We start from the raw sequence: 102,190 nt of genomic DNA, 5'->3' as shown, positions 1-102,190 counted from the left end.
TCTCTCTTTGCATCTCATCAGAGCGTGGCTGAGAGTCATCTGCATAGCGAATAAACCTTTCTATTAAATCACATGCAGACATTTATCCAAGAGCGGGAGCAGAAGGCCAGGCGTTTGCTTTTACTGTCAATATAATACATGAAGCTGGTAGTGCAAGTTTCTGCAGTCAGGGGACTTTTTGCCTACAATTGCCCTTTCATTGGCCACAATGCTGAGATAACTTAATATGCTCAAAACCATAAACATTGCAATTATGCACCACCCTTAGTCCATAGCAGAATTTGAAATCCCAGCGCTGATTCTCTGTTATCCTCAGGCTGGCCTGTGGGCAGCTACTGAAGAGAAGAAGCTTTGCAGTCAGAACTATTCAATCATTTTGGGATTTCTCCTTCCACAGCAAGGATTGGGCTAGCATATCTCTGATACCAACCATTGTAAAAGTCCAGACCTCCCTATTTTCCAAGGACAGTCCTGGATTTACAGAACTGGGACCCCAGAAAGATGCTTGAAAATGGAATAAGATTTACTGAGTCTCAGCCCTAACCCTGAACTACTGCTGTCTATTCTAGTACACATGTGCATTACTAATACTGTAATCAAAGATTTACTAAGCCCATGAATTAATTTACAGCTAGCAATAAGCCAAATAGGTTAATTAATTTCATTATATGCAACAGGCATTACCTCATGTTTGATTTAGAGGGATTACCTCTTGTGACCAATATGCCTTATAAGTAGCCTCTACGCAGCATTGGGTATATTTATACTGCATACTGTATTTATACAGTCCCATTACTCAGAATTGCTCAAGGTCTTGAGAATGCTTATATTTGGCTTTCTTCTTCCTCTGTCGAATTCTGTTCTTTGCTATAGTAGGGAAAATTAGTAAGAGTTTTACAAGCAAACTATGTCAGATTCTCAATGAAGGAAGGAATCATTGTGTGAAAGCTTTCAAACAATAACGAAAGCTTTCAAACACTAATGAAAGTCAAGAAATATGGAGAAAAAGAATTTGATGTATTTTATCATTATTCCCGTGAGTCATAGATGGTAGACTGAGATTATTGTAAATGCAGGCATCTGTGTTCAATGTGTTTATTTGCACATTATTTGTGGCTTAATAATTTATTTATTCACATAGAAGGCGCACTTAATTTCAGGATAGTTATGTTGGTATGTTTTAACGAAAACAAACAAGAGTCTTTGAAGCAGAAGTGGGTACCCAAGCACAGATGCAGCCAGATCCCTGGGTCTGCTCCTTACCAAGACCTGTTCATCTGAGTGGGAAAGAGTGTTTGATGTTGTACAAAGTGTGTCGTTGTAGCACCTTCCTCTGCCAGAAGATAGAGACACAATTGCATCATGAATTTTGAGTCTTTGATTACTTGTCAATCAAGGCTTTTAGATTAGCTGTTCATTAACCTTCTTTGCATTCTTCTGCTAGGATTACTGAGTTGTTTTTGCCTTCTGCACAGCTTTCTACCTGAGGTAGACTTTGGCCCTCACCCAACAACAACAAAAAGTTTCTCACCTCCCTGCCTTTATTGCATCATCCTTTTTGTGAGCCAAAACCCACTTCACCAGAGCGAGTGTTGTGTAGTGGTTAAGAGCGGTAGTCTCGTGATCTGGGGAACCAGGTTCGCGTCTCCACTCCTCCACATGCAGCTGCTGTGTGACCTTGGGCTAGTCACACTTCTCTGAAGTCTCTCAGCCCCACTCACCTCACAGAGTGTTTGTGGTGGGGGAGGAAGGGAAAGGAGAATGTTAACCGCTTTGAGACTCCTTAAAGGGAGTGAAAGGCGGGATATCAAATCCAAACTCTTCTTCTTCTTCTTCTAAAGTGGTCACCTAAGTTGCTTCCAAATTCTGCTGCAATTCAGTTACAATCTGATATGACTCTAACAAGCCATTTGCACACAGCATGGACATGTCAGATAGCTACTCCTTATTAGTGAATGCTTGCTCCTGAAACCATGCTGATATGGTAGAGATAAGGAGTTGCCCAGAGACAACAGTCATTAATAAATCTACTGGAGTTAGATCAATTAAGTGGAGTGTTCAGTCAGGCCATTTGTGACATCTCCAACAAACCAGCTGGACTGACTTACACGTTAGCCCCACCGGTGATCTTCATACCTTCTTCTGATGCAACTGCAGAATATGCAAGTGGCTGCCTGGGCAAGACAGCACCATGGACCTGGGCTTCCAGTAAGGGATGTCCAGAGGGTGGCAACATGAGAATGGGCCTTTTCCACAGTGGAATGCTCTCCCCAGGGAGGTTCGGCTGGCACCTTCATTATACACCTCTAGGTGCCAGGCAAAGACATTCCTCTTTAACCAGGTGTTTGGCTGATTGACATCTTTTAAAATGTGTTGAGGAGGAGTGGGGATTTTGGGTTGTTCTTGTTTTTATTATGTATTTTGTGTTTTTATATTGTGAATCACCCCAAGATCTGTGGGCATAGGGCAGTATAAATACTAGTAGTAGTAGTAGTAGTTGTATTAGTAGTAGTAATGGTGAGTCGCAAGGTCAGGATGGAATGAGTTCACCAGCAGAAATTTTGGATTGGCCTGCACTGCCCCAGTCTCTCCACCACTCTGCTCTGGTCTATATTGCTAATGGCGGCAACAACACTACTGGGAGTCCAGCTCTGCTGTGTTGTCCCAGTCATGTCTCTACTCCTGCTGCAGACGCTTTGTGGGACTTTCACTCAGTGGTCGTAGCAGCATTAACAGCAGCAGCAGCACATACAGCAATTGTTGCCGCTGTTTTAACATGTCACCGTCATAAGGCATTCTACTTCTGCCCAGATCAGATGGTCAGTTAGAATGTTCTCTGTGTGATAGGTAAGTAACCAACATTTGCCAATATGTTAGTTAGTTTAGGGTCTGTTTCTCAAAGTAATTCAAGATGCTGAATTTTGACCGAACATTAGGAATGGTGTGTAAGCTGTTTGAGCATGGAGCAGGCTGCCTGGGAAAGGGATGAATTCTCTTTTGCCAATGGTTTTTAAGCGGAGCCAGATGCCGGAGGGACGTCTACCAGGGGCGCTGTAGCATTGGATTGTCTGCATTTTTAGGGAGTTGGACTTTATTACCTTTGAGTTCACTTCAACTTTTTGACTCTAAAGACTAGATGTCCATCCTTGGTGCCACATTGTTCTTCAGTACTTGAAGGATCTTAATGGTCCTAGGATACCTTGGGATGCATTCGTGAAATGAATGAGTCTTGGGAGAAGGGAAAGTCACCAGAAGGGCACCATTTTTGCACAGCCTTTCATTCGTTTTGATTGCTATACCTAGAGGAAAGATGGAGAAGTGAGAAGAAGATCCTATTCTCCACTGGTACACTGTGTCTCACCCGTCACCTTCCTTCCCTTCATCTTAATTAAAACTTGTTGGGGCTCAAAGCTAACTGGAGATCACAGCCTCTGACTTGGCTCCTTTCCTTCTCCTTATTTTTTTGATCTATACAAACAGTAACCAGCCATAGATTTTTTTAAAAAAATAAAACAACAATGAGCACAGTGTCTTCACAATCACAATCATCTTACATTATACAACAGTATTGACAACAGAGCCAATTACCCCTCCCTGGGAAGCCTCTCAATGGGTTCCTCTGGTTGTGAATACCCAGTGGTGAGAGAAATGAACTCCATATGATCACATCTATTTCTCCCAGAGCTAAGCACTGGCGCTGAAATAAGTTCATTTAGCTGTGCCTTCAAAAGGCAGGCTCAGAATTAGTTCTGGTTCTAGCTAGGGCCATTGGAGAAATGTGAGGGAAAGAGAAGACTAAAAAGCAGGGGGAGGAAACATGGAAAGGCAATACTGATTAGAAAAGAGAGGGAAGGAGAGTGGGTGGCTTGGATCTAAGAAGGATATGTAAAATCTCTGTCACGCAAAAGTGCTGAGCAATTGAACATGGCAAAGTGTGGAAGAGGTGGTCAGAACACTGAAATCTGCCTTAGATTAAAGGTAAAGGGACCCCTGACCATTAGGTCCAGTCGTGACCAACTCTGGGGTTGCGGCGCTCATCTCGCTTTATTGGCCGAGGGAGCTGGCGTACAGCTTGACCAGCATGACTAAGCCGCTTCTGGTGAACCAGAGCAGCACACAGGAACACCATTTACCTTCCCGCCAGAGCGGTACCTATTTATCTACTTGCACTTTGGCGTGCTTTCGAATTGCTAGGTTGGCAGGAGCAGGGACCGAGCACTGGGAGCTCACCCCGTTGCGGGGATTTGAACTGCCGACCTTCTGATCGGCAAGTCCTATGCTCTGTGGTTTAACCCACAGCACCACCTGCGTCCCTCTGCCTTAGATTAAGTCAAGGTATTTCGTCCATCTGGCCCGGTATTATTGGCAAGGACCAGCAGCTGCTCTCCAAACAGCGTCTTTTCCAGCTACATGAAGTTGACCAGGAACCAAATCTGTGGCTTTCTGCATCAAGGCATGCACTGTACTGCTATGGCACTTCCACAAATATGACAAGAGGGAGACTTGAGTGAGGGAAGTGAGATGCCAGGATAAAGAAGGACACACTAAGAGAAGAATTCCTCAGGACAGGAAAGGAATGCTAACAAACTGTGCAATACAGGGAAAAGTAAATAATGGAAGGAGTGGGGAGGGATGAGAGAGAGAGAGAGAGAGAGAGAGAGAGAGAGAGAAGGGGATAATACCAACAGAGCAAGTGGGAAAGCAGCACGTTATCAGAATAAGCAAATAATGAACAAGTCGCCTCTTTGTGGCATAATTATTATTTTTTAAAAAGAAAATGATTAGGCAGTAGAGTAGCCCATAATACGATGGAAAGGCAACCTCAAACGGGAGGACCACACCTGGTGAGGAAGCTCAGAAATATTTGGCCTACTTTCTTGCATGTTCCTGTAGCAAAGGCCATGTCATGTGTGCATGGCAAAAAGAAAAAGAAAAAAGGATTGTGCTGAGAGCTTTGGCAGCCAGAGTATTTCAAATGAAAGATATTCTGCAGTATCTGTTGCCGTCTTGTCTTTTCAGTCAATCTGGCTCTGTGTGCGTGTGTGCATTGCCGGGAGGAACACAGCTACAAAGCTGTTGATTCAAGGCTAGCTTTTAAAAACCGGTACTTCTCATTTATTCATTCTCTGTGCCGGTAGGTGGAGCTGCCACGTTAGGTGCTGCCTTCCCCCCACCCTCCTTTCTCTTTTCTGTCTCTCCTCCTCTCCCCCCGCTTTCCTCCTCCCCACCTCCTAATGAGCTGTTTTCTGATATATGTTGGGTACCATAGAGTGAGGCTGAGAACAGGAAGCGGAGGCAGAAGCAAAGAGGATTCTGGAAAGGTCTCTGTGTTTTCCTTTTTTTCCTCTCCTCAGAGCATGCAGAAATCACAGTGAACACATCTATGCATCCATACGTCCAAAGCGTTATGGTCAGAGACCTGGATCATTACAATAAAGAAGCCTTTTGTACGGTCCTGCTGGCTGGATGCTGTGCTGTGATTTGTGTCACTCCCTTTTCATCAGGTAAGCTGGCAAGGCGTTTGCTCAGGCTAGGCGCTGGGCTCCTAGCAACCTGACATCTTCACAGAAAACACTGGATCCGATTTTAGCCTCCGGTTGTTTTACAGATAAATCAAAAGGGAAACCGGGGAGAATTTAAAGCCATTTTGAATTGCCCAGTTGTGATGCTGAGCTGTTGTGTAGTTGTGATCGTGTGTGTGTGTGTGTGTGTGTGTGTCCCCTTTCCCCCTTCTACCTTCTTAAGGCTGCAATCTGATACATGCTTACTTGAGAGTAAGCCCAATTGACTTCCCAAGGGCTTACGCCTGAGTAGACATGCATACAACTGTGCTGTGAAACCTTACAGTGGCCTGTACTGTAAATATTACATTTTCCCCCCTCCCTCATCCCTGTGGATGGGATCAACTGGTAAAATGTGGATTTAATTCAATAAATAAACCCAGGGAGTGCATTAGATCTATGGTGGAGGTCATGTTGCTCCTAAGGGGGAAGAAAATGAACTACTGGGGGTTAGTATTTTATTTCATTTCATTCTGATCAGTTTTAGTATGGCTATGGAGCTCATACATCCATGTGTCTGTCACAGGGAGGAAATGCATATATAGTATTTATCTCTTGTATACTATTTTCAGACGTGTAGCTTTCAGAATATGAATCCCATGTCCTAATATTTCTGGATGTTGCAATAATATGCACCGTATCTATATATTTAACATGGTTAGATATGTTTTTTGAGGGGAGGAATAGGGTATTCAGATAAAGAGAGAAGGCCCCATTTCAGGCCATAAAATGAACTCTTCCCCCACCCCAGTTGCCTGGCAAGTTCCATTAAAAAGCAAGCCATCACAAATATTTTAACAGTTATGCCCTCTAAGTTGATATCCATTGATGTACTTCCTTTGACAATATTAATAATTATTTGTTGTAACTAAGTAACACAGCTTTGAATCCAAAAGCATAGGCTGGGCCATGTAGCTGACAAAATCAGATCAATTTTACCTGTGGGTGTTGAATTTGTGCGCTTGTAAATTAAATAGAATTGTGTCTTATTTTTTGTTTGTTTGTTTTGTTCTCCTGGAAGGCTGTGATATAGAATTGATTGCTTTCTTCACATTAGCTTTGGAGTAAAAGGTGTATTACAGGGTGTTGCCAGAATAGGGGGCTGTCCTGGCCAAGCAACAGGAGTTTCCCAAATGATGGCCTAGACTGAGATTACTTGAAGAGTAGCCTATATAGATAATTATTAAATAACATAAGGCTGTGAGGATTAATTAACTTCGTTTTTGTACAACATCTGACAGCTTCGAGTAGGGATCACCTACAGATATTTCCTGACTGCACTAAATAATGGGAGGTGACAGACAGTTTTATACTTCATGTTGTTGCCAATATGGATTTAAATATTTCTGGTTTTGCTTGTACTGACACCTTAGCCTAGTTTGCTTGTCATGGATCTTCATATCTTGTGAAGCATGGAAAAAAGAAGCCCAAGGAATGTCAGTTTTCTCTTGAGCTATTTGCCTTTTTAGCCTGCCTGCATTATGAAGTTGATTGCGCTTTGTGGTTCTTTTTCCTTTTGTATGAAAGTTGACTGTTTCATTTTGTCCAGCCGCTTAATTCCAGACATCTCTGTAGTTGACTTTTTGAGGTGTCCCTACTCTGGAGCACAGGCTTGGAAACTGCGGCCTACATGTCTGTATTGACGTCTGTGTCTACGAGCAGCCTTTAGTCTACAAAATGTCTTGGTTTCTTTTTTAGCCAAGGGCAAGAGTAAGAAAATGTGTCATAAGCAGCATGGATCAGTGATGGGAGCCCATCGCTAATTAGTTATGTCTGCTCTCTGTCAGATGCTTTTCCTGAGTGTGAATTATTACTGCTAGGATACTTAAGATATCCAGATGATCAGCTCAGGGCATGGGCCTACCATATTTTCAGGATGACTCTTTACGTCTTCGTTCAAAGGTGGTGGCGTGACGTTTGGCATATATATTAATCGATGGTGAGGAGGGCAAGCCTTGCTGTGGACTGGAGACTATAAGAAAGGTGACCAATCAGCCTGGAAAGACAGTACAGTGGTACCTTGAGTTACATACGCTTCAGGTTACATACACTTCAGGTTAAAGACTCTGCTAACCCAGAAATAGTGCTTCAGGTTAAGAACTTTGCTTCAGGATGAGAACAGAAATCGTGCTCTGGTGATGCGGCAGCAGCAGAAGGCCCCATTAGATAAAGTGGTGCTTCAGGTTGAGAACAGTTTCAGGTTAAGTATGGACCTCTGGAACGAATTAAGTACTTAACCCGAGGTACCACTGTATTCACACATATAATTGCATGGTCCCAAGGCCCAGAGAGTCAGTACAGACAACCATACACCGAGTTGTAATAGCATGCACGCAACAACTATGTGATAAACCAGTAGTTTATCATATCCTGCAACGTGGCAAGGACAATTTTGCCATGCATCCCCATCCAATCAGAAACCTGGGAATGCAGGAGAGTGCTGGCGTTCCCATCACTGCTTGTTGTAGGCTAGCATAATAACATGAGGCTCAGGAATATGTTTCAAGAGGCACTGGGTCAGCCTAACAGTTTTCACATAAATTGAGGCAATACTTATTTATTTAGCTTATCCTATGTTGCCAATGTGGTTTGTGGACGGATTTAAATAAACGTCACTGTACAAAAGTAAAAAACCAATCAGCAAAACTTCATAGGAGTGGTAGCAAAACAAGAAACAATTTCCAGTGAGAAGATTACAAGGGTGAAGATCAGCTTTTTAATTGCACTTTAAGCTAACCTTGGGTGTCTACGGCCTAGCATAGTTTCATCTTTTAAACCATTTATGCTAGTAAAGAGGGGGAAATTGGCAATTTTTTAAAACGCCTGTCATTTATTTTAAATACCACATACTGTATCATTTTTTAAAAGTAGTTTCTTGTTTATAAGCTACCCAGAGAATATTTATTGTTCATTGCTATCTAAATTTTGTGCTTTTTATATTGTATCTTTATGTTGTGAAGTGCCCTGAGATCTGCAGATGAAGGGCGGTATACAAATTTTATTATTATTCATAATGATACTTATACAAATCAGCACATGGACAAAGTCTCAGGATATGATATATTGTTGCTATAACAGGGCAAGAGGCCCTCATCCATTGCTTTGACTGATAAATTATCCTGCCTCAGTCTTGTGCCTGTGTGGTGAAATAGTACTCTAAAGCTTGATCTTTTAATTCACATTCCATTCTGATCAATGAGGCCTGTTCTCATTTACAGTGGTACCTCAGGTTACAAACACCTCAGGTTACAAACACTTCGGGTTACAGACTCCGCTAACACGGAAGAAGTACCTTGGGTTAAGAACTTTACCTCAGGATGAGAACAGAAATTGCGCGGCAGCGGGAGGCCCCATTAGCTAAAGTGGTACCTCAGGTTAAGAACGGACCTCCGGAACGAATTAAGTTCGTAACCAGAGGTATCACTGTATCTCCGTAGAACTGGTGTTATCCCTACCCTTGAAGCCACTGGACCCTGCTCTTTCCCGCTCCACTTTCCCACCCACCCACCCTTTAGTAATTGTGGCTATCATTGCAACAAAAAGTCAGTTTATAATTTCTTCTGGCAGCAGCTGCTCTCAAAGTAGATCATAGGGGGGAGAGGCAGGTCACAATGACATCTTATTTTCTCTTTCTCAGTGAGGGAGTGAGGCTGCAAAGGATTGAAATCTTGTGCTTGGTTGTACGTGAATAAACCCTAGTGGAAATAAGTCTGGCTTGAGTTCCAGTATAGGATTGCCACTCTCATATGGTGCCCATCTCTGGAACTCCTCTCCTAGGTTGATTCATGGATCATTTGCACAAAGCATCCTGATAAATTCGATCCCTAGTCTTAGTTAAACTTTGCCTGATCTCTGTATTCTCAGCAGAAGACATTTCATTTCTCTAAATCTGCATCCCTTGCCAACCATGTTATTCTTGAGGACTATGTCTGGAAATGAAGTAGTACAAGATGGGAACTGAGAAACGAGAGCTTTCTTTTGTTCCTCCTTAAATCTCAGAGCCTGGGAGAAGGGGACACTTACAGGAATATGAGCAACTCACACTTCTATTGCCTACGTCTACTGCAATGTTTGAATATCACTGTCATATGTTGTAACATCCAAACTGGCTCATAGCATGCCAATAGAACGGAGTGTGTTATGAGTCTAAAGCAGTTTTTAAAAAAACCAATAATCAAGTTGGCTATTCATAATTACTCGTACCAAATGGTGGCTCCATATTTTCCATGGGCCTGTTCAACACGTCTTCCTGATTTTTCTCTCTCTCCCCACCTCCTAATTCTCAAGATGACTGTCTTAAATGTAAATAAAGTGATTTCATCTTCTGCACCGCAGAATTTGATCACATGCACTAATTATTGCTGCTTCTTTTCAGTTAAGACAGGAAAAGGGAATTGCACATTGCTTAACATCTGAGGTGATTGTGGGAGTTAGAATTGATGTAATTATTTTTATTCTTATAATTGGTGATGTTGCCAGTTAAGTGTGTGTGTGTGTGCGCCTCAAAATAAAAAATAGCCCAGTTGATGAAACATTGGCTTCCAGATATCAGATGTGATATCTGATAGCAGAAATTCTGTCACTACCCACCCCTAAGCGTTGAGTAACAAATTTGCATTGAAATCCCATTGTAGAATCAAAAGTTTACCAATTCTTTATGGGTTTCCGTAGTTTGTCTATTTCTTCGAGGTAACTTATTTTAATGGAATATTTAGCATTAAAACTGCATAAAACCTTAGTCGTTTTCACACAAGCATATTTAATATAATGCCACATGGCATCATGGGTTTGGTACTCAGGCATCCTGAGGCTAAAAATGTTTACTCAAAAGTAAGTCTCATTGAGTTCAATGAAACTTATATTGAAAGAAGTATGTTACATTACACACATAAATTCACACAAATAATGAGTCATTTTTGTGCATACTTGTTTGACCTTGGCACACAAACACACAAATTATCATGGGATTTATTGAGATTACAGGAGACAATTCAGTGTGAAAGAGTAAAACTGAGAATATAGATTGTTTGGCACAAAATATTAAAACATCATAAGCAACAGAGATCCCAAAATGCTTAGTAGTTGTTGAAGTGAGGTAACAAAAACCCCACCCTGATTCATTCAGGCAGGGTGTGTGTTGAATTCACAAAAACCTTAGTGAATCTGAGGATTATTTAGATCATTGCTATTTTTATAGAAAAAGAGGTGCCAGAACTCATCATGAACACCTCCCTTGTTCTCTTATAACAGCAATGGCATCCAGCTGAGAGGTGCCAGAACTGAGTTCTGGTGAGTTCCGGCTGAAAAGAAGCCCTGATTTAGACCAATGACAACTAACAGGTATAATCTGAATTCCAATTTTAGCAAACTCTGTGTTAAATTCCAGTTAATTTTATGGTTTTTTTTAAAAAAAAGATCACACTATGCCTGCTGTTGAAATGTTCCTATGAAGAACTTTGTGCAGAATTTTGGACTGAAACAGCAGTGACACAATAATTGCCATTGTTCATTTATATACTGTACACTGTTGTGTTTAGGTAGGGCTGCCATACGTCTGGGTTTTCCCTGACACATCCAGGAATCTGGCTGTCAAAATGGCATCTGGTCGGTTTTTTTGCTGAATCTGCAAAACGTCCCTGAAAACCCGGACATATGGCAAGCAGGGTGATTTTTCTTTTAAAATGCTTAAATAATCCAAAAAAGCTCAAAAACATAATGGGGGTGGGGGAGCTCAACAACTTTGTCCAAATTTTCACTTTTGGGAATATGGCAACCCTAGTTTAGGGGTGTTTTCAAAAGGGCAATCCATAAACCACAAGCCTACTTCCCAACTTTGCCACAGAGTTTGGCCAGGCCTGGGCAGGCCGGGTCTTCCTGTTATAAACCTGCTGGGATTGACAAGGCATCTGCCCCTCACCTGAATCTCACAGCTCTCCTGACAAGTGCTTTGGTCTGCAGCCACAGTGTGGAAATAAAGGATGAGATTGCCCACCAGATACCAGGCACTCTACTATTCAAATTAGGCTCCAGTGATTTTGTTACAATCTCCTTCTCAATTAAGTAATCAATTTTAATCTAGAATTTAAATTCTAAAAACTTTCTTATTTGTTAATTCGAGCAAGTAAACTATTGCTCTCACTTCTTTACAAACAGTATTTCTACCTGCAACATACTTGAGCAAACCTGCTCCTCTTCCTTTCACAGATATTTTGTTGCCATTTGCAACTGTAGCTGCCTCTGATGAGTTATTATTTAATTCTAGGGGGAAATAATTAGCATCACACTTCATGTGCATGGAAGTTGCTGAACCAATTAACCAACTAGAAGAATTACTGTTAATAGCACCAGTTTTCCTATAACTTGATATTGCTGGATAGTTTTGATGAACTGCAAAAGCATTTTTAGTTTGCTTTCTGTTGCCACCCTGGAACTTTTCTTTATTAGTGCCACTTTGTTTTGTACAATTCCTTGCAAATGAAGGAAAACAATTTTTCTACTTGTGTAAGTTGATAATATAATTTTGGTTACTGAGGATAAACAAGATTTTACAGAAACAAGATTGGGTGCAGGGCTGGCCAGGACATAGGCGTCCTGACTGTGACAAAGTGACCTGTGTGCTTGCTTGCTTGCTTGCTTGCTTAACAGCTGTTGGGAACATCAAAGTCCCTGCTCTCTAATAGAGAGCATTCCATGTCAAGAAGGAGGGCAAGTGGGCACCCTATCAAATGACAGGGCAGGGGCTACACAGAGCAGGGCTTTTTCACTGGTGGTGCTCATTGTATGCCTTGCTCTTCTCAGACATGCTCTCTTTTGGCCTGTATTTTAGAGCTTTATAATTTAGGAAGACTTTGGAAGAACTGGTTGACAAGTCTTATCAGTCGCTGACGTATGAGCAGATTTTAATTGCTGCTACTCTGGGCTTCTGGTGCACCAGGGTTTACACCAACATAATAGAGTTGGCCAGAACACCAGAAGGGATACAGTTTACAAGCTTTCTCCATTATCTGGACAGCAGGAGGTGTTCAGTCAACAGTGCAAAGGTTGAGCTGAAGCGTTTCCTGATGGTTACCTGCTTTCAGCAATAGGGGTCACTGTTTGGTAGTACCCAATTGGTTAGCTGTCAGATTCTAGAGCTCCCTATCGGTGGCTCTTAGGTAATTCACAAAATACATAGTCCATTCATAAAACACAGTGTTCATTCATAAAGCAGAAACATAAATCTCCATTGCTACATATTGGGTGTATATTTCAGCAGTTGAACGTACAGGTTTATGGCCATGCTGTAGTGTAGTGCTTATGCGACTGTGAATAAAAGGTGGCTGGGCTCATTGTCTCGGGGTTTGGCGGGGGGGAGAGGTGACAAAACTGATTTCCAATAAGTGTCCCCCCTTTATTTCCATAGTAAGTCCTTGCGTCTGTACTCTGAATAGTGACATCAGGAACCTAATAGGTGCAGGGCTTGTGAGTCCAACCCCTGCACAGTCTCATCAGGGCTGACTTTGAGGCAATTGGAGCAATTTGGAAAATTGGGCCCCGCGAGCTGCTTATAAGGGCAATCTAGATGGATTTTATTTATATCTATATGATTTTGCAGACTTTGGCTGTGAACTGGGGCCCTAAAAAAAAATCAAGTTGCTCCCCAGTGCTTCAAATTGTGCCCCACTGGCTAGCCCTGAGTCTCATACTTGCTGGGCCTGAGTTGCCCTGCCCTTGCATGGGTTTGTAATTTGGGGAGAGGGGAGACTGCCCACTGGGGAGCGGGTGGGCTGGCGAGGCCCCCTAGATTTAGAGGCCATAGGCTTCAGCCTACTTAGCCTATACATAAATCCGGCACTGTCTACATGGATTTGTCTGCCTTACAGTCCAGTAGCTCTTCAAGGCCAAAAGGCATGGCAAGAGAGCAGCAAATGTGGTCACCATAGTGTGCCACGTGGTAGCGCTGACCACAAGGCTGTACCCTCACAAAAGTGGAGACTTGCCTGGTCATCCGAAGGCAATTTTTGCTTAACAATAGATAACCAGATGAGAGACAGTTTTCCATCCTGAATTAGAACATTAACATACCACAACCCCTTTTAGAGTTTGAGGAAGAGCCTCCTGCTTCTTTGTCTGTTAACTGGCATTTGCAATAACTTGGGTTATGTTTACATTCTGTTCAAATGCTAAAAGTGTTATGGAAATGCTAAATATTATTATTTGTTGGCAGGCTTCTGAATTCCTAGTTTACAATATTTAGACCTGTGGGAGTTATGTTTCCCATATTTTTGGGTTTGTCTCCAGTACTCATTCTGCTTTGAAAGCTGAACGCAAACCCGTTTCATGGCTAAAGAGTTGGTAAGATGGCAGTCCTCCTTAAACCTACATAGTAGTGAAGGTTTGCTACAAAAGACAGCAAACGTTGCAGAGAAAGCCAATTTTCCAGTCAGGTTCTGTTGGGAACATTGGCTTTAAAATTTGACTCATGCCATACTTCTAAGTGAGATTCCTAATACGTATGCCCCAAATCATTTATTCAGAAAATGTGTATGCTACTCTTCCCTATCATGATTTACTAGAAGTATTGGTCACTAATACATTTAGGGTGAATTTCCATCAGAGCCATTGAGCAGAGTGTTTGACTGGGATCATGTACTTTTAGTCCCATAGTCATAATTTTCAGTGGCAAAGGACTTCAGAGAAAAAAACCTGGCAGGAATCTTCAGAGAACTGATAATATTTTGTTCCACTTGGATTCCAGAGAAGGGTTAGGAACTTCTTGTTACAAGACAGCATTTGGAGTATCTGAGATGAGGGGAAATGGTTTCGCTCCAGTGACATGCAGAGAATACCAGAAAAATCTCTGAAGAGAGTTGCATGCCCTGTTGTTGCAGTCTGCCAATTTAGCAAGCAGGTGCTGTGGTGTGGTTGTGCCAATACAGGAGATTTGTTGAGATGGCTCCCAGTACATTTCCGAGCACAAGTCAAAGTGTTGGTGCTGACCTTTAAAGCCCTAAACGGCCTCGGTCCAGTATACCAGAAGGAGCGCCTCCACCCCCATCGTTCTACCCACCAAGGGCCTTCTGGCGGTTCCCTCACTGCGAGAAGCTATGTTACAGGCAACCAGGCAGAGGGCCTTCTCGGTAGTGGCACCCGCTCTGTGGAACGCTCTCCCACCAGATGTCAAAGAGAATAACAACTACCATACTTTTAGAAGACATCTGAAGGCAGCCCTGTTTAGGGAAGCTTTTAATGTTTAATGCATTACTGTATTTTAATATTTAGTTGGAAGCTGCCCAGAGTTGCTGGGGAAGCCCAACCAGATGGGCGGGCTATAAATAAATAAATTATTATTATTATTATTATTATTATTATTATTATTATTATTATTATTATCAGAATCTCAGGTGGCTATTGGCAGAGGAGGCAAGGGGAAACCAACTAGGGCTGGGCAAAACCATGAGTGAAGCACATTTTGGCATAGGGTTATGTGTGAACATCTCGCTGGCAAAGTAAAGCTCATTGGAAGAAATGGACATTGTCAGTACCAATTTGCTGGTGACAGTATATTAAATAAAAGCACTACATCGAAAGGCTCTGCAACTTGGCAAGGAAGACATAACAGAAGCAGACAGCTAAAGATTAGAGCTGGACAAAATAAATCCAAAGCAGGAACTTATTTCTGTCGTTCTTAGATGTGAGGGTGGGAAGCCATTGCATAGCCTATTAAAAAGCACAATAGATTCTCTACCAATGCATTTTGTTGTGTTCTGTATGAAGTGAGGAAAAAAGGCATGCCTGTGCTGGCTAGGGCTGTTTGGAATGGTAGTCAAATAACAGCCAGAGGGCATCTGTTTTAGGAAGCCTGCTGTAGCCACTGCATGACATCTTTTGGGTGTTATTGAACTCTCTTGGCAAACCAGTGCCGATACGCATTAAGGTTTTTCATGTGCCCCCCAATTCTAATTAAAACAACCAGGAAGAATGAAACATATTTCCACAATTTAAGTCAAGAAGGTTTGGTACTGAAAGTAAACACTGTTATATTAAATAAAACTGGCACGTTTTCCATTTGCTGGTGTGCAGTGGGTGAGAATGGTTTACTGACCATTGTCCCCAATTACTGAAAAGAATACCTCCTGTATGAGATGTTTACTATGCATGTTAAGGGTAAGGAAAGTTTTGTGGTTAATGTGTATAATAACTGGTCAGTGTGCACATTCACCATGTCCCTTGGAGACTGTGCACATAATCTAAACATGAAAAGTTAATTGTGCACTTTTCCTGGTCAGTATATGCAAACTTCAACAGGCCCTGTCTTGACTACGTTTTGTACGTGCTCTGGCCATTATGCATTGACTCTAACAGGCAGCACCTCTCACCAGACAGCTCCATACTTTCCTCACATGCTTTTTGCTTGTCCTTCAATGCCTGTTGCCTGCCCAGATGAAGGATTCAGAGAAGTGTGTGTGTGTGCTTTAGTGTAGGAAGCTCTGACTTTAGCATGGTTCAGATGTAGTCTACTCTACATGAATGAGTCACACCCTTTGCTCTGGCCACTTTTGCCTCTTACTCCACCTGCCAGTGTCATGCGGCCCCCAGAAAGTTTGCCATGACGAAATGTGGCCCTCTGACTGGAAAAGCTTCCCCAACCCTGCAATAAATGCTTTTATAAACCAGTTTATAAATAATGCAGGGACGCGGGTGGCGCTGTGGTCTAAACCACTGAGCCTAGGGCTTTCCGATCAGAAGGTCAGTGGTTCGAAGCCCCACGACGGGGTGAGCTCCTGTTGCTCGGTCCCTGCTCCTGCCCACCTAGCAGTTCGAAAACACATCAAAGTGCAAGTAGATAAATAGGTACCTCTGTGGTGGGAAGGTAAACGGCATTTCCATGTGCTGCTCTGGTTTGCCAGAAGCGGCATAGTCATGCTGGCCACATGACCTGAAAGCTTTCTGCGGACAAACGCCGGCTCCCTTGGCCTATAGAGTGAGATGAGCGTGCAACCCCAGAGTCGTCCGCAACTGGACCTAACGGTCAGGGGTCCCTTTACCTTTACCTTAGTAACACAGACGTTAATGAGAACTTCCAGCAATCTGTGTTAAGGGCATCTGGCACCATATGTAAACTTAACTTCCTTTTTTTTAATCCTAGTTTCCCCAAGGTCATTCGGGTGGTGATGTGACTGGAAGCTAGAAACGTTTTCTAGCTTGCATATCCCAAAGTGGCAAGGATCTGCTGACAGGAGAAGCATTCGATTTCTACCGCTTTTAAGGATGGGCTGTCTTGACTTCATTTTGTCTCTTGAGGAAAAGAAGATTTCATAGCCCACAGTCATTCATTGCATAGCTCACCCAAAGGGATACACATGCAGTTCCGGTGACTCCATTTCAAGAACTGACACTGCCCAGAGATAAAAAGGTAGGACACATTTTCACACTCGGGTATTCGATTACATTTCATAGGGAGCTTACTCACACTCACATCTATTCACTATGTGGATTCCTTGCCCCTCCATGCACAGTTAAAAGTCCTGTATCCTGAGCCTATTTAACCTCAAGCCTGGCCTAATCTCTTCACATACCTCTCCTACTTCCTTTTGGATATCTTTTCTCTCTTACAGTCTCTGGCCCTTTGTCTTTTCTACCCTTGGTACAGATTCTGCCTTTCCTTCCTCCTGTGTGTCCTGTGAAAGTACTTGGACCAAGGTGGTTTGAGAAAGGAAGACCCTGTATCTCCTTCTGCATTAGGGGCCGGGCATCTAGTGATATAGTCAGGGCTCCCCATGCCTGAACTTTGACTACATGGTTAGAGAGGATTGCCTCAGGAAGGAAGGCATAACAGGGCCAAAACTAACAAAATGAATTTCAACAGAGACAAATGTAGGTTTCCGCACATAGGCAGGAAGAACCAGCTGCAGAAATAGGGGACACCTGGCGTGCTAGTGAAAAGGATCTTGGGGGCTTAGTAGGCCACAAGCTTAACATGAGTCAACAGTGCAATGCAGCAATAAAAAAGCGAATGCTATTCAAGGCCACTTCAACAGAAACATGGTTTCCAGATCAATAGAAGTAATAGTATTGTTGTGCTTTGGTTAGAGTACTGTGTCCAGTCCTGGGCGCCACAGTTTAAGGATATTGACAAGCTGGAACGTGTGCAGATGAGGGCAACCAAAATGATCAAGGGTCAGGAAACCAAGCCTTATGAGGAATGGTTGAAGGAGTTGGGTATGTTTAGCCTGAAAAAGAGGAGCGTGAGAGGAGATGGGAGGGCTGTCTTCAAATATCTAAAGGGTTGTCAGATGGAGGATGGAACAAGCTTGTTTTCTCTTGCCCTGAAGGCTAGGGCTCGGGCCAATGGCTTCAAGTTACAGGAAAGAATAATCCAACTAAACAGGAAGAACTTGCTGACAGTATGAGCTATTTGACAGTGGAACAGACTTCCATGAGATGGTGGTGGGCTCTCCTTCCTTGGAGGTTTTTAAGCAGAGGTTGGATGGCCATTTGTCAAGGGTTCTTTAGATGAGATTCCTGCATTGCAGGGGGTTGGACTAGATGACCCCTGAGGTCCTTTTCCCCAGTGCTGTTAATCAGGCACACTCTCAGAGACTTATGAATCGTCTTGGTTTCCAGGGCTCTCTGTGGAGCTTATTCACATGGATGTCTGAAGCTGCTCTGCACATGACCTGCTGAACCTCTGAAATGGGGAATTGACCTTGGCCATTGAGACAGTGCATCATAGGCATCCATTTCCCCTGCTTCATATGCATAATTTTCCTTTGTAGGAATAGAAGCCTGGGAATAGCCAATCATCTTAAACATAACAAAGCACAACCTACATATCAAAGACTGCCTAAGTTTTGCATATATTTCAAACAGGTTCTATTTTAAGCTTGTAAAAATTGGCAGTGGGTTCATTAATGCTGAATGTTTCCTTAACACTCTCTCTTTCTCTCTCTTTGCATTCTTCTTTCTTTTTCAGGTCATTCTTATGCAATAGGCTAAAAGTAATTTAAATGTGCAGGATGAAAAAATGGCACAGGCACTGCTGGTACCACCAGGACCTGACAGCTTCCGCTATTTTACTAGAGAATCTCTTGCAGCTATTGAAAAACGCTGTGCAGAGGAAAAAGCTAAAAAGCCCAAACAGGATCATTCAGATGCTGATGATGAAAATGGACCAAAACCAAATAGTGACTTGGAAGCAGGGAAAACACTTCCATTTATATATGGAGACATTCCTCCAGGAATGGTGTCCGAACCTTTGGAGGACCTTGACCCTTATTATAGCAATAAAAAAGTGAGTTATTTTGTTAAGACTGGCTGGATTTTGGCCACTGCATTAAAGCCTTTTCACTGTTTGCTTATTTCACCAGAAATCCTTCTCTTTTTACTTGATTTCAGCTGGAAAACATTTGAGCTTGCACAAAATATTGCTTTGTTTGCATAATCATTTTTTTATTTAATGACAACATGCATGTTCTTTCTGTTGTCTGTTCATACAGAGGCCCAAGCTCCTCTGCCCACCACCAAGAGTTCCCTAGCCCTCTTCCCACCTTTGAGTTCTTCCTGGGGTCCTTGGGTCACCCTTCTATCTTACCTCAGTACCTGTTCCCAGGGACGTTCCAGAACTGTGGGAGAGGAAAGCCTAAGGAGAAGCCCTTTCCAAAACTCCCTTCCTGCCTGGTGACGAGGCTTGGTGAGGGCTCCTCTTAAAAGAGAACCCTCACCAATCCCCACCAGCCGTGTGTGTGTGGCTTCAGAAACTGCTCCTTTTCAAGGAGAAGCACTTTCTGAAGCTCCCTTCCCACCCAGCAACAAAGCTGGGTGATGGAATGCCTCCCATCTTGCCAACTCGATGAGAAAGAACACATTCTGCAGAGCTTTGCTGCTGTGCCCTCTCCACCCCTAGGGGAAGGGTATATGAGCCGCAAAGCTGGTGGCGGAATGCTGTGCCACCCCACTGCTGCCTCCTCTTCTCATACCTGGATTGCTTCTGTGGTGGTGGTGTGGCGGGGCGTTTGCGGGAGTACTGCCTCTTCCATTTCCACCACCTGAAGCAGCTGCTTCATCCCATGTCATGAGTGGGCCGGCTCTGCCTGTTCTTAGAAGGAATGTACTTTCCTGACTCGCCACTGAATTTTCTCCCATAAAGAGTTCTCTGTTGCTTCCTGCTGCATCTCCAATGCCAAGGCAGTATGCGTTGTACGTAAATCTCCCTTTCAAATATATGTTGTTCCTCTGGTGGCAGGTTCCTCTCCAGTTCCTCTCACTCTTTATAGTATGCCAAGGAGGAAATGTGCCTCCCTTACAGCTGTGGAGACACAGTTCAGCTGCTTCAAGCCATTGAAGCCCCAACGGCAGCCAGGCCCTGACAGGTGTACTTCCGGGTTGGTACCCAAGATTCCATGGCACGGGGTGTCAACTCCATCTGGTGTCTGCAGGTACTGGGACCTGCCGTGGAATCTTTCTCAGCTGAGATTGCAGAGACTGTGCTGGAGCGCAAGGCCCCAGTGATTTATCTTCCTCCTGAACGGATGCTGTTGAATTATTGTGGCCTGTGCCACTTGTAGAGATCAACTATGAGTCAGTTCACCAAGTCAATAGTGGTGTGTCACCAGCTGAATTTTTGTGTTTGTTGATTGCCTCACCACACTCCAGAATATGAGTTCTCGTGTCTTTGCTCAGTGCACTTTAGGGAAATGGTTGGGAGGAAGATGATCAATTCACGGGAAAGTAGTTTTGTGTGCATATGTATCATTGGTCTTTGATGCTACCTTTAGGATGAGGTGTTCTGATTACTTGGGTCACCTTGACAAAATTAATAATAATAGTGACTCTAAGCGGTCTTGCTGTTGATAATAATAATTCTATTAACTTGAGGGGCCATTGGCTTGAATTCAGTTGTAAAAGCACAGTGGGATGAGTCAGCAAGAAGCTCCATCTTCAGCTCCATCTTCCATTGAAATAAGCAAAGCAACAAAGTGTAGGAAGTAAATAATCTTTGAACAATAAATGATTGTTGGTTTTTTAAATCCTATGTTCTTTTTTTGTTTTCCAGACCTTCATAGTATTGAACAGAGGGAAGGCAATTTTCCGATTCAGCGCCACATCTGCCTTGTACATTTTAACCCCTTTCAATCCTCTCAGAAAAATTGCTATTAAAATTTTGGTACATTCATATCCTTTTCAAGTCGTCTACCTTTAAGTGTTTGGAGTTAAATTTGAAGTATTTTCCAATGTTATTTTGAAAACAACAACAATGGTTGTCCTGTTTACAGATACGTTGTAAACTAGTGTCCCTTGTCGGTAGTTGAAAGCACATGCACGTCGAGAACAAGGGTGGGGGACGTGTTACGCTCCTGAGGTTGTTGGTCTGAAACTCCTATTAGTCCCACACGGCATTGCCAAAGGGGAGGGATTGTGGGATTTGGAGTCCATCAATATCTGGAGGGGCACAGGCTAGCTTTAAAAGCATGAAGGATCAAGTTCAAAGCTTTATTGACCAGAAAATATCATTTGTAGCTGATTGACTTCCATCTAGAACTATAGCAGTACCTGTCAAGAATGACCATTTGACAATATTGAGAGATTCAGCAAGAACCAAGATCTTTGCTCACAGTTTATTTAGGGAGTGCTTCTTAATCAATGTTGATGTTCCAAACCAGGGATGGGGAACATGCAGCTCGCCAGATTTACATGTGCAGGTTACCAAAATGGCACAAGCACTGCTTGTACCACCAGGACTTGACATGTGGAGGGCCAGATGGTAGCAACCCCTGTTTTAAAAGAAGCATCTCAGAAGTAACTGGATGGCACTGATCACCTTCATGCACTTTGTGGTGGAGGGGCACATGAGAAGCGACTTGGGCATTTGAGGAGGAGAAAGCAATTGGAGCGAACGGAGCAGAGAAAAGTCATTATCCTTGCCCGTGTTAATGTCAACATTTTCCATTGAATATCTTGTGAGTAATCTTTTATCTGTGATAAATCTTTTATCTGGAAAGCTAAACCACTAAGTGAAGCATTAACAGGGAAGGAAGAGTTATTTCAGAGTTTTTGGCTGTCTTCAGAAACTTGTAGAAAGTCCACAAAAATGTCCAAATTTGGAAAATAGAAAGAGACAATAAATAGCTAACTGGTTTTTAATAACTTATGCCACAGTTGTATGGCTGGTTCATATAGTTACAGATAGATACTGTGCTGTCTTGGGTCACACACATGCCTATACCCTGCTAGCAAATGGAGACAGTGGCGTAGTGTGGGGTTGCAGGGGGGGCCGGCCGCACCGGGCGCAGCATCTGGGGGTTAGGGTTAGGGGACGCAAATCCACGGGTTAGGGGGTGCAAATTACTTGCCTTGCCCCGGGTGCTGACAACCCACGCCACGCCACTGAATGGAGAGCATAACCTCTTGATAGTGACACATCCACAGTGACCTGGCAGCAACTTCTGCAATTTCTGAAGATTAATCTGGTAAAGTAGGCTCTTCCCTAGAAAAGCTCATGCTACCATGAATCTTATTTTTTTAAAAGTGTGACACAAGTCTCTCTCTTTTCTTTTTCTTTGTTTTGCTGCTGCACGCAAAATGTTGGAATTCTTGAAAAAGTTTTGTGTGTCCACTGCTATTATTAAAAAGAGGTTATTTAAAGTGGGTGCTGTCATTAACTTGGTTTTATAACCTGATCTCTGATTTAATGGTCATCATTCCTTGACCACATCTTACATTATTCAGCATGCTAATTATGTGCACTATTTTGACCAACTGTGTATTTATGACTATGAGCAACCCTCCAGAATGGACCAAGAATGTAGAGTAAGTAAATACCTTTTTCTTTTCTTTTTTGGAAAACGTGTTTTGATTCTTTGCTATTTCAGATGTGAATTTTGACCAGCTGTCTCCAATAAGATTCCTATGATGATTTGTGCATTTTCTTATCCCTTTTCTTCAGAGCTTTAAAGAGGATCCTAAATGAAAACTTATTTTGTGATTTTTGTTTGAGGATCCTAAATGAAAACTTATTTTGTGATTTTTGTTTGTTTGTAATTAATTTCCTGTTTTTCTTCCATGGAATTCAAGATAGCATACCTATTGTGTTCCCAGCAGTCTTCTGTCTAGGCGATGAACAGACAAGGCGCCGTTCACACAATTAGCAATCATGTGAATGGCTTCTTAAACATAAACTGCAGGAGTGTCCGGGGCCCATTGGAATGTGTGCAGAGCGTGCAGGGGACTGTATTCCTCCCCCTTCCCATGCTGTGCTTCTAACTAGTCCTCCTGCACCTGCTGTTTGCAGTGGACAAGGAAAGCTCCCTTTGGAATGAATGAGAACTCCCCTGCCCAAACACAAATAGCAAGTATAGAGGCCCTGATCTGGGTGGGGACTACAGGATGGAGCACAGGGTTAACCCCCAACTCCATGCCAAGGTCTTACTAGGTAAAGGTAAAGGGGCCCCTGACCATTAGGTCCAGTCGTAGCCAACTCTGGGGTTGCTGCACTCATCTCGCTTTATAGGCCAAGGAAGCGGGCGTTTGTCCGCAGACAGCTTCCGGGTCATGTGGCCAGCATGACTAAGCTGCTTCTGGCGAACCAGAGCAGCGCACGGAAACGCTGTTTACCTTCCTGCCGGTGCAGTACCTATTTATATACTTGCATTTTTATGTGCTCTCGAACTGCTAGGTTGGCAGGAGCAGGGACCGAGCAATGGGAGCTCACTCCATCGCGGGGATTCGAACCGCCAACCTTCTGATCGGCAAGCCCTAGGCTCTGTGGTTTAACCCACAGCACCACTCGTGTCCCAAGGTCTTACTGTGCCTTACTAAAAAGCTGCTCATGTAATTGCTAATGATGTGGATGACGTTGCATCTACCGGTAACTTGGTCCTCATTCACCCTCACGTCTTCACATGCTATGTCATGTGCCTTTGCACCATGTCCTGGGGTTGTCTTATAGGGGTTCAGTATTTTTTTCTTGCACATTAAATGGAGCATGTTTAAATTGTCACCACACTTACCCTCAGGGCTACTCTGGGCCACATTGTGTGCATGCTGTATGCATGCTGGCCATCCCTGTTGTCCCTGCCATATTCACATGGAGATGGGACACATACATCATGTTATACGCTTGTTAAAACCTATGTGCACAGGCCAGAACCCTACAGTTAATTTTCTTTTTTTGGAGTGGGGGGAGGGAATGACAGCAAGATTGTAGTCTGCGTGTACAGTCATACCTTGGTTTTCAAACGCTCTGGAAATTGGATGTTTTGGCTCCCGAATGATTGAAACCCAGAAGTGACTCTTCCGGTTTTTTAACGATCTTTTGGAAGCCGAACATCTGACGGGGCTTCCATGGCTTCCAATTGGCTACAGGAACTTTATGCAGCCAATCAGAAGTCGAATGCTTTGGAAGTAGGCCGGACTTCTGGAACGGATTCAGTTTGACTTCTAAGGTATGACTGTATAGGGTTTTACTTGTGTATGGCATAATAGAGTTCCATCCCCCTATGGCAATGCAGGGACAATGAAAGTAGAAGCACACTCAGCTTGCCCTTCCATGTGGCAGGACAGAGAGGTCTTTAAGTTATCATCTGAATTGGTCCTCTGTCTCAGTGATGGCAAAGTCTTCCTGTTAGCAGAGCTATAATCCATTAGCTTATCTGCATCTTTCTAGCCAATGATATTTTTAAAAACGCAGTACTAAGTGTTAGATGCAGCAGGAAGGCACCTGATGGCAGCCATCTTATGGAACCCAAGCAACTCTGGGTCTCATCAGTCGATGCTTTGGGCAGCAGATTGACTGGAATACCATGAAAACCACTTAGTATTGTATATGTAAGGAAGGCAGAACATACGTGCCATCAGTTATTTCTTAGCAAGCCCTGAAAGTGTGAGAGAAGGAACTCTGGTCCTGTACAGAAGATGCAATTTACTAGGTTCCCAGAGAAGCCTTTGTTTCCACATCAGTTGAATAAGACGGAGGTTTGATAAGTAAACAGTGGAAATAGGTAAGGAGGAGTCAGATGATGGAGATGCAAGTCTGACTCATATAAGATTTATTGTTCCAACGGGGCTTAAGGAAACGCAGTACAGAATATGGAAGCTGCTTGAAGAGCAAAGACTAGATGGCAGAAAACATGACAGCACATGGGGATGTAGGAAGGTGCTTATACTCAGTCGGACCAATTGATCTGCATAGTTGAGTATTTGTTCACAGTGACAGACAGCAGCTCTCCAGGGTTTCGGACAGGAGGCCATTCCAGCCGTACCTGAATTGAACTTGGGACTTTTGGCATGCAAAGCATGTACTTTACCACCAAGCAACAACTTTTCCCTAAGAAGGAGTGGGATTAAATAAGAAACTTGACGAGAACGGAAAAAGTAAGAACAAGCTGCAGAGTGGAGGGCTACTCTTTACATGCCAGCAAGCCAGGCTTCCCCGTGGGATGCTCCATTCAGTTTCACTTCCCCTTAATTTCTCATCTCCCACCCTCAAAAAAGCACCCAGTAAGTATTCCATGTTGCTGGACTCCAGTGCTAATCATTCTTGATGATTGGCCATGCTGGACGAGGCTGATTGGAGCTGGAGTTGGATAACACCTGAGCAACTGGTTGGAGATGTCTGGGGTAGATGGTGTTTCTTTGGCTTCATCAACATCCAAACTCTGGAGAACGAGGCCACTGTTAGCATATAGGGATGGACATCCAGGAATACTGATTTTGCAATGCGTGAAAAATACTTTGTTTTGATTAACTTATAGTTGTTTCAGTGTATCGTTATTCCTACACAGAGATAAATTTATTGGAGGAATCTAGGAATGGAAGGGGAAATGTGAAGAACTCATATATCTATTTCTGAACGATAATCTTGGCCATTTGATTACCCTTTTTACCCATTGCTGTCTTTTTTATTGTATATATTTTATTTGTATATATTGCTTGTTTTATGTTGTTATGGCCATTGGCTAATGCGAATAAAGATTATCTATCTATCTATCTATCTATCTATCTATCTATCTATCATCTATTTCTCCACCAGCATACATGCTAGAATGGGTTATTTGAGATTATCCTTATTTGGTGAGAACAATTAAGCAGTTGTGTGGTAGAATACATTATGTAGCACAATTTTGGCTGTTGCCCTGATGGTTTCAGTGGTTGAAAGGGCTTCTGTATTTCTTAAATATGATGCAAATGTAGCACCATAGCTGCTGAACCAGATCAGTTAGGGTTGCCCTTTGCTTTGATTCAGGTACATCCAAGGTGTCTAAAACTATTACTTTTATCCTCATTACAGAGAATAAAAGGAAGTCAATAATAATTCTTTATTTTTATGCCTTTAGGTACACATTCACTGGAATTTATACCTTTGAATCACTTATAAAAATTCTCGCAAGGGGCTTTTGTCTAGAAGGTTTCACTTTTCTTCGAGACCCATGGAATTGGCTCGACTTCAGTGTAATTTTGATGGCGTAAGTGCTTTAACCATTTGTTAAAAGCTTATAAGGGCATGGAATTAGTGTCAGTCTGTACTAGTGTTGGGGAAATTGTTAGCCTCCTGATGCTGGACTCCAACTCCAATGTAGCCAATGCGCAATGGTTAATGGGAGTTGTAGTCCAACAACATTCAAAGGACGGGGCCACTAGGGGCGCATTGGAAGATGGCTGACAATAACATCTCTCCGACCCACACGAGGTAATTAAGAGGCTGTGATGGGAGTAAACAGCCTCCCTGCCCCCCCAAGTGTGTGTGTGGGGGACTGCCCTTGCCTGCTGTGCCCTATACCACCCCCAAATTTGTGGGGGTGGGGGCCCTAGGCAGAAAGCCCTTGTGCGGATCTCGGCACTCCTGGACGCTGTCTCTGATTCGCGCCTCTAGCTGCAGCAACTTCAAAAGAAACAATTAGGAGGAAGCTAATGCACATATTTCAAGGAAGAAGGGGGAGTAAAGACTGCTAACTGAAGAGATCTCTGATAAACAAGACGGGTCGGAGGAACAAGAATATATCATGAGAAGACACACCAAGGCTCGGTATGTTCGGCAACGGGACTGGATGGGGGAGGGGGGAAAACTCTCCTTTCTTTTCTCTATGTGATTAACCAAGAACCCCCCCCCCCCAAGTCACAAGTCAGAAATGCCGTTTAAATGACTTAAGCTGTGGATTTAAGACTGTGTGGAGATAATTTTCTAACCAAAGCATGTTTCAAGAAGATCGTGGAAAGCATAAGAGCTTTGGAATGACACAGCAAAAAATACCGTTGCCATTTTGGCAAGTTCTGTCGGAAGACTTAAGTCTGGGAGGAGGAACAGAGCTGTTTTTATATTGTGGGTGAGCTCCTCAGAGGGACTGAAAAGTGACAGATTTGCGAGATTAATGATGGAAAGAGTGCTGTTATTTATGAAAGTGATGATATATGGAAACCATCTTGATATGATGATTGGACGAACGAAAAAATTCACACAGGATTATAATTGGTGGTTACCTGCTTAAGGAGATTATCAGAAGAGATCATAAAGAAAAAAAGAAAAATATATGAACAAGATGAGATGTGGAAACAGCAAAATAAGACTGGATAGAATTATGAACATTATTTGGACAGATTTGTGGATATTAACGCAGCAGCAAGAAGATTATCGGAATCCCCCTTCGGAACTTGAAATATGAGTCCCCCCAACAAAAATCCAACAAACATTTAAAATTCGGTTTTGTAATTCGGAATTTATGTGATGTGATTTGATTTGATTGGTCGGTTAATAAAAATTATTTTAAAAAAACAACAACAACATTCAAAGGACAGCAGATTTTCCCATCCCAATATATACCATACCAAGAGGCATGTATTGAAGTAAGCACAAATTCTGCTATCAGTAAAGTTTCCAATTCACAATATACAAAACAGCAAAAGTGATGTTTATTTACATTTTAGGAATGCTAATTTCATGTCCTACATTCCAGAAACCATAATTTGACAACGTGCTAATATATTAAATTAGTTTAGTTCAACTTTTCAGGTCCAGAATGGGTGTTTTACTTTGGCGAAGCTTAATTGCAGGTGTCAGTTTGTAAATGTGAACCTTATGCTTAGTATAATATTGCAAAAGCTGAAATCACCAAGTTGGTCTTGATGAAAGACCCCAAGTCATTAGCTTGAGCTCTGCAATTCTGAGTAACTGTGATTTAATTCTACAGGTATGTAACAGAATTTGTAAACCTAGGCAATGTTTCAGCTCTTCGAACTTTCAGAGTATTGAGAGCTTTGAAAACTATTTCTGTAATCCCAGGTAAGAAGTGAGTGGATTGATGAAGTGTCAGGCCCCTTGTATCTCCAACTGTTTTTTGTGTGCTGTCATTGTGTTTGTGTGTGAACTCCCCTATTACAGATATTTGACAGAGTTTGTGGACCTGGGCAATGTCTCAGCGTTGAGAACATTCAGAGTTCTCCGGGCATTGAAAACAATATCAGTCATTCCAGGTGAGAGCTAGGTTAAACACGGAGGCTGATTTTTCAGTTCCACTATTTCTAGCACTAGTCTCATTAATCACTGCCCATATTGCTAAAAGTCAGGAATCAGAAGATCCCTTGTCTTTTCAAATCTACCATTTATTTTAATTTGCAAAATCAGCCTTCGAGTTTAGCGAACAATTGCATGAGACGTCTACAGAATGCACAGCCTATCCGTTACATTTTGTTTTGGGGTTTGCTTTTTACTGTTGTTGCTGCATAAAGGTGACAATTTTTTCCCCTTCCACACTAAACAGCTTTAACACTCTGGCATTTATATTGCCATATATCTTAGCACATGTTGTCTGAAGACTGCAATCTTAAACCAGGGGCGAAAATTGGCTTTATTTCACCTGGGTCAAAGACTCAGCTTGGCACACACACACACACACACACCCATGTGCATTTGTGTACACACAGAGGCTGGGAGCATCAATGGCACCTCTTTAGGGGCTTCACTGACTAGACTCTGCCCCTTAGCTACGGCTCTGTTTAAACAGACTTATTAGAGAATCAGCCCCACCGAATCAGTGGAACTTGTTTCCAAGTAAACATGCATAAGATCGTGCTGCATGGCCAAAATTTGAATTAAGCTCTGAAAGCTTATATTTTATTTTATAACTTACCTGTTTCAATAAACATTGCTTGAGAACATATTAATGAATGTCAATGTGAACATAGCCTGGGATCTTATTCCCTACCTATTTTTCTTCTTCTTTTTCCCTTTGGGGAGTGGGTGGGGCGAAGAATGGATTGTGATTGGTGAAAATGCTTTGTAAGAGAAGAAAAAATAGGGTTTACTTTGTTGTTGCTGCTGCTGCTGGTTTTTTTTTCCCGTTTTCCGTTTTTGTTTTTTTACTAAATGCTAGTATTATATGTTGGCGTTCCATGAATGAGAAAGCTTCTTGTTTGCAAAGGGGGGGGGGACGGTGTACATTTAATGCAATGTACACAGTGCATTCATGGACAGTTTTTGCTCTTCATGCGTTTCCACAAGTTCTGGGGTACTGTTCATTAAGCTTTACTGTGTTGCAAACAATATGTTGTTCACTGTTTCTGCATGGCATTTTAAATAGAATGGAAGAATGCTTGATACATATTAATACGTCTTTCGATCCCATTTGCAGGCTTGAAGACCATTGTGGGGGCCCTAATTCAGTCAGTGAAGAAGCTCTCGGATGTGATGATCCTGACCGTGTTTTGTCTGAGTGTATTTGCTTTAATAGGGCTTCAGCTTTTCATGGGGAACTTGAGGCATAAATGCCTGATTTGGCCACCTGAAAACTTTACTTTTGAAAGCGACTTCAATAATAGCACAGTGGGAGAAAATGGTACCTTTGTTAACACTACAGAGAGCACCTTTGACTGGGAGGAGTACATTGAAGAAGAAAGTAAGCATGATTGATACGAATATATACACCTACATAGGACGTGTGTTATGCAAGTTATATTTAAAAAAAAGCTGAAAGATTAAAATTAGGGATGCAACATTTGGTCCAAGCAGTTGGCTATTTCACCTGGCGAAAAGCCTTTTGATCTGCTGACAAAATGGTCTACTCCAATTAATCAGGCAGCAAATTTCTTTTTTTATATATAAAAAAATCAGCAAGTCATGTTTTAATACGCACTTACAAAAGGCACAAGCAACAAATGCCACCACTGGAGGCATTTCTCCTTCTCTCTTGCACAGGAGGGAATGCATCTTTTAAGACGAGCCATCACCTAAAATTAAAAAAAAAAGAGTATTATTCTTCAGACCCTTTCTTGTTATTCATGCACAAATTTATGCAGTTCAAATCAGTGAACTCTGGAGTGAGTAATCAACTAAGATTTCTTTAATTTGTGTAGCAATCCTTATCCTTACTCTCAATCAATAGGGAGCCTTTAGCCCTCAAGTGCCAAGACAACAGTGATTTGGAGAGAGATTCCTAGTTATTTTTTTAAAACAAACAAACCGAAACAAATATTTGCACAACTTTTTGTATTTTTTTTAAAAAAGAAGTGTATTCTTTCCTTTGGTGGGATCCAGACTAACTATGGGTAGGAATGGGAGAGGTATTTTTTTCCCTTGATAACCCTTCCCCTTGCAGCCTACTCTGCCTCTCCCCAAAAGGCTGCTGTATGGGACCAGCCCATGGGACCCATCAGAAAAGCAGGGGAGGTGGCACTGAGAGCTGCCGGGAGGAAGGGGAGTTGCTAAAAATGGCCTCTCCCACTCCCCTTCCTCCAGAGGGAATCCTACTGGATCTTGAGCTGCTCTGCAAATGGAAAGACAAGATGGGGACCAAATCACTTGGTTATAGTTCTATATGAATCTGTGTTTCCTAACAGCAACGACTGAAAAATACAGTTCTTTATCCTTTCCCCCCCAAATCAGGTCATTTTTATGTTTTGGAAGGACAAAGAGATGCCCTGCTTTGTGGCAACAGCTCTGATGCTGGGTAAGAATTTTTAATAATTCGTTGAATTCTCTACAATAAAACTAAGGAGCACCAAGCCTCTTGACAGAGAGGTACCTGAACACTCCGGCATCTGTTAGGAGCTTTGGTATGAGTGAGCAATGCCAACTACACACACACATACCCTTTCGCAAGCAGTCCTAGGAGTCCAGAATGTGCCCATACCAGGCTAGAATATAACCTAATGTAAATAAGGCATCTAGTTTAGGATAGAGGATCAAGATAGGTTGTTTGGAAATACATTTACTGGCTTAATCTCCATAAAAAAAAATATTTCAGTGAGATAATAAAGCAATTTGGCAATTAGGTGCACGGGTTTCTCCTAGGGGAGAGAGAAGAGTATGCATATGCCAGCAATTATCTCCTTTGAAACGATCTGGGCTTAATTGCTAGAGCAGCTTTCTGATTCCAGAGGTCACCTTCTACAAAACTGCATTGGCTGGGGCAGGGTGTGTGTGTGTGTGTGTGGCTATTTATGATCCTATCTTTAGCTAATGGGTTAGAGCTGACAACCCTACGCATGACATAGGGATTTCCCAGCCTAAGCCTAAGCCTTCTCTCTTTTGCAATGTGGCACGTTTATCTGCCTTTTTAATGTCATGAGGGGGTTGGTTTTGTACCTAACTCCCTTGATTAATTCACTTGGGGGTAGGGAAGCTCTTTCAGCCACCTTCCTTTATGGACAAGCTTTAGGGAGCCGGTGGTGGGTAAGGCTAGAGGCAAAAGAGCGCACAACACTGATCGTGAATATTGCCTTTGTTCGGGAGGCTAGTTTCTTCACTCTACCCTCTATACAGGCAAACAAGAAGCATGATTGGGTTTCAAGGCCTGGCAAAAGCATTCAGGGAGTTCTAGGGAGGCTGTGTGGCCTTAAGAAACCCCAGATGAGAGTCTTGACAGAGAGGCCTTGTTTGTTCCGCATCCCTGAAGCCACTAAAGAAGATCAGATGTGCGGCTGTTGCAGACTCTTGCCATTTGAAAAGGCTCTCCCAAAATTTTGTCTGTGTCTAGTGGTCGTTGGATGCTATTTGTTCATACCTCATTTGAGAGGTATAGTCATAGTGAAGATGCCTATGTAACCAATGAATAAGTAACATGGAATTAAGAATATAGATCGAAATTAAGGATATAGATAGTAAAGAGAAATGAAAGGCTTAAAAGCGACTCTGGAGCAAAGCATGGCTCTACCAAACTTCAATCCTATTAAAGAAGCCCTTTTAGCTTTGTGCTGAGTCATTGCAGTAGCAAAATGTTTGCTTGAGAGCCAATTAGAAATAATAAAATGAGGTGATAAAATATTTGAGTTGCATTTAAATTATTCCATGAGCATTTGGCCTTGGAATTAATCATAAATGTTTCATTATTAGTCCAGAAGCTTGTCTGTGTTTGTCTGTTGCATAAAAAATTGACCAAGTGCCCTGTGGCAACTTAAAAGTCTTAACAGATTGAATGGCATGATGATTCTGAGACATACACTCCTTCGTCTCATGTGTGAGCCGAATTTAATGTTAATGTTAATGTTAGATTTATCTTTAAAAATACAACTGTATATATTTTTTTTCTGAATGAAATCCTGTAGACTCCCAATGGAATCTTGTAGACTCTATGATATAACTTTGGAAATGAAAGATTAGACGCTTTGGTCAGCTAATCCTGGGGCAATTCACAGCAAACTAAGGCTTGCAGCCAAAATTACCTTATAAAACATACTTCCAAGGCATATGTAGATACAAAGCCTCATTTCAGAAATAAGCAGACTTACAGTGCAGCCCTGTACATGTCTACTCAGAAGTAAGTTCCAGTGAGTTTGGTGGGGCTTAACTCTGAGGTAAGTAGGAATAGGACTGCAGTTCCAGGCACGCATTGCTCCTAAATGAAATCTATGGACTTGAGTTAGCAAAGACTAGGTTTGTTTCATTCATTTTAATGGGACCTCTAAGCGCACCTAACTTGGTCTGGATCTAACCTCTTAATTCTGAAGAACAACTAGGAAAACAAACCATTCAATTTAGGGGGAAAAAATGTGGCCTTGAAAATACCACACAATGGAAGCAAAAGAAATATTGTGTTGTGTGTTCACTATAGTTTCCTTTTTCATAGTCAATGTCCGGAAGGATATGTGTGTGTAAAAGCTGGTCGAAACCCCAACTATGGCTACACAAGTTTTGATACCTTCAGCTGGGCCTTCTTGTCGCTCTTTCGGCTGATGACTCAGGACTACTGGGAAAACCTTTACCAACTGGTGAGAACCATCACGAGGCAAGCTTAGTATGTATGATAATAAAGCGGGGGCTTTCTTTCTTCCTGACTGTGTGTGACTTTTCAAAAAACCTGACGCAAAACCTGAAGCAATTAGTTATAATTTATGCATATTTGGGGCGTCATTACAATATGCGGTTGATGAATAGGCAAGGCAGTATCATCGGCAGAAAACCTAACCGGTGAGACCTTGTTGTTTCTCCCCACACTAGACCTTAAGAGCTGCTGGCAAAACGTACATGATCTTTTTTGTCCTGGTGATTTTCCTGGGCTCTTTCTACCTGATCAACCTGATCCTGGCCGTTGTTGCCATGGCCTATGAAGAGCAGAACCAAGCCACCATGGAAGAAGCAGAGCAGAAGGAGGCCGAGTTCCAGCAGATGCTGGAGCAGCTGAAAAAGCAACAGGAAGAAGCCCAGGTAGCTTTCTTCTGGAAAATACACTGCTTGTGATGCACTTGCTATAATGCGCTGACATAAACTTGTATCTTATCAGATTTTTATGTTCCTGGGCAGCACCTGCCAAGGCCCTCACTGACATCCAGAGCTCTCTGCACCTTCTGATGTTCTCCTCCTTGTTGCCACTTACTAGCCTGCATGCTTGGTCTCCCTCTCTCTCTCTCCCGGCCAAGTGGGAGTGATAGGACTGAGGAGCCAGAGAAGCTAGTTGACTTTCCAGCCCTTTCCCTCTGGATAGCCAACAGAGAAGAAGTGGGTGACTGCAGGAGCCAGGAAGAATGGTCAGGGTTGGGCAATAGGGGCAACGTTCCTCCAAATCTGCAGCTGGCATTGGATTTAAGCTTCCCTACGGGGTGAGTTCCCATTGTTCGGTCTCAGCTCCTGCCAACCTAGCAGTTCGAAAGCACGTCAAGTGTGCAAGTAGATAAATAGGTACCGCTCCAGCAGGAAGGTAAACGGCATTTCTGTGCACTGCTCTTGTTCGCCAGAAGCGGCTTATTCATGCTGGCCACATGACCCAGAAGCTGTACGCCGGCTCCCTCGGCCAATAAAGCAAGATGAGCGCCACAACCCCAGAGTTGGTCACGACAGGACCTAATGGTCAGGGGATGATTGCCCTAGAGTAAGGAATCCTGCATAGTGTGGCTGGAGCATATCCATCCCATGCCTTCCCTCCATTTTCAGCTGAGGCGTATTCTTATTGCATATCCATGTGGTTGCTAAACACGAGGAAGGAGAGTGGGGCAGTACTCACTAGGCTGCACATATGCTAGTCCCACCCCTAACCTCTGTGTGGTTGACTGAAGCCATGAATGAGGCTTTATTTGGACACAGTTTTATGTGTGATAGGGAACCCTGGTGTGGTCTCAGTTCCCAATCAGGCATTCAGGGACTTTTCTCATGTTCCTCCAGCTTTGTGAAGGGCAGTATGGGACTGCTGTAAGTGCAGCAGCTGAAGACAGGGCCTGCAGGCATGATCCAGTCTGAACAGTGTACAGGAGGGTCTTGGGAGATCAGACTGGCCTTGACCAGAGCCAGGGCCTTTTTGGCCATGGCCCCGGCCTGGTGAAACACTCTCTCACAATAGACTAGGGCCCTGCAAGATTTGACATCCTTCCGCAGGGCCTGCAAGATGGAGCTGTTCCGCCAGGCCTTTGGTCAGGGTTCAGCCTGACTCATTTTCTCTTTGTATAAGAACAAGCATGAAGGAGGTTCCCAGCCCACTCATAGGTCCTTATAATATCAGTGGAAACAGTTGGTCTTGGCGAGTATTAACTGCTTCCAATTTTAACCTGAAGATTGCCACATGTCCACTTTTAATTTTAATGTTAACTGTGGGATGTATCTTAATTGATTGATAGCTTGTGTTATTCATACCGTCTTATTTATATGATGTTAGCCACTCTGAGCCCAGCTTTGGCTGCTGAGGGCAGGCTGAACGATGGGGCTGAAGACACTCCTTATCAATGAATGTGACTCATCAATGGGATAGGAGGACTAGAAGTGAAAAACTCAGCAGAAGCAAATAACTGATGATCCACTGGCCTTCACTACCAACTCTTAAATAGTAGGGTGGAATTGGCTGGTGTGTTCCAGAAACATGGGCTGGTGGAAGTAGCTGTGAAGGAGAAAATATTGGGAGCTAACGGCTCTCTGTTGGACTATAATAGGAATAGGCATGTTCTAAGCAGAGGCAACATACCATTGGTGGCTAACTTATTGAAAACTACAGGGACAACTATGCTGTACTGTATTGTCAGAGAACTTCATTACCTTAAAAGAAGAAAGCAAGCATTATTTTATTCCAAATAGAGAGGCACTAATTATTGACATTTGTACGTAATTGCTTTGTGACTGTGTACCCTTGGAAGCAATAATGAATCTCTCTAAGGTTATGATTTAATGTGGTAATCCAACTAATGCTAATTACCTGACACTGTAACACAACAGACAACAGCAGCTGTGGCAGCAGCATCAATGGCATCAAGAGATTTCAGCGGCGTGGGAGGATTGGGGGAGCTCTTGGAAAGTTCTTCAGAGGCATCTAAATTAAGCACCAAGAGTGCTAAAGAAAGGAGGAACAGGCGGAGGAAAAAAAGGCAGAAGGAACTTTTGGAAGAAGAAGATAGGGCCGAAGCTGAACAGTTTCCTAAATCTGAATCAGAAGACAGTATCCGAAGGGGAGCTCAATTATCCTATGAAAAAAGGACTTCAACTCACCAGGTAAAGTATGCAAGCTATGTAATTCTGAGGCAATTTTTTTCATGTATATCCCAGGTCATAAGGAATAGGACAGAGCCCTTTTCATGGTGGCCCCACAACCGCACAACTCTCTTCCACGAGAGGCCTGCTATGCTCCATAATTAGGGTCTTATAGAAAATCCATTAAGACTATTAATTTCTCTCTTTTTTGGTCCAAGTCAAGGCATTCAAATAGAGACTGGCTTTGTTTTGCAGTGTTTCCCACTGAATTCTATGGAACAAGCTAAAAAGCATGCAATCTGGGTCATAGCTGAAAGAAGGCAAAGCCTGAAGATATTGGGGGTCACCAATGGCAGAGGGGGATATTTCATCCTCACCTCAACAGTGTCCCTGAGTGCATCCTTTTACTTTCTCCCATATAAGTGAATATTTACATTTGAGGACAAATAAGAGGTGGAGGCAAAGGCTGCCCCAACCACCACAGTGACCCCATTGTGGCAGTCCTACCTCTCCTTCCAGTACCGAATGTACAGTTAAACGAAAAGATCAAATAGCAAAAATAAAATAAAACATATTAAAAACATATGCAGAACAAAATATCATAAAAGGGTTTATCTCCATCTTAACCACCACGTGAAATTTGCATGTGAAATGTTGTAACGTATATAATGGTGGTTTAAAATAAAAGTTGCTAAGCCAGGAACTTCAAACCTCTTATTTCAGAGTATCTTTAGAACCAATAGGAAAATCAATCAGACTAGTCCAGGGATTACTGGAAGTTTAAAGTAACTAGATCTGAAAGCATATTCAGAAGCAGGAGTAATAAATCTTAACAGAAAGATTGTCTCCCCACCTCCCAGTACTAGTGATGACTTTATTTATTCATGAGTACTGCTAATGAAATATGCAGAGAGGGAGTAAAAGATTCCATTAAGGAGTTTCTTGTTGTGCAATTAAATAAAAGCGTGGCCAGCAAAAATTGATCCCCCCCCCCTCTCAGTGGCAAAGTCACCATCTTCAGGTCTCTTGTGGCTGCTGAATGTTGCTTTAAAGCATTAATTGATGAGACAGTATGATTAATAAATGGTGGATTAATAGATCTCAAGTTAAATGGATTTAGCCATTGGGCTTCCCCCAAAGCAGTAAGCAACAGCTTCCTACTTAATACGCTTTCTTTTGCCTTCGGAAGCATCTACTGATGTTTGAAAGATCCCCCTTGAGGATAATGCAGGGTGGGTCATGGCTATGTATAATTAAATGGTTGAGGGGATTTTGCCTAACAATGTTGCCTTGCATAATGGGTTGGAGAAGAAGAAGTAAGCCTGGGCTGTGTAAATGGGTGTCAAAACTTAAATAGGAACATAGAAGTCCCCTTATACTGAGTAATTGGTCCATCTATGGTCTATCTATGAACACTAATATATACTCAAAGTGTATACTCAGTTCTGAACAAACTAAGCCTCATCATAGCTGCCAGAGGGCTGTGAAAATTTGGGTGCCATGCTTTTTGGACTCGTCTACCCATGAAGTTTCTGAAACCAAAGGGGGTACATTGGTTGCCCACTATGATTCCCCCCCCCCAGCTCTCCTACTCCACTATTAAGGTTGCAGGGATTGAAACTTCTGCAGGCAAAGCTCTTCTACCTGAGCTAGCATCCTTCCCAAGACCAGGGGAGATCTGGGTCTATGGAAGAATAAGCCAAGTTGAGTATCCTGAAACAGCGGGACGCGGGGGGCGATGTGGGTTAAGCCACAGAGCCTAGGACTTGCTGATCAGAAGGTCGGCGGTTTGAATCCCTGCCACAGAGTGAGCTCCCGTTTCTTAGTCCCTGCTCCTGCCAACCTAGCAGTTCGAAAGCATGTCAAAGTGCAAGTAGATAAATAGGTACTGCTCTGGCAGGAAGGTAAACGGCGTTTCCGTGCGCTGCTCTGGTTCGCCAGAAGCAGCTTAGTCATGCTGGCCACATGACCCGGAAGCTGTACGCCTGCTCCCTCGGCCAATAAAGCAAGATGAGTGCCGCAACCCCAGAGTCAGCCATGACTGGACCTAATGATGAGGGGTCCCTTTACCTTTAAGTCAAAAGCAATTAAAACAGCAACAACCCACGAGTGGTTCCAAATACTAACTGTGTTGTTGTTCCCCCTCTTCCCCTCCCCCACCCCCTCACAGTCTTTGTTGAGCCTTCGAGGCTCATTGTTTTCCCCGAGGCGCAACAGCAGAACCAGCATTTTCAGCTTCAGAGGCCGAGCAAAGGACATAGGATCGGAAAACGACTTCGCTGACGACGAGCACAGCACCCTCGAGGACAACGAGAGCAGAAGGGACTCTCTCTTTGTCCCAAACAGACACAACAGCGAGCGCCGCAACAGCAACACCAGCCAGGCGAGCTTGTCGTCAAGGATGGCGCCGGCAATTCCGGCGAACGGGAAGATGCACAGCACCGTGGATTGCAATGGCGTCGTTTCCTTGGCGGGAGGACCTCCTGGGCTCATATCACCTCCTGGGCAGCTTCTGCTGGAGGTGAGAAGCTTCCTATTCCACTCTGTCGCATCTGGCATGTTTCTTACATCTTAGACCCCCGGTGGGAGACCTCAAGCTCAGGGGCCAAATGAACAACTCTGTCTGGCCCTCAGAACTCTCTCCAGGCCACACCCACCACTGATTCATCTTTCCCCCCTGAGTTTCTTTCCTGGCTTGAATGTGCCCATGAACTCTTAATCATGCTTGTTGTTTGTCTGGATGGAGATAGAAGGGTGTATTTAGAAAGTAGACTACTGGGGTAAAAGCAAAAATTACATTCATCGCATGTGCCGTCAAGTGGTAGCCCAGAATGGAATGTGAACCAGGTTTCCCCATCCCTGCTTTACACTATGATGCCTCTGTTTGTGTACACTGCCTCTGATTTTCCCAGATGGCTACCACCACCACTAAAGCACATGCAAAGTTGTGCGTATTGAACACCACCAAAAAACCTCAGATCTTGGTGTGATCATATATGTTGGGGGTCACATTTATATAGCTTATGGCTTGAGTTCCTGGAATTATATTGACCACAATTGTATTTTCAGGGTACCACCACCGAAACAGAAATAAGAAAAAGAAGATTGAGCTCTTACCAGATTTCAATGGAGTTGATGGAAGAATCTGCAGCAAGGCAAAGAGCCATGAGTATAGCCAGTATACTCACAAACACCATGGAAGGTACCGGGTTAGGGGGGGGCAGGAATATGTTTGGCCATGTATTGTGCTGATATCACACTCTTAAAAGAGGGCCACTTCTATTTCAGTGGAAAGTAAGCATTGTTAAGTGCTGAACCCTTAGGCATTCATTGAGCATTTCCATTATTTAGAGTGATTCAAGTTGATTCAGCCATTGTAAAATTCCCTAATTTTGTTTCCACCTCCCTGTCAGGCAGCTGTTAAAATGGTTTTCAGGTGATTTTTGCACCGTCTCTAATGATGGCATGCCTGGCCTTCCTGGGTAACAGGTATTTCTGATGCACCAAAGAAGAAAAGAATCTTCCTGTTCTTAGTGGCATGAGAAGCAATTAGTTTGTACCAAAACTTGTGCCTCATCTACCTCATCTAACTGCTAACGCTTCAAAATGGCAGTGGTTGGCAAACCAAGGGAATACAATTGTAGCCTTGTGTACACGCCAATCAGATTTTTATTGTTTGTGGGCAACGCCCATTACAATATAAATCACAAAACAACCACAATGGGCAATCCAATTCAAGGGTAAGTAAAAGCATAAAGTTTTTGAATTACAAATAATCGAAACTTAAAATGATAAATCATTTATAGTTTTTTTTAAAAAAATTCCCTTAGCAGGTTTGTTTTTTTTAAGTATCCTGTACCATTCTCATTTTTAGCTAATAACTTGCTAACGTCAGCCAGCAACCATCTAATTTTGTAATAATTGGATAATCCTATGTAGTGTATAGTTCTGGCTGTTCGTTGCAGAAAGCCGATTTATTTTTTATTTTTTTAACCAATATCTTGCCTATAAAATCTTTTTCCAGAACTTGAAGAATCCAGACAGAAGTGTCCGCCATGCTGGTATAGATTTGCAAACACGTTCTTGATCTGGGATTGCTGGCCTCCTTGGCTAAAAGTGAAGCACATCATGAATTTGATAGTGATGGATCCATTTGTGGATCTTGCTATCACCATCTGCATTGTTTTGAATACGCTGTTTATGGCTATGGAGCACTATCCGATGACTCCCTATTTCAACCATGTCCTTTATGTTGGAAACCTGGTATGTGAACAATTATTTATTCACGTGATCTTATCATAGGAATCCTTAAGGCAATGTACAATGCGGTATACAAGAATTTTGAAATGTAACTCAATTAAAAAGAGAAGCCGAGTAAAAAGCAGTGGAATGTACCAGAATCGAGATGCACAGAATCCAGATATGTAGCACCATCTTGAAAAAAATTCCCTAACAGGGGAGATTTTCAGTGGCATCTAAAATTATTTGAAGAAAGTGTGCATGCACACGAAAGCTCATACCGATAACAAACTTAGTTGGTCTCTAAGGTGCTACTGGATGGAATTTTTTAAATTTTGTTTTATCTAAAATTAAATCAGTGATGAGCATCACTGGGTTTCCCTGATGAAAGTTATTTAGCAAACGTGCTGTAAAAGTCCTGCTCCAAGATTACCAGGTTTAATCCCCTGGAGGAAAGGGCTGGATTTTCAGGCTCTCTTTATGAACCCCTCAGGTGTCCCAGAAAGTGGGTGGGAGAGCCCCCATTCAACAAATTCTCACTGCCATCCCAGAGCCCGAACAGGACATCCTCTATGGACTCCAAAGAGGGTCTCCTCATGAGCCAGAGGTGCTGCGGGGCTTTGCTGAGGTCCTTCAGCCTCCTAGCTAACAGCTGGCATGTGGGAAAACCACGCCTCAACTGAGCAAGCCCCCATGCTCTTTGGGCTCGTTAAGCAGCTCAACTGAAGCGCGCGAAGCCCCTCCTTGCCTCAGCTGAGCAAGGCCCCCCCCTGCTGAGGGAGGAGCTCGTTAAGCAGCTCAACTGAAGCGCGGAAGCCCCTCCCTGCCTCAGCTGAGCAAGCCCCCCCCCCTGCTGAGGGAGGAGCTCGTTAAGCAGCTCAACTGAAGCGCGGAAGCCCCTCCCTGTCTCAGCTGAGCAAGGCCCCCCCCTGCTGAGGGAGGAGCTCGTTAAGCAGCTCAACTGAAGCGTGGAAGCCCCTCCTTGCCTCAGCTGAGCCAGGCCCCACCCTGCTGAGGGAGGAGCTCGTTAAGCAGCTCGACTGAAGCATGGAAGCCCCTCCCTGCCTCAGCTGAGCCAGGCCCCCCGTTGCTGAGGGAGGAGCTCGTTAAGCAGCTCGACTGAAGCATGGAAGCCCCTCCCTGCCTCACCTGAGCCAGGCCCCACCCTGCTGAGGGAGGAGCTCGTTAAGCAGCTCGACTGAAGCGTGGAAGCCCCTCCTTGCCTCAGCTGAGCCAGGCCCCACGTTGCTGAGGGAGGAGCTCGTTAAGCAGCTCAACTGAAGCGTGGAAGCCCCTCCTTGCCTCAGCTGAGCCAGGCCCCACGTTGCTGAGGGAGGAGCTCGTTAAGCAGCTCAACTGAAGCGCAGAAGCCCCTCCTTGCCTCAGCTGAGCAAGCCCCCCCCTGCTGAGGGAGGAGCTCGTTAAGCAGCTCAACTGAAGCGTGGAAGCCCCTCCCTGCCTCACCTGAGCCAGGCCCCACCCTGCTGAGGGAGGGGCTCGTTAAGCAGCTCGACTGAAGCGTGGAAGCCCCTCCTTGCCTCACCTGAGCCAGGCCCCACGTTGCTGAGGGAGGAGCTCGTTAAGCAGCTCAACTGAAGCGCAGAAGCCCCTCCTTGCCTCAGCTGAGCAAGCCCCCCCCCCTGCTGAGGGAGGAGCTCGTTAAGCAGCTCAACTGAAGCGTGGAAGCCCCTCCCTGCCTCAGCTGAGCCAGGCCCCACCCTGCTGAGGGAGGAGCTCGTTAAGCAGCTCAGCTGAAGCGCGGAAGCCCCTCCCTGCCTCACTTGAGCCAGGCCCCACCCTGCTGAGGGAGGAGCTCATTAAGCAGCTCAACTGAAGCGCGGAAGCCCCTCCCTGCCTCAGCTGAGCAAGGCCCCACCCTGCTGAGGGAGGAGCTCCCCCTTGCCTCAACTGAGCAACCTCAACAAGCTTTTGGCTGCCAAGGGGATGCACCCCCCAGCTCAAAAAGATCGCCTTTAGGCTGGGTCTTCTGAGGGAGGTGTGTTCCGGCACCTTTTTCCCTAGAAAAAAAGCACGCGGGGGGCACTATTGCTGTGGTTTTGCCCCATTAGACACACCACTCCTGCCCCACAGGATAAAGGAAATGCTTGTGGACAGTGCTATTTTTCTGAAAAAAGAGGTGCCAGAATTCACCATGAATTTACCCTTGCTCTCCTATAGTGGTGCCCACCTGAGAGGTGCCAGGACTGAGTTCTAGTGAGTTCTAGTGAGTTCCGGCTGGGGAAAAAAATGGCCTGCTTGTGGGTAACTAGAGATATCTACTTCAAACTTTTCACCGTCTTTCACTTGAAAATAAGCTATGCACAATAAAGGAAACTAGTTGCTAATGCCCTAAAAATCACTGCTGTTAACCAAACAGGTGTATTTTGTGTGCTTTTTAAAGTCTGATTGCACTGTGTTTGTGAATAATCACCATCCTAATTCCACAGGTGTGGGTCGCATTGGGAAGACTAGCGGGAAATGACTATGCAAAGCTCTTAAACAGATGGCTCTCTTTGCATCCCGCCCCTATTACCTTCGCTTCTTTAGGCTCTCATTAATGAAAATGCGATTACGAATGTTATTTGACAATATTAGAGAATCTTAGCCCATGTAATCTAAGCTGCTTTGCAGAGATCATTTGTGGAGCAACACTTAGGCTTAGCCTATATAATTTTTTCACAAGCTGATTTAGCTGTGCCGCCATTGTTCCAGCGCAGAATTGTCTGCAACGCTGGAAAGTTTGTAGATCACATTGCCATCTCATTACCTTTGTTCAGTAAAACAAATTACTTAGGAACCTAATATTTCAAAAAGTGCTTTAAAATAAGAAAAAGACCATCATAATAATGTTACCACTTTAGTAGTGTGGTGGTGGAATATTTAAGAGTACCATTCTGATAATCCAAATTAATTCTAATATATCAGTGGCTGACCTGAAAGTCCCCATTTATGTCCTCACGTCCCCAGACAGAAATTATACCTTTATGGACCTTTCATTTTTCTAGAACACGAAACTATATCAGCTTTTATTTTCTAGAACACGAAACTATATCAGCTTTTAATGTGAAAGATGAACACAAATAGAAAAATCTTCAAGGTGCTACTGGAAGGAATTTTTTTTGTTTGTTTTGACTATGGCAGACCAACACGGCTACCTATCTGTAACAAATAGAATAAATATTCATACCTGTGTAATTTAACACTGTTCAAGTTCCAGCGAATGACCTACTGATTTAGAGGTGCTGATTCAGAATGCATAAGAACAGCACATTTGGCTGGTGCCCTTAGTGCCAGATATAATTAGATCATGCCATCTATGCACACTGTATTATGTTCCACCCTTTTCTGTTATTACCATTATTACAATTGATTTATAAGCTGCATCATGAAGTGTTCTAGGGGCCATCAAAAGAATTCTTAAATCCCCATTGTGGGTATCTTAGGGTGAAGGTGCAAGTGAGCGGTGCAGAAAATCGAAACAGACTACAGTACTCAGACCATTTACTTCAGCATGTGGGGTGTGACTTTAACCTTGCAATCCACCTATTTTCCAGTTAATTTAGGGCTGGTTCCCAAAGGCCAGTGGGCCTCTTGTGAGTGTATCAGGAGTGTGCAGGATTGCTAGGTTCATATTCCAGAGGCACTTGTGCAGAAACACTGATCACATCCACACATAGCTTCCTTCAGTAACCCCAGGAATTTTCACATACCTGCAATTCTTAGCACCCTTAGCAAGCTGGAGTTTGTAGTAACAATAAAATATTTGTGTTCCCGATCACTTGTTTTAAAACGTATGTGGGAAACAGGTACGCGCTGTAGGGTACTCCCATCTGAAACAGTCTTCATACTGTATTAACTTTAATTAGGGACGAGTGCTGGTTCACAATGTCCTCCCTGCTGGTACTCATTTAAAAACCTCAAGTCTTTTACTCTCTTAATCTCTTAACCTCATTTTGTTGGTTTCCATCCAAAGGAAGTTAATTTACTATTATTTGGTGGCCTGCTTTGTAGCTTGGCAATTGATTATGAGCCTTTTCCTTCTTCTCCTTTTCAGCCAAAGGAAATTACGATGAAAGACCTTGATTACTTCTACATAATTAAAAAATTAATCGTATTAAAATTAAGTGTTTCGTTTTTAACAGAAAAACGTTAATTGAAGGGGCTTCAGAAGTGACAGGAGAATGTCTCCGCAGAAATGAAAAGTTCAAGCAAAAGCATTTAAAAAAATGATCCAAATGTTAGGGATATCGAAGATATGAGCATTTTTCTGCTATGTTACCTGAAAATATCTGCCACCCTATTTTTTACTATGACAGCATTCCAGAATATGAAATGCAGTATGATGTGAATTATATGTAGAGAGAGATTGCTATCCTAATGCTGTTCTAGCATTCATTCAACAGGATGACACAATGAAAGACCACCCTAAACTCACCATTTTAAAGTGGTGAGCCCCTTAGGAATCAATTATACTTCGTTTCAATTTTTTTTTAATTTGTAAACTTAGTATGCAATTGGGCTAGTTTAATTTAAAAGAACTCAAATGAAGTGTAAACTAATTCATTATACTTGCACTTAGGTCTTCACTGGGATCTTCACTGCAGAAATGGTCCTCAAGATAATAGCCATGGATCCTTATTACTATTTCCAAGAAGGCTGGAATATTTTTGATGGCATCATTGTCAGCTTGAGTTTGATGGAGCTGGGTCTTGCAAATGTGGAAGGGTTGTCAGTCCTAAGATCCTTCAGACTGGTAAATGTGCAAACAGTACCACACAAGTTTTCACATAATTCCCAGTGTTTACAGGCAGAATGCAATATTGGCTTCGGCGTATTTGAAAGAAACTGAGATCAAACTTTTTTACTGCTTTGAATTTAATAAGCATCGCTTGTGAAATTTATTAACTGATTAGTAACTCCACCATGTTCCTTGAATTCATGCTTTAATCTAGTCTATAAAACAAATGTCATTCCAAAAGGATTTGACACATATACCAAATATGAACTGATGGATACTGTAGAAATGCTAATTGCAGTGGAAAAATATATATGAATGCAGTTATAAATTATCAGTATGTGGCCTGTTTCTCATTCATTTCCTAAATTCCAATAAATGTATATAAGCAGTTTGTTCCTCCTTCTCTCCCTAAATTTTGACCAAATGTATTATGTTTTCATTTCTGAAGCTAAAATACAAAACACATGGAGAAGTATTTTGAGTAGTAGTGATAATGTCTTATTGTTATTGTTTTCCAGCTCCGGGTTTTCAAATTGGCAAAATCCTGGCCGACGCTAAATATGCTGATTAAAATTATCGGCAACTCTGTGGGAGCTTTGGGAAATCTGACTTTGGTCCTGGCCATCATTGTCTTCATTTTTGCTGTGGTGGGCATGCAGCTGTTTGGCAAAAGCTACAAGGAATGTGTGTGCAAGATTGCAGAAGACTGTGAGCTTCCGCGCTGGCACATGAACGACTTTTTCCACTCTTTCTTGATTGTGTTCCGAGTCCTTTGCGGAGAATGGATAGAAACCATGTGGGACTGCATGGAAGTTGCAGGTCAAACCATGTGCCTCATTGTCTTCATGCTGGTCATGGTGATTGGAAACCTCGTGGTATGTAAATCAGGCTTTTTGAAAAGTATTAGGATGTCCAATAAACGCTGTTTTGTAGAAAAATCACTAGGCCAGAGTTTGACTCTGGGTCCTTATTAAGCTTTGCATAGTATTAATGTGAATGGTTTTACAAGGCTAGTTTTCTTGGAAGAACAATATGGCCACAGAAGAAAAATATGTTATTCTAGTTTGCCATGAGAAAAACAGAGGAGAAACTATGTGTTGGAACAAAAGTGCTTCTCTATCTATGCACATTATGTTTTAGAAAAAATGCAGCTGTACATAGGATCTTCCCGATATAATCTGAGAAACTTGTGTTTTAAAACAAAGCGGTCTATTGATTGGCCCACTGTGTGTGTCTCCTTCCTCCTCCTCCTCCTCCTCTTCCTTTGTCGATCTTCTTTTTCTGTACAATAGAAACCTGTATTGGTTTTGTTCTTTTCCCCACCTTTTAGGTACTGAACCTCTTTCTGGCCTTGCTTCTGAGCTCCTTTAGTTCAGATAACCTCGCTGCTACTGATGACGATAACGAAATAAACAATCTTCAGATTGCCGTGGCAAGAATTCAGAAGGGAGTAGATTATGTAAAGAAAAAATTACGAGAGGTTGTCGAAAAAGGCGTTGTCAGGAGGCAGAAAGCTGTGGAGGATATCAAAGCGCTCGAAGAACTAAGCAACAAGAAAGACAACTACATTTCCAACCATATGATGGTTGAAATAACTAGAGACGTTAATTACCTGAGAGATGGGAATGGAACCACAAGTGGTGTGGGCACAGGCAGCAGTGTGGAAAAATACATTATTGATGAAAATGATTATATGTCATTCATAAATAATCCAGGCCTTACTGTGACTGTACCAATGGCAGTTGGAGAGTCGGATTTTGAAAATATAAATACAGAGGAATTTAGCAGCGAATCTGAAATTGAAGAAGGCAAAGAGGTAGGATTTTATACACACACACACACACACATATACACAAGCACATGTGAAATGAAGCTGAAAACTAATGAAAAATACAATTTTGAATGTATTTTATTGACGTTGTCGTATTTATGTCTCTGCCCATGTAGCAGTGCTGCAAGATTAGGCAGTTCTTACTTCATAGCAACCTTCTTACTGCTTATTAGTTCCTTTCTTATTGTAAGCGTGTGTTTGGTTTACAATGGTGACATTTCTCCCATGGTGTGAAATTTTGAATGTGCACAAGGAGGGGGCTGTTAATTTCCCTTATCAGCTATGTGCACAAGGAGGGGGCTGTTAATTTCCCTTATCAGCTATGAGTCCACCCTGAAAATTCCCTCACAGACCATTTAAAAATACTCCTACTAGGGCCAATAGGAGGTGATTCCCCCCAAGCCTTATAGGGGAAAGGGCAAGGAGAGGGGGATGGGGGCTGAATGGGGAGACCCTACAGGTTGAATCAGACCTATGGACTAACTTACTCCTGATGGGCTTACTCCTGGTGTCAACAATGCTGAGCTAGATGGAGCTATAGCCAGTATAAGACAACTTCCTATGTCCCCATGTTCTCTTGCACATGAGAGTCTTGCAACACACCTTTCATGCTCTGCTATGCAGTAGCAACAGAACATCAGGTTGAATGGTAGAAGAGCTCGCCTCATCAGAGAAGGTGAAAGCTCAGGGAAGGTGTCTTTAAGGGTGTAGAGGAGTTGGAGTCAATAATGCCCCCTTGCCACACACCTCAAGTTCCTTAGAGCATTCCCCTGGAAGCTGGTATTGAAAAAGCTGAACAAAAGTTGGGTGGGGGGAGAGAGAGAGACTGTTAACTTAGATGTAAAAAAACAGCTCTGCCCTGCTTTCCTCACATCCGTGCTAATGGGAAACGACTGTTCAGACTATCACTGAAGCCTAAAAGAAAATGTAAAGTGGTTTTGAGGAAAACCGCACTAGGCAGAGGCCTACGGGAATGGGCTGGCCAGGATCCAAACCCTTCATGTGCAAACAGAAAGTGTGTCTGATCCACACAGAGGCATACGTGTGTGAGAGAGATAGTTTGAGTAGCAGCCCTTCGCACCTCATGGAGTGCCATTCTGGGGGACCTTAAGCTTGGAGAAGTTTCAAGGTGCTTCCCATGAAGGAACAGAGAACTACATCTAAGTACTTGGGCTTGCAGCTGTGCTGAATAATCCTTGAAGCATTTTACTTGATAGATTGCTACCGAAATATCAAGTATTCAAGTTCTTGAGTATTATTTAGTCACCTATATGAGTACTCCAGAAAAGATGCAAACAAAACTTTTTATGGAAGGGAATAAATTCAGGGGAAAATGAAATCTGGACATCTATTTAGGTTATGTGGTGATCTTGCCTTGGAAATGTATGGTTTTCGTTGGGAAAAGCTTTAAAGTATGGCATTTCCTATTTTAGACAGAAGTATCTCTTTTCGTCCCAATCTCTTGCTTCCATAGACTTGATTCTTCTTATATGCAGGATTTGTAGTTTTTACTACTGACTGCTTAAATACTTGGTGGTTTGGCGACGTGCACAATTATTGACAGGTATTTATTAGAGCTGGCTGTATTCAGTGGGTCATCTTGACATCAAAAATTTTATTTGATTCCAGCATGAGTCAGAATGGCCAAAGAAATGGTCTGCTAACATTATTATAAACTGCTGTCTAATGTGACAGTAATCTCAGTAAGTGGCATTGATGAATAGAAAACATAAATGAAGCCTAGCCAAATGAAGAATACATCCTAATTTATAGAGGGCAGCCCTCTATTTGAAATGTTGTCAGAGGACACTCCTCTGTTTCAAGGCAACCTCTGTTTGAATGCCTATCTGATCCAAGTCTCATTTTAAAATATTAAGGCATTGGTTTGCATCAAATTTGCAAATAACGTAAGTAAAAATCCAACAAAATCTCACCAAAATGGGGAATTCCTATGGCCAGTTGTGCAAATAGCTACTAAATGTTGCTAAACCTTTCACCAGCAATTATATATGGTGTGTTCTGGAAGCACTGGACATTTTTTAAAAATAAGATTATGTTTTAAAGTTTCAAAGCCAAAATGCTTTTTTTTTGGCATTTGTATGCTGTATAATTTACTCTTACAGCTCTCTTTTTCCTGTTCTCAATAATTTCTTGTAGTGGTTTCTTAACCAGTTATGTAACATTTATAAGAAGTGCATCACCAATTCCTTCCTCTAGACTATTCTCTCCATCATTCATTTTCTCGTCATTAGGTCTTCGGTGTTCTGGTCTTGAAGTACTATAGTTAAATGAATTCACTGATTGGTTGAGAGTTAGGTTCATTTTCTTACCCAGTGACACTTCACCTGTTATTAGTAATTTTGATTTTGATTTTTTTTTAAAAGGGTATTTGTTTCCTAATACCTGGCTGAGAATATGTTCTGTGCAGCTTGTTTTATTTATTTTCAAACTGATGTTTAATTTGCAATTTTATTTATCTTAAATTGGAGCGTAACTGTGTCCAAAACTAATGGAAGTGTTTCTCCTTAATAGAAGCAACAGTTGCTTTATTCTTCTCTTCAGTTGTGTGGCTCAAGTCTTTGAGGGTTGTGCAGGAGCATAACTTCCAAGATTCATAAAATAGAAAGAGACACATTTAGTTTCACACATTCATTCCTCAGGCCCCTCCCCTGGAATTTTCATAATTAAGGTCAAGGGGAAGCCTGTCGAATTGAGAAGCGCCAGGACATCTTTGCAGAAAAAAATCTGAAACAACAGCCCTTCCCTCAAAAAAGGAACAGCAGAGGTCTCAGTTACTGAGGAAAACAAACTTCTTGCCATTTCTATCTTTTTTCTGTCTTTGGTTCATCAGATCCTTCTGCAAGCTATTGATTACAGTGTAAAAGGCAGAATGGTTAAGAAACCAGAAAGGGGGAAGAGAATAAGCCTTTTCTCTTTATGCTAAATAATACATTAATTTAGGCTCTAGTCCAAGAGACCACTAATGATGGACAGACCATTTTTAAACAAGTGACACTTAATATATTTCTGGATTAAAATAGGAATCCTAACAAAGGGGAGATCACATTGCAGAAGAAGGAGCTTTGCCAGATCAAAATGTTCCAGAACGGGGCATTGTGGTTCTTGCTTTAACAAAGTAATAGAAATCTAGGATGTCTCCCACTCCCCCCCCCAAAAAAAGTTGCCTATCACATTAGAATGAAGAAATTAACTTAAATAGTTGTGTTCCTGTGCATGCTTATTTGCAGTAAATTCCAATTTAACTCAGAGAGACTTGCTTCTGAAAGCTCATGTGTATATTGAGCTTTGAGCTCACAAAGGGCTGGCTCCAGTCAACTTTGGGGAGGAGCTCTCAAACTCAGTCTCCTAACACCAGCACTTTTCCTTGCCATAGCTGGCTCGCCTGGGGAGGAAGAGTGAATTTAAGTGGGGGGAAAGAAGGCTCAGTGTCCACAGTTGGCTCAGTGGTCCTGTTCTGATCCCTACAATGCCCGCTGCTGATTGTGGATCCAGACTCATGCTTCAGAAGGAAGGAGGGAGGGGTACTTAATTCCAGGATCCTCTCCTGATCTCTTAACCATAGTTTAACAGCTGTAGGCGTTACATCACCAGCACATGAAACAAAATAAAGTAGCTGTGATTGCTAATCCTTCTTCATAGTGATCCCTGTTACTCTGATTATGCAAACATAGACCATGTGGGGAATCTGTGGCCTTCCACTTGTTGTTAGCTCCCACCATTCTTGACCATTGGCCATGCTGGGTGGTGATGATGGGAGTTAGATCCTGACAATATCTAGTAGGCTGCAGATTCACTGGCCCTGATGTAGAAGGTTCTTAAGGATGTAAACTGAATTCTGCAACCAGCCAGTTATCTGTATATACCTTTTCTTGCAAGTTTGATAATGATATCTTTAGCTCTCTTTCTCCCCCCCCCCCCCCGTTCCTGAAAATGTACTAAAGCCATGTCTGAATGCTAGCCTCCAAAGAGCAAAAGACTGGAGGTAATATGTCATGAACTTCATTGCCTGCCATTCTTACTTCTCACAGGGGTAAAACCAAGCAGGAGCAATCAAGAATGCAGCTCTGGTCCTTTTTAACCAGGTAGATTCAACGTACCGCCACTCTTGCACAGGTTACCTAAGCAAGTTATACATACATAATCACACTTTTCTGGTGAATATTGACTGGCCTGCATGCTACCGAGCTATGTTTCCTTCCCTGCCCATTGCAAGACGGTCTAGACATGCACAGCTGCTCTCTGCTGAGTCCTGTGACTCACACATCACAGCATGGTCAGGCAAGATTGGCAACCCCAACATACATTTTGATTCTGCTAATGACTTTTCTAGATGTATTTGATTATCAAGTCCTTTCAATAGCTACTGCATGACCTATAGGTTTTGTAAGATGGATCATGAACTGACAAGAATGTTGAACTCTCCAAAGGCCAAGGGGGAAAAAGGGAGCATGCATAGTTTTTAAAAACAATAAAAACAACCCTTTTTGATTCAGCCCTTATAAATGTGGCACGTATTTAATACTGTCTTATTCAGAAGGGGACGGCGATGCGTTAAATGAATATAATTTCCTATTTTAATTGCTTCCTGGGTTTCTCTGTTCTATCTATCTATATATATACATACGCATCTTTCTTGAACTGTTCTTTCAAGGTGTTGTCATGCAAGGTTCTCTAAACCTAATACAATTACTCTAGAATTTGTTTGAGGATTTTCATATATATATTATGATTCAGTACAGACTATAGGCAAAAAAGTAGTCATGGGCAGAGCAATTGTATGGGGGAGAGAGAATCTATGGTTGGAAGAACAGTCAAAGCACTCTCAATCTAGCACCAAGCAAGGCAGTAGGTGGAGAGGTTGGAGAGGAAATAAATATGCCAGCTCCCAGGCTGACATATTTTCCCTCCCATCTCAGAGGTGGGATTGGGATCTGCCCTGATCCACCCATTTTCTCTCCCTATCTGTGCTGGAGCATTAATAGCAGAAGGGGGGTGGTTGTGGAGGTTTCCATGGACACCACAAGGAAGGTTCCGGGGCAAACCTGCTTCCTCTCTGCCATTGGAGAGGGACGTCTTCTGTATCCTATGGTTGCTGGGATACCTCCTGGGGATTACAGGATTGTACCCTCTTTTTTTAAAAAATATAATAAATATCTTCATCAAACAATGCACTTAAAACAAAGAAACAAACCAATTATTTGATTTTGACTCATGGATATTAATAGTGATAAAACAGAATAAATGCCAAATTCAAACTAATAATTCATATTCATTCTTCAGAAAATGCTCTATAGTCAATGTTATGCTTTTAAAATTCCCAGAACATTTGCTTTAATGTTTTTAAAGCAAACATTTGTTGATGTTTTACCCCAAAAAAGTGATATTTCTGCAGTCTGAGTGATGCTTACTGTTCCAATTCAGAAGATTTCAGTGGCAGCTGCCAGGCAAGCAGCAAGTGAAGAGATGGTTAGATGCATCTTTGCTCTAACAATAAGTTGCTGAAAGCTGTGGTAATAATGAAATCACAAGATGTTATAATATTGCGGAGTTTGTACTAGCCACTGAGCTTTCACACTTATTCACAAATGAGTTAGAACTCTAAAAACAACTTGGTTTGTTCAGGTTTTAATCTTCTCTGATCCTCAAAAGTAGGTAATAGCCAATTTAAAAAATAATGAAAGTCAAAATAAAGTGACTAATTCTACTATTGACATATTGCTGTTCACTAACAGACAGGTCAAATAAAAGCAAAAAAAAGTATTTGATGAGACTCCTGGGCTAGGCGGCAGTACCACACAGAATGCCTTTCTGTGTAGTTTGCTGTCCAAAACAGACTACATCTGCTACAGGGATCTGCATCCCCATATCAACTTTCCCCATTACCTGGCCATATCTGCCCAGCAGGAGAAATTCCCTCCAGCCCAGAGGTAGAGAAACGCATTACATAATGGTCCAGTTCATGCAACGCGTTTTCCTAGACCAGGGATGTCCAGCTTCCAAGAGACTGCGATCTACTCCCACTATAATAACACTGGCAGTGATCTGCCCTTTGGATTAACCAAAGTTGTTGAGCTTTCTTGGGGGAGACCCATTTTTTTGCAAATTGATATACTCTCCATTTTTGGTTATACGAAACCTACCTTTTGTCAATGCAATAACTGGCCACCCTGATCAATGCGCTATTGGTAAACTTAAGAAAGACATTAAGAAATCAGTTTAAGCAAATTGTTGAGGACTGCTTTCTTGGAGTATAAAACACAAATATTGTCAGGCTGCAGTTCAGGAAGAGGCTTTTGGTTGAAGGGGTGAGAAACATTTAATTTTTTGTCTTACTCTCTATGCAACTAAAACCTTTTTTAAAAAAAGATCAGAAATGTGACTGAATTGTAAAAGAAAATGAGAATTATTTATCTGAGAGTTTGTCAAGTCTCAGGGCAATTTAGAATGCTCAAACCATATCTCAAGCTGACTTATCCCTGATAATTTATAATGGCTGAATCCCTTTGTTTATTTTACTGTCACCTGAATCATGAAATGGTTTGTAAAGCTTTTAACATTTGTATAATGGCCTGCTCCTGCTCCCATTGAAACAGTGTCCAGCAAAAAGCAAATGAGAGCAAGACCAGGCTTTAAGTGGATGCTTTAACAATGGAAATGAGCCCCATTAACATGCTGTTGGGCAAAGCTTGTGTTGATTATTCTTTTGTGGGCAAAAAAATCAAGAGCTGTGCTCAAATCCAAAAGAGGCTGCTAAAGTGGTTGTCCTATTGCTACCTAGTCCTATTTAGATAATAACTACTGCGTACTATCCAATGTTTTATGATTCCAATTATTATTTTTTCCATATCATCATTTTTTTAAAAAAAGAAGAAGGTGGGTTTCTGCTTTTCTTGGTGCAGTTTCACTAGTATTGCACAGGCTTCTGCTCTAGTCAAGCATGTTGTTTTGCTGATTCAGGCCTTGGGAATGCTGCATCATCAACAAATGCTTTCTAATGTTTGCCTTGCGGGTAATATGATGTTCCTTCCCTAATAGTGTACAGCGGTGACCTTTGAGAGGTCTCTAATGGAAAATGGCCTGGTAACATCTTGTCAAATGGTTCTTTTTTTAAAAAAATGCAAAAGTAATTGTGTAAGTCAGGGATGGGGAAGCTGTGCCATAACAAATGCTGCCGGACCAAAACTCCCAACGCACCTGACGATCGGACATGCTGGCTGGAGCTTCTGGCAGTTGGGAGTCCAACAACTTCTAGAAAGCCACAGGATTCCCATCCCGGGTATAAGTTATATGAGGATGTTTTTCCTAGTTTGCTTGTTTGAATAAGAATGCTCATCAGAGGAGAGATACCTGTTGTTCTTTTAAATTTAAATTACGGTATCAGGATTTTCATTCTTTTAAATGTAGCATGAATTGTATAATTTGCTAGAATTATTAGAGTTGTTTAAACTTGGGTCTGATTCTGTTGTTTAAGGATGCGCTGTAGCCAGTTTTAAAAAAATGCTCACCTTGACCTGGTTCATAGATAACAAGGAATCATTATTCCCCACTTTACGGATGAGTCGTGGCATGCCTCAGGCTTGTGGACTTCCCATTTGACAATTCTCACCTTTCTTACCAGGAATTTTCAATGTTGAACTAACCACAGTTCCCTGTGACATCCAAGTTCAGGGAACCATAGTTTGTTCCATCTGTATTTTTAGAACAACACAGAAACTGAAATCAAGGTTTGTTCTCACCATGTATGCCATGGGGAGCTGTGGTTTGTTTAAAACTAGAAGTGAAGGAGCAAAGGCATCTGATCTTTCGGAGCAAAGGAGCAGGAGAAGGGAGTGGGGAGTGCATGAGCCCAAGATTCACCATAGCTCATTCATGAAGCAGTAAACCATGGTATCCTGTTACATCTAAACCAGGCTATTCAGTTTGGGTGGTTGCAGATTTTGCATTAAGTTAATGGTTTCAATTTAAATTGTGTAATATCAGATGAATAATACATGGATTGGTTTAATATAGCTGTTCAAGTTGGGAGGCATTTTGCTTTCAATATACCCAACTAAATGAAACGCAAATCCTCCTCGCTATGTGCTGAAGAAATCTTCACTGTGTTCAGTTGCAAATTTTTCTTTGAGCTAGTCTTTAAAATTGCGCTGGCAGGAAGGAATGAGCCTTTAAAAATATGCATCAGTTAAGAAATGTGAGTTAATACAAAAGGAGCTCTTAAAACTTCCTTTCTTGCTTAAAGTAGGATCAGTATGCTTACAGTCAAGGTATGTTTCGTTTTATCTGTTAGGAAATAATATCTGCTGTTCCTGCTATGTTTGGCTATTAAGTCCTATCCAACTGGGGAAGGAGAGGTAGGAAGCACATGCAGCTGGGGGATGGTCATATTGAATTAAAAAGGGGAATAAAGTAAAGTATATTCACATATTTTACAAACGACACGTTGTAAAGATGGTGTTGCTGTAATGCCAACTGACAAAACAGTTTATGGAATATACAAATATATATCGTTAAGCATATATGCCATTGCAATGGCGTTTGAGTTTGATTGCAGACATAAACACGATTCTGCAATGGACAGTTGTGAAAACCCAAATGCCAGTTTCTTCATCCCCCAGTTAAAGTAAGTAGCTGGAAATGTGCTAATACAGAAGTAACCAAACATTGAAGTTTACTTTCTGACAAACATATTGTTACTCACATTAGTTCAGACTTTATACTGAATGAGTTGGCCATATGCCGTACTGCTCACTCCTCCCCATTTGTGTAATGTCTGAATAGGACTGCAGCCTAAACATTCAAACCCAGAGACTGAATGGGTTATTTACTTGTATAAAGGCATGGTTGATTTTACTACTTACCGGTAATCTATCATCTTGGTTCTCATATTTATTCTCATATTTTAAACTTAATTTATTTCACAAACTAACTACTGGAGAATTCTTCCTGGTTTTTTAATTTGCCTAACAGCAAAATGCATCCAGATTAATTCAAAAATGTCATGCTCAAATTCTCAAGTGATGTAATTCTGTAAAAGCTCGGTTTTAGTCAGCTTCTTCACAGCACAAAATCAGTAAAATTACATATTCTTCACCACCACTTAAGGAATTGCACCATCAGGGCCAAGTTAGACATGATGCCATTCATGTAATTAGCAATTACAAAGAGGGCGTGAATAATTACTCTATGTAGCCACATAGGTTTCCAGCTCAAGAATTCCTTCTTCTATTTTAATATGATACAGAAATATATATGCATAATCCTCCCTTTGACATGTCAGTACTATTGCCAAACAAATTGCTTTAACAAACTTAGATCAACCTTTGTTTAATTTGCTAAGAATATAGGTCAGGATTTCTAGCGTTAGTGCAAACTGTGTAACATTGAACAGTTTGATATTATTGGTAATTGTTTTTGCTTTTTGCATAATATTTCATAATGTTTTAAAGGGTGTCAGTATAACAGTTATTTAAAGTTGAAGAGTGAATTTCTAATGAAACTATTTCAGAACATGCTAATGTTAACATTGAAAAAGCTATTCCAAATATAACACATGCGGATGCATAAATATAGGACAAATTCACAAGTTGTCCATCAGATGCAGATCTAGTGAAAGATGTTCCTTTGCCAGGATAGCGTAACCATACAGTTGCCAATTTTGAACTGAATGCCTCTGAGCATGCACAGAGAGTCCCCTCTCCCAAAAGGGGGAAACAACAGAATGGGAATTTATAAACAACTGCCTGGAACAACTTTCCTGTTGGATACAATATAAATAAGCAAGCAAGTGAGCAACTGATCAAACCCCCACTGGCAGATCTGCTGGGAAAATCTGAAGCCTCCCATATTAAATAGCAGGTCTAATGATATTACACTGGCCGTGGCAAAGTTTCTTTCAGAAGTAAAGGGGAAACACAGTTTGACTAGCATGCTTTTATTTGCATTAAAAACAAAACAAGCAAACTTAGGCTGCAATCCTATACCCAAGTTACCGAGAAAGGAGTAAACCCATTGAACTCAATGGGGCTTCCTTCCGAGTTGACATAGATAAGAATTTGTAGTTCCATCTGCTATGCACTGCCAATATAAATTTGGAAGAGCGCTGTCATACTTCACTATCTCCTTTTGAGTGCGGCATAAAGTTGCAAGGGGCAAAAAACCTTCTTTTTTTCTGTGGGATTTTATTTTCAGAAGTTAAATGCAACCAGCTCTTCAGAAGGCAGCACAGTTGATATTGCCCCGCCTGGAGAGGGTGAACAGGCAGAGATTGAACCTGAAGAGGCTCTTGAACCTGAAGCCTGTTTTACAGAAGGTAACAGGGAAACAAAATAAACAAGTTGTGTTTGACAAATTAACTGTGGACTGCAGTTTTGCTGTGGCACAGCTTGCCACCATTGCCAAGATTCTTTCTCTGCTTCCAGCAGCTGGCAGGATACAAGGTAGGATTTTGAATTTAGCCCACCTGTGAAATTGACCGATCACGGGTTGGCTCAGGAGGCTGCTGACATAGTGGGGGCAGAGATGGCCATAGACTCTGTGGGGTCTTCATTCAGGTCCGCTTCCCAGGCATAAATTTAGGGCCACCTCCTTGCCTTTCATTGCAGTTGGATTTCAGATCTCCTTCCCCGCCCCCCGCCCTTTATTCAGAGTATTTTCTTCATACAGTCTTTGGTTGGTTCCTTGCTATAGAAGTTTTTGGTCGGCATATTTCAGGCCAGGAAGGAATTTTGCCTCCAGACAAATTTGCTGGTCTTGGGGTGGGGGGTTGCTTGCCTCATAGCAACTGTCACAACTTGGGTGGATAAGGCATTGGTCTAAACTCCCTAGTCTTGAACTGTGGGGAGGGGTTGAACATATTTGCACCACCCCCCCCAAAAAACCTGGGTATCCCTATAAAGGGATCCTAAGGAGGAGTGTTACTGTCAGCACACATCAGTACTTCTGGATGTGGCTAATGGATTTTGGATGTGCTAGGGCTGCCATACATCTGGATTTTCCTGGACATTACCAGGATTTCAAAGGGTCTTAGACAAGTCAATTGAACAATTGGAAAATGGCAACCCTAGGATGTCCCTTTTAACATTAAGCCATAACAGCAACTATCTTCCTTCCTCACAAGGAAGGATAAAATGGGTGAACTCCATATATACAGTCCTCAACTCTGTGGAGGAAAGATTGGTTTCTTTAAAATTCTGAAATAAAGATAACCATAAACATTTATTCCAAAATTTAACAATTTAATATCCTTGTAAACAGGCTGCATCAAGAAGTTCCCATGTTGTCAAGTGAGTATAGAAGATGGCCGAGGAAAAATCTGGTGGAATTTTAGGAAAACCTGCTACAGCATAGTTGAACACAACTGGTTTGAGACGTTCATTGTTTTTATGATTCTCCTCAGCAGTGGTGCTCTGGTGAGCAAAAATAAAAAATAAACACCTGCTATTTTCTCAGATTTTTCAATGGGCATTATAGAATGTATGGTGGCTAGTACAGTTGCTTTCAGGTTTGGAAATGTTTGATAAATAATCATGATTCACAGATATTGTAGGATAGGTGCTTAAAAAAAAACAAGAATTCCTGCTCTCTTGCTAATTGTTTGGTAATATGTTAGCAGTAGAACACGAAGCAGAAATGAAATTTTAGACCTGTATTTTAAAAAATAAGGTTTATCTCTGTGAACGATAAAGCAATGATTCCAACCTCCTCCCTGCCCCAGGCCTTTGAAGACATATATATTGAACAGCGCAAGACTATCAAGACCATGCTGGAGTATGCTGACAAGGTCTTCACATACATCTTCATTCTGGAAATGCTTCTGAAGTGGGTGGCCTATGGCTTTCAAATGTATTTCACCAATGCTTGGTGCTGGCTGGATTTCCTCATTGTTGATGTAAGTACTTGAAACCCATTGTTTCCTTTGTTCCTGTGCAGCCTCCTCATTATTTAGATCCCAAGCCTAAAAACATTACTATAACATTAAGAATAGTAATACCGCAAAGTTGACCTGAGAGTTGGGTCCTTTGCATCTGTCTTCATGAATCTGTGTTCCAGTCATGATTATTCAGAAGTGGCCTATATCTATCCATGTTAGCAAACCAAATACAGGTGAACTATCAGTGTTGCCCTTGCCTTATTTTTTCAGTTCAAGTGCCACATATTCACCGATTCATTTAAACTTTAATGGTATCACCATAAAAGCAATAACAAACCAACATTTTAAAAAGTTGGAAAACTGCTCTGGGCAAGTGAAGTGGGAAGATTTTTACCTCACAGAATGTTCAAGAAATAAATTGTGCTGACATGAAGAAAAATCACCCACCATGGAACGCAAATGTCTTGTAACACAGTAACAGTCGTAAAAAAATATTATTTGTACAAAAGTTAAAAAGGACCATGCCTGCAGGCTCAAGATCTAATATATGAAAATATGTATGTGGTAAAGAACAGTAAAAGGTAAAGGTAAAGGGACCCCTGACCATTAGTTCCAGTCATGACTGACTCTGGGGTTGCAGTGCTCTTCTCGCTTTATTGGCCGAGGGAGCCGGCATACAGCTTCCAGGTCATGTGGCCAGCATGACTAAGCCGCTTCTGGCAGTGCATGGAAACATCGTTTACCTTCCTACCGGAGTGGTACCTATTTATCTACTTGCACTTTGACGTGCTTTCAAACTGCTAGGTTGGCAAGAGCAGGGACCGAGCAATGTTACCTGCACAGGGGGGCAGTCTGGAGTGCGTGCTAGGCTTAACAACTTATCAAGACTATGGAGAGACCAAGGAACAGATGCTCAGTAGCCCACCCTCTTTCTGAGCACTGCCGAAAGGACCAACCACTGCTCCTGAATAGCCGCTTCAGTGAGATATGCTCAGTTGCATCTGCATATCACTCATCCTGCCACTTAACAGAAAAGTGTGTCAAAGTAAGTCATAGTGACCAAGAGGATGCAGTCTTATTAACAGCTTTTTAGGACAATGTTATTCTAAAGTCTTATATATTACCTGAGGCGGCTTTATTTTATTTGAGGCGGGCCAGGATATTTATACAGTGGTACCTCGGTTTAATTCCAGTCCTGGTTACGAACGATTCGGTTTACAAACTACACAAAACCGGAAGTAGTATCCTGGTTTGCAAACTTCGGTCTAAGAACAGAATCCAAACAGTGGAAGGGCACCGGCGGCAGGAGGCCTCATTAGGGAAAGTGTGCCTCGATGTAAGAACGGTTTCAGTTTAAGAACGGACTTCCAGAACAGATTAAGTTTGTAAACCGAGGTACCACTGTATACATACAGAGCAGCTGGTTAGAATGGCTGACTGAATAAATAATTGAACTTCTCCCAGTTAAGCTTGAACTGACAAACTATGCATTGATAATAACTGATTGTCATGGTGAGAGGTCAGCCTGAAACTTGTGTTATTGTCCCAGTTTTTGCTTATCTGATAGAATAATTTGATACCTGCAATGAAATCGTAAGGATTGAGAAGTGGGGAGTTAACTTTCATCCTGATTTATCCTGAGCAATGTGGAAACTAATGCTCACTTCCTTTCCCCCCTGTGTGCAAAGGGAAAGAATAGTAGGTTAGCTCCCATGTTATCTTGCTGTACTTTTAACTTCCTGACACTTGTTATGTCAGTGTGCCTAATGAAAGTAGGCTAAAATAACACATATTAATCTCACCTTTCAGTGCCTTATATCTCCCGAACCACATTCCTTCCTTCTTTTCTTATTCTGATTTATCTCATTGCTTGAGAGAGGGGCGGAAGCAAGCAAGAAAGTGTAAAACAAAAGAATAAGTAATTTACAATAGCCAAGAACACATCCACAGTTTGAATGGGTGTATGATTAAATCGGCAGGTTCCTCTCAGCATGATTTAGAAAGGTTTGGAGTAATTCGTTCCCTCGTACTTTGCTTTCTCTCCATTGAACATGCCACCATGTTCTTGTCTGATCTTCAGACGTTTCTCAATAGGGTTAGGCCTTGTTACTACTCATATGGGCAAATGTGTCTTGCTTTTACAACACCACTTTCCCCAGTCAACATGCCGCTCCGGCAGCATGGCGGCAGCAGGAGGCCCCATTGGCTAAAGTGGTACTTCAGGTTAAGAACAGTTTCAGGTTAAGAACGGACCTCTGGAACGAATTAAGTACTTAACCCGAGGTACCACTGTATTTGCACGCTCCTCCTCACTCATGAGATACACTAGAACTGACAGGGAGCAGCAGCAACTAGCGACCCTGAAGGCAGCAGCCAGGAGACCTAGGCCTGACCCTGACCTTCGTGTTATGGCTGGGTTCACCACCACACCGTGTGTCTGTTTTGCAATAGGGGAAGGGGAAGACTGTAGTTAGTGGCAGAGCACATGTTTGGCATGCAGAAGGTCCCAGATTCAATTCCTAGCATTTCCGGGTAGGGCTCCTGTCTGAAATCCTAGAGGGCTGCTGCCAGTCATGTGGATAGTACTGAGCCTCAGTTTGAAGACAAATTCTGGGCCTCAGGTCAAGTGAATCCTGGTTTTGTGGTTTTAGAAGACACCTGAAGGCAGCCCAGTTTAGGGAAGCTTTTAATATTTGATGAATTATTGTATTTTAATATTTTGCTAGAAGCCGCCCAGAGTGGCTGGGGAAACCCAGTCAGATGGGCGGGGTATTAATAATAATAATAATAATAATAATAATAATAATAATTACCTTGTTCTCTATGTCTGTATTAAAAGGAAACGCACTAACGTGTTTTACCTTTTTTTTCCCCACCTGCAGGTTTCATTGGTTAGTTTAGTAGCCAATGCTCTGGGCTATTCTGAACTGGGTGCCATTAAATCACTTCGAACACTAAGAGCTTTGAGGCCTTTAAGAGCCCTGTCACGATTTGAAGGAATGAGGGTGAGATAGCCATGAAATGACCCTGAAATAATATGTGCATGAAACATGACTATCCACGCAGAATAAAGAATGACAAATCCATGTTGAAATGTTGCACTATATTTTTTTTTTTTCTTTACCGCATGCCGCAGTCACCAGCGTTTCTAAAAGCTTATCAGTTCTACAGTCTTTGAGGAGTTTTCCTTCTCAGCCAAGCATTTACATCTCGGTCCCTTGCATGTATGTTGCTTAAAAGTTATTTCAGGATTGCATTGGTTGTGTTAAGACACTCCAGAATGATCAGATTTGTGTGAGAGTGTACAGGGCTATGTGTACTTGGCAACTCCCGGATTAAAATATTGAGGTCAGGCAGTCCAAAGTTTGCAGCAAGGAAAGCTGGATTTTGGAACATCATTGGGTTACACAGACTGAGAAATTGTGCATTTATATTTCTCTGTTATATAGTTTGTTTGGCATTTTTTTCCATGTTGCATAGTCTTATGAGTCATGGGAGGGCCAAAGGATTGAACTGAAGCAGCTGCACTCCTGCCCCCCCCCCCAAAAAAAAGCTTGTTTAGCCACATGCCTGGCTTCTGAGCTTTCAACAAACATTGCCCACATACTTTCAAGGATACCTTTGCAGGCAGAAGAGTTATAAATGCTCCACCAGGCATAATATCCTGCACTCCCACATACATACAGCCCTGTATGCATTCCTGACAAGGCTACACAGCATTAAATTAAAGTTGCATGGTTTCAATCTGAGCATCATTTGAAAATGGTAGAGAACACGTTGAAGATGGCTTAACTGCTGTCACTTCAGCAGTAGAATGCAGGTGAGTGTGTTCATGGTTTAATAGTTCAACCTAGTGAACTTGTGATCAGGAATCTATACTCAAATCAAAAACCTTTTAACAACACAATATTCCAGTGTATAAAGGTCACCATACTAAGGACCTAAACCTGAAGGGAGCGCAAATCACATAAATGATAAGGGCACAAATTTAGTTTTCAGGGTCTCAAAATTCCGCATTGTTCTGTCATGAAATTGAACAGCAGGAATGAATTCTGCTTATTGGGATTTGACATACAGATTATTACCGTAGATAGTGCACTGGACTCCAGCCTTCAGAATCTCACAAAATTTCCACACAAATTTGTAGACCAAATGGGGAGACGAAAATCTTTTAAGACCTGCATAATCCCTAGAGCCCAATCTTTCTTTCCAAGGAGAAAATTGGACAGAATTGCCACCACTGCAGGTGACATATAATACCTGTTCCACATTTGTTAGATTGTTTAGTGTGCCAGTGCCTGCACTTAGGAACTCCCTATAATAATACCCTTTTTGGGTATCTCCTAAAAACATGCTTGTTTAGACAAGCCAAACCAGATACTTAGAAAGTTGAGGCAATTTTAATCTGATTTTAGTATTTTAACTTTTGTATGGTTTTAAAGTATGGTTGTGAATTTTTCTTGATTTTACTGTTTTCTCTTTTTTGTCAACCGCTTTGAGGTTTGTTTGCTTTTATGGTCAAGCAGTGTATAAATTTTATGAAATAAATAATAAAAGTTTACCCTGGTAGACTAAAAAGGCATACTAAACAAGGCAATGAAAGAGAGCTCGAGTGTGAAGCTAAGGAGCATGAACTCCTCATTAGCAGTATATTAGAAAGTATTTGCATCACCTGGGGAAAAGTGTGTGTGATGTCTTTTACTTTAAAGTCATAAGGATGGCTATATATAGGGCACGAATGTGGGAACTCCAGTCCTCTATGGCTGAGAGGAGTTGGAGTCCAATGACCTCTAGAGAGCTACAGGTTCCCCAGCCATCTTTTAGGATGTTTATATGATGCTTCTGGTTTGGTCCAGCAACTCATTTGACCTCTCTGATGGTCACATTGATATCTGCCTTCCAGTAAATAATTTAGGTTTTATGATTTGGGGTTGGGGGTGGGATAGGGAGAAGGTTTGTTCAGTGCCTGTAGGTTTCAAGATGATGGAAGGGTGCAGAAGGGTTGCAAAGTCCTCAGCAAGTGAAGAGGCCAAACAAAATTGTGGATCTGCAAGGTGGACATGTCCCCAAGACAATCCATGCATGTATAGCATGTATCAAGGCTTCACCTATATTGCAATAAACCCTTACATTTCCTCCGTTTTTTACATCTTGATATCTAGTTTAATGCAAAACATGTTCGTGCTCACGGAAGGGCTTTTGATTCAGCATCCACTAATGGAAAAGGAAGAGAAGGTGGTTTTTGCAAATTCCCTCTGCACTTTCCAGCTGGGGGGGGGAGGGTCCCCTAAACTCTGGAGCTAATTTGGAGGGGGGAACTGGGGACTGCAGTGGTGAGAGGGAATATGCAAAATAATAATAATAATTGCCCCCTCTTCTCTCCTGTTAGCAGACACCTCTGCTGAATCAAAATACCTCCTGTGAACAGAAGGGCATGAATTGGATTCCGCACATAATATTAACATCCAATGAAATGTGCATTTGCCAACAAAAGCTCAGGCTGCTTCAGAAGTAGTATCTTCATTTTAGAGTAAAGTCAAATCAATGCACATAGTTTTCCTAAAGAGAAGTGTAGCTATTTCATAAATCAGTCTTGAATTTATTTGGCTATATTTAACAGGAATATGCTTTTCTCCTTCCACAAAGCTCTGCAAATTTAAAAGGCTTATTAAAGAATTAGGGTTGAAGACTGTATGCTTAGTGGAGAAAGTCTTGTTGCTTTACAAGACATCTTAAAACCCAGGCAGTTGCTTCATGGCATTTTTTTGCTTCAGCATCTCAGCCATTCCCTGTTTGAAGGCCTAGATTGTTGCACAGTTATCGGTCTTTGATTTATATGCTTGGTATTTAACCTTTTTTTCTCTCTTTTTTCCTGCCTAGTGCACACAAATGTTACGATTCCATCTTGCCACTATCAGGTTTTATTTTACTTTTTGCACTTACTTGCTTTCCCTGTAGAGTTTAGTTCCTGCTTCTTTGTCTTGTTTCTTTTGCACTGTACCATTAACAACGGGATTTTCTATTAACATGCATCAACCCCCTCCCACATATATGTGTATATGTATTTAAAACAGCCCAAGTGTTGAAATTGTAAAGACGCGAATAGAAATTTGGAAGCTATATTCTTCAGCTGTAATGGATAAATCGGAATTTTCTTTTTCTTTTCTGTCCAATTTTCATGATAGGTGGTTGTCAATGCTCTGGTTGGCGCGATCCCTTCCATCATGAATGTGCTCTTGGTTTGCCTCATATTCTGGCTGATCTTCAGCATCATGGGCGTAAACCTGTTTGCTGGCAAGTTCTACCACTGTGTTAACACCACGACAGGTGAAATGTTTAATATTAGCGAGGTTGACAATAAAACTCAGTGTGAGGAGCTCATCAACGACAATCAGCCTGCCCGGTGGAAAAATGTGAAAGTAAATTTTGACAATGTTGGAGCTGGTTACCTCGCTCTGCTTCAAGTTGTAAGTAGTTTAGTTTTCCTATTCTATACTCCCTGCATAAAATACCAGTGCATAGGATCAGGCCATCCCTGGGTGGGCTCAAACCAATAGCCTGGTTAACAGCCAGACGCGCTGACCCATTGCGCCACAGGCGGTGTTGATACAACTCCTCCGCCAAATTTTGACATCAACATTCCCTGCATACATGTCTGTATGTTTACAACTGTGCTTAATGTTTGCATTTTATCTGCAGGCTACTTTTAAAGGATGGATGGATATTATGTATGCAGCTGTTGATTCAAGAGATGTAAGTATCAGTATACATTCCATCATACATGTAAGCACTAATTCTGTTGGTAACTCGTGGGAGTCTGCTTGACAATCCCGGCAGTCAAAATATTATTGGTTTTTCTGTGACATACAGATGACCAGCCCATAGGTCTCCTGACCTAAGGAACTAAAAAAACCACTCAAATTTTGGGCTCATTGTTTATAACACAGTAGTTGCATACAGATAGATACACATGCTAGGCTGTTTCTTCTTCTTCTTCTTCTTCTTCTTCTTCTTCTTCTTCTTTTTTTCATTGAATTGGTGTGCTTTGAAGAAAATGGGTGGTTGTTTTCTGCTTCGTGTGTCTATGCTGAGATCCTGCAATTTCTTGTTGGATTGTAGGTAGAAGATCAGCCGTATTATGAGGATAACCTCTACATGTATCTTTATTTTGTTATCTTCATCATCTTTGGATCATTTTTTACTTTAAACCTTTTCATTGGTGTCATCATAGATAACTTCAATCAACAAAAAAAGAAGATAAGTATTTAAGGGTTTTTTTCTATTCTCTGGAAATAAAGCTACAGTGGTTCCTCAGTTTTTGAACATAATACCATGGAAGCCCATTCGAGTTCCGAAATGTTCAAAAACTGAGGACTCAGTAGCCGCCAGTTAGGCCTCCAGATCTTGCACTCAGCGGAAGCCGTGTGGCATGCTCGACTTCCAAAGCGTGTTCGAAAACTGAAGCATTTACTGCCAGGTTTTCAGCGTTCGAAAACCAAAACGTTCAACTTCCGAGACGTTCAAAAACCGAGGTACTACTGTGCTATAAATATTGGGTGTGGGTTTTTTAATTGCCAAACCTAAGTCCTGCCTGGTGTGAAGTAATCGTCTTAGAACATTAAAAGAAAAGACAGTTTTTCATTTATATAAAATGCTCGCTTTAGAAGCTGACATTTATTTCTGCTCCACCACTATGAACTTGAAGTAAAAAAATAAAATAAAAAGTATGATATCACTTCAAGACCCTGAGAGTTTAACTTGTAATGTGTAACCTGGGGGGTTGGGGGGAATATATATTCCGCTTTTCTGCCTTTATAAAGGCCCCTAGACAGCAATCAAGTCTAAATGAAACATTGAAAACGCTAAAAACATTACAGCACAGCAGCAAAGCCAGAAAAGAGGCAAAATGAATGCACAATTAATCATCTTGTAAGTCCTACCCACCCCTTGATTATGCTAAAAAGCATCATTTACAGTGTGATAAAAAGACGGTCACAATGGAACCAAATAGGCTTCTTGCACAAATCTGGTCCAGGACCCAAACTGACTACCTGCCTCAGATAACAAGGTGTTAGGGAGAATGACCCCGGCTGTTCATTTAAGTGGATGCGTACTTGTGGGTCGTGTTGACGTTCATGATTTCCATTTAGGACCATAAAGTAAGGTTACCAGATTTTTTTCAATGAATCCGGGGACACTTTTCAACTTCCTACTAGATAGATAGATTTTGTCAGGGGAGTGATTTGTAAATCCAGGGACTGTCCCCGGGAAACGGGGATGTCTGGTAACCTTACCATAAAGGCCGAAACCAGCACTTTGAACTGGGCCCATGAAATAGCTTGGTAGGCTATCAATATGGTGTAATATGAGAGTAATATGCGTTGGCCTATGAAGGCTCTCATTGGCCTCTAGTATAAGCTGGAACTTACGTGGTGTTTTAAAATGCGCTCAGTTAATCAGAGCATAAGTTAATCTGCGGACGTGTTTTGTAACATGATTTGTTTTCGTTTCATTTCTTTACTTTGGAGGCCAGGACATCTTTATGACGGAAGAACAGAAGAAATATTATAATGCCATGAAGAAATTAGGGTCTAAAAAGCCACAAAAACCTATACCTAGACCAGGGGTAAGGATTGCTTTCTACTTCATATATTTGAAGATTCAGCATTGTCTACCAAAGTCTATATAAGCCATTTAATATACTATTTTTTAAAAAATCTAAGCAGTACGCAAAAATAACATGAAAAAATAAAACTATAAACTTCTTTACCCTGGGCTTCGATACCTGAGAAATTTGTTTACAGCTTATTTTTGTGACTGGTTTGTTTTACACTGTTAGACTCGTAGACTCACAGAATTATAGAGTTAGAAGGGACGCCCAAGGATCATCTAGTCCAACCCTCTGCAATGCAGGACTATGCAGCTGTCCCATAGGGGGATCAAACTTGCAACCTTGGTGTTATCAGCCCCATACTGTCACCAACGGAGCTACATGGCAGTGGTATTAATATTGTAAATGGTTGTAACCTGCCCTAGGACCTTTGATGAAAGATTGGAAGAAATAATAGTAATAACAACAATAGGCACAGGTAAAATGAGGGATTCAGAAATAACCAGGTCCCACTTTATGGGTCAGGGAAAGTCTGAGCCAAAAAAATATGTCTTCACAAATTCTCTGAAGTAACTAATAGGTGATGCTTCTTGTATGACAGATGAAAGAACTTCCACAATGTAGAGGCAGTGGCAGCAATTTGCTACCTGCTCTCTGCTTTCATTCTCAATTATACCCTAATCATGTTTTCCCCACCTCTTACATTTTCAAGTAATATAGGGCAAAATTATTGTTGTTTATGCTGGCCAGTTTAAATGTACGAAACTTTAGGTAGCAGTGGCCTTAATATTTTGGTGCACCACATGCCTGACTATTAGGGCAGCTCAGATGAAACTGAGGTTGTTGATTGCTTTTCTGGTTGCCTCCCAATAATGTTCAAAGAAGCAAGAGCTCTAGCAGTTACTTCTCAAAAAGCTAAGATGCGAGGAAGCAGATTTAATAGCCTGATCCTTCGAAGAAGAAGGCAAGATATAGGTAGATTAGATAGATAGATGATAGATAGATAGATGATAGATAGATGATAGATAGATAGATAGATAGATAGATAGATAGATAGATATAGATAGATGATAGATATAGATAGATAGATAGATAGATAGATAGATAGATAGATAGATAGATAGATGATAGATGATGATGATGATGATGATGATAGATAGATAGATAGATAGATAGATAGATAGATAGATAGATGATAGATAGATAGATAGATAGATAGATAGATAGATAGATAGATAGATGATAGATGATAGATAGATAGATAGATAGATAGATAGATAGATAGATAGATAGATAGATGATAGATAGATGATAGATAGATAGATAGATGATAGATAGATAGATGATAGATAGATGATAGATAGATAGATGATAGATAGATAGATGATAGAGATAGATCGATAGATAGATAGATAGATGATAGATAGATAGATAGATAGATAGATAGATAGATAGATAGATAGATAGATAGATGATAGATAGATAGATAGATGATAGAGATAGATAGATAGATAGATAGATAGATAGATAGATAGATAGATAGATAGAGATGATGATAGATAGATAGAGAGATAGATGATAGATAGATTAGATAGATAGATAGATAGATAGATAGATAGATAGATAGATAGATAGATAGATGATAGATAGATGATAGATAGATGATAGATAGATATATGATAGATGATATAGATGGATAGATATAGAGATGTTTGTAAAGAGAGTTATTTTCACATTGTTCACATTTTCTGTTTTTATTTTTAACAGAACAAATTCCAAGGAATGGTCTTTGATTTTGTAACAAAACAAGCCTTTGACATCAGCATCATGATTCTTATCTGCCTTAACATGGTCACCATGATGGTGGAAACAGATGACCAAAGTAAAGAAATGGAAACCATTTTATCTAGGATCAATCTAGTGTTCATTGTGCTTTTCACTGGCGAATGTGTACTCAAACTGATTTCACTCCGTCATTATTACTTCACCATCGGATGGAACATCTTTGATTTCGTAGTTGTCATTCTCTCCATTGTAGGTAAGAACCATTTCTTTCCATGAAGGCGTAGCCTCACGAGCCTTTTCGCATATTGGGGGGGTTCCCCTTTTCAAACTAGAGATGTGCTTATGTCACACCCACATAATTGTGTATGATGAATGGACACCTGTCTGTTGCACGATGTAAAAGCATGGTTGGCTGTGACTTCCTGTTGTGCTTACAAACAGAAAATAAATAAATCTATACATATATGCTGGCTACATATGTATGATGACCGTATGATGAACGCTTCCCCCTACACATGTATAATATTTCATGAAGGTATCTGTGAAGGTAAGTGTGATATTTTTAGACAAAAGTTAACATGTATGTAGATCCTACAGAAAAACACAAATTTGCTTCATCATATGTCCTAACCACAAGGGACGTGGGTGGCGCTGTGGGTTAAACCACAGAGCCTAGGACTTGCCGATCAGAAAATTGGCGGTTCAAATCCCCGCAACGGAGTGAGCTCCCGTTGCTCAGTCCCTGCTCCTGCCAACCTAGCAGTTCGAAAGCACAAAAGTGCAAGTAGATAAATAGGTACCACTCTGGAGGGAAGGTAAACGGCGTTTCCGTGCGCTGCTCTGGTTCGCCAGAAGTGGCTTAGTCATTCTGGTCACATGACCCAGAAGCTGTACGTCGGCTCCCTCAGCCAATATTGCGAGATGAGCGCCGCAACCCCAGAGTCGGTCACGACTGGACCTAATGGTCAGGGGTCCCTTTACCTTTACCTTTATGTCCTAACCACAGTCTGACTAGCACTCTAAAGTCACCCAAACCATTTTGGAATGTTTTTTAAAATCATTTCTTAATGAATTTCTGTTATATTTCTTACTCGTTTTGTGATGCTATCAAATTAACAGTTATAAAATGTGCTTAAGATAACTGAAGATTAACAAATGACAAAATAGAATATTTGTTTTTCTTCATTGTTAAGCTTCATGTATATTAAATTACATCCACATAGTTCTCTCACAAGTTTCACATTGTAATTAAAAACAACACACGTTTTCAAGATGTTTTACAAGATAACCTACTTCCCTGTGGTTATGCTTTGTGTACCTCTGTCTTATGTATCTGCATTAAGAAAAACATTAATATTTACAGTATGAGCACAACTGAGACATATTAAATTACATTCACATGCTGACATCCATGCTGTGTTCTCTTTCCCTGTGACTAATATGGTCATATTCAAGGCATCCTAGAAAACAACTCCCTTTGCTTTAGATTTCTTTCACCCATGGAGCTGGTTCACCCAGCACACTAAACCATAGTTGGTTTTAAATCATGTGTAATTGTGGAAATGTCTCCCACTCTTTACATAACTTCCCCCTCCATGGGTGCCACACACAGCAGAAACAAACCATAGTATAGCTTGTCATGTCATGCAAACCCCCAAAGTGGTTTAAATTTTTTAATAAAAAAAAAAATGAGTGGTAAGTTAAAAATGTCAAGAACAAACCTTTGCTTATTTCTGTCTTATCACAATCATGGTCTGCATGACACAACAAGCCATACTGTGGTTTGTTTGTGTTGTGCAGAGCACCCGCATAGGGGTGTGTCTGAAGATGTGCTGGGAGTGAGAAGGATATAAACTATAGTTTAAAACAAACTATGGTTCAGCACAACCTGCAAACCAGCTCATAGCATGAATCTTGAGTATAATGTCCAATTCATGTTCTTACACAATATGAAATATCTGGTTATAAAACTGGTGTTGCCTTAAATATTTTTCTTTGCAGGTATGTTCCTAGCAGAAATCATTGAAAAATACTTTGTATCACCCACCTTGTTCCGAGTGATCCGACTTGCCAGGATAGGTCGCATCCTGCGTCTCATCAAGGGTGCTAAAGGGATCCGCACTCTGCTTTTTGCCTTGATGATGTCTCTCCCTGCCTTGTTCAACATCGGTCTTCTCCTTTTCCTGGTCATGTTCATCTACGCTATATTTGGAATGTCCAACTTTGCCTACGTGAAGAGAGAAGTGGGCATCGATGACATGTTCAACTTTGAAACCTTTGGCAACAGCATGCTCTGTCTCTTTCAAATCACCACCTCTGCTGGCTGGGATGGGTTGCTAGCACCCATTCTCAACAGTGGGCCGCCAGACTGTGACCCTGAGATAGACCACCCAGGAAGTTCGGTCAAAGGAGACTGCGGCAATCCCTCCGTTGGGATCTTCTTCTTTGTTAGTTACATTATAATATCATTTTTAGTTGTAGTGAACATGTATATTGCTGTGATTTTGGAGAACTTCAGCGTTGCTACAGAAGAGAGTGCTGAGCCTTTGAGCGAGGACGACTTTGAGATGTTCTATGAGGTTTGGGAAAAGTTTGATCCGGATGCAACCCAGTTTATAGAGTACTGCAAACTCTTTGACTTTGCAGCTTCTCTGGAGCCGCCTCTTCTCATTGCAAAACCAAACCACGTTCAGCTTATTGCGATGGATCTACCCATGGTAAGTGGTGACCGAATTCACTGCCTTGACATCTTGTTTGCCTTTACAAAGCGTGTTTTGGGAGAAAGCGAAGAAATGGATTTGCTCAGAGTGCAAATGGAAGACCGGTTCATGGCAGCCAACCCTTCGAAAGTGTCCTATGAGCCAATTACAACCACCCTGAAACGAAAGCAAGAGGAAGTGTCTGCTACCATCATCCAGCGGGCTTTCAGGAGTTTCCTCTTAAAACAAAAAGTGAAAAAAGTGACCTCTATGTATAATAAAGACAAGTGCAAAGACGGCATTGCCCTTCCCATCAAAGACACGATTCCTGATAAATTTAACAGGAACTTGACTCCTCCAGAGAAAACAGAGGAAAGCTCCTCCACCACCTCCCCACCTTCCTACGATAGCGTTACCAAGCCAGGCAAACAGAAATATGAAAAGGGCAAGACGGATAGAGATTATAAAACTAAAGATGCCAGGGCTAGCAAAAAGTGAAGCAAACTTTTTACGTTCCTGTTTGTGTGCAAATTTGTTTACAGCCTTTGAAAGGGTACGTATCCTGTCAGCGAGACTCCCTTGGGAGATTTATGCCAAACCTGTCAGTTTATACTTTATAAATATATTACATAGATATATCTATATATGTATATAAACAGATAAAATCTCTCTAAAGGTCAGTGCCTATAACAAGACAGTGACCCCTCGTCACCAAACTAACTCTGTAAAACAGGGTAGGAGCCTGCTTTACTCACAGCCGGCAGGGTGGAAGAGAGACAGACAGGAACAGAAACAATATGGCCGTTCCAAGAGGTGCACAACGCTATAGCCTATGTGTTTAATATACTGCAAGACACTTGGTCGGTAAGTGTTTACACTGTGTCTATTTCAACTGCCACATTTGCCATATTTTTACACACACACACACAGTGTAGGTGGGTTTATCATTAAAAACAAAAAACATTCACAGGGTGTTTACTATTATATGTGACTATTTTTGTAAAACGGGTTTTCTGTTGCGGCGGGAGGGAAGGGGTGGGGTTACCAGGACCACGTGTTCTACTCTCTGGTTCTCTGTCACATGCAGACAGAGAAGCAAACTGCATGAAGGCATGCTGCGCTTAACAGATCCTGCATGGAACCGACGTGACGTCATCAGGCAGAGTTTTTAACCTCTTCCGTATTTCAAGGTTGGCTCCGATGTTTTTTTAAAAAGCGATTTTACACCTTCTGTTGACCAATCAGGCAAATCCACTTGTGCCTGCAGTTGATAAAAAAAAAATCCCAAATGGATTATTTTTATGCTGATCACTCAATCCGAGCATATACACACTATCTCAGTCCTAGGTATTTCTCTAAATCCAGCCCTTTGCCCAAGGTGAGATCGTCTCTGCATGGAACAATCACTTCCGTCACAGGTTAATTCCCAGTACCGAGCATCTGTGCAGCAGGAATAGGGAACAGACAAAAGTGTCCCTGCCAGAGGTGCCTGTTGATTGTCAAATGGTTTCGGGAGTAAAGTAGTGCAAAAATAGGCCCGGAAATGGGCAAAAAAAGATAGGGTCTTAAAAGTATTACTTTGTCTTAAAAGTACTGTATAGTCCTCTGCTCTCAGTATAGTTCATGCCTAAATCTTAGAAACAAAGACAAAAAACAAACACCAGTTTAACTCTGTGATGTAAATACTCATTTTATAGTTGTACATATTTGAGCATACAAGCAAATGGTTTGGCCACAGTGTATTTCTGCAAACATGTGCCACAGCAGGTCTAGCTTGCAAGCTCTCGGCAGATGATATCTGATATTCTATACCATTACAGATAACTGGGAGGGCACTGGTGCATGTGAATATTGCCTTTGCTACGACTGCACCTTGCTCCTTCCATGGTCCACTTTCATTTTCTAGAGGAAGTAGTGAAGTGAATGAGATAGCCTCATTTCTTCCTATCACTGAGCAATAGTTGGCAGTTATCAGTGAGCTTTCCCCCCATTTTTTCCTCTCAGCCTTCTAAAGTTTCAACAGGCTACAATACAGTGTAGACCAAGACAGTATTGAGAATACTGTAAGCTGTTTATCCTGTTGACAATGCAGTTAGCATATATAAATAATGTATTAAAAAATGGCAGCATAATGTACATAAGATTCAGTTCAGATTCATGTAATTTTCTTTTCCACAGTCATTTTGTTTACTTTACATTCATTGTATCTTTCAGTTGAGACCTCCACAATACAAAAATAAAAATAAAATAAAATGATGGAGACTTTGTTGCTTGCTCTGCTTTGTAACTCATTCCAATTAAGCATGATGTTGCTGTTTCGGCTACATAATCATCAACGCTCGAGGAATGATGGGCAGAGCCCACTTCATTCTGCTTTGTGCTGAGTCAGATGATTGTTGGAGATAAAAGTGACTGAACCTGGTCCTCTTTGTATGCAAAGCATGTACCTCTGAACTAGGGTCCTTCCCCTGTTATACCAGCTAGGCAGATGTGCCCTAATACAGAATCCCTGCTTTGTGAAGATATAAAAAGGTAAATATAAAGGACCTGTGGATGGCTAAGTCCAGTCAAAGGCAACTATGGGGTTGATGCGCTCATCTCACTTTCAGGCTGAGGGAGCCGGCATTTGTCCACAGACAGCTTTCCAGGTCATGTGGCTAGCGTGACTAAACCGCTTCTGGAGCAACAGAACACTGTGATGGAAACCAGAGTGCACGGAAATGCCGTTTACCTTCCCACCAGAGTGGTACCTATTTATCTACTTGCGCTGGTGTGCTTTTAAACTGCTAGGTTGGTAGGAGCAGGGACCGAGAAACGGAAGCTCACCTCGCTGTGGGGATTCAAAGCACCAACCTTCTGATCAGCAAGCCCAAGGGGTTCAGAGGGCAAGGCACTGAGGTTTGAACCTTGCACCACTGCAAGGCTCCTGCTTTCAGTCCTAGCACCCTGCACTGTTAAGTGGCATCAGCTGCTTGCTGGAGCAGGCAATAAGCCGGTACATTTTAATTTTTTTAGTAGAGCTTCAACCAGTGCTCCTCGTTATCTCCTTTTACTCTGGATCCAATTGAAAATCATTATTTTTGACGTTTGCCGGTTAACGTCACTTTTGAGTGGGGGATGGAGTGAGCACATTCTGACGCGTCAGATCTATTCCTGAAAAAATCGCCTCGCAACCAAAATCTATATTGCTGCTCAGATGCGGTGTTAGTGCTCTTGATCACGTGAAATTAAATAGTTCCTTCTTTCTGATAAGGAAAAATACCCTGGAATCTCAATTCTGGGCAGAATAAAGAGGTAATATTATACTGCAGTAACCTAAGCAGAGCAAACTGAAGGCTATTAGCATCTCTCCAGAGAGAAAGCAATCGCATGCATCTTGGCTTCAGGACTTAGGGTTGATGCATATTCGAGAAGACATATCATGAACAATTTATAGCAGGCAGGCAGGCATGCCACACACTCAACACTTAAGTAATTTCTTAGTCTAAAAAATGTCATTTTAAGTTTTTTATGCACCCACGCAGGGGTTAGGAACTAAAAAAAAGGAGTCAGCCAAAGTTGCTATTTCTAATTTGAACAACATTTGATTCAAAGAAGCCCTACGAGGCTGGTGGAAGGTATCTTTCCTGTCCCTTCTCCCCTTAAAAACACTTTAGAAATCTATCTTGAAGGGTAGGATGGGCTGTGGTGAAAGGGGAAGGGGAATTTGCCAAAAACAGCAGAGGAACTAAGGATTGAGTGATCCTGCTTCCATTCTCTCCGTCTTCTGCAGCTTGAACAGGAGACAATTGAAGGAGGGGAATTCTGATAGGGTTGGTCTCTCAGCAGAGCCAACTTAATGGCCCAGCTTCTCAGCTCCCATTTTGCTTTAGATGCATAGAGGACATATCCCACTCTCCTCCTACCTACTTGGGTCCTTAAAGAAACTGAGCAAATATTCTACAACTGGGCTTGCAAATTTTGTTGTCATTCATGCAAGCTGAATATTTATATTCTGATTCTATTAACCTTTACATTTTATAGCTTTTGCACACCCTAGGAAAAATAAATGACTGTGAGATATATAGATATCTCTCTCATACACAGAGAGACATTAATATACAGTGTTAAATACCGGGCATAATATACATTATGGAAGGTAATGTAAAAGAAGCAACCCCATTCGCTAGACCTGGTATTGTACCCCTTGCAAGGACAGAACTGAAATACAAACTGAACTGGAATGAATCATTGTGGTACAGCATTAACAGCAAGGGTGTGACTCAAGATGTTGTTGGACAACAACTCCCATCAGCCCCAGCCAGTGTGGTCAGTCGTCAGGGATGATGTGAGTTGTAGTCCAGCAACATCTAGAGGGACCGAGATTCCCCATTCCTGGATTAGAGTGTTGAGCTTACTTTGAAGTCCTGGGGGGGCCACAAAGGCCAGTCATTTTCTCTCAATTTCATGTAGTACACTGGAATGTTGCACAGATAAATGGAAGAACCCCCATCAACATGAACTGACCTCATTGGAGAAAGGATGGGATTAAAATGTGAAATAAGTAAAGAATAAAAACAGATTTCTCCAAAAGGCCCTTGCTCTCTTATTTTCCTTGGCGCCTGTTCTGTTAAATTGTCACATTCATGGACTACTAACCCTGTTTGTATCAAGTGATATTATACACCACCCTTCTGAGTTTTTCCATTCTGTTGCTAGCACAGACAATACAATGCTTAGGAAAAACCCATAGGACTACAAGGGTCATGTGGATTTTGCACAGAAGAATATCAGAGGGAATAGCATTGGTCTTAGCCCTCTTCAGACATTGGACCTCAAGACAAGCTGATAATTAAAGCGGCATCAAACCCTCATGTAGGACCCACACTATGAAGCACAAACTCCATCTCTGCCTCTTGCTTCTATCATTCCCACGTTTCCTTTTGCTCTAGCATTGGCATAAACCACTAACCTACAGAGAGCCGGTCAGAATTAGATGCTGTGTGTAGGTGTGGTTTTTATTTCATGCTTGCAAGCTGCCTTGCAGGTTTCCACAGTGGGGAAAAGCAGGATACAGTGGTACCTCGAGTTACAAACGCCTCAGGTTACAAACTCCGCTAACCTGGAAGAGTTACCTCAAGTTGAGAACTTTGCCCCAGGATGAGAACGGAAATCGTGTGCTGGCGGCGCAGCGGCAGCAAGAGGCCCCATTAGCGAAAGCACGCCTCTAGTTAAGAACAGTTTCAGGTTAAGAACAGACCTCCGGAATGAATTAAGTTTGTAACTAGAGGTACCACTGTATACCTTTAAAAGTAGAATATGCCTCAGAGATCACAATGGTGCATCACATTTCTAACAGTGGTTGGCAGAGTTGGGGAGTGTCGTGGATTGCAGAGAAGAGGGTTCGGTTCATAGCTGGTTTAGCTATGGATGGTATTCACAGACAGGGTTAATGAGTGTTTCTTTAATGTATATCCAATGCGTTGTTTTGTTGTCCAACTACAAGTAACTTTGGGGGGTATTGATTTTGGGTTTTCTGCACAGATGGCAAGTAAATGCATTTTGGGGAAACCTGGAATGGCAAACATAGATTGTAGGGCAGAGAATTTCCATCAGGAGCACAGCAGGGGTTAAACTCAGCCATGGTCCACATCTGAATCATACCTCTCTCACTGCTTATATTTAAAACAAGATGCGGGGGGAAGTCTTGGTGTGACTTGGATCCTCACAAAAGCAGTTGCATCTGGGTCTGCTGTCATAGATGCTTGGTCATCAATGTAGTGAATAATATGTGTACAGAAAACTAGGATCCTGCCTGGACTCAAAAGGCAAAAAGATACACCTGGATATGATGCCAAGGGCTGCATGTGAAGCTTTTATTCCATAAAGAAATCCTAAAGATGGCATTGAGAACCTAACGCAGCCACCCATAATAATAATAATAATAATAATTTATTATTTATACCCCGCCCATCTGGCTGAGTTTCCCCAGCCACTCTGGGCGGCTCCCAATCAGTGTTAAAAACAGTACAGCATTACATATTAAAAACTTCCCTGAACAGGGCTGCCTTAAGATGTTTTCTGAATGTCAGGTAATTCTTTATCTCTTTGACATCTGATGGGAGGGCGTTCCACAGGGCGGGCGCCACTACCGAGAAGGCCCTCTGTCTGGTTCCCTGTAGCCTCACTTCTCGCAATGAGGGAACCGCCAGAAGGCCCTCGGCGCTGGATCTCAGTGTCCGGGCTGAACGATGGGGGTGGAGACGCTCCTTCAGGTATACAGGACCGAGGCCGTTTAGGGCTTTAAAGGTCAGCACCAACACTTTGAATCGTGCTCGGAAACGTACTGGGAGCCAGTGCAGATCTCTCAGAACCGGTGTTATGTGGTCCCGGCGGCCACTCCCAGTCACCAGTCTAGCTGCCGCATTCTGGATTAATTGCAGTTTCCGGGTCACCTTCAAAGGTAGCCCCACGTAGAGCGCGTTGCAGTAGTCCAAGCGTGAGATAACTAGAGCATGCACCACTCTGGCGAGACAGTCCGCGGGGAGGTAGGGTCTTAGCCTGCGTACCAGGTGGAGCTGGTAGATAGCTGCCCTGGACACAGAGTTAACCTGTGCCTCCATGGACAGCTGTGAGTCCAAAATGACTCCCAGGCTGCGCACCTGGTCCTTCAGGGGCACAGTTACCCCATTCAGGACCAGGGAATCCTCCACACCTGCCCGCCTCCTGTCCCCCAAAAACAGTACTTCTGTCTTGTCAGGATTCAACCTCAATCTGTTAGCCGCCATCCAACCTCCAACCGCCTCCAGGCACTCACACAGGACCTTCACCGCCTTCACTGGTTCTGATTTAAAGGAGAGGTAGAGCTGGGTGTCATCTGCATACTGATGAACACCCAGTCCAAACCCCCTGATGATCTCTCCCAGCGGCTTCATATAGATATTAAAGAGCATGGGGGAGAGGACAGAACCCTGAGGCACCCCACAAGTGAGAGCCCAGGGGTCTGAACACTCACCCCCCACCACCACTTTCTGGACACGGCCCAGGAGGAAGGAGCGGAACCACTGTATGACAGTGCCCCCAGCTCCCAGCCCCTCTAGACGGTCCAGAAGGATGTTATGGTCGATGGTGTCAAAGGCCGCTGAGAGATCCAGCAGAACTAGGAAACAGCTCTCACCTTTGTCCCTAGCCCGCCGGAGATCATCAACCAGCGCGACCAAGGCAGTTTCAGTCCCATGGTGAGGCCTGAATCCCGATTGGAAGGGATCCAAAAGGGCCGTTTCCTCCAGGCGTGCTTGGAGTTGTTCAGCAACCACCCGCTCAATCACCTTGCCCAAGAATGGCAGATTTGAGACTGGGCGATAGTTGGCCAAATTGGCCGGGTCTAAAGATGTTTTTTTAAGAAGCGGTTTAATGACCGCCTCTTTCAGCGGGTCTGGGAAGGCTCCCTCACAGAGGGAAGCATTCACCACCCCGCAGAGCCCATCGCCCAGCGCTTCCCGGCTCGCTTTTATCAGCCAGGATGGGCAAGGATCAAGGAGACAGGTGGTCGGTTTCACTCGTCCAAGCAGCCTGTCCACATCCTCGGAGGTAACAGATTGGAATTGATCCCATATAACAGGACCAGACAGAACTCAAGCTTTCTGCTTGATGACTTTTTTCTGGGGTGCATCTCTGTACATAGTGGCTGTCAGCTTGCTGGGCTTTGCTACTCGCTCTCAGGAATCAGAACTTGTCTCTGTCTGCTTGGGTAGAATCAGAAAGGAACTCCATGGAAACAAGCAGCAACAGAAGAAAGGTTTCATTCTTGAACCTGATTGACAAATGATGGGTCACCTCGAGACTGTCAGAAATTTGCAGGAGGGATTCAAGATCATACTGGAATTGGCATCCAGTGCAATTAAAGCATATTAAGGGGTCTGCCTCAACAAATCCACTTTTTAAAAAAAAAAACGAAACCTTTTGCAGCTAGGAAAATGCACTAAAAACTGTAGTAAGTGGTTGATGAACAGCAGGAGAGGTTGGACTACTGGCTGCAAATGTGGAACTGCCCCACCAAACCTCAGTCCGCCACCAGCCTGCTTGCTTTACATAGTGCCTGTCAGTTTCCTCCTCCTTAGTCTCCCACCATCCCCAGCCAGTCTGGCCAATAACTGAGGCTGATGGGAGTTGGAGTCCAACAGCACCTGGAGGGCAAAGTTTCCCCATTGCTGGTGCAGACCACCCTGAGCTAGACAGTCAGTATAAGGCAGCTTCCTATGTTCCTATGGATTGTCACTGATAATGGCAAGAGTGACCCTCTGAAGGAAATGTTGCGGAATTAATCTTCACCCCAACTTTCCTTTCCAACTACAGTGGTACCTCGTGTTAAGAACTTAATTCATTCTGGAGGTCCGTTCTTAATCTGAAACTGTTCTTAACCTAGCCCCATTAGCACCACTTTGGCTAATGGGGCCTCCCGCTGCTGCCGTGCGATTTCTGTTCTCATCCTGAAGCAAAGTTCTTAACCCGAGGTACTATTTCTGGGTTAGCGGAGTCTGTAACCTGAAGCGTCTGTAACCCGAGGTACCACTGTACTCTGTCTACAATTAGCATTGAGAATTCCAAGAGACCATTTGTTCTGGTTGGAGCCATTATAATTGCTGATATATATATACTATCAGATAGGGACGCAGGTGGCGCTGTGGGTTAAAGCCTCAGCGCCTAGGACTTGCCGATCGAAAGGTCGGCGGTTCGAATCCCTGCGGCGGGGTGTGCTCCCGCTGCTCGGTCCCAGCGCCTGCCAACCTAGCAGTTCGAAAGCACCTCTGGGTGCAAGTAGATAAATAGGGACCGCTTACCAGCGGGAAGGTAAACGGCGTTTCCGTGTGCGGCTCTGGCTCGCCAGAGCAGCGATGTCACGCTGGCCACGTGACCCGGAAGTGTCTCCGGACAGTGCTGGCCCCTGGCCTCTTAAGTGAGATGGGCGCACAACCCCAGAGTCTGTCAAGACTGGCCCGTACAGGCAGGGGTACCTTTACCTTTACTATACTATCAGAAGCAATACCTGAATCCAGACTAATGAACTGCAGCTTGTCTTCTTTCTTCTATTCTTGTGCGAAGAAGGTGCTTCAATAAAAGAGGGGGAAGGAGGAATTGAAACCTAACCCCCAAGCTGCAATCTCTCCGGTTTCTGTACACAACCGCTCGCTCACTTGCTCGCTCTCCCCTCTCCCCCAATCCCAGCCTCGGGATCTCTGTATGATCCTAGGAGAGCCCTCCCTGTGGGATGCATGTCGTCATGGTGACGAGGCATCACCACCTGCATGTCCCTGCAATGGAGGCGGCAAGCTGGAATAGAATGCCTTTGTTTTGCTGTTCCTCGGAGCATGCTTTTTGATTCTGATACATTTTGCATCCAACATGTGACCTGAAGGGGGAAGAAATATTAAACGGAGAGAATTGGAAAAGGATAAGCAATGGGGGCGGGGAGGAAGAAGAAGAAGAAGAAGAAGGGGGAGGAATTTCAGGCAGGCAAATCTGAAAAAGCCAATAAATGGAACAGCAGAGTACATTTGCATGAATTCCTTTTGTGGCAGGTTCATTTAAAAGCATTTTAAAAGCAGGCGGGGATACAGACAGGCTTCTTTCACTGTGATAAGAACTGGTGAAGATTTAAAGGGTATAATGGAAGGTATGAGAAATAACCATGAAAACTGCTGCACTCTTCTTGAAAATTCAGCAGAAAAAAGAGAACAGAAAAGCCTAGGGGTATTTTGGCATTGCACATTGATGATGCTTCTCTTTAGCTTCCATTACATAGGTATCTGTTATTTGTATGTCAGTTCCTTCTAGGCTGGCTTCCTCCAGATGACCTGTTTGTAGAATGCTGGTTGGCTTGCACAAAGCTTATGTGATGATTAGACTTCTTCCTATCTTAACTGAGCAATTGTTGTCATTTGTTTGCAGGATGGGTTATATGGCAGTGAGTATTCATCCTGGTTTGCTTGTGTTTACACATCTTCCTGCTAATCATTCGCTCATCCTGTTCGAAACAGCAAAAAGACTGCTGGTTGCATTATTTTATTTTATTGAGTGGATTTGTTGCACTAGGGTATCAGAGCGCTTTAATCCATTTTAAGGCTAAACTTTCAGTATGCCCTTGAATCCCTCCCACAAATACCTTCAGCCTGGAAGCATGCTGAATCTGTGAAAAGTTTGTCCTCAGCAATAACACATGGTGCCTTGTGGGTGTGGTTTGGTTTCCATGACCCTTGTAGGTCATCTGCACGGTGAAGGGAGAATATAGCAGCCCTGAAATTGTTTTCTCCTCTTATAAAGCCATCCAAGGTGGTGGCCATCCCTGCCTCTTGTAGGAATTAATTCCACAGTTTAACTCTGTATTGTGTGGAAAAAAGGTCTTCCTTTTTTTCCTGCCCTTATTCTTCCAACATTCTCCTCCCTGCTTTTCCCAGTTCAGAGGCTGCTCAAGCTTCCCTTCCGCTGCTATTAACATAACAGCAACAAAAATGTGAGCTGCTGATTAATTGCATCCCCACAATTAACCTCACAGCTAGTTGGGCCCTCAGTAGCTGAGCTAAATAACGAAATGTGGGACCGCCTGTATCTCCAAGTGGGCACCCCAGCTTCCGGCAGTCCCACAACTGCATTCGTAAGTCGCCGGTGATTACTGTATGTACAACTAAATCCTGCCACCTTGTGGGTATCTGCTGATATAAAAGAATCTAACCAAAGCAGCATGCTGCTATAATACAAGGCTTCACCCACCTTTCCTGCACAGTCTTTTGTTGTTCTATGGACTACACTGCTTCTGCAACATCAGCTTTATACAACGCCTAGTAAACCCATCCAAAGTGGACATGTGTGGTGCACTTTGCTAAGTAAACTGGATGGCTTGACAAGTTCTTTCTGTTGACAAGAGAGGGAGGGATTTCATCAGCACCATCTACTCCCATTCCTGATGTACACTGTCCACAGCGATCCTGCCAATATTTGGAGGGCGTTAACTGATGAAAACTTACTAAGCCACGAGGCAGAAATATTACTCCAGATACTTAGTGTGGCAGAAGACTCTGCATGAACAGCTAACTACAGGGTCTTTGTAGGATCAGCTCCAAAGATTCCCACCCAACCATATTTCTAAATGGGACCAGCCGAGAAGACGAGACAAAGATATCAAGGAGACAGAGTGGGTTACTTTAGAATTAGAGGCTGAATGGGACCCTGGTGCTCTAGGTGTGACCTTATTTCTATAATAATTATCGCAGTGGAGCCTTCAAGGACTAGATCAGTCAGTAGAGCATGAGACTCTTAATCTCAGGGCTCTGGGTTCAAGCAAAAGAATCCTGCATTGCAGGCAGTTGAGGTAAATGAAATAATGGTCCCTTTCAACTCTACATTTCTATGGTTCTATAAACACTAAATGCTGGTGTTGGAGTGGAGATTGAAATAGGGGAGGAGGGTGGATGTAAAATACTAATTTGCCTGCCTTAAAGTTTCAAACCCTCTACTTGTATATATGCTAACCCATCTTCTGAATTTAGGCATGGGTTTAGGCATAGGTTAGAATGGCATTAGGGACGTGGGTGGCGCTGTGGGTTAAACCACGGAGCCTAGGACTTGCCGATCAGAAGGTCGGCCGTTCGAATCCCCGTGATGGGGTGAGCTCCCATTGCTCAGTCCCAGCTCCTGCCAACCAGCAGTTCGAAAGCACGTCAAAGTGCAAGTAGATAAATAGGTACCACTCCAGCGGGAAGGTAAACGGTGTTTCCGTGCGCTGCTCTGGTTCGCCAGAAGCGGCTTAGTCATGCTGGTCACATGATCCGGAAGCTGTATGCCGGCTCCCTCGGCCAATAAAGCGGGACCTAATGGTCCCTTTACCTAGAATGGCATTGCCCCCTGAAATCCCTACCATCTACCGTCACTTCCTTGCCACTCCCTCTTATTTTAGGCTTATATTGACTACCAAGATGGAGCTGGCGAAGCTTCTGAAACAATTCATATTTGGCTCAGCACAAGCACACGTACAAATTCTGGACAGGCAAGAGTGGCCAAAATACAACTGATCTCTCCTGCAGAGCATCAAAGATTGCGTCCCTGATATGGCTGCTGTGCCAATGGGCTATCTTGCAGCCCTCTTTACTTTCCCAGGCATATGCTATCTTCTGCACCATCATACTCATGTAAAATATATTGTATTGATTGGAAAGGGTGAGGAAGACATTCAAGCACATGCCCAAACTCCAACTTTGCACATTTAAAATGGATTAAATTGCTCTGTCACCCTAGCTCAACAGATTCACGTAAAAAAGAAAATATTTCCGTGGTTTGGAAAACAATGGAGAAGAAATGTGAACAGCCTACAAGCCAATCGTGATGGATGCTCATGGTCATCAAGGTAGAAAGGTGAGGTTGCGGCGCTCATCTCACTTTTCAGGTTAAGGGAGCCGGTGTTTTGGGTCACCTTTTTTGGGTCACGTGGCCAGCATGACTAAACCGCTTCTGGCACATGGAGGACGGTGGCAAGTGCCAGAGCACACAGAAACACCTTTTACCTTCCTACCACAGCGGTGTCTGTTTATCTACTTGCGCTGGTGTGCTTTTGAACTGCTAGGTTAACAATTCATGGTCATATAACCATTCCACAAACAAATGAGAACAAATGCTTGATAAAGACCAGATATGGTCAATCCAGCGCATAAGGTATGTGCAAGTGAATCAGGATGAATGCTGAATAAGCAGCTTGTCTGAAAGAACCCTAAGTGAGTGCTAACATGAGAGCCGCCAAATCATGCTCTTAGGAAGAGCTTAGGAGAACTTCATGGGATGGAATCAATTATATTGGAATATAAATATTGGAAAGAGCAATGTCTTGGCTCTTTGCCTGGCTGAGTTTCTCACAAGCACCTTTCTAATCAGACTGTGTAACTTTCCTGCCTATTTTTAGCTGGAATTTTTTGGTAGCTCTTTCTGCTGTTTCCATGCCGCTAGGAGGAAAAGATTCAGCAGAAAGAATCTGGAACTGTCTGGAGTGACTCACAAAAAGATAGAGCCACAATTTCCCCAAGATACAGTTGCTATGGCAAACAGGTAGATGCATCTAGGATTTGTCTGTGCCAAAGCAGTCCTAAACAATCTACTTTGGATTTCATTTTGCAAGTTTTATTCAGCCGTTGCTCATTAGTCACAGCTATTTCAGTGAAGAATTGGCGGAGTTTCTCATTCAGCCTGATACTAGTCACTTCAGTTGCAGCTGTGTAAGTGGAGAGACCTGCAACCAAAGTGGTAAAAGGGGTTACCTATTCATTGCTAACCTTCTCTCCCCTTCTCTTCTGGTCCCATGTTGGCAAGAAATTATATAGACCTCATCAGATTGGGACAAGCCACAACGATGGGCAGCTCAATTACATAAGGACACTTTCACCAAACTTGTGCTCTGTGGATGCCTAGAACTACAACTCCCATCAACCCTAGTCAGTGCTAGCTGGTGCTGATTTGAGTTGTAGTCCAAATTATCTGGAAGACACCAGCATGGTGAAGGCTGACATAAAGGCCACCAGAGGCACAGCCCAACACGTGAACCGTTCTAAAAATGACATGAAGTTGAAATCAAAGTATTCCCCGAGTGTGCTTTTCCCCATGAAATAAATCCTTTCAAGAGTTTTTGCGAGAAAATAATAAAATCATTTTGTTTGTTTCCACGAGAAGCACAGAGTTAAGAATATGGTTTCTTTGCTTTAAAATCCCATCTGTGCATGCATAATTTTCCTAACGTTTGCAACAACAAATGTCACATTTTGCTTATTTGTTTAATAGACTTCTGAACTGCATTTCAGGCTGCCTCTCAAAGTGATTTACAATCGGATAAACAGCATAATGGCAATACATTTAAAATGCTTAAAATATCTCATAAATATGAAACCAGCACAAGATGGTAAATAGCCCATTTAACAACTGATTAGTTGGTTTTGCTGCATTTTACCTCTCTCTATAAACTGGAAAAGGGACATGGGTGTATTGGGACTGTGGTGTAAACCACTGAGCCTTGGGCTTGCTGATCGGAAGGTTGGCGGTTTGAATCCCCACGACAGGGTGAGCTTCTGTTGCTGGGTCCCTGCTCCTGCCCACCTAGCAGTTCGAAAGCACATCAAAGTGCAAGTAGATAAACAGGTACCACTCCGGTGGGAAGGTAAACGGCGTTTCTGTGTGCTGCTCTGGTTTCACCAGAAGCAGCTTAGTCATGCTGGCCACATGACCCGGAAAAACTGTCTGCGGACAAACACCGGCTCCCTTGGCCAGTAAAGCGAGATGAGTGCCACAACCCCAGAGTCGTTCTTAAGATACTGGAATGGTTAGCAAACTAAGTAGTTGGGTTAATGGTCATGATGCTAGGGGGTGGGGGAAGCACAGCCCAATTAATAGACTTACATTCTACAGATAGCAATGGATAGCACCTTAAATTATACTGCCTGAAAGGTCTGACTTTTTAATCCTGAGACTCTCACACTCAGATATCACAAAGCAGTTACAACCACTCGCTAGCTAGTTAACATAAATCCAAGAACATATGCAGCAAAAGAAATGTGGACAGTTTGCTTACACAACCCATAAAAAACCCGACGACAGGTGACCTGCTGATGTGCAGCAAAGGTCTGCAAAGCCCCCCCCCCCACTTGTTAAACATTAGAAAAATCTTCCTAATTCGTTTATTGCAAACCATCAGTTGTACAGTATGAAACACACACTGTGTATAAACAAGATGACCTAGTTTTCAACATCTGCAAGTCTTTGCTCAAAGCTTGTTTGTTACTTGAAAAGGCAATTAAAATTTAAACAAGTGCTAGAGAATAATCCATTTGATATGCTTTGGATTTGGCGGGGGGGAGAGATGGTTAGGCGTTTAGTTATCTTAAACTCAGAGCCTAAAGTCCTATGTTATCAGAATGCGCCGAACAGTGTGCATGGACCACACAAGTCCGTATCAGGCCAGAGACTGAGAGGGGGTCAAATATATAATAGAAGCAGGTTTAAAACATGTGCTAGCCTCAAATTATAATAGCTATAAGCCACTAAAGACTAAAGGACACACCCTGGTTAAGAAGTAAAATGGGATTTGCATTGAGGAATGTGGTGGCATGAGCACTGCTGTACTGCATTTCTCCAAAATCCTGGATGGTTATCTGATGCATAGAATCATTCCGTAAAAATGCATTACGGAATTAAATTAACTACAGTTATTATACAAGATTGCATAGAACTGATTGGCTGTGGTGTAAATATTATATTTTTATTTCATTTACTAATCACTTCCTATGAAAATACGCACACACCATCATCCACAATGCAAACATATATATCTTTATTTTTTAAAAAAACCAGATCCAAAACAGGTACATAGGATAAAAATCTCCACATCATAAGGCTTATGGAAAGAGGAAGTTTTTTGAAATGCACCCGGGGGGAAACAACAGATGTGGAAGACTTGGCTGAGAGCCAGTGTTCTGTAGCTGTTAGAGTGTTGTACTGGGAGACCAGCGTTCAAAACCCCACTCAGCCATGAAGCTCAATGGATGCTCTTGGGTCATTTACTACCTCCAAGCCTAATGCAGGATTGTTGAGTTACAGATAGGTAGCCGTGTTGGTCTGCCATAGTCAAAAGACCAACTAAGTTAGTTCTTGGTATGAGCTTTCGTGTGCATGCACACTTCTTCAGATACACTGAAACAGAAGTCACCAGACCCTTCTATATAGTGAGAAGGTGGGGAGGGGTATTACTCAGAAGGGTGGTGGGAATGGGTGATTGGCAGATAGCTGTGATGAGCCTGTTGACGACTCTTAACGACTGCAATAGGTATTACAGGAAGAAGCAAGGGGTGAGAAGGTGAAAAGTGGCTTTGTCATGTATAATGAGATAAGAATCCAATTTCTTTGTTCAGACCAGGTCTCTCCATGGTTTTAAGTTTGGTAATAAGTTGCAATTCAGCAGCTTCTCTTTCCAGTCTATTTCTGAAATTCCTTTGTAGTAAAACAGCTACTTTGAGATCTTGTATAGAATGTCCTGGGAGATTGAAGTGTTCTCCTACTGGTTTCTCTGTCTTGTGATTCCTGATGTCCGATTTATGTCCGTTTATTCTTTGGCGTAAGGTCTGGCCTGTTTGTCCAATATAGAGAGCTGAGGGACACTGTTGGCATTTGATGGTGTCACGGCCACCCAGGTCTGGTCCCAGCTCACAAGAGACCTCACTCCGTTGCAGCTTATTTACAGGAAAAGTTTATTGAAGATTTCTGCTTCTCATACAGTTCAGCATTGTGGCCGTACGTCTGCCACGTTAGACCGCTGAAGTCCCCTCTGACTCCTCCCCTCTTCCGCACCAACTTAATAGCCTGGCTCTAGACCACCTCTTCCTCTCCTTTCTTTTCCGCAGGGTCTTCCTGCCCCCCTGGGTTCCCTCTCTCCGTGACTCGCCTGAGGCTGAATCCTCTGCCGCCTCTTCCCCCCTCTTTCTGGCTTTAGGGCCGGGCTCCTCCCCTGAGCTCTCTCCACTTCCGCGCGCCTCTACGTTTGAACTTGGCGCGCGTACGTTGCTGCTGACCTTTCTTTCGACCGCTACACCACCCCCTGCTCTGCTCTCCACCCTTTCCGGCTGAACACCCTGCTCCAACCCCCTCTCTCTGTTTTCTCCTAATCCTGCTCCCTCCGAGAGGCTGACGACTCCACCCCCTTTACTCCGTTCCGGCTGAGACGTCTCTTGCTTCCTCTGTCTTCCACTGGGCTCCTCTCCGCTTCTCCCTTCTCCTCCCCTTTGCTTGATTAAGGTAACCCCCTTTTGAGAATCCTCTGACTCGCTGCTCAGACTCGTGGATTCCCTCAGAATTCCGTCATCTTCTTCCTCATCCTTCTGCCCCTCCTCCCACTCGCTCTCCGTCTCCTCTGTCATCTCCTCCTCTCTCCCAGAAACCCTGACATCCATCCCCCCCTCGAAGCCCCCCCTTCCCCCCTCCCGCTCGCCGGGGACCGGTTGTGGAAACTGCGGCTCTTCGGGGGTAGGCTCAGGATACAGGTCGTGTACGTCAATGTTCTCTGCTGGCAGTTCTGTGTAAGTGTATTCGAAGTCGGGTTCTTCCCCCAAATGCTTCTCAGTCTCTGCTTCCATCGCTACTTCCTCCGGTGCTGCCCGCCAAGGACCTATCAGCCACCTCTTACGCCATTCCTCCTCTGGCTGCTCCTCCCACCAATAAGGGGTTTCCGTGTCCACCCCCGAGCACGATCCCCTGGGCGGGCTTGATTCTGGTGTTCTTTCCTCGGGGGAAGAGAAACCCCTGAACGTGCTATCTGACAACGTGGGTGTGAAAAGCCAGTCATCAAAGTACTCAGCTGGCATGGGCCTATGTGGGAAAAGTGCATGGAACTCTTCTTTCAAAAGGGGTTCGTCTAACTCGTAGCCTGGCACCCAACTATTAGCAGCGGCTGGTGTGCCCTCCCTGGCGAGAAAATATTCAACTCCCTCCTCCCCCCATCTCGAGTCCAGTATCTCTGTGACCTCGTTAAGAGGTTCTGGTCTTGGCGATTCCCCCCTCTCAGGCGCCCTCCTACGTGGCTCTGGGGGTGCTCCTGACTCTTGAAACCTGTGTGGGGTTTTGTAGGGAGTGAGCACCGACCTATGAAAGACCGGGTGCACCCTGGAACCTTCCGGAAGGGCTATACGAAAAGCCACCGGATTGATCTTAGCCTCAACTTGATATGGCCCTAGCTGCCTGTGTCCTAACTTCTTCTTGGCCAATGACCTGGCCGGCATCGCGTGGGCTGCTAACCACACCCAGTCCCCAACCTGGATGTCCTCTCCCGCCCTCCTGTGCTTATCGGCCTGCACCTTATACGCCTGTTTTGCCAGCTCCAAATGTCTCCGCAGCTCCTCGTGCACCTCTTGCAACTCCGCTGCAAACTGGTCGGCATCTTGAGGCCCCCCCCCTCCTGGTGCCGCAAATCTCGGGAAGGTTCTGGGATGACGGCCATTGTTCGCGAAAAAAGGCGTCACCCCGGTGGAAGCGTGTTTCGTGTTGTTGTAGGCGAATTCAGCCATCGGCAGATAGTCCACCCACGCCGCAGGTCGCTGGTTGGCGTAGCACCGCAGGTACTGCTGCATGATCGCGTTGACCCTCTCCGCTTGACCGTTGGTTTGTGGATGCCTCGCCGATGTCAGGTTGATTTTGACGTGCAAGATGCCCAGAAGCTTTCGCCAGAAAGTGGAAACAAACTGGCGCCCCCTGTCGGACAAGACGGACTGCGGAAGTCCATGCACTCTGAAGACGTGATCGATGAAGAGCTTTGCGGTCTGTTCTGCCGTCGCCACCTTGGCACAAGGGATGAAGTGCGCCATCTTGGTGAACAAGTCCACCACCACTAACACCGCCGTCTTACCTCTGGAGCTGGGCAGGTCTGTAACAAAGTCCAACGCTACCCTCTCCCATGGTTGCTGCGGTGTCTCCAGCGGTTCTAGCAATCCCGCCTGCTTCTGGTGCACTGGTTTGGACCTCTGGCAGATATCACACCTGGCGACGTAGTCCGCCACCTCTCCTCTCATCTGGGGCCACCAAAAGTCTCTAGCCACCAACTCCATCGTCTTTTCTTTGCCGAAATGGCCTGCACTAGGGGCGTCATGCAACTGTTGCAGAACCTTGGCTCGAAGATCGTCGGTGGGCACGTAAAGGGCACCCTTACGAGTCAAAAGTCCATCTTGTAATTGAAACTCATCGTTGTGTCGCGACCCTCCGCGTAGCTCCTCCATCTTAGACTGTGCAAACTGATCCCTTTGCAACGCGCGTCGCACCGCGTCCAGGTCGACTGCGATGGTAGCGCACGTCCACGCCTGCGGTGCGAAAATGTGCTTTGCTGCGATTGGAGCTGCTTCCTCCAAGTATTGCGGCTTTCGGGACAGCGCGTCTGCAATAACATTGGAGTCTCCTGGGATGTATTCTATTTTGAAGTCGAAGTCCGCAAAGAACTCCGCCCAGCGCATGTGTCGCTGGGTCTGCAACTTAGCCGTCCGCCAATACTCTAAGTTCTTGTGATCCGTGCGGACCTGCACCGTGTGCTTGGCTCCTATTAAGAAGTGTCGCCACGCTTTGAAAGCTGCATGAATGGCCAACAACTCCCTGTCCCATATGGTATAATTGCGCTCCGTCTTGCTGAGCTTCCGGGAGTAGAACGCACCCGGTCGCCAGTTGCCTTGTGAATCCTCTTGCAAAAGAACGGCCCCAACCGCTCTATCCGACGCATCGGTCTCTACCCGCATGGGTCTGCCGGGATTCACGTGGAGCAGCTGCTCTTCGGAGGCGAAAAGACCCTTAAGCGTCCGGAAGGACCGCTCCGCTTGTTCGGTCCAGACGAACTTCTTCTTCTTGGAACTGAGGGTGTCAGTGATCGCCGCCGTCGCGTTCGCAAAACCTTTAATAAACTTGCGGTAAAAATTGGCAAAGCCGATGAACCTCTGGACCTCTTTCCGATTTCGAGGGCTTTTCCAGTCCAACAGCGCTTGAACCTTAGCCCTGTCCATGGCCAGTCCCTCGTCGGACAACTTGTAGCCAAGGAAATCAACCTCTCTGACATCAAACTGGCACTTTTCCAACTTGGCGTACAGCCTGTGTTCCTTCAGCCTCTGCAGGACCTCCCTCACGTCCTTATCGTGATCCTCCGGCGATTCCGAGAAAATCAGGATATCGTCGAGAAAGCAGACACACTTTTTGTAGAGGAGACCTGCTAGCACGTGGTGCATAAATGCTTGAAAAACGTGGCTGCCATTTTGGAGGCCGAAAGGCATGACTCTGTATTCGTATGTGCCTAGAGGGGTGAACATGGCGGTCTTCCACTCATCTCCTTTCCGGATGCGGATGAGATTGTAAGCTCCACGTAGGTCCAGCTTGGTGAAAATCTTGCCCCTCCTGACGGTCGCTAAAAGGTCGTCAATCTTGGGCATGGGGAAAGCTTTGGGCTTAGTCAAGCTGTTGATGAACCTGTAATCCACTATAAGCCTTTTTTGGGGCGTGTCCTTCTTCTTCACAAAGAAAACAGGGCTGCCTCCCGCTGCTTTAGATTCCTGGATGAAACCGCGCTTGAGGTTATGGTCTATGAACTCCCGAAGCTCTTGCATTTCGTCTTCCGACATGGAGTACAGCTTGGCAGCAGGCAATTGCGCCCCTGGCACTAAATCAATCGCGCAGTCGTAAGGTCTATGAGGCGGCAACTTGTCAGCTTCCTTCTCACAGAAAACCTCCAAGAATTCCTGGTACTTGTGAGGCACTGTTTGCACCATACCCAGATGTAATGGCTGCTCAGCTTCTCCTCCCTGATCGGTCTGAAAGCAATGCTGAGCACAATACGATGAACAAAAGTTGATCTGCCTCTGGTACCACGCAACCGCGGGACTGTGCCTCTCCAGCCAACTCATGCCTAACACGATGGGTGTGTCCGATAAGTGGGTGACATTGAAACTAATAAGCTCTCGATGGTTGCCAATCTGCATCATCATGGGAGGGGTTTGCTGCACCACTTGCCCCCCCAGCAACTTCCTGCCGTCCACCGTGACCACGTTCAGAGGCGTCGTTGCAGGCAGGAGCGCCATGTTGTGCTGCTTAACGAACTGCAGTCCCATGAAGTCGGCGTTGCTTCCCGAATCGATCGTTATTGGAACCTCGAGGAGTCTCCCATCAGGCAACTGGAGTGTTGCTGTGAGCAGAACTGCCGGTTTGGGAGGCAAAGGGTCCACGCTCTGCAGTGATGCTGGGGGCTTGTCTACAGATCCGCCTGGCTGAGCCCCAGTAGCTCTGCTTCCAGCCAGGCACTGTCGTTTCCCTGAAGCTGCTCCCCTGGTTGCACCTCTGCTGTTACAGTTGCCAGCGCTGCAGTGTGCTTCTGGAGCCTCTGGGGGCACTCTTTCGCCATATGGTGCGCACTGTCACAGATGTAACACTTCCTGGTTCCTCTAGGAGGCTTCGCTTTGGCTGCACCAGGGACAGGGCTCTGGGATGGCTTCTGAGCCCTAGCACCACCAATCTCCATTGGCTCCTCTCTGTCCTTCCCCATTGGCGAGGGGTGCGCACGGCTGAAGTCCCTGTGCCCAAAAGGGAGAGTCCTTGCTTGCGCACGCGCTTGGGGCCCGTCTTCCTCATGCCACGGACGCCCCTCATGTCGAATTCCAAGAGCTAAAGCCCGTTGCACCACGTCTTCTAGGGTCTGGGGTCTGTCCCCCCTAGCGATCTCATCCTTGATGGGGGGGCTCAATCCCTCCCAAAAAAGATCTCTGACCAGTTTACTGTCCTTTGGCCAATCTAAGGCGGTGAGCAATGCAAAAAATTTAGAGTGGTATTGGCGCACAGTCGCTTTCCCCTGCCTCAGCCCGTGCATTTGACGGCGCGCAATGTCCACATCCACAGAGGATTGAAAACAAGAATCCATCGCTTTGATGAACGCAGTTGAATCGCGACGGGCCGGTCCATCTTCGCGCCACAAATTGCGTAGCCAAGCCCTGGCCTCCCCATGCAGGTGCGAAACAATGAACCCCACTCTCTCCTCCTCATCTTTAAAATCGTGACGGAGTAAGTGCAGTGCATATACAACGTCCGCTCTGAAATTGGGATAGTCTTGCAAGTTGCCATTAAAATGCGGAACTAGGGCACCCCCCCTCCGTCCAAGCGCAATGCCCTCCGCTCTGGATCCTGGGGCCCCCGCCTTGTCCGCGCGCTCCCACCTTGCCTGCAAATCCTGGCACGTCTTCTCCAAGTCGTCATTCTTCGTCTGCGAAGCAATGACTGCCGATGTGAGAGCGGTAACCTGATTCCGCAATGCAACCAGCTGCTCCTCAGCGCTCATGGCTGCTCCCGTTCGTGAGCTTCGCAAAAAAAAATTTTTGCTTTGAGAGAGGGGACTTACTGTCACGGCCACCCAGGTCTGGTCCCAGCTCACAAGAGACCTCACTCCGTTGCAGCTTATTTACAGGAAAAGTTTATTGAAGATTTCTGCTTCTCATACAGTTCAGCATTGTGGCCGTACGTCTGCCACGTTAGACCGCTGAAGTCCCCTCTGACTCCTCCCCTCTTCCGCACCAACTTAATAGCCTGGCTCTAGACCACCTCTTCCTCTCCTTTCTTTTCCGCAGGGTCTTCCTGCCCCCCTGGGTTCCCTCTCTCCGTGACTCGCCTGAGGCTGAATCCTCTGCCGCCTCTTCCCCCCTCTTTCTGGCTTTAGGGCCGGGCTCCTCCCCTGAGCTCTCTCCACTTCCGCGCGCCTCTACGTTTGAACTTGGCGCGCGTACGTTGCTGCTGACCTTTCTTTCGACCGCTACACCACCCCCTGCTCTGCTCTCCACCCTTTCCGGCTGAACACCCTGCTCCAACCCCCTCTCTCTGTTTTCTCCTAATCCTGCTCCCTCCGAGAGGCTGACGACTCCACCCCCTTTACTCCGTTCCGGCTGAGACGTCTCTTGCTTCCTCTGTCTTCCACTGGGCTCCTCTCCGCTTCTCCCTTCTCCTCCCCTTTGCTTGATTAAGGTAACCCCCTTTTGAGAATCCTCTGACTCGCTGCTCAGACTCGTGGATTCCCTCAGAATTCCGTCATCTTCTTCCTCATCCTTCTGCCCCTCCTCCCACTCGCTCTCCGTCTCCTCTGTCATCTCCTCCTCTCTCCCAGAAACCCTGACAGATGGCATACACAATGTATGCCATTGTATGCAATGTATGCCATGTATGCAGGATTGTTGTGAGATCATTGGAAGCTCCACCCTGAGCTCCTTGGAAGAAAAGTGAGATACGAACGTAATAGTAATAACAAAAGATGTAACAATGCATGCAAACAATACTTTGGAAATGGGGCAGAATTCTCCGCTTCCCAGGCGACCTACCACACACTCATATGACTGGCTACATGTGGTTTGTGCAAAGTTTGTCTTTGGTGACCAAAGGGCCGGGAAGATCCCTGCTCCCCAAGCAACATGTAGGTCTGTTCACGAAATATGCCTGTGCCACAGGAAGAAAGGGAGGAAGGGATGCAAGCATCCGCACAGCAAGGATGGCAGCTTCCAGCAATGGGCCTCAGTCCAATCATCTCCCCGCTCTGCGCTGAGACCCTCACACCTCTCCTCAGAGCTTTCCATCTCCGTGCTTCATAGCTTCTCACTTTTTTAAAAAAATGGAAACCCGCAAGCATGCAATAAACGGTTGATTTCTTTAAGGCAGGCAAGCAGCCAATGATAAAATCCCACAGCTCTTAACACAAAATCTTAGGCTAACTGGTCTCTGCATCTCCCGAAGGAGCATTTCATAAACTTGGCAGCTGTGTAGGGCTTGGCAAGGGAGGCCTGGCACGCCTGTTCGACAACTCTGACATTTCAAGAGGATGGCATTAGTTAAAATAAACGGCTATGCTGCACGGAAGCCTGGCAGAGTAATTAAAAGGTTACTTTCACCTGTCGCCTAGCCATGCGCACATAACACGTGGCTAGCTGCTCGATCCATCATGCCGTTTTAAAATCCTGCTGCCGTATCTGTTCTTTAATAGAGTATTACAAAAGTGCATGGAAGTCTCTGTGCTTCCGATAAAACTGTGCCTTTGAAGGATAAGGGCAATGCTTGGCATGAGGGGCAAATGCCATTGTTCCTGTCCACTCCTTTCTCCAAATGGTCAGACTTTAGAGGGTGCCTGATGATAGACAACTTGCAGCCAGCCAGCAGGCACCTATCCATCAGCAGATGGCTTCCCTGAGGTTGCTCCCCCTTGGGAAGATGAATCAAGCAAGCTGGTCCTCTCCAGGCCGTCTTCCTCTGGGTGGGAACTGGTGACTTGCCCCTTCAGGCAAACAAGTGCCCGACATGTCCTTTTGACTTCGACTCTTTCCACAACCGGATTGAGCTGACGGCTTGCTAGAACAGACGTCCCGTTGTGACAGCTTCGCACGTCTCTATTCAGAGCTGTAGCTTTCCACTGGTGAAAGCCAGTCTTTTCTCTCCCAAAGGTGTTCTTTATAGCAGGACTGGCTCTACCGTTAGGCAGGATGAGGCAACTGCCTCAGGCAGCAGATGCCATGCCAGGGAATGGGGAGTGGCAGTGAGGAGCTGGAAGGCAGAGAAGTCTATGATCTGTATGCCCACCTTGCCCATCCTGCAAGCTGTCCTGCTGTCCTCAGGTGGAGCGAAGATCACTGTCCCATTTCCAGCACTGAAGTTAAGTCACACACACACACACACACACACACACACACACCCCATACATTTAAAGCACTCTTATTCCACTTCAACATGGAGAATCCTGGGAACTGTAACTCTCTGAGGTCAGCACTCTTAACAAGCCAGAGTTCCTAAGATTCTTTTTTTGGGGGGTGATGCATGACTGTTGAGGCTCATCCCCACTTTCACTTGACCTGTATTTTGACTGTATTGCATACCAATTAATTCCCACAAGTTCAAGAGTTTCTCATCTTGTTCCGCAGATCCGCCTTGTGAAAATCCCATCTTACCTGCTGAATCAGATCTTAACAGATGTGTGGGAAATGGCAGAATGCAGTGTTGCTGCCAATTATCAAGAAGGAGAAGGGGGCACAGGGAGCTCAGGGTGGTGTGGAGGTGGAGTGTTATGTACTGAAGTTCTCACCCTGGGCCAGCAGGGGGATACTGTAGATAGTTTTCACTCTGGTCCACATATGCAAATAAGGAATTGAAAGTGATGTTCAGTGATTGGATAGTTACAGAAAGTTGTTACTGTTGCGTTGTAGTGGAGCTCTATATAAGCAGGCTGGCTGAACCCTTCAGTTCAGTTCTGTTCTGGGCCTGTGAATAAACAAGAGCTGTATGAAGAATCTCTGTGTCATCTGATATGTTCACCCACAACTTGACATGGAGTATGGTTTTAATGTTCCTTTCACTGTGCCCCCAGTGCCTCACACCTTCCCTTCTCCCTCTTGGTAATTGGTAGTGATGCTCTGCGTTGGGAAGCCAGGTGAGCCATGCCACACTCTGTCTGCATCACCCCTTTGATTGCTACCTTTGAGGATCAGTGGTGGACTTTGGGCTCTCCAATTTCAGTGCCGCCCTGTGTGATGCTAACATTTGGCACCCCGACCTCTTGCACTCTTCTCTACAGCATTGTTGTGGAGCCCCTTGCAGCATGGCAGTGTAGCAGTCACACCACTCTAAAACCACCTCTGTGAGGATATGTCTCAGATGGATAGACAACGGGACTGGTGGAGTGCTCTCGACTGTATGAGCTTTTTGGGTGCAACCAATGAAGCTAATGGCTTGTGTGGTGCAACCAGCTGTCAGGGGCTATGCAGAAGAGGAGGAATGGTGGAGACCGCCTCCCCATCCTGACCCAGGGATGAGGAAGAGGAAGACAGCATACATTTACAACAGGGGTTTGCGGGAGGTCACGGCTCAGAGGCAGTTGAGGGGGAAAGTTGAGAAATAATGGAAGAGGAGAAGTGGGCAGAGCTGGAGCAGCAGCTGACTGACATGTTGTCACTAGAAAGCATTCCAGACCCACCATTTCCCAGAAACTGGCGAGCCTTAAAAGTAGGAGAGAAAAGAGCTCGAAGACAGAAGGCATGTAGCAGCATCCGTAGAGGAGATGATGAGGACGAATGAGGAAGTGGGAGAGACAGGGGGTGGAAATTCACTTGGGACAATGGCATTATCCAAGAGGCTGGGTTCTATAGCCTCTCCCTGTAAAGTTTGAAATAAAAAAGGACTGTGAGAGTCCTTTCCTTGTCTTTATACTTTCCTGGGCAAACAGCCTTGGGCCACTAACAGCATCCTGACACCAGTGTTCCTTTGGGCAACAGGCAAGGACTGAGACATAGAGATGGCTAATAGGCAAGATATACCGTATCACTTCTAAAATTCAACAGTCATCTCAAGATCTCTGTGCTGGTGGAGACTTGCACACCTAGAAAGGGTAGAAGCTGCATGTCTAGGGGAATGCTCAAAAGTAGCACAGACAGATCTGTGTCTGGATTCACTCACATTTTATTTATTTTTCTGGAAGCTGGGCTTGAGCCTCAAGAGACATATGGCAATTGGACTGCTTTGCTTATATTAAGATATGCTTAATGAAGTTGCAGTTTGTTGACAACCCACCCTCTTTGTGAGTTTGCCTCTTCTCCATCTGCTCAGACTATAGTTTCCTCTAATAGTATGATAGCAGGAGAAAATTTAAAGGCTTATAACAATAGAGTTAATAAAGGGATTTTTTTAAAAGCAAAGCTGATAGCTAGCATAATGATCTGGAAGACAATAATAATTATAAGGTGTGCAGTGATCACACACATTCCCTAACACATGGTCTTGATTAGCAACAAGAGCCCATACATGTCTGCATCCATCCATATAATTGATCCACGCTCAAGGAAAAAGCTGCGCACATTCTGCAAAATGTGCTGTTGTTGTTAGATTTTCCACCCACCATTCACCATGAGATCCCAGGGCAGGTTACAACAATGTAGAACACAGCGTTAATGAGGTTCCCCACCCCAAGCAAGCAATGTTGTTTGCTTTGGGGCAGTTTCCGTAATATGTGAGCACATTCAAAATAATGTATTCACATACTTGTACTGTATGCAATTGTGGCCTTGAATACCCCTAGGATGGTGTTGGGGAGATCTGAAGGATGACCTCCACTCACATGAACCTGCCTGTTCAGATCTTCATCAGAGGCCCTCTCCCAGGTACCTTCAGAAGTGAGGCAGAGGGACATTAGAGATGGTATCTTCTCAGTGGTGGCACCTCAATGGTGGCTTCCCTGGGAGTAAGCCCCAGCTGATATTCGTTGGTTTGCTTCCAAGTAGAGATGGTTAGGATTGTGCCACATTAATGCTGCTTTCACTCTGTTTGGGTCATTCTATATTTTTATTCTTGTTTAATGTTATCAACAGTATTTGGGGTTTTCAGTTATCTGCCTTGGATATATTTATATTGAAGGGTATTAATCTATGAAATGAACAGATGACATTTAAAATGTAATTGAACATGGTTTTAATCTGGTCAGAGCAATGGAATATTGCCTGGCTGGCAGTGTTAGGGTGATTCCAGATGGTCTATTTATTGGGCATTTGTTCTCATTAGTTTTCAGGGAGGTTAGATGTCAAAGCAAGTGTGGTCCCACACTTCCCCATCACAAAAGTCTGATCTTTTGGGGAAGCAGGTTTGTTGCTCGATACATCCTAGTCAACTTCTGCAACTTGAATCTGCCAGTATGTGATTGAAAATAGTGACAGTCTGGAAGTGCCCTTAGTGCAGATTCTAGTTCAGGCCACATACAATTCACCACTTAAACAGATGTGGTTGGACTCTGTCCCATGGGATGATGGGAGTTGTAGTCCACCTACATTTGGAGAGCAACATGTTATACCCACTTACTGTGGACTAAGCCCCACTGAACTCAAAGGGCCTTACTTCTGAGTAGTCACATGCAGAATTGCACTGTTCAATGAATGCAGAATTTAGCATTACATTTTTCTGTCTTGCTAACATCCTGACACATTTATGATGAGACTTATTGCCATTTTCACTGCAGAATGATTTTTTATTTTTAATTCAGAGAACTGAAAGCTCAGTGCTAAATCAGCTTGAGGCCGCAGCTTGTCACACAACACAAGTGTTCCATTTGAAAGCAGTTTTTCTACAGCTTAATTTTTTTTAAAAGGTTGCGTTTGAAAGATTTCTTTAAAAAAAAACCCACTCTGTTTTTCATGAGGACTTTTGCCACTATCATCATCAACAACAAGGAGAAATACTGAATCTGGCAGACATCAGATGCCTTTTGATATTCTATTTCTAAAAAAAGCAAGTTCTGCAAGTGAATTCAATGCATGGTCCAAACAGATACAATATTTCCTCAGAATGAACGAGTGTATGTCTGGTAGGATAGTTGGAAGTGATTGTGAAATGTGCTCACTGATGCAGATGCTGAAACCATTATCCAGAGCCAGTGGCTGCACCACTGGCAGCCGATTACAAGGGCAGAAAATTTCTAGCCACTGTTGCAGAAAACTGATGTATTATACATACTTACCACTAGGCAGAAAAGGCCCAATTTAATAAGTACGCTGTAATGAACATAATAATAAAAGGAGAACGTACAGATTAATCCTGCTTAAGCTTCCAGTTGCTTTGACTGGAGAAGAACCTCTCTTGCATACCTTTGTGGTAAGGCGTCATTCCTTGATGTTTATGGTGCATTCCTATTAAATGTTTTTTAAATAGGTTATCACCTTTGTGGTAGAAGCAGCTCATCTATTTCTTTCTTTATTTTTGACAGAACTGGGTCTCCCATTCACAAGCAGGACTCTCCAAACAAGTTTGAGCTTTTCTTTCCTTCTTTTAAATTTCACAAAGCTGTTTGAAGGCTCGGAACGTTCTATCTGTGAGGCAGAAATTGCCTAAGAGTCTTCCCCGTTGGCTAAATACCGCTTTATATTACCGCAGACATCAGAAGTGGCTGATTCAGGGTAGTTAGCCCAAAATCACAAACCCTTGTTAACACCAATAGGAAATTCCATGGCATTAAGCATGTTCCTCTTGCACTATCTGGGAACATGGTCAAATAACTGTGCAGCGATATCTGAAATCAGCATACCTGTGATAATTATGATAGGCATTACAAAAAAACAACAACACCTTGTTGCTTAACCTATAGCTAGCAGCCTTGCCACTGAGGCAGGAAAGTCATCTTCACAGCCTGTGAAGCCTGGATTATGTAGCAAAGATGGAAGTCTCCCCCGGCCCCTGATGGCTGCACCTGACCAGTTAAAGAACCAGTGCCTTCCCAACCTGTTGGCTTCTTCTAGATAGCAGGGTTTCATACAATACTTGGGAATCTTTCCAAGACATTCCTAATTCTCTAACAAGCCTGTGTTGAATGATGGGAGTACTGTGGCAGCGCTTCTCTCCTTGGAGTTCATGATACAACCGAGCGAGGTAGGAGTCCCATGATTCAGAGGCTGGCGCAAACGGTGGTAGAGGCACAAGTGAAGCCATGATTCTGATGCCGGAGAGAAGGGCGATGGATGGAACACAGTGCTCTCGCCAGAACGGTCAGCTCTGAATTGGTTCTGTCCAGTGATTTCGCTCAGTGATTTCGCTCTGTGATTCAGCTCAGTTCAGAGGATGGCCGCATCTGGCTGTGCTCTGATGTCCACCGATCCCACCTTCGTCACCAGTGTAGAATAGTGGGTAGACATGGCAGATGACACAGCGATTTCTCCAAAGCAGCTCTTTATTTTGTAAGCTGGAACAGAAAACTGAACAGCAAACAGCTCAGCCGGCCTGCTTTTATAGGCAGCCGGCTGTCAACATTGTAGCAACAACAACCCAGAGTTTCCCGCCTAAAATAACTGACGTGGACCTGAGTGAAAACTATCTACAGACCTGAGTGAAAACTATCTGCAGTATCCCCCTGCTGGCCCAGGGTGAACTTCACTACATAACACTCCCCATAGGAAGGACTCCTTCTTCTCAGAGCTCCTGTTCCAGGAGGACCAGGGAGTGGATCCATCTCCTGCTACTCAGAGCTACCGTTCTAGGAGGACTCTGCATCTGAGGCTCTCTGGTTCAGGGCCATGACTGTATGAGTGAGAGAGACGAGGAGAAGGGTGTGTGTCTCTGTGTGTCTGAAACTGAGATGGGGGGGGGTTCTTTGTAGGTGAGAGAGATGGCGGAAGCCTAGCCAGCATGTCAACCCTTAACGCACTGCCCAGCTTTCCCACCACACAGAGCCCTCGAGGGCAAAAGATGGTCTTTAGAGAATTGTGACCCAGTCCCCAAGGACCACCTATCCCCATGGATTCTGCATCCATCATCTGAGGCCCTTCTTCATATGCTGCCTCCATGTGAGGTCTGAAGGGGGGGGCAACACAAGAACGGGGCCTTCTCTGTAGTGGCTCCCTGATGGTGGCATGCTCTCCCCAGGTCGGTTCGCCTGGTGCCGTCGTTATATGTTTTTAGGTGCCAGGAACATTCACTGGAGGCATATCTACACCATATGTTTTAAGCACATTTAATAGACAATTAAAACACAGGGGTTGTTGCACAGAATCCTGGGGATTATAGTTTGCCGAGGGTGCTGGAGATCATAGTTTTAAAGTTCCCAGGATTCTACGGGGAAAACCATGTGCTTTAAATGTGTGCTAAATGTGTGGTGTGGAAGTGACCCTGAAGGGGGTCTTGGAGAGTTAGCATCTCCTCTTCCAGTCCCTTCAGCTACATAACCGTAATGCAGGAATGACACCTTCATAGAGCTCTTAAAGAGAATAATTGTGCCAAGGGAATTCTGAAGCTCTGCATGAAATGAAATGGCAGTATTGTTATAGATCCTACTATGGCCTTGTCAGTGCATAAAGAACTCAGATCAATGGATAGCTTGGTGCACAGGAGAACACAACTAGATGATGAAAAGATTTCAGGGCTGGTGTGCTTAGGAGGGCTTTGCCTTCTCATAAACAATTCCGAGAAACAAATCTTTCGAAACAGACTTCAGAGGAAAAGATTAAAGGAGATGTGTCAGGCTTCATGCGCATTTGAATCTCTCTTCAATAGGCGCAGCAAATGCCTTGCCATTATAAAAGTAGGGCTGGTTGGTATTTTGCACTGTTCTCACCCCAAATATGCTGATTTCTTGGAGATCCTTTGGGGGCAGGGAAACGTACTTTGCCAAAAAACACAGAGTTCTTTGAAAATAATGTACCTGTTATCGGACTGTACTACCTTCCTGGATGAAGGACACGGGTGGCGCTGTGATCTAAACCACTGAGCCTAGGCCTTGCCGATCAGAAGGTTGGTGGTTCAAATACCCGTGACTGAGTGAGCTCCCATTGCTCGGTCCCTGTTCCTGCCCACCTAGCAGTTCGAAAGCACGTCAAAGTGCAAGTAGATAAATAGGTACCGCTCTAGCAGGAAGGTAAACGGCCTTTCCATGCTCTGCTTTGGTTTGCCTGAAGCAGCTTAGTCATGCTGGCCACATGACCCAGAA

The 102,190-nt window shown here is 43.5% G+C and overlaps 1 protein-coding gene across 1 annotated transcript; it reads left to right on the top strand.

The window, feature by feature from the left end:
- Nucleotides 1-5,204: 5,204 nt before the first annotated feature.
- Nucleotides 5,205-73,472, top strand: LOC309376657 (sodium channel protein type 2 subunit alpha-like). Its single transcript, XM_081923199.1, has 28 exons — nucleotides 5,205-5,504; nucleotides 16,690-16,956; nucleotides 18,517-18,834; nucleotides 20,596-20,716; nucleotides 22,262-22,349; nucleotides 25,874-26,002; nucleotides 27,913-28,004; nucleotides 29,162-29,425; nucleotides 30,412-30,475; nucleotides 32,594-32,735; nucleotides 32,965-33,171; nucleotides 35,161-35,433; nucleotides 37,583-37,933; nucleotides 38,482-38,614; nucleotides 39,437-39,675; nucleotides 44,231-44,404; nucleotides 44,908-45,264; nucleotides 45,720-46,205; nucleotides 56,430-56,550; nucleotides 57,495-57,649; nucleotides 57,955-58,128; nucleotides 60,993-61,115; nucleotides 64,296-64,577; nucleotides 64,810-64,863; nucleotides 65,230-65,367; nucleotides 66,632-66,736; nucleotides 68,489-68,759; nucleotides 70,508-73,472. Exons 3-28 carry the CDS (start codon nucleotides 18,568-18,570, stop codon nucleotides 71,701-71,703), a joined length of 6,006 nt encoding a protein of 2,001 aa, XP_081779325.1. The 5' UTR covers nucleotides 5,205-5,504; nucleotides 16,690-16,956; nucleotides 18,517-18,567; the 3' UTR covers nucleotides 71,704-73,472.
- Nucleotides 73,473-102,190: the final 28,718 nt, after the last annotated feature.

Source organism: Podarcis melisellensis, assembly GCF_964234715.1.
Source record: "Podarcis melisellensis genome assembly, chromosome: 1".
Classification (NCBI taxonomy): domain Eukaryota; kingdom Metazoa; phylum Chordata; class Lepidosauria; order Squamata; family Lacertidae; genus Podarcis; species Podarcis melisellensis.
Note: the sequence above shows the minus strand (reverse complement) of the source record. Positions and strands in the feature narration are given on the sequence as shown.

Excerpts from the sequence above, each read along its gene's own strand:
- LOC309376657 (XM_081923199.1), top strand. The coding sequence starts at position 18,568 with ATGGCACAGGCACTGCTGGTACCACCAGGACCTGACAGCTTCCGCTAT. Across the intron at positions 30,476-32,593 it reads GGCAACAGCTCTGATGCTGG|TCAATGTCCGGAAGGATATG; the intron begins GTAAGAATTTTT and ends CCTTTTTCATAG. Across the intron at positions 33,172-35,160 it reads AGCAACAGGAAGAAGCCCAG|ACAACAGCAGCTGTGGCAGC; the intron begins GTAGCTTTCTTC and ends GTAACACAACAG.